Genomic DNA, 144179 nt, shown 5'->3' with positions numbered 1-144179 from the left:
TTCATGACTGTTTACATGATTGGTTTATCCCCTCTGAACTTTCAGCAGAAGACAAAATTCTCATTATTTTGCCTTCTCTTACATGTAGGACTCTGCTTTACCTACTATGTTGAGGGAAAAAAATAGAACTACTTAGTTATGACAGGTTGCTAATTCTAACATGCCTGTGTATGAGTATTCCATATGAAAGAAAAAGGCTACATGACAGAAATGAGATTCTAGACTTTACAAAATGATCAAAGAATACTTCTGTTCCCTTTGTTGTCTGCATGCTACTAGGAGGATGACCTGCAGTCACTTAAAAATAAGACCCAGAGCTGACTATGGCTCAGATCATGTGCTTCTTATTGCAAAATTTAGACCTAATTTGAAGAAACTAGGTAAACCAGCAGACCATATAGTTCTGAGAAAAAGGATATCCCTTATAAATTTGAAGTAGAGGTGAATGTTAGGATTACAAGGTGATAACTCAGGTTGTCTAAACAATTCTCTAAATAGATTGAAGGGATTAGATTGGTATATAAAGTGGCTGAAGAACTGTGGACAAAGATTCACAATACTGTATGGGAGGCAGCAGCAAAAAGCATCCTAAAGAAAAGGAAGAGCAAGAAAGTAAAATGGCTTCTGATGTGGCATTATAAATAGCAGAAGAAAGAAGGAAAGAAAAATTATACTCAGCTAAATATACAGAACATAGAAAACTCCAGAGAACAGCAAGGAGATATAAGGAAGTTTTCTTAAATGATCAACGCAAATGAAATGGAAGAAAACAATAGAATGTTTTATAGACAAAATAGACAAAAGTTCTCAAGAAAATGATGGCTATCAAGGGATATTTCATACAAAAATGGGCATGATAAAATACAAAAATAGTAGAGATTTAGCAGCAGCAGAAGAGATTAAGAAGAGATGGCAAGAATACACCAAAGAACTACACAAGAAAGATCTTAAACATCACTGAAAATCACTATGATGTGATTAGTGATACAGAGGCGGATCTAGAAAATGAAGTCAAGTGGGCTTCAGAAAGTATTGCCGATGAGAAAGCTAGTGGAGGTGCTAGCCCTAAAAGATAATGCTATTAAAGTGCTGTACTCAGTGTGCCATCAAATTTGGAAACTACCACAGTGGCCAATCACTTGGAAAAGACCAATTTACATCCCGATCCTTAAGAAGGGCAATGCCAAGGAATGTCCAAATTGCTGAACAGTTGTGTTCTTTTCCCATATCAACAAAATTGTGCTTAGGTTTCTGTAAGCTAGGTTTCAGCAATATATGAACTGAGAATTACCAAATTACCAGGTTGGTTTTTGAAGAGTCTGAGGGACTAGAGAATCATTTCCCAGCAAAAAGAGGGGGAAGAAATGCAAGCAGTATCAGATTTTCTAGTCTTAGATTCAGATAGCTCTGTGGTTGGCAACCGTAGCTTTAGAAGGAAAGCCATGGCAAATCTGGACAGCATATTAAAAAGTAGGAACATCACTTTGCTAACAAAGGTCTGTATAGTTAAAGTTATGGTTTCTCCTATAGCAATGTGTGACTGTGAAAGTTGGATTATAAGAAGAGCTAAGTGTCGTAGAATTAATGCTTTTCTCTTTTGGTATTAGAGAAGACTTGCAAGACTATCTTGGACAGGAAGGAGATTAAATCATTTGATACTTAAAGAAATTAATTCAGGTTGCACATTGCAAGGTCAAATACTTTGGTCACACACTGAAAAGACAGGACTCATTGGAAAAGACCCTAGGTTGGGAAAGATTGAAAGCAAAAGGAGAAGAGGACAGCAGAGGATAAGATGGACAGTTAGTATCATGGAAGCATGGAAAATAAATTTGGAGAGACTTTGGGAGATAGTAGAGGGGAAAAAGGCCTGCCATGTCCATGGGGCCACAGGGTCACACAACTGAACAACAAAGCTCAGTCATTTAAAGCCTTTCACAGTCTGACCTGAGCTTCTCTCTCCATTAGTTGTACTTGACATCACTTTGCTAAGGATATCCTTCATGTCTGGGATGCTTTCTTTCCTTAGCTTTCCTTGGAATTCTTACCTGAATTTCCGGCTTGGATCAAGTGCTCCCTTTCCCACCACACTGTTCCCGATACTCCTCTAGTACTAGTGTTTTCCATATCACAAACGGCTTGGTATTGACTTAGTAGTTGTTTTGTATCAATTTTTTTTGCATATGTGTTTTCTCCTTCTATCAAGCCCCTGGAGGACAGGCAAAGTTTGTGCTTTTCCTTTGTGTCCTTAGTACTTGTTATATAGTCGTTATCTAGTAAATTCTTACTGGCCTGAATGACATTAAATCTTTAAAAAGTCATATGTGGTAGAATCTTAGAGCTAATCCTTTTTGATCTAATAGTTTAGCTTCCTGTTCTGAAACCAGACCCTGAAACAAAATAAATCAAGGAAATGTCAACTTCAAACTCAACATTCATTTTATCAGGTTGATAGCTAATGAATGCAGGACCTGCTGAAACCTCATTCAACTTCTTCCTACTAGTGATTTTAAAAGTGTGTGGCTTAGAGATGTCATCTGGCTACCTCTACAAGTGTTAGGAAAGCAATTTGGCAAAATCACAGGGAATGGAGAAAATGCATTTACTTGATGGAACGGGAAATCTATTTCTGTCTGGCTCCTCCTAAGCTGTGATTTGGGTGGGTGGTTTAAGAAAGGGGGAACAAAGCATATCCAAATAAATGTGTTCTCATAATTGGGGAATATTTGGCATTTTGAGCATTTTCTATTATTTCATATGTCTCGGAAGTTATTTGCTAATTCCAGGGACTGAGGATGTTTGTTTTTCTGGTGGTCTGGAGTTTATATGCAAGGTAGGAAGCTTGAGAATCAGAAATACTGGTTGGGCAGCCTTCTATGCAGAGGTACATCTTTTGCATCTTCAATATCCAGTTAGTTACCAGGGTCTATTCATTTTGATTTAGCCCCCTCCTCTGTTTCCATGGCTACACCCTCAGGGCCAGACCTCTTCACCTCACACACCAACTAGCCTTTGCATAAACAAGGAGAGCTACAGAACTGGAACAAGGAAATTGCAATCTCTTTGTCAGGAATTTCTTGTAGTGGAGACATACACAAAGGGACTTCCTGATTAACTAGAGGTTTCAAGCAAAATTATTCCCCCCACCCCTACACACCCCCGCTGTCTTCTATCCAAAGTGCTCAATATGTTAGGTGGTTTTTTTTTCCCAAGTAAATTGCTGGTTACGTGCTTTGAATGAAAACCACAGCTACACAGGACAGTTGAGTTTGAAAGTTCTGCTAAAAACATCCGGAGACACATTTGCTTAAATTGTGTTGATACAGTCAGAACTTAGTTGCTCTTGAAGGCCAAGGGACCTGATTTTGGATCTTGTTTTTTCCTGTTCACTCCTTAAATCTGATAACATTTAGGGCCTAGGATCTGGGCAATAACTCTAATTCTTCTCTTTGCTTTGCATGTATAGGTCAACCTGAGGATATGGGGGCCACTTAACAAATTTTGCTTCTTTACCTTTGTGCCTCTGACTCTTAACTTGTAATTTCTATGACTAGGACTATGTCACTTTTCCATGCAGGCAAAGGGTCAGATATAGAATAAAGGCAACAGAAGCAGGAAAATAATTTACCCAGTGACTTCAAGAATTTCAATGACAAGAATAATCAGCTACAACTGAATGCTGGGTAATCATAATGGCCAATCTTTCCATTGGAGGCCAGTGCTCGCTGCCTGCCTTCTTTGGAGAGATTTAATGTTGCATATGCTGTTAAACATAGTAAGTGTGTCAGCTGGTTTTGCTTAATGGTTTTTTGTTGTTAGAAGAAAAGGCTCACTTAGAGGAGCAGGTGGCAACCAGGCTCACTGAGAAATGAATGGTATAAAAACAAAAGTCATCAATAAACCTTGTCTTTTTCCAATACCATAGTTGGAGCTCCCCGCAGATCAAGGGAGAGTAGAAGTAAGGGGTTCAGGCATGCTCCCATTTTTAAAGAAACCTGTTGATGCTTTCCCCCCAGGTGATTATGTGACCTTTGCCTCTAACTACTTCAATGGCTCATAAGGCCTCAAACCATGGCTGTCATCGAGGGAATACTGAGAAACATGGAAGAAGGGAAACAAAAACTGAAAATCCAATTCTCAAATGTTCCAGGGAGCTGTCTGCTAGAGATTTTAATTGGTGTGGGCTTCATGTTTGCCTCATCCAGCAGATAATGAGAGGACAGTGCCATCAAAATCTAGTACTGATGTCACAACAGATTCATGGAAACTCAGTTGCTCTGTACCAAGAAAAACATTTTAGCTAGCAAAGAAATTGCACCTAGGAAAAGGGAGTGACTATTCTCAGTCATAATCAGAACTAGGCCAGAAAGACATTATTATTAAATAACTTTTTATCTCAGCCCACAGGTGAACACTTAAATGAATGTGAAATAAAGAAATGTGTCTCCATAGCAGAAAGCTCAGTGACAGATAATACCCATCAATTTTCACAGGGCAAAATGGAAATCAATTCCATTTAATTAAACAAGCATTTATTAGGCACTTTATCTGTTTGCCAAAACTTGTATTAGATGCTGGGGAAACAAAAGGAAAAGGCTAAGTCCGGCCTTTAGACAACTTATATCTAACTGAAATCAGTCACCTTAAGGCAACATGAAGTGACTTATGGAGGAAAGGGACTCTCAATGAAGCTGAGGCAAGCCTGCTCTTGTCTCTTGCCTATAGGTGACAAACAGCCTCAGATCTAATGTTCTAAGGGAGTCAACAGTAAGGCTCTAGTGTTGATTTTAAGCACAGAATCCTTGTCCTAGCTGATAAGAGCATAGAAATTAACACTCCAGGTGAAGAAGAATGAAGATCTTATCATGATCCTTTTCCCAATCCAGCTACTGTCTGAAGTGGAAAACTAATTCCAAGCTGTCAATAAAAGACCAAGCCCAGAAGACCAGTGGTTGATATTTTGCAGAACAACCTACTCGGCTCATTCCAGCAGCAGTAGTGTCCAGTGAGGAGCCGGCATAGTACAACAACTGTTGTACTTCATCTAAGAGCAGTTTGGTTCTTTGAGCTATGACATCTCACCTAGGAGGACTAAGTTACCAATCCAGTGTATACACTATACCCTGCCAAAAGGCCAGTGCTTCCAAAAGTTAGCTCATCTGAACAGTAGAGACTTAAAGTGAACTTTGGGAAGATCTCCTGAGGAAAGAAAGGCCATCCAGGCCCAATAGTTGGCCAGATGTGTTTCCTAAACGTGTGCTCACTATTACTGTGCTTTAAATTCATGTTCTATCTTCCCCCATCTTGGACTCTGAGTATATTTGTGAGAGAGTATGATCCCTGGTATTGGAAGAAGTGCCTTGTAATTTCCATCTTAGCCATGCTATTGAGTAAATGTCTTCTTTAAAGAACTGAGTCTATTGGCTGGTTAAGGGGAAGTACAACAATGGGGGCTTGCGAGTTAGTGCTTAAGAGTCTAGCCACTCGTGGGATTATCCCTAGAATGCTGGGAGTAGTTACAGCCACCCCTCTGAAGACTGGGTAAATTGCACAAGTCAGCTTGATTGGAATTGTTTTCTCTCTTTTATAAGCCAGCTTGTTCTATCATTGGTGACTTCAACCCTCTGTTTGGAATGTCCTGTGGCATTGGAGAAAATGGGATGACCTATCTGTTGCCGGTACTCTGGCAAAATCGGGATTGGACCTTATCTGGATTGTCCTTTGCATCATCAGTGGATCTTTTGGGTAGATTTATGAGTTGTTCTGTGTGCTGCAGTAATTTTTGCACATGACAGCTTTATTTTTTAACATGAGGATGAGAGGATGATTCTTAGGGGCCCTCAAGTCCCTTCTTGGAGAACTCTACATACTCTGGGGAGCTCACTGGAAAGTAGTTTTTGTCAGAGAGAAAGTTTGGTTTTTCTTCCTTTCCTACATGTTTTCTGCCTCTGTTAATATTCCATTTAAACTTTATTCTTTTCTCATCATTTTTGGGGTAGGATAGGGCTTTATAAGTACTTAGTAGTTGATAATATGATAAATTTTACAAAATGTTATTTATTTGTTGAATTTGAGTAACTAAGAGTAATTGTAGGCTTGAGCCTTCAAAAGGCTTTTGATTGTTGAATGTTCTAGGACCTGTGCTGAATGGATGGCTTGTATGTTTTTATTAGGCCTTTAGGAAACCATTAATAACTGTGCAACATGAGCTTAATTGATACTCTTTAGAGCAAGAGATAGACAAAGCTGTTTCAGAGAATAATACTTTAGCTGCCCCAGATCCCCAGAAAATTTTCAGAATTAGCAATTTTAAAAAAATGTGCCAATGTGTCCTACTAGGTTTTCTTGGGACAGGAATAAGCTAATTGAAAGAGAAAGTAATGGTGGCAATCAAGAGAGTTTTTCCCAACCCCCATGCCAATTTACCCACTGACATGCCATGGTACACATGTGGAGCTAACAACCTCTGGCTGTTTCTTCTTCAATTTATAAAAACGCTGCTGTAAATATTTTTGTACAAATGGGTTCTTTATCTTTTCCTTTCATCTCTTTGTATTGCTAATATATATTAGCAGCATTACTGGGTTAATTTTATGTCTTTTGTGCATGGTTCCAAATTACAATATGGAATGGTTAGACTGGTTCCCAGTTCCACTAACAGTACCTTAGTGTATATTTCTTCACATTCCTGCCAGCATGTATCATTTTCGCTTTCTGTCATACTAGTCAATCTGATGGGTGTGAGGTGTTATTTCAGAATTGTTTTAATGTTTTAGAGCATTTTTATGTCTATTGATAGTCTTGATTTTTTTTCCTTTGAAAGTTGCCTGTTCGTATCCCTTGACCATTTAACAATTGGAGAATAGATCTTATTCTTTTTTAAAATTGCTTTTTATTTTGTGAGTATATTTGTGAGAGAGTATGCTCCCTGGTATTGGAAGAAATGCCTTGTAATTTCCATCTCTGGAAGACAGTATTCAACTGGAAAAGACAGTTTTCACCATTTACTTTTGCACAATCTTGTATTCCAATTTTTTCTCTCCCTCCCCCTCACCCCTTTCCATAGTCATCAAGCAATCCAATATAAGTTAAACATGTGCAATTCTTATAAACATATTTCCATATTCATCATGCTGTATGAGAAAAATCAGATTAAAAGATGAAAGAAAAAAAAAAAAGAAAACAAGCAAACAACAAAAAAGTGAAAATTGTATCATTTGATTCACATTCAGTCTCCATAGTGCTCTCTCTGGATATGCATGGCTCTTTCCATCACAAGGCTTTTGGAATTGCCATCATTTCACTGTTGGAAAGAGCCAGGTCTATCACAGTTGATCATCACATGATCTTATTGTTGCTGTGTACAGTGTTCTAATGGTTCTACTTGCTTCACTCAGTATCAGTTGCTATAAGTCTCTCCAGGTCAGAATTCAGAAATTAGCCTGATGATCATTTCTTCATAGAACAATAAATAAAATTCTGTTACATTCATGTATCAGCTTCTTCAGCCATTCTCCAACTGATGGGAATCCACTCAGTTTCCAGTTTCTTGTCACAAAACATTTTGGCATGTGCAAGTCCGTTTCCATTTTTATGATCTCTCCAGGGTGAAGGGGCTTCTCACTGAGAAGGGGGATGGTGCTGCAGGCTTCCCCACTTTCCTGAGTGACCTGGCCAAGTCCCACTTTTTGCATTCAGTGGCTCACAATTTGCCTTCTGTGATTGTGTTAGAAGTCTCACAGTCTTCTGATTAGGCCCTCTGAACCGGGACAGAGTAACCAACACTGCTGTATTTTGGCTAAGAGCCTCTCACTAGATGCTCTGCACCAGACCTCCCTTGCACTGTCCCTGTGGTGGGCCATGTTCTTCTCTGCCCAGTTGAGACAGACTATTCCTGAAGTCTTCCAAAATATCTTGATGGAATATTACTATACTCTGAATGTTTGTGCATTCTTTCACCTCTAAATTCATTCAGAGCCTTAATCTAGTGTTGATTCTGAAGGAAGCCAAGAAGAGCTCAGTTAATGGCCTATCTACTCTCTGCTATCTTGGCTCTGCCCCAAATAGATCTTATTCTTACAAATTTGGTTCAGTTCTCTCTATTTTCAAGAAATGCAGGGTCCTATAAAGCAGGGCTTCTCAAACTTTCTCTACTCTTGACCATTTTTGCTTGAGAAATTTATGTGACCCCCTAAATATGACCTCTAAATATGTAGATATATCAAATAGATATATAAACCAAATGTTTCCTGATAATAAATCAAAAAATTTTGATTCCCACATTCAGATACGTGACCCAAAGTTTAAGAAGCTAGAATAACTTATTTGATTTTAGGTAAAGCACTTGGCCTTTATCTCATTTTCAGTAACAACATTAGTTCTAAGATTGATTGATTGGTTACTCCCTTCATCTCTGCAAATTAAAACTCCTCTTTATCTTATTTTGATGAGTGGTTGAGTTAAAAATAATATAAAGCAAAACAATTTAACAACACAACTCACTACACAATGTCCAGACTTTTAGACCTGAATGTCGAGAAGCTTTGTTATGCCTGTCCTTAGAGGAGGGCCAGTTGTATCAAATGAATACTTGTTTCCCTAAAAACAAAACAATACAAAATTCCAAAGAAAATCATCAGAATATCATTCTAGTATGAGCAGTATTGAAGTATCTTCTTTTACTGAATTCAAAAAAGAAGCATTCCTCATGTTCCTTAAAGACTCGTTTAAAATAAAACAGCAAAATTCCTGGGAAGACATCCTTTCACATCTTAATTTTTTATTGTTCTTTTAAATAGGGACTTAGATAAATACCATGTCAGCTCATGGCTTGACAGCACTTTTCAGGCATTCAAGAAAGCCAGTATCAGAAGCCAGACAACTTGAATAACAAAAGGGAAGCTGCTAACCTCCTTTTTGTTGAAATATTGATCTGAGCTTCCTTTCTTTCAAAAATTCTGTCAGTTATTGTGAGTTTCATGATCCCACAGCTACTGCTAACCAGGGGGTCTTATATTTGATGTCAGAAGGCTCATAAAATATATGTGTAACCAATACATCTCTCAACTGAAACCAATATGGAGCAGGCATGCTGAGAGGTAAATCCAGATGCCAGATTAAAGAAGCCACAGGGAGTCATGAGAAGAAAGTTCCTGCTTTGGAAGGTGTCTAGAATCTGGAACATGTTTCATGGGTACTGCTGTAGAGTAATGAAGCGTAAGAAAGGTCACAAACCAAATGGCAAGTATAGTGGAACATTACTGTGATATAAACAAGGACAAGTAAGAGAAAGTCAGAGAAACAGAGGGCTATGTGTGGAGTTGAGGCAGAGGGAAATAAGCTGAATCGAGGTATTTGACCCAGTGACTACAGTAACATCAATGAAAAAGGAAAGCAATGCCAAATTAGCATTGGGTGCTTGGTAAACTTGGCCTGGGGAAAGGGAATGGAGAGAACCAAGGGTATGGGTTTTTTCCTAGAGGTGGTACTCATTAAGTGGGGGCCTGCTGCTTTTTCTTGAAATGTATTTCAATTTTAGCACGATATTTCTGTTACTTTCTTGCCTTATTCTGTTCCTTTCTGAACTCTTGCTCTCTTCAGTGTATTTAAAAAATGATAAATTGACACTCATCTCCCCACTTTTACTGGTTAGATTATTACTATCTCTTTCCAACAATTGTCATTTTCTTTCTTTTTTTGTAAACTATCCTTGTCATTGTTATGGAACTATGATGGATCCTCTGAGTTGTTACCAATGGCTTGCTCTGACCAAAAATCTGTTGGTAAATATCTCTTATCCTTATTTGTATCAATTCCCTTTAAGTTTTGGAAAGTAGACTTTCATGAGGTAACCTTTCATGAGATATATCAATATATTTCCCACTCATCTTTTCTCTTCTAATTCTAACTATCCTCATTTTGCTTGTGTAAAAGTGTTTCCATTTTATGTAATTAAATTTGTTCCTTTTCTCTTCTGCGATCTTCATCCCATGTTTAGTCATTCACTGTAGCTCCTTCCTTCTCTTTTCCTTGATTTTGTTCCTGATAGGACCTTTTAAATTTAAATCATATAGCCATTGAGTGATGATTGATTTATATAGTATGGATTTAAACCTAACTGTTGCCCAAGAACTTTCCAGTCAGTGTTTCCAGAAGTTTTTGTGAGGTAGTGATTCCTTACCCCAGTAGCTGGAGTTCCTTAGATTATTGAATACTATGCTACTCTGTTGAGTACTTATGAATTTAGTGTTCTTTATCTGTTCTCCTGATCAACTTCTTTATTTCTGAGCCAGTATGGATTAGTTCTCATTATTACTGCTTTGTCATTCCATTTTGATATACGGGGTACTATGAGAGCCCCTTCTCATGCATTTTCTTTATTTCCCTTGTAATTCTAGCCCTTTTTTAACCTCCAGATATACTTTTATTTTTCCTTAGTTTTATAAGTTAGCCTTTGATAGTTATGGCACTGGATTTGAAATAAATTTAAATAATATTGCCATTTTTATTACTATACTGATATGTATTTTATCATACTGACATAGCCCAACCATGAACAATTAATAAATCTTCCCAATTGTTTGAGTCTGTCTTTATTTTTCTGAAGAGCATTTTAGAGTTGTATTTATAGAATTCCTGAGTATCTGTTAATGATAAGCATGTATATAATGCTTTAAGATTTGCAAAGCACTTTATTGAGCCTTACCCTAGGAGATAGGACATTGCGAGCTACTTAATGTGTGAGACAGAATTTGAACTCTGGTCTCCTGACTTCAGATCCAACATTGTCTCTATTATGCTATCTAGCTGATAAGTTGCCAATTCTTTCTCCTGCTGGTGAATTCCTTCAAGGTCTTCATTTGGGGGGAGAGGCCCAGGCCAAATGACCTTTATTTCTGATTTTCTGGACTTTCACTCAGTACTCCCAGGAGGGTATCCTACCCTCACACTTCCTGTTTTAGCTTGTGTGTGTGTGTGTGTGTGTGTGTGTGTGTGTGTGTGTGTGTGTATGTTTGTGTGGTCTTCTGCCATTAAAATATAAGTTCCTTCAGGGCATGGACTGTATTCATTTTTGCTTGTATTTATATCCTGAGCAAGTACATGGCTCAGTGGACATAGTGTTGGAACTGGAGACAAGAAGACCTGAGTTCAGATCCAGTCAGATACTGTAAGGATCCAGAGTCAGAGTGACTCTGGGCAAGTCATTTAACCCTCAGTTTCCTCATCTATAAAATGAGCTGGAGAAGGAAATGGCAAACCACTTCAGTATCTTTGCCAAGAAAACCCTAAGTGGGATCACAAAGAGTAGGCCATGACTGGAAACAATTGAAAACCAATTCTTGTTGCCTTGCCTTCTCTAGTTATTTAAATGGAATTTCTTTCTGTGTAGTTTTGTTGATGACATATAGAAAAGCTAATGGTTTTGTATGTTCATTTTGTTGCTTGCTACTCACTGCAGGCTCTGACTTCTCCCTTTCTCTCTCTGTCTCTCATTTTTTGCTGGATCTAGCCTCAGTCAGTCTCTGTTCCCTTCTTGTTTCCAGATCTGGAATATAGTGTTTATTCTGTCCCTTTCTGTAACTGCTACATTATTAATCAGAAGTAGAAGATAGTGCTGTTTTCAGACTTCCTACAGTCTTCTCTCCAGTCCTGCAACTGTATTTCTAACCTCCTTATTTTTCCATTGCTAGTTCCCATGTTTCTTTTGTTCATTTTCTCATCTCTGCCTCTTAGAATCCCTCACTTCCTTCAAGATATAGCTCAAAAGCTATCTGTTGTAGGAGTCTTTTGCTTCATCCTTTTTTGGCTGATTCCATGATCTTTTATAAAAAATATTGATGCTGAAAAATCAGGACAGAAGCCAACAGAAATGATTGCAATTGATTTAAATGAATAGCCACAATGAAGTAAGCCTAGAAACTACCTTACTTGGCAGACACTTGATCTTCATTGTCAAGCAGAGAGATATGATGGTGAACTGTTTTTCAGTATAAACAGTTAAAAATTTTTAACGGAAGATGATCAATTTTAATCATGTCCCAACTCTTTGTGACCCCATTTGGAGTTTTTTTTGGCAAAGATACTGGAGTAGTTTTCTATTTTTTACAGATGAGGAACCAATTTTACAGATGAAGAAAACAGATTTAAGTGTCTTGCCCAGGGTCACACAGCTAGTAAATTGTGAGACCAGATTTGAACTCAGGAAGAAGTATTCCTGAACCAAGATCCAAGAGTCTGATACCAGCTAGCTACCCCTATCATGAGTCATATGGCATCATAAAATGAAGGACAAAGCAGAAAACAAGTTTACAGAAGGTTTGACAAGAGATTTAAGTAAGCCTCCTTAGCACGAAAGTATTTAAGGATAGACCTGGAAGGGGAACAATAAATAGACAAGAAACAGAAAAGACCCTTTAAGAATTCTATGGCAAACTCTTTTCCCCAACAGTGACTACTGAACCACCATATTTGGATTCTAACATCACAGTTCCCAATGTGATGCATGAAGAAGTAGAAATAGCATTAAGCAAAGATGGGGAAAGCCTCAGGACCAGTCAGGGGACTTATAGAAAATGTCTATGCTGGAGGTGACCCATTTTGAAGGCTACTTTTCTCAAGATATTCAAGATTTGAGGGGGACAAATGCTGGGGGAAAATCTCATTATTATTGAAGAAACATAATTGAAAATATAATAACTATTGATCCATATCCCTCCTTTACTGGGTATGCAGAATATTCATGCAAATCCTGAGGGTATTCTTGATGAAGGCTTAAGAAAAGATCAAGCAGTCTTTTAACATTTGATTGATTTCCTTCAGTGGTACAGAACTTCCCTTCTCAGTAATGGCTTCCTATGTCTCCTCCACCCAGACAGATTTTTACAAACAATATTTTACTGCTTATCCCATCTTTCTGGGCACATAATGGACTGAAAAGAGCAAAGAATCCAAGATACTGGCTTGCTTATTGTTTATTAACTATACAGTCCAGTAATGGATTGTCTCCAATATTGAAGAACCCTGCAAGAAACTCCTTTCTCTGACTAGTTGTCTTCTCCACATATGTTTAAATTATCCAGGATCCTTCCAAAGATGCAAAAACCCAGATAACGTTGTTTAATGGCCCTTTGATTTTAAATATCAAGTAAGTCACAAAAATGGAGACTTGCTCACTAAACTTCTGTCACAGTAATAGACTCCAAATCCAAAAGGAAGCCGTTCACTGTAGATAGATGCTGACATCCTCCAGATGCTTCTGTTTTGGAGTGCCATTGTGTTGGTGCCCTCCAGTCCAGAAACGTGACAGAGCGTATTAAATGAGCTCTGCAGTCAGTCTCAAATGTTTGGCCTATCAAATCTAATCCAGCTAGAATGTACTAAGTACCTACTACGTGAGAGGCTTTACTCTAGATTCTGGTGAGAAAAACAGTTCCTACCCTCAAGTAGTTTACTTTCTATTACCGTGGTTTAAGTCTCTCCTCAACTCATCCATCTCCATTCAGCCACCAAAGTGATTTTCCTAAAGTGCAGATCTCTACTTGGACAATTCCGGTGGCTCCCCATTGGCTCCAACATCAAGTACCAAATGCTCTCTTTGGCATTCAAAGCCCTTCACAACCTAATCCTTCCTCCCCTTCCAGTCTTCTCACACCTTGCTGCCCAAAACAACATGTACTCTGTTTTACCACCCAGACACTTGGCTCTGGGGATTTTCTGTGGGTGTCCCTTATGCCTAGAATACTATGTCTCCTCAATTCCACCTTCTGGCTTCCTTAAAGTCCCAAATCCTACCTTGTCCTTGAAATGTTCCCCTTCCCTCTGATGATTATTTCCTGTTTATCCTGAATGGAGCTCACTTTGTACAGGGTTTCTTGCATGTTGTCTCTACTATTAGATAGCCAGCTCCTTCATGTCAGGGACTGCCTTTTACATTTTCTTTATATTTTAGTGTTTAGCCCAGTTCCTTGGCATGTAGGTGCTTAGTAAATATTTGTTGATTGACTGACAGAACACAACATATAGACATTTAAGTATAGCTGGGAAGAGAGAGACTCCTAAGGACAAAGAGGATTAGGAGGTGTCAAGGAGTGCGAGTTTTGAAGAAAGTTATATGTTTTAAGAAGCAGAGGAAAAAAAGAATAGTATTCCAGGCCTGGGACACACATAGTCTGTGCATCTGTTTGAATCAATGATGGAATGAAAGCGTGCTTGTTAAGTGCTTACTCTGAGCTAGGCGCTGTGCTATATGTTGGTGATATAAACACGAGCAAGCAAAGCATTCCCTGTCCTCCAAGCACTTCTGTTCTCATGAGACAAGACACCTCAGAAAAGGGAGGGGTGGGGCTTAAGGAGGCTGAACTGCCTATGGAAGGTGACCTTTACTAAGCTATCCTAACATATTCACATCTTCCCTAGGCCTTAGTTTCTCCATCTGTAAAACGAAGGGCTGGACTAGATCACTGACATTTGAGTTCTAGAATTTTATGAGCCTATGAAATGTTTTTGGTTTTTTTTTTAAATTGAAATGTTAAACTAAAGAACTAAAGCTCTCCCCTCTTGTATTTTAAGCTAATAGGTTATGAGGTGGTGGTATTCACTGGAAAGAATACTGTCTCTGGAGTCAGGGGATCTGGGTTCAGTTCTTTCCCAGACCACTTCCTACCCATTTAACCTTAGACTTTAGCTTCCTTGGGGCTCAGTTTACTCAGGGGGCCTTCCCTGTGTCCCTGAAATTATGATATCTACCTATGTGATTATGAATTCTCTAAGATTTTCAAATGTTATTTATTATTAAATTGATTATTCATGTATTCATGTGCTTAGCATTGGTCATTAGACTATTTACTGTGACAGAGGAGAAAGACAGCTATTTTGGACACCCTCCTTTCCCTGAGAACTTTGGTTAATTGTCTTTTTTGTACACAGTAATATAGAATCTGAAAGAGGCCTGTGGAAATAGAGTATGGATACGATTCACCAAGTTACTCCAGACAGATAAGCTCATATTCAACATGATTTTTAAAGATACTAAATATAAAACAGCTCCAGGGATGGCTATTACACAGTTTTCCCCAATAACCATTTCTGTGATTATCAGACGTAGGTATTCAGCCCAGATGACAGATTCCTTGCCTGTGTTTCGTAGATGGCTCAATTAATATGCCATATTCATGCTCATGTCCTTGTTCTCTTTGATCACTATTATCAATTACATATTAACTTCTCTAGGTATAATTCAAATCACCCTCATGTTGGCCATGATCACCTATTAATAACTAGAGAGACACCATTCAATTGAAACCTGATACCTCCAAAATGAAGAGACCAGCTAATTGTATAAGCTCATGATGAAACTCTGCCTACAGTCTTCATCAAAATCGAATGAACTTTTCCAGCCTTACTGGAAAGATTATTGGTCCTGAATGGAATGAACAGTCTTTCTCTAACCAAGGCCCATAGAGCCACAATTTTGGGATCCAGGCTTTGTACTACCCTGCCACATCCTAGGAACCAGGTCCCAGAAGAACTGAGCTGTTGAAGTCAGTACAAATAACATTTTCTGTTGCAATTCCTGCACAGGTCCTAAGCTAGTAGGATTCTAACATTTAAAGTAGTTTTCCATGTCCTTTTGGAAAGTCATTTGTCTCGAGTTCACCCCACACTTTGATTGCAGTGATCAAAAATATTAAAACCAGGATGGCTGACTTGGTGAATAAGACTCAGTAATTCTGCTCTAAGTTCTCCTACTGACTTTGACCAAAGGTGAGGACAACTACTGGTGATGAAGAACCAGTGGACTAAAGAGAATGGAGACCAAGGCATTGTTCTCTTCCACATCTTGCTAGCCACATGACTGATAGCCTCAGTTTTTCCAGTGTCGGGATTAGTTGTTTGGCTACTGTGAGTCCTGGCCTGAGAGAGAAAGAGAGAGAGAAAGAGAGAGGTATGGATTGGGACAGCCTATGATTATTGCTAGATACAAAAATTCTCTCTATCAAGAAACGCTGCTTTCCTCCTTTCTTTTCTGTGGCAAGGCAAAATCAGTTGACCTTTTTTCATTTGTTGTGGGGTATGGGTATTCAGACTGAGTCACTGCAGCCATGGGGGTGCCTCTGACCTAAACAACTTCTGGGGGGTCAGGACTTGCCCCAACTGGGTTTCTATTCCTCTTTCCATTGGACCCAGTTCTTCCTTCCACCTTCTTTCCTTCCCAGTTCATTCACTTTTCCTTTGTGTGGCTGGACAGAATTAGCATGTATCACTCGGAATGGGGAAAGATAGTTCAGGGGGATATGCAGTTACTGCAGCCACAGATGGGCCCTAACTACGGGGTAGACTCTTGCTTTTGGCTAAGATTTGTTGCCATAGGCACTTGGAGGCTGGTAAAAGTCACAACAGGTCATTCTGCTACTCAAGTACCTTTAGGACTCCCTGTAACTTCTAGAATAATATGCACGCATTTATACAAGCTTGGCATTTGAAACTGTCTGACTGGCTCCAGCCTACCTTTTTAGATATATGCTACTCCCCTTCACATCCCCTTGTTTGCCAAACTGATTTTCATGCTATTTATTCCTATAACTCAGTACTCAAACTTCCATGTTCAGGCCATCCCTGACTCCAGGAATGTTCTCCCTCTTTGCTCCCACTATTCTAGGCCTCCCTAGTTTACTTCAAAGCTCAACTTGCATGTCATCTCCTGGGGGAAGCTTTTTCAAGTCCCTTGATTCCTCCCCTCCTTCCCCTTTTTCTCTTGTATAAACGTTAGTTGCATCTATTTACACTTTTTATTTATTTCTTTTTTACAGATCTCCCTTCCTTCAGTAGAAATAAAGCTTCCTGAGGACAAGGATGATTTCAAGCTGATCTCAGTATCCCTGGCACCTTGTTCACCTGACTTGAAGCTGGCAGCCACATACTCCGAGCAGTGTCATACGATCTCTGGAGAGTTGGAAAACGGGGCCTCCTGTCCCAGCTTGGCCACTAAACAGCTGAGTGACTCCGATCTGTTCCTTTTCCTTCTTGAAGCCTCTGATTCTCTTTGAAAAATAAGAGGCCAGACAATGCTCTGTAAAGCCTTAGTCAACTATATGCTATGAGCTCCATTTTCCTAAGAAGAAGGGAAATCTTTTTGATCAGAGGATTGGATCCTTGGACAAACTCCTCTGGACTCCAACTCTAGTAGAAGAAGTGGCTGATTTTCCACATTTTGAAGTACTCCTTGCCATTAAGGTAACTCTTCACCTCCTAACCTGTTCTCTTCTATGGTAACCTACCAGCTTCCATTCTAGCATCATAGCAGAATCAGACAAGTATGTTTTTTTTTCAATTTCTGAATAATATTTTATTTTTCCATTTACATGTAAAGATAGTTTACAACATTCTTTCTTTTCTTTTTTTTTTTTTTTTGGAGAGGTAATTGGGATTAAGTGACTTGCCCAAGGTCACACAGCTAGCAAGTGTTAAGTGACTGAGGCCAGATATGAACTCAGATCTATCTACTGCACCATCTAGCTCCCCTAGCATTCATTTGTGTAACATTCTGAATTCCAATTCTTTCTCTCTCCCTTACTTGTCCTTTACCAAAACAACAAGCAGTGTAACAGAGATTATATATGTACAATCATTTAAAACATTCCCATATCAGAAGAAAGAGAAAAACTGTGAGAAATAAAAAACAAAAAATAGGTAAAAATAGTATCCTCATTCATTCTCTGTACTTCTCTCTCTGGTTGCAAATGGTATTTTCCATCCCAAGTCTATCAGAATTTTTTTGAATCACTGTATTGCTGAGAACATCTAAATCTGCCATACTTGATTGTCATATACTCTTGCTGTCCCTATGTACAATGTTCTTGGTTCTACTCACTTCACACAGCATCAGTTCATGCTGGGCTTTCAGACAGGTATGTTTTGATGTCTTTGTGTGAAGTAGGCCTTTTTAGTAGTGCCTGGTTAGTGGTTACCAGGTTCCACAGTTAAATGAATGTGGACTGTAATCTCATGGCATTAATTCTTACTTTAAATTCCTGCAAAGGGTGGTGATTTTGGAAAAGTTTTTTGAAGATTCAAATTTAGGGTTAAGTCAGGGCCCCGGAAGCTCTCTCTGTCTTGTCCTTTCAATATCTTTCTAGTGGAAGTCATATCAGTAAGGGAGCTCTGCTGGGCAAACTAACTAAGACTTTTCCAGAGTCCTTCATTATGACACTGGGATGAGTCTACTCATAATGACTCTTCCCTTCAGGGACATTATTCAAGCAGTTCTCATTTCTGGAAAATATCTGTTCATCAAATCCTGACCATTCTTTCTACTCGAATGATATGAGACAACTGACTTAATACCTCTGGGAAATGAGGAAGTTGGATGGACAGCCTCTGGGGTTTCTTTTAGCTCTAGAAGTCACTTTTTCAGATGCTATGAAACAAATCAATAATCTAAAATCATGATCCCTGCTCTTTAAAGCAAAACACCTTAGAGAGCGACAGGACGAACGACACCCTTGGTTTGTAGAACACATTTTGAAAGTTGTTTCACTATTATGGTTTTTCTTCCATCCATCTATCCCTGGGTTCCTACCAGCTTTCAGCATTGCTAGCAGTTATTAATGTTGCCCACAGATGGCAGTATTATCATTCTGATCTCCAAAGTCGCTGAGGTTAGAATGACAGTCATTTATGGTGAAAAATAAAGGCATAAAGCAGTTATTGCATTGAAAATAATGATAATCAAAAAGGTCTTCCTTTTTATATTAAGTCAGTCTGCAGCACATTTTAAGGATGTTTTGGTCCATTTAATCAGGTTCTGCATCTCCTCATCCCAAAATCTAGCAGGACATATCATAGGCTATTCTCTAAGAGGCAGAGCTTTTGTTCTTATGATTATTTTTTAAAGAGTGTTGTATAATTTATGGTTTCCTTTTATGCTTTCTCGACACACACTGGTAGCCACTCTGCACTGGGGCAGGCAGATGAAGGGAGCTAAATTGCCTGGATGAAAGAAGCCATTTTGGTATGGGTGGAGCCTAATGATTTCTTTTCTCTCTGTAGCACCCAGTCTGGGCCTAGGCTTTACCCTAACTTATCTCTTTCCCCTTCCAGGTTTCAGAACAGATTGTGATACCCGTTTATTTGTCATGTAGCCTGTGGCCCATTGAGAAAGGGTTAGTGCATACCCCGAACTCAACTCGGGTCAAACTTTGGGCCCATCATCCCTGAAGACACTTGCAGCAGACTTACATTGAACTTACATTTGCTAATGCAAAGTCAGATGGCTCCATGGTGTGCCCATTCAGCATTCTCCTTTTGTCCCCAATAGTCCAAGCCAGATTTCATTTCCTCATAGGGTCAATTCCCTTTGTACAAATGCAGTTTCTAGCTATTTGGTTAGCCTACTCCTCTATTAGATTCTGATGATCAGGTGTCACTTGCATAGGTAGAGAGCGCAAATAAGATGTGCTGTTTCCTAACCTTTTTAACATTTATTAAGCATCTCCCATATTCCAGGGACTATGCTCAGCACTGGGAATACAAAAAATGACAAAAGAAAGTCCCTTGCCCTAAGGCTGCTCCCATTGTCTTGTCTTAGTTCCACCTGCTTTACACATCAGGTCCTTATCTCCCTCTCTACCATCTGCTCCCTTAATGCTAATTGTATTTTAGTACTAAAAACCACCTCTCAGCCAAGGAGCCCTTCCACTAACACCGTATATGATGGAGATTACAGCCTCGTTAGTGCTTGGTAGATGATCAGTTTGTCCTAATATTATTGAAAAAAAGAAGGCTTAGAGCACAAGTGATTTAAGCCAAACATTGCCATTGAACAAAGAAATCTTTATCTGTTTGCTTTCAAGGAGATATATATGTCTTATGTAAGCAGATGTACACATATATGTGTATATATATATATATATATATATATATATATATATATATATATATATATATATATATATATATATATATACACATATATGTGTGTGTGTGTGTGTGTGTGTGTGTGTGTGTGAATTTTTCTATGTATATATAGACATTATTGTTCACTTGTTTTCTGTTGTGTCTGGTCCTTCTGATGGTGTTCTAGTGGCAGAGTAGAGAGTTGTGGGAATCCCCTTTTGGTCGGAGGTGCAGGTCCTATGTGAAAGAATTCACGAACTTGAAAAGTTTTAAGTGGCCAAAAGGGAAGTTTAATGTTGGATGAGAAGTCAGCTTTGCTAGGAGATGGACTTCCTCAGTGACAAGGTCCTAGCAGAGAAATAACAAAAGGTTTTTTTTCCTGAGAAGAGGGTCTCTTCACAGCGAGCAGGAGTTCTGACAGGCAGCCATACCAAGGAGAGGTTCCTTGGCAAGGTATAGACCTGGTTTGGACATTCTATAAAGAAATGAGTTTAAAATTGCCCTTTAATAGGAAATCTGAGGCTCAGGTTTCAAGTTGAAAAGAAAGCCAATGTCCCCAGGCCTGGATTCTTATCAATATCAGGCCCAGAACTCCCAATTGAATTAAAATGACTTTGAAGGCATTTTGAGTTTCCTGAATGAGGATATGACTTGCCAAAAGATCAGTGGGGTGTGATTTGCCCTTGAATGACTCTGCTTATCTCTGTTCAGAGAATGGGCCTTCTTTTGAAGACTCTCTGGAGTCTGGGAGACCTTGAATATCTCTTTTTTTCAGGTCAAAGGGGACATAGTTTCAGTGATTATTTTACACAATTTTTACAGTTTCACCTGCATCACTTTGTGGCCCAATTTGGAATTTAAGTAAAGATACTGGAGAAGTTTACCATTTCCTTTTCCAAATATTTTCACAGATGAGAAAATTGAAGCAAGTAAAGGATTGAGTGACTTTCCCAAGGTCATACAGCTAGTAAGTATTTGAAGCCAGATTTGAACTATCCTCTGTGGTGCTACCTAGCTGCCTGGACTAATAGCCTGGCTTTCCTGCTCTGAGTGGAGTGTTCTACCTAGTATCTCACAGGGTTTCTAATCATTCCGGTTTTGTCAAACTTCCCACCACTTAGTTTCAGAACCAAGTGGGAAATTTTTGGGAAATGTTGTTCTGACTATATTAGGTTAGGGTAAACTACTCTGAAATCTTTAAAGGTTTTCTTTTTTTAAATTTTTCTCACAAATTCCTGAAAAAATGGGCATATGTTCTACACTTCCTATGAACTACTGGAAACTCTTTTTGAAAAAAATTCAACACTGAATAGTGTGGCAATGTGAAGAATAGCATTTTGTTTCACAGAGTCCAGAATTTTAGTTCTTGTTTCTGGATCTGAAAGCATCTGACTATCCCATGAGAGAGATTAAGTGACTGGCTCGAGCTGCCTGAGGGAGGAACTTGGGACTTTCTGATTGGCAAATGCAATCCTTGATCTACTTTCATATATAGGTTCTCTAGGTAGGTACTATGGTATTGGTAACCTCCTTTATAGATGCGGAGACTGAGGTAGCAAGGAGGGCCTTAGATTCACGAAGAGCTTAATAAGCCCCAGTTCTGGTAATATTGACCTTTAATCCTGGGCTTCTGAGCTACATTGGTAAGCGGGAATTTCCTTACTGTGAATTCCTTACACCAATGAAATCATAGTTCCTTAATATTTTAATAAATGCATCAGGTCAAGTACCCTCTGCTCTTTCATTCCATCATCATCGTCATTGTTATTACTAAATATATGAAGAGAGGAATTTAAATGCATTGGTTCCCTACCCACACTGTTCTTCTAAGACTCATTAATGTAAGTTTATTTATTAATAATTTTTCATATTTCTTTCACTTGAGTTTTTTGTTACATATGTTACTGTGTCTGATCTTATTTCATCTTTGTTCTAAAAGGAATTGACTTTCCATTAGGAAAACAAGCAGCAATTCAAACATTTGTTTTATTGCTCCTGCTGCCAACACTCCTGTTACTCCCAGGCTTGATAAAGTTACTATAATAATCCACCACAGGGCATAGGTATGCTCAGCTGGCACTCCAGGCAACTACTGGAAGTTTAGGCTGCCCCCCACCCCTTTACCACTTCAGAGCCATGATGACTTAGAGCTTCATATTCTGTAGTTACAAAATAGGTAACTCTGTATGTTGTAGTGATGAGGAGTAAATGATGAGGAGTAAACTGAGGTCTAAACCGAGATGGGTCAGTTCCTTTTCTCTCTCTCCTTCCTTCCCCAAAGTAACCAAGGGTGGGTTCGGCAGCAAAGGAATTTGCTACTTAGTGCTGTATGGAAACATAGTCTTTATTGATTAGAATGGAAACACCGGAGAGCCGGTGGGCAAAATGGCTGCATGGTAGGTACAAGGCCCATTTTTGCAAGAGTAGATTTTTGAGTTCTCTCTTTTATACAAGAGCACAATCATTCAGATGCAGTGATGTAAGGAGGTTCCAGAGAGTGATGTAAATAAGATAAGGACTCTCTTGTTATCTTTTGGGGACAGACAGAAGTCTTTTCCCAAAAAGGAATTTCCTGATGGTATTTGGTCTATCTGAGCAGATTAGAATGGGGGCTGTAAAACGCTGGCCAGCTCAGATAGCCCAAACTAGTTTGACCACATCTTGTATCAAAGGTCCAAGTCCCAAAGGAAGTTGTAGATCAAACAAGGAATATCAAGGGGCTACCACCCTCAACAGTAGCATGTAGTTTCAAAGTAGTTGGGGCAAGACTATGCAAAAAGACAACTCACATTAAGAAAATCAAGGAGAAGCTGCATGTCATTTGAGCTTCACATCTCCACGTAAAGTTGTTCCACCATTAGTTTGAGCTACTGAGGAGGAGCAGGTTTGGCAGGGCCTACCAGCACCCATACTTCACTGGAGCAGCTTTGAGAACTCAGGGTCTAAGTTCAACAATGCCTGTCAGTAGAAGGTTGACTAGTAATTGATTATTTAGTTGCCTTGCTTCTGCAACTTATGAGTACTTTTTCTTGAGATCTAGAGAGGTTGGGATCTGGGTCTGTGCAAGGAAAGCCCCACGGAGATGAAACATGAATCTTTAAAGCAGTGGAGTCAGGAATCAAAGGTTGATGGACATGAAGATAAACCCAAAGAGAAGCAGATCCTCAGGTAAGAAAAGGGAAAAGTTGTTGAGAAAGACAAATGTGAAAGCACAGGGGACTAAGTTACCAACTTTTCTGTTTTAAAAAGATTGCAGAAGCTGCAATCAAAGGTAACTTATGGAGATTGAATAGAAAAGTGTGGCAGAATTCTGCACAAAGGTGTCACGATAGCTAAAGCTCAGAATGAGCTTATGTTGGCAAGGAATACGAAGAACCGCAAAATAAGGTTTGTAGTGATTTTTCAAAAAAAAATTACTTAGGTGGAAAGGAGCATCACCAGAGGGTGGTGGAAGTGCCATTTGAGATGAATAAGATGACGATCATGGCTGACTGGGAGGGTGGAGTCAAACAAAGAACTAAGACTTTGCTCCCATTTCCTTTGCTAGATTTTGAAACCTATTCTACATTGAAATCTAAAGTAGTAATTGAACATTCAGCTTGCTGGGTCTAAACAGACTTAACTAAACTTAACTAAACTAAACTTACCTGTGGGTAGTGAAAAAAAGTAAATGAGACTTGTGAACCAATACTACTCAACTAGTATTTATTAAGTGCTTTAGACTATGAGCTCCTTGAGAGTAGAGCCTGTCTTTTATTTTTTTTATTTTTTTATTTCCAGAACTTTGCACAGTTTCTGAAACATAGTGGATGCTTAATCAATGCTTGTTGACTGTGTTGTAACTATGCCCAGAGGGCTATCAAACTGTGCATACCCTTGGATTCAGCAGTGTCTACTGCAACCATATTCCAAAGACATCATAAAAAAGGGAAATGGACCCACATGTGCAAAGATGTTTGTAGTCGCCCTTTTTGTAGTGACAAGGAACTGGAGGAAACTGAGTGGGTGGATACCTAGCAGTTGGGGAATGACTGAATGAATCAATTAAGGTGTATGAATGTAATGAATTATTATTGTTCTATAAGAAACAATCAGCAGGATGATTTCAGAGAGGCCTGGAGAAACTTATAAAAACTGATGCTGAGTGAAGTGAGCAGAACCAGGAGATCATTGTGCATGGCAACAAGAAAAGTATACAATGATCAATTCTGATGGATGTGGCTCTTTTTAACAGCAAGGTGATTCTGATGGTTTGTGGTGGACAGAACCATCTGTACCCAAAGAGAAAACTGTGGGGACTAAATGTGGATCTCAACAGAGTATTTTCCCTTTTTTATTGCTTTTTGTTTATTTTTTGTTTTCCTTCTCATTTTTTCCTTATTCTGATTTTTCTTGTGCAGCATGCTAAGTGTGAAAATATATATAGAAGAATTACACATTTGACATATTGGATTACTTGCCATCTGAGAGGGAGTGGAGGGTACATAGGGACAAAAATTTTGAATACAAGGTTTTTTAAGGGTGAATGCTGAACTCTGTGCATATATTTTGAAAAGAAAAAGCTTAAAAATAATAAATAATAATAAAAGCATGACAGCTACGTGCTTTCTTAGCACATTTTACTACTGGTATGATCATTAAGTACTGAAGCAAACTAACGTACAGAAGTAATCATTTAGCTGAAAGTTACAGTATTCAACAGATCTAAAATAGGGTCTGGAGTTGAATTGGTTTTGAGCATTCATATTGGAGTAGGTAGACTGTCAACACCCAAATCTAAAATGCTGATATTTTGATGTAGATAAGTAAACCTCTCTTTGGCTGTCTTATTGCTACATTCCAATTCCATGCCATGGGATTGTCCTGGGGCTTCTTGATCTTTACCCAAACTCTATAGGTAGTGAGGCATTTTGACAGTAAGTGACAAAGCAGTCGTTGGAAATATGGTGGGAGACTTTTATATACTTTAATACATAACTTTTTGCCTACCTTGATATTTGCAGCCTATATGTATTGTTTTATTTGCCAAAATGTTGCTACAAATGTTTGTACCATTTTGTCTGAAGTGATGTAAAAGTGAAGGGAACAGAACCAGGAGAACACTGCAGACAGTAACATCAATATTATATTGATGATTAACTGTGAAAGATTTAGTTACCCTGATCAAAACAAGAGAAATGATGAACTCTGAGTTAGATTGAAGCATGCTATTTTTGCTTTCTTTGTTTTTCTTGTGTGTGTGTGTGTGTGTGTGTGTGTGTGTGTGTGTGTAGTGTCTCTGTATTTTCTTTTGCAACATGGCTAATCTGGAAATGGTGTTTTACATTATTTCACATGTATAATCAATATGATATGGCTTACATTCTCAGGAAATGGAGAGGCAGGAGGAAGGGAGAAAAATTTTTAATAAAATGAATGTTAAAATTATTTTTACATATGATTAGGAAAATATTCACCAAACTGAAAATACATTTAAACTCTGTTTAAAAAACTCATATGTTTTTACCAGTTGGTAATTTCCATTTTGAAAGTAACAAACTTGAAACATTAAGAATTTTTTTTAAACAAGTAATTTAAATTGTCTGGGCCTCCATTTCCCTATCTGTCCAGTGAGAGGGTTAGATTTGTGGAGCTAGGTGGCACACAGCATATACTGCTGGACTTGGAGTCAGGAAGATCAGAATTGAAATCTAGCTCAGACACTTTGTAGCTGTGTGACCCTAAATGTGTCGCTTGAAGTCCTTCAGTTTCCTCATCTGTGAGCTGGGGATAATAATAGAATCTACATCATAAGATAGTTGTGAGAATTCAATGAAATAACATGTGAGATGCTTTACCACCCTTAAAGCATAACATAAACCCTAGTTATTACTATTAGTATTATATAATGATGTTTAAGGTTCTTTTCGCTCTGTCACTAGACATCAGCATGGGTTTTGAGAGGCCAACCTGGTCAAACGTGTTGCTGAACAAGAAACCTGGACTCCTGTCATCTTTGAAGACTCAATGAAATGAACCCCATTTCATCCCAAGACTTCCCATTCCATTTCTGGAAGGTTTGAGAGATCAGGAAATTTTCCCACATATCTGTTCCCGTCTTGCAACTTCTACCCAGTTGTCCCTGGTTCTGCCCTCTGTTGTCAGGCAGAGTAAGTTCACTTTTCTCTATGACAACCCTTCAGATACTTGAAAGAGGCTATTCTGTTCTCCCTCAGTCTTCATTTCTTCAAGCCCAAATATCCTGATTCTCCTATGATCTGTATTTAAGACCCTTTGCCATTTTTGTTCCTTTCTTCTTCTCCAGCTTATCCATGTTCTTCCTCTAATGTGATGCTTACCCCATAAACACTTTTCTCTAGATATGGCCTGATATGATTCAGCAAGTCAAACCTTCTTATTTGTTCCTCAATACTGTGCTTTTCTTAATGCAGTTTTCTAAAGGCAGCTCAGCCCACTGGTTTCCACCTCTTCATTTCAGGATTCCCTTTCTTGTCTGTTTGACACAGGGCCCTGATGGACCTACTCAACTTATTTTTCATCTCTCTGTGTAGTTGAGTCTGGACAATTACAATTATGCATCCACTCAGTTTTTCCTGTCTAGACAGTTCAGCTAAATTCTTCAGGGTGTTTATGGATCTCACTTAGAAGGCTTTCAGTGTTTCATCATGCCTGATTTAGAGGGAATCAGCCCCTCCCTCAATAACTGTCTGGTCATGGAGAATAAAGAAGAAGGCACTGGCATATGTGACATCAAGGCTGAGAATGGAAGTCTGTCATTTCTAGATTCTGTACTGACTTGCAAATGTTGTGATTAATTTTACTTGGAGGCCAGGAAGATTTTATCTCTTGGGTGGTGTGGGCAATCCAGAGATTTTGTTCATTCATAGCAATGCCATGTCCCAGCAAATGATTTCATTACTCATAAATCTTTTCCTGGGTGTTTTTGTTTGTTTGTTTGTTTGAAGATAGATAATTAAGCCATTTTAACAGAGACACCAGCAATGAATTAATTCAGATTTGGAAATTAGAGTAAATTATGAAGCTGTCTCTAAATGTTAAAAATGTTAAAAGCAGATTAAAGAAAAGCTTAAATATAGGACTGTGTGAGGAAAACACAGCTGGGGAGCAAGTTCTTTTAAACAAAATAATCCATAAGCATAAGCAGAGCTTAATGCAAATTGTGGCACTTTGAAATATTCCTGGTTTTATCTCAAGGATGAATTCCCCAAGCCTCATCCTCATAGCTTATTTTTTCTAAACTTTGACAAGTCTTAGGGAAGGCCCTATCCCATGCTCTGTGACCTTGAACAAATCCTTTCCTGTCTGGGCCTCTGTTTCTCATCTGTCAAATTTACGTGTGACTTCATTAGGTGATGGATAAGGTTCTTTGTAATCCTTCGAAGGATGGTGATAGCTTGCCCAGGGTCACTTTTCTAGAGAAGGCAAGACTGGTGGAATGAATGGGCTTTTCTTGGTGGAAAGGTTCTTAAACTGGAGTCCATGGACCCACAAGGGATCTGTGTGTAGATGATGAAGATATCCAGGGTAAGGATTTCATTCTGTGGCTAGCAATAATATCCGAAAGATAAACTATCTGCCCTCACATCGGTATCTGAAGCCAAGAACCTTTCTCCTTTAGTACCTGTTGGCCCATAATCTGAGCCTTACCCTCTCCCCCATAGTATGACATGCAGAGAATTAAAACATGTTTTTTTAAAGGAGGCTTGAAGGCAAAATAACATCCTGTACCTTGAGCAGAAGTCTCCCTTCCCATGCCTGAGAGCGCACGCGCGCACACACACAAACACCACACACACACACACACACACACACACACACACACACACACACACACACACACACACACCAGAGTTATCTTCTCTGAGTGATGCACTAAGTTTTAGCTGTGGGTTTCCCATTAAACTATGCCACATAAATCTTAATACATTATTTAAAAAAAAAATACTAGTCTGTGTGGTCTCTACAATAAATATTTCTTCAAGAGTACTTTAAGCCTTATAGAATTTAATTGAGTCAGTAAGATTATCTTCCAGGCCGAGCAATTTTTCACAATAACTTTGTTTTCCAAATGTTAGGATCTAATGGAAAGAGCCTCAGATTTCAGGGCAGAGGTCAGAAACTTCAAGTCTTACTCCCGGTACTTGGACCTTCTGACCTTGGAAAGTCACTTAACATTTCTGGTTCTCAGTTTCCTCATCTTAAAAATGAAAAGGTTTGACTAGAGAGTCTTTTCTGGCTCTAAACCTTAGATTCAACTCTTTTTTTATTCTCCTTGAATAAATGAAGAAACTGTGAGTTATAGAAGTAAAATAAAACCTTGGCTTTCTTTCATAGGAAAAGCATTGAGAGTCACGTCTGACTTCTTAAAAAGGGAAAGAAAAAAAAATGAGAGGGCTTTCAGCTCGTGTGACCAGAGATGACAGAGAATGCTTGAAGTAGCCACACCACCACCATTACCATCATCATCCACACAAGACCAATTTGATGGAAATTTGGGTGTCAGAAGGTCTGGTGCCTCATTTGTAGAACAGGAATAGTAAGTAATATTCTGTTCTACCTAGTTCCCAGAATGGTTGTGAGCAAAACATCTTATATACCTCCTAAGTGAATTGCCCGTGGTCATACAGTTGGCAGTCTCAGAATCAGGACAGATTTATACTCCAGAGCTCCTGGTGTAAGATATGGTGTCTCTCTTGTCAATGAGTACTAAACCTGGGGTCACATTGTGGTAATGGAAGTAAATATGTTCCTAGAATCAAGGGCTACTTACTAAAACCAGGATAGACACGGGAGTTTGAGATATTTTCATTTTAGTTTAAGTTTAATTTAGTTCAATTTAGTGTTGCCAAAGCGAGCACAAGATATTTTATAGATATCCTGGTTCTCAACAGATTCTTGTCACTGTCCCACCCCCATCAAAAAAACAAAAGAAAAGAAAAACCACCCTGCTTGTGGCCAGGTTTTCCCTTACCACCTGACCTAAAATGCTAAGCATTAGAGGCTATCTTAAGAGTTAAAAGGTATAATCTCTGATAATTCAGATCTAGCAAGAGAGAGACAAGAAAGCCTTCCTTGAACAGTATTCTTTACCCTTTATAGCCTAATGGTTTCTAGTCAGCTGATTGTTATAGCTGATTTTTTTCTCTCTTTTTTTGAATTAAATTTATTTAGTATTTTAGTTTTCCCCAGTTACATGTCAGAATAGATTTTTACATTTGTTTTTAAAACGTTGAGTTTCAAATTCTCTCCTTCCTCTCTTTTCATTTCCATCTCCCGTTGAGAAGACAAGCAATCTTCTATAGGTTATGCAGGTATTGTCATGCAAAACGTTTCTATAAAAGTCATGGTATGATTCTGGAGAGCAGTGTAAAACTATGCTCAAAAATATGCCCAACTGTGCATACCCTTTGATCCAGTGTCTCTACTGGACCTGTATCCCAAAGAGACCATAAAAAAGGGAAAAGGACCCACATGTGCAAAAATGTTTGTAGCAGTCCTTTTTGTAGTGGCAAGGAACTTGAAACTGAGTGGATGTCCATTATTTGGAAAATGGCTGGATACTTTATGGTATATGAACATAGTGGAATATTTTTTTTTCTACAAGAAATGACGAGCAGGCTGATTTAAGAAAAACCTGAAAGACTTGTGTGAACCAATGCTAAGTACAGTAAGCAGAACCAGGAGAACATTACACAGCAACAAGATTGTATGATGATCAACTCTGATGTACTTAGCTCTTTTCAACAATGAGATGATGGAAGACATTTCCAATAGACTTGTAATGGAAAGAGCTATCTGTATCCAGAGAGAGAACTATGGAGATTGAATGTAGATCAAAGCATAGTGCTTTTAACTTTCTGTTGTTGTTACTGTTTGTTTGTTTACTTGGGTTTTTTTCACTTTTTGATCTGATTTTTCTTGTGCAGTATGATAAATATGGAAATATGTTTTAAAAAATTGCACATGTTTAACCTCTATTGGATTACTTGATTCTGTGGAAGGGAGTGGGATGGAGGGAGGGAGAAAAATTTGGAACACAAGGTTTTACAAAGGTGAATATTGAAAACTATCTTTGCCTATATTTAGAAAAATAAAAAAGCTATTATAAAAAGATGTATACAGGATAAGTTGGAGATAATCTAAGAAGAATGGAACTAACACTGAGTGGAACTAGAAAAGGTTCCTCACAAAAGGTGGAATTTTAGCTGAAACTTTAAGGAAACCAAAGAGGGGAGACCAAGAGGGAAAGACTAAGAAGGAGAGCTTTGCAGGCATAGGGAAGTTTCACTTACATGGAAATCCCATACTCACCAAGTTCTATCCTTCTTCATGAAATGATGAGTCAAGCTCATTTTGGTTCACAAAAAACAGACAACTTTTTCTTCTTCAGTCTTTCCTTTTTCCAGAGTAACTGCACTAAATCTAGAAGTATGTGTGCTTGCATTTGGGCATGTGTATGTGTGTGTGTGTATGTGTGTGTTTAGTGAGGACTTAGCAAATCAAATTCCTTTTAGAATTCCCATTCTAAGTGACAAAACCAGACTCCTCCCTGATCTTGGTATATTTTACTGAACCCCACTCATGTTCTTGGCAGAATTGATTTGATTCCCATTGGCGACAAAGGTTTTCTTGGATACTGTATATACAATGTTTATTTCTATAGAATCAACAAATGCAACAAGATTATAAAGACTAAAACATCTACTGAGCATCTCTCCTAGACCCAATCAGCCACCAGACCATACATAGGATGATCTAAATCTTAAAATTATAGGAAAGGTACAGTTTAAGCTACTTAATCAACTCATGGTTGTTTTTCTCTAGCATGTAGGCAAGGGAATTTAGAAGTACAGTGCAATGATACTTTTTTTGGTCAGTAGTATTTTATTTTCTCAAATACATGCTTTTTATTTTTCAAAGAGCACACAAAGATAGTTTTCAACATTCACCCTTGCAAAACCTTGTGTTCCAAATTTTTCTCCTTCCTTTTCTCCTCCCCCTCCTAGACAGCAAGTAATCCTATACAGGTTAAATATATGCAATTTTCTAAACATATTTTCACAATTATCATGCTGCACAAGAAAAATCAGATTTAAAACGAAAAAAATGAGAGAGACAAAAAATCAAGCAAGCAAACAATAACAACAACAAAGGTGAAAGTATTATCCACATTCAGTCCCCCTAGTCCTCTCTCTGTGTCTCTCCATCACAAGTCTATTGGAATTCACTTGTATCACCTTCTTGTTGAAAAGAGTTGAAAAGATCAGAATTGATCATCACATATTCTTATTGTTGTTGTGTACAATGTTCTCTTGCTTCTACTCACTTCACTTAGTGTCAGTTCATGCAAGTCTTTCCAGGCTTTTTTGAAATCAACCTGATGATCATTTCTTCCGACACAATAATATATTCCATTACATTAATACAGCATAGCTTATCTAGCTACTGGCGGGTATCCACTCAATTTCCAGTTTCTTGCCACTACAAAAAGAGCTACCACATTTTTGCACATGTGGGTTCCTTTCCTTCCTTTAAGATTTATTTGGGATACAAACCCAGTAGAAACACTGCTAGATCAAAAAGGGTATACACAGTTTGAGGGCCCTTTGGGCATGATTCCAAATTACTCTCCAGATTGGTTGAAACACTTCAGAACAATATATTAGTGTCCAAATTTCCTCACATCCCTTACAACATTTACCATTATCTTTTCCTATCAACTTTGCCAATATGACAAGTGTGAAGTGATACCTTAGAGTTGTCTTAATTTGTGTTTCTTTAATCAATAGTGATTTAAAGGCATTTTTTCATATGATTATAGAAATAGCTTTAATTTGTTTATCTGAAAACTGTCTGTTCATATTCTTTGACTATTTTATCAGTTGGGGAATGGCTTGCAGTCTTATAAATTTGAGTCAGTTCTTTATGTATTTTAGGAATGAGACCTTTATCAGAACTGTTGGATGTGATTTTTCCCCCAGTTTTCTGCTTCCTTTCTCATTTTTGCTGCATTGGTTTATTTGTACAAAACATTTTTAATTTAATATAATCCAAATTGTCCATTTTGCGTTTCATGATGTTTCCTAGTTCTTCTTTGGTCATAAATTCCTTCCTTCTTCACAAATATAGGAGATAGACTATCCCTGTTCTCCTAATTTGCTTGTAGTATTATTCTTTATGTCTAAACCAAACCCATTTTGATTGGTATATCTTGGTATAGAGGTGTTAGTCTGTCCTGTTTTCTGCTATACTATTTTCTAATTTCTCCAGCACTTTTTGTCAGATATTGAGTTCTTACCACAGAAGCTGAAGTCTTTGAAACCCAAAGATTACTATAGTCATTGACGATTGTGCTTGTGAACCTAAGCTATTCTACTGATCCACTACTATATTTCTTAGTACCAAAATGATTTTGAAGACCACTGTTTTACAATAGAGTTTTAGGTCTGGTATCGCTAGGCCACTTTTGTTTGCATTTTTTTTCATTGATTCCCATAAAATTTTTGATGTGTTGTGCTTCTAGATGGATTTTGTTATTATTTTTCTAAGCTTATAAAGTAATGTTTGGCAGTTTGAATGGTATTGTACTGAATAAGTACATTAATTTAGGTACAATTGTCACCTTTATTATATTAGCTTGGCCTACCCATGGGAATTTAATATTCTTTCTCTTGTGTTTTGTTTATTTTATATTCTGTCACTTTGCTAAAGTTGTTCATTCTTTCTAGTAGCTTTTTTAGTTGATTCTTTGGGATTCTCTTAAGTATACCATCATATCATCTGCAAGGAGTGATAATTTTGTTTTCTTGTTACCTACTCTTAATTCCCTTTCTTTTTCTTCTCTTATTGCTGAAACTGACATTGCTAATATAATATTGAATGGTAATTGAATGATAGTGGACAACCTTGTTTCACCCCTGATCTTATTGGGAATGTACTAGTTTTTCCCTATTGCCTATGATGCTTGCTGATGGTTTTAGATAGATAATACTGAACATTTTAAGGAAAACTCCATTTATGCTCTCCAGTGTTTTTAATAGGAATGGATGTTATATTTTGTCAAATGCTTCTTCATGAATTGAGGTAATAATGATTTTTGTTAGTTTGCTTATTGATGTGGTCAATTGTGCTGATAGTTTTCCTGTTATTTGTACCAGCCCAGAATTCATGGTATAAATCCTACTTGGTCATAGTGTATTATCCTGTTGATAAGTTGTAAGATTTTTGGTAATATTCTATTTAATATTTTTGCATCAATATTTATTAGAGAAATTGGCCTATAATTTTCTTTCTCTGTTTTGGCCCTTCTTGGTTGAGGTATCAGCACCATATTTGTGTCATAAACGGAACTTGGTATGACTCTTTCTTCCCCTATTCTCCAAGTTTGTGTAGTATTGGAATTAATTGTTCTTTAAATGTTTGGTAGAATTCACTTGTAAATTCCTCTGGCCCTGGAGATTTTTTCTCACAGAGTTCATTAATGGCTTGTTCAATTTCCTTTTCCAAAATGGGATTATTTAAGTACTTTACTTCTCATCCGTTAACTTGGTCAATCTATATTTTTGTAAGTATTCTTCCATGTCATTTAGATTATCAGATTTATTGGCAAAAGTTGGGCAAAATAGCTCCTAATCATTGCTTCACTTTCCTCTTCATTGGTGGTATGTTCACCCTTTTCATTTTTGATACTGGCAATTTGGTTTTCTGCTTTCCTTTTTCTAATCAAAATTAACCAAAGGTTTACCTATTTTGTTGATTTTTTTCCCCCACAAAACCAACTCTTACTTTTATTAGCTCAATAGTTGTCTTACTTTCAATTTTATTACATTCTCCTTTGATTTTCAGAATTTCAAATTTGGTATTTAATTGGGAGGTTTTAGTTTGTTCTTTTTCTAGCTATTTTAGTGCATACCCAATTCATTGATCTTCTCTTTTTCTGTTTTATTCAAGTAAGCAAGATATAAAATTTCCCCTAAGAACTGCTTTGGCTGCAACCCATAAGTTTTGGTATGTTGTCTCATTGTTGTCATTCTCTTGGATGAAATTATCAATTATTTCTGTTGTGTGTTGTTTGACTCACTCATTCTTTAGGATTAGATTATTTTGTTTCCACTTGATTTTTGGTCAGTTTCTCCATGTCCCTTTATTACAGGTAATTTTTATTGCATCTTACAAGAATGCATTTACTATTTCTGCCTTCCTGCATTTGTTTGTGAAGTTTTTATGCCCTTATACATGCTCAATTTTTGTGTAGATGCCATGTACCACCAAGAAAAAGGTATATTACTTTCTGTTCTCATTCATTTTTTCTCCAAAGTTCTGTCATACCTAGCTTTTCTAAAATTCTTCTTTCTTGTTTATTTTGTGGTGAGATTTATGTAGTTCTGAAAGAAGTTGAGATCCCCTACTAGTAGAGTTTTGCTGTCTATTTCTTCTTGTAACTCACTTAACTTCTCAGAGAATTTGGATACTATACCACATATGTTTAGTATTGATATTTCTTCATTATCACTGATACCCTTTAGCAAGATATAGTTTCTTTATCTTTTTAATCATATCCATTTTTGCTTTTGCTTGAAGTGAGATCAGGATTTTTTTTTATGCTTCAGGTAAAGCATCATAGATTTTTTCTAGTCTTTTACCTTTACTTTGTATGTATCTCTGCTTTAATGATTGTAAACAGCATTGTTGTGGGATTCTGGCTATTCAGGTGGGCATTTAAAATGAAAAAGTTTACAGGCATATCACCAAATATTTCTCTTTCTGGATGCAGATGGCATTTTCTATCCCAACTCTTGGAATTGTCTTGGATCACCACATTGTTGAAAAGAGCCAAGTCCATCAAAATCATTATACTTTCTAAACTACTTTGTCCTATTGATGCCCAGCTCTATGCCAGTAGGATGCTCATTACATCATAGGCAGACTCTAGGCACCCAGTTTTTTTCGATTAGATTACTGCTACTGCCAAGACCTCTGATTTCTTTGCAAAAATATGGTTAGCTCATGGGATGAGAATGTAGCAAATCTGTATCATGTCCTTTCTGTTTCCCTATATCTCTGACTGGTTCCTGTAGTTCAGATTTCTAGTGGAAAGGGAGTGTGTGACATCTCTCTCCTCTGACCCTTCCTTTAAGTAGGCAAACTTAGCTGTTCTTTGTTCCTCTCATGATCTAGTAATCCAGGTTGGTTTGAGGATGGAGTGATGTTGATATGGACATAATAGAGATGAAATGAAAATAGAACTATGAAATGGAGGCACTGTGAGGTCCAATAGCAAAGGTCTGTAGGGAGCTGTTAAAATGAGAATGTTCTGACTTGTTAGTCCATCAGTCACTTTGCAGAAGAACAAATCAGTCCAATTTGTAATTCTTTTCATTGTGGCACCGACTCATTTGTTGAAGATGTTGAAAAATGCCTTATTGAAAGCTGATGTCTGCCTACACATTTCTGTTTTGTGTTGACCATATGAAAGCATAGAAAGCTAGAATGATCACAAAAGGATTATTTTGAACAAATCATTTGTAGATTTAAAGCCCATTTTATCTTTTGCCTCTTTCACCGAATATGAAGATGACACAAGCTCAGTCACTACAGTATATTCCTGAGGAGTTATTGGAAGTGCTTTTTTCTTTCTCCTACTGTTTTTTCACTTTGTAAAAGTGTGAATGCTTCATTATCACTTTTTCCACTGAATGTGAAATATATGTTTGAAAAAATGATGAACAATCTGTGTCCCTTATTTAATCTGGCCAACCCCCCCCCAATCTCAGATCAAACCAAAACAAATAAAAACTTTACTCAGGGACCCCTGGAGATGAAATCTTTTGTTTCTTTGTCTATTTGTTGTCTTTTTCAAGAATAAAACAGAAAGGAAAAAAGATGGTTAGATGGTCTAAGTAGAATTCACTGCTCTTTTTACTTTTAGACCTTTTAATTTTTAAAACCCTATTTGCCCTGGATTTTATTGAAGGTATTGAAATAACTCAGTTGGGTCCATCCTCTAGAGAATATTACTACTAAAATTTGGAGCAATAACATGAGTTTTACATAATGGTAGAAGTTTGGGACAAGTTACTTAATACCTGAACCCAAATAAATACTTATTTAGTCAGGATTCAAGGGAGAAAAGCAAAGGAAATAAAAAAATCATACTTTGTTGACAGTTCTTCCCTATCTGTCTCTTTATAGTTGTATTATCTGATGAGAGGAAAAGAAAACGAAAAAGAAATATATTTTCAGCCTAGCACATTACCATGCTGCTAGCCCAGGGGGCTGTTATAATTGGGGCCAGACTTCCATCATAAACCTGTATTTGCAGGTCCAGGGGCTTTGTTATTATTAAATGCACCCTAGAAAAGTTTGACCTGCAACTTCGCAGTACCCAGCAAACTTCATCGGAAATAGTATTCCATTTACTTTGGGACTTTTGAATTGTATTTACTATACAGATGAAAATGTGTTTCTATGTAAGAAGAATACTCTGCATTCCATATGCCATTGATATGTTTTCCCTCTCTACCTCTTTCCTTTCTTCCCTTCTTCCCTTCCTCCATTCCTCCCTTCCTCTCTCCCTCCCTCTGTCATTCATTTCATATTTATTATCTCCATCATATCTGGCATGGTAATTTAGTGACAAATGAAAAGATCTCTTCACTTAAGGAGGTTATATTGTTTTCTCAAACAAACAAATTGATCCCCTATGGAGGATTTAGAGAAAGATATTGATCTGAGAAGTTTACATTTGAACCTAGGTGTTATAGGAAGCCACTGAAATTTATTGAGTATAGGAATAGGAGTTTATTGTATAGGTGTTTATTAGTATAGGAATAGGAGTTTACTGGGTGTGTGTATGACATGGTCAGGCTTGTGATTTAGGAAAATCTCTTAGGCAGTGAGTATAGACTGGACTTCAATGGGGAGAGACTTGTGGCTGGAAGACCCACCAGCAAGCTATTGCATGACTCTGAATGTGAGGTGATTAGGGGCTGCACCAGAATAGTAGCAGTTTCAGAGGCGATAAGGGAGCATATTTAAGAGATGTAACAAAAGCAAGATTGGTGATAGAATTAGAGAGCAAGGGATTCAAGAGAAGACAGCATAAGGGAAAAAAGGACAGTGGGACCTGTGTAGATATGATATGATCTGGTATAGAATTAAGAGATCAAAGGCTTTGAACATCATGGTGAACAAGGAAGAGGAAGAGGAAGAGGTTTAAAATTGCAAGGCTGAGCGAGGGAGGGGAGGGTAGAATGATGACAGATTGTTATCACATAAAGAAAATTCATAGTTCTTAAACATGGAAGGTGAAGTATTTGTGGCAAGATTACCATCTCTGTATATAACTGAGATGTCATAGAGGAATATATCATGGGAAATGAGCAGGTTGTAGATCAAGAAGGTAAGGTTATTTGAGGGAATACCTATCTATGTGTATGAAGTTCTCCAGTATGAGGGCAAAAATTAGGGAACAGAGAAAGACTGTGAGCCCAGTATTGAATTCATGTAGGAAGGAAGGAAAATGTCTTAGACATCAGTAGACACCAAGTATCAGAATTTTGATTGGATGGTAATAATGGTGATTTAAAAAAAAAAAACCAACAAATTAATTATACTGAGTTAGAAAAAAATAGTAACAGTGTTCATTTAGAAGAACAATAGGTTAGGAACTTCAAAGAAAATTCAAAGAAAAAAATTGGAAAGGAAGCAGATTTAGTAGTATCAGACCTTAAACCATATTATAAAGTGAGACCATTGTTGAAGTATAAATGAATAGTTTTGATTATTTTAAACTTAACTTTTCTTGTTTAAACAAAACCTATGCATCTGAGAATAATAGGCATGCAGAAATCTCTCAGGTAGAATGTAATTGAGTTGAAATATTGCTGTGATGTAGAAAATGATGATCTAATTGATTTAGAAAAACATGGAAAGACTTGCACTTAGGAAAGAAGATGCTAGCCACCTTCAGAGAAATAGATGATAAATAGAAACAAGTATAGTATGGTCTTTGATATATATGTTTGAGTATCTCTGTGTGTGTGTGTGTGTGTGTATATATATATATATATATATATATATATATATATATATATATATATATGCTTACATATACTAATGTATCTATGTACTACAGATATGTGAATATGTATATTTGTATATATCGGCACCTAATTGTACCTTTTTCTTGAGGGATGAAGGAAGGAAAGGAAAGAAAAAAAATAAAAATAAAAAGGACACAGAAGAGAACATAAGAAAACTTACAGGGCAAGAAAGAAAAACTGAATAGCTTTGTAGACAATGTGTAGTATTTATTATATAGGATTTTCTGAATTGAATTGAATCCTCTCTTAGGTTCTGCTGTGTACCTGACAATATTTTTTTGTTTTTTATTTCGTATTTAAGTTTAAAATAAAAAAAAAACATAAAAAAAAAACAATCTTAAATGATAATCTATGCCTTGATTATAACTGACCTTATATGAAGGTATTATTAACTCAGCTTAGTTCCCCCATTCCAAGATATATTGTGAAATTCAAATGGACTATAATTTACTAACAAGCTTTAGTGAATGAGGAATCACAAGACACCCGATGACAAAGAAATGATGAAAGTTGCTAAGAGCAGTGTAACCATGGGAACTCTCCCAGGCTTGGTTGGAAGTCAGTTGTTAAAGGGAAAAAAGAAGGATACAGATTCATGTATTGACTGTATTTCTAGTAGGATTAAAAACCTTGATTTACATTCAGATCAAATGCCATTTTGAAAACACATTTCTTATGTAGAAATTGCAATATAATTGCAGATGGGATAGTGAAGGAGGAAGCTTAAAGAAATCAGTAGTTACTAAAGCAACATTTTAATTTCCCCTGTTTCTCTTACAAAGATGGAGAAAAGAGATGCACTCTGAGAGTATAACAAAGGTAGCAGGGATTCACAATGAAATGTTTGCCTTTGATTCTTGCCAGGATATTTTTCAGTGTTTGATCATAGGAAGGACTACTTAAGAGGTAGCTCACATCGTTTATCCAAGCTGTAAACATAAAGAGCCTGTCTGTTCTTTATTCCTTTCCACTTAGTCCTATCCAGTCTGGGCTTGCCAGGAAAACAACTTGAGTTCTACAAAGGGGGTTTCTTCTGGTCCAGAATCTAGCTAGCTCAGTGCCCTAATTTGGCAGACAAGGACATAAAAAAATTGTTTCAGACACCTTCCTCTTTCATCATCCCTCCTTGTTAATCTCCAAGGCCTTCCATCTGATTGATTTGCCCTCTGAGTGCTTCCATTTAATATGAGGCGTGGCTTTCATTTTTTTTTTTTTGGGGGGGGGGGTTGAACCTTGTGTCAGGAGAGCTCAACAGTAGCTAATCTTATTCATGGAAGAAGAAGAAGAAAGCCTGAGATAACTCTCTGGTGTTCCATAGGATGATTGTCTTATTTTTTTAGTAGCCATGCCTGAGAAGCTATTTACTGAAGCTCTGCTGCCAAATGCATGATAGCCTGGAAACATTAAACATAACAGCACCCAAAATGGTGGCATGTTCCTTGCACACAGGTCTAATTGATGAAGGCCAGACAATTCTCTGTGGCATAAAAATTCATGTCAGCCCTCCAGAAATCTCTCAGACAACAGTCCTAAAAACTTTGTTTAGTATTTCTTCAGGTCCAATCAGATTTTAGTCAGCACCGGGGAGATCTGCTCACATAGTAACATAACTATATTATTCTGAAGAAAAAAAACCCTAGATTTCACAGAAGCATTTTATTTCAACTTGATAGGCAGCCAAGGCTCAAAGGAGCCTAGGCACTTAATGTTAAAATGAACAAGTTCAGGTTTTTGGAAATCTGGGAAAGAATGTAATGGAAATTCCAAAGAACATGAAAAGCATCTTCTTTAATCACCATAGTGTTGTAAGCAAGTACTCTTTTTTATCTAGTGATTTAATAATTTATGGAAAGTGTCAATGAAGACTATCAAGGTGGTGAATAATCATAACTTCAGAGGACTACTTGGGGAGCATGTCTCCTGCCTCCCTCTCATCAGAGATATGGGCAGTAAGGATACATGTTCTGACGTGCTAATTGTGTTGATTACCTTTGTTTAATGGTTCTTTGTTAGAAGGGAGGATTCTTTCAGTAGTAGTGAGGTGGATCTTGGAAAAGGAAAATGATATTAAAAAAAGTGTTCGATCAGTAAAACTTGCTTACAAGTTTTCTAGTGAAGAGAGTCTGTTAAATGCAGGACAACATGTCAGCACACATAAAGATTATAAATTTTACCTTGGCATCTTTTTATACGAATTAAAGTTGTTTAGAAACAGTACCATTTTAGTGCCAACCAATTGATATATTCCTGCTATCCAACTTGGCTTCTCTTAGAATTTGTCTGATTTTCATATCCTCACCAAATTTCACCTTGGGAACTATGTTTCCATTGGTTTAGAGAATACCCAATAGGGAAATCCCCTTTTTATCAATCCACATTGGCACCTTCCAATGTACCTTATAGTCTTAGATATGAGAACTTTGACTAGTGTAGTGACCAATCATTATTCAAGAGGGCTGATCATGGAAGATTTTGCCCCCCCCCGCTGACTAAGGCCACACTCAAAAGTGTTACAGGGGTTTGGTTTTGGGGGGAGATAAGAGAAGAGACCTAGCTATAGGATTGTGAAGGAGAAAAGAAAGAAAAGAAGGGCATTGAAGTACTTTGTAAGTTAGCACAGGAAAAGCCAGAGGAAACATCAGAAGGAAAGACAGACAAGCAGGATTGCTTTGAAAGTTCTCTGTTGAATTTATTATATATATAAAAGGGAAAGCAAATTGTACATAATAGAGATTTGCATTTTCATATACAATCCTCTTTTTGTTCCCCCCTTTTTAAAGGAAGATCCTTGATTTACACACTGTTTAATTCTACAACACAAAAAAATTTAAAAAGAAAATTTTGCAGTCCTAAGAAAGTTGCTTATGGCACTGAGAACTTTGACAGGGTCACTCAGGAAGCATGCATCAGAAACAGAACTCGAACCCAGATCTCTCCTGACTCTCTGTGTCATGTGTCATACTACCTCTTTATTTACTTTGAATTTATATGTGTTTACTACAGTTTAATCTCAGTGGTCCTATAGGCAGGACTTGAGTTCCCATCATCATCCATCGGAGGCATTTTGTCTGATTTATTCTTCTATGTTCTAATATCGACACAGGTGTTTACTATAGCTGAAGATGATGGGCACTAATTTTTTCTTTCTCTTGGTGTAAATCAAATGTTTGAATTAAAGAAAAGCCTCATTGATAACAGCATTCACTTACACATTAGTCATATTAAACAGTAAGTGTCAAGTCTAGAAAGTAAATTACCTACATCCTTCAGTACTTAACTGGATCTATTGGCTTAATCTGTATCTTCACCCTTTCCAACAGTGGAGATCACAATCCAACTATGTCTTCCGTTCTGTGAAATTCTTGTCTAAACCCTCTCAGGAATGCTGCATAGATGAGCAATGTACAAAGAGTTTTGCACCTGTTTCTAAAGCAAAACTGATTTGTGTTCCTGTCCAATACTGGAGATCATTTTGAAATAGAAGATTTCATTTCCACAGCACCTAGAACCATAACTAGGGTATGATGACTAGGGTTTTGCCAAAGGTCACCACATCCAGGTAGGGGAATATCTCCTAAAGAGGTAACATGCTTCTTCCATGCTTTCACACAGTAGACTTGTGTGTTTCCACTCATCATACTTCACATATCACTTTCTTTTGTGTATCTCTAGGGCAAGCCCTTGTCCTTGGCTAGCTAATCTGTTGTTTTATCACTGGTGCTGCCTCAGGATTAACCTAAAATGTACCCAAATTCCCTCTCCCCCAAAATTTATCCCCTTGGGGAAAAATTCTTGGATGACCGCTGATATTACTCACAACACTGAACAATTTAGACTGATGGAGTGTAAGTGTGTTTGTGTGGATGATAGGAATCAGTCTTTGGTTATTTAGCCCCATTTAGAGAGACCCAAGATAGAGTTTTGACTAATTTTTTTCTAAATTTTCTAGCCATGTTGGTAAATATGTAAATAGAGCAATAGGACACTTTTTAAATAATATATACAATTACTAACAGTTTTCTAATGTAAGAAAATATTTCTCTTTTCCATTCAAATGGCATGAGTCTTCCCTTCTTCCCAATAATCACCTGAGAGCTCTCTTTAAAATACCTTTATATTGAGAAATTTCCTTATTTTGCTCTTATACTCCAATTACCTCCCATGACCTTGAAGTAACACAGGAAGGTACGAATTAATTACTGGTGTCTTCATCCTTTCTTACATGCTCAACATTTAAAGATTTGTTGAGTGTATTTTTCCCTCAGAATATCACCACAGGTTTCATAACTGTGATAAAGGAAACAGTCTTGATAGGTGGGACAGTGATGAATTTTCTCCAATACTTACAAGCAGTAATATTTTCTCAATTGAGTTATGTGTCAAGACATCTGAAATGGAGAAGGAACAGCATTGGGATCGTGTCCAAGTGGCTATCTGATGCCTTAATCAACCCAAGTGAAAAATACACTGAAAATCTGGGTTACAGAGAGAATCGGAAATAAAATTGAATGCCTCCACCTCTTGCTAAAACACTGCCTTGCCCAGCTTTATTTCCCCAGTGACATCATTTATATTTTAATCCAAGCCACAGTAATGTCCATTTTTGACATGTGACACCATTTTGTCTAATATGTTTTCTTAGCGCCAATTAGGTGAGGTTTGGTATATTGGAGGCAGTTAGGTGGTGCAGTGGAAAGAGGGCCAGGCCTGGGATCCAGAGGATCTGAGTTCAGATGTGCCCTTCAGATTCTTGCCAGCTGCATGATTCTAGGCAAGTCCTATCGCCTTAATTCCTTATCTCTAAAAGGAGCTGGAGAAGAAAATGACAAACCTCTCAAGGATCTTTGCTAAGAAACTCCAAATAGGGTTAAGAAGAGATAGAAACAATTGGAACAATTGAGTAACATGTCCTTGTATGAAAATCTCTAACTTGCACAGGCAAAAACCCAATTCACTTACTTCACAGTTTGGAAATTGCACTGGTGGGAATATTCCCTCTTCCAATAGCTATCTCCCATCCTCTGTGGCTTAGCTGGTCTTCCACAGTTGCTGTGGCTGAAAAATTTAACCCATTCTGGACATCCTGTTTGCTAGCCTTATCCTCAGCAGACAAATACTCTTATCATTAGTTCTCAAACCCTTTTCAACTTTATGGAGGACTTATCTAACTTGATAAGCATTTATTACACACCTGCTATGTGCCAGGCTTGGCATTAGGAGTAAGCTGTATGGATTCTAAGATGAAATCATCTCTTCTCTCAAAGGAACTTATATTTTAGTGTATGAGACAGCATGCACAAGTCTAGGAATGTGCAAAACATACATGATGCAACTGTAAGGTGTTCTCTGCTGGGCCCGAATCAGGCCATTCCCCTGGTTATTTATGTTGAATATTGAAACAAAATAAAATAATCATGGACCATTTGCTAGTTAACAAAAGGAGACTTCCTAAGCAGTAACAGGAGAAAGAACAAGGAAGAGGCACTGAGACCCCTCAAGTTGATTCAGCCAATGGCAGCACCAAGATCACTTGGAACTCTTCCTGGATGCCTCATGCAGAGGAGACCAGAAAATTCTGTCAACAGCCCAAAACCTTTAGGCCTGTGAGTCCTTTAAGTGATGCAGATGATCTCTATATCTTTTAAGGGGGAAAATTATTTTAATTTGCTTGGCAGTGGGAAGGATAAGTTAGCACCAGATAACCTTTAAGGGGAACCACTAAGAGCTAAGAGTAGGGAAGGCCTCATAAAGAAGGTGGCACTTGGAACTATAAATGAAATTTGGACTTTTGAGAGGTAGAGGTGAAGACAGAGTGAAATTCAGGCATGAAAGGATAGTTAATAAAAGGTTAATGAAGGGAGAGAGAACTATCGATAGTGAATGTGGACCCAAGCATTGTTGGTGGTGGTTTTGCTTGTTTTTTTTTTTTCCTTTCACCTTTTAATCTGATTTTTCTTGTGCAGCATGATGAATTTGGAAATGTGTTTAGAAGAATTACACATATTTAACCTGATTAGATTGCTTGTTGTCTATGGGAGGGGGGGAAAGGGAGAGAGAAAAATTTTTGGAAAACAAGATTTTGCAAAGGTGATTGTTGAAAAATATCTTTGCATGTATTTGGGGGAAAAGATACTAAAAGTAAGTAAAAAAAAAGTTATGGAAGATTTGGAGGAATTTTAAGATGGTTAGATTGTAGAGGGGAGTAAAAAGGTGAAATAGATGAGGATCAGATGATAAAGACCTTGAAATGACAACCAAAAAGAGCCTATTTGATCTTAGAGTCCATAAGGAGCCACTAGAGTTTATTAAGTGAGGAAGATGTGTATTGTGTGCATGTGTGCATGTGTGTGTGCGTGGGGGGTGATGAGGGAGACACCCACACACACAAGGACAGATTCATATTTTAGGAAAATCACTTTGTGCATTTGTGGAAGATAGATTGATATGGTCTTTGAGAAGTGAGGCTTCTTCACATCATGGGAAGGCATCACAATTGAATTCTAGAGGAAGATTATGAATGATAAGGAATCCTAAATTGAATTCTACCACCTCAAAGACTCTTTACATTGCAAATTAGGCTAAATTATAGTATTGATACTGCCAGTGGAAAGCAGAGCACTAGTCAGTTATTCACCAAACAAGTATTCATTAAGTGCTTATTATTTGCCAGTCCCCGTCTTAAGCTCTGAATATACAAAGGAAGATCAAACAAACAAAAAAAGAAATAGAAACAGCCCCTCATCTCAAAGAGTGCACATCCTGATGAGAAAGAACTAACTTGGTGTTTAGAAACTTCTAGCTAGGGAAAAAAAAAAAAAAAAAAAGGTTTTCTGTTGGCTAGTTGGTACAAAATTCCCTGAGTATTTGTGTAACTCTCCCCTTAAGCACTGTATACCTGGTGCTATACATACTTGGATCCTTATACTCTGGATTCTGGAGGCTTAATTCCTATGCAGGCTTGCTAGAGATTTCCCATGCTAGAAATTGAAAGACATTGAAATATCTTCAAAAGTCAAAGAAGAATAAAAGACTCTTCTATTTGCTTGAAAGATGACATGCATTTTGTCAGAGAAGAAATTTGTGGACCTGCTGACGCTTCTTATTTAACTTTTCAATGAGGCCCCAGAGATTCCCTGTGTTAGTGGTATTGTTTTCCTGTCAGCTCAGACAAGGATATTAAAAACTGAGGAAAGATGGAAGTGATGAGTATGAAAAGATTTTTATCCCCTCTCTCAAGAGCCAATAGCCCTGACTTTGCATTTCCTTCAGAGTAATAATTCAAGTTTGGAGGAGAATGGTTAGCTGAATCAATGGTCTTCTTTAGCACACCTATCTTCTTTAAAGATATTTTCCAGTCTGCTTACTGTCGAAAGTGCTACTTGAATATAAGAAGTATAGTGTACAATAATGTTCATAAATGTCTGTGCCGAAGTTTTTATCTGTACTCTATAGTTTTGGGTCCCTCAAGGGAGTCTGGTCTCACAGAGATCCATGTTTGAACCTTCAGGTCAGGTTCTCTTTCTGGCTTTCTCTCCATCATGAAGTAAAATACTCCAGGGCAATCTGCCAAGTAATGTTTTGGACTACTCACATCTAGAGTAACAAGGACCTTTCATACAATGGTACTCAGTACACACCATGAGTATTAGATTTGAAATAGTTTTTTATTTCCTCTACTGCAAAAAAAAACACATACAATGCAAAGAGTTTACAGGAACCAATAAAGATATATAGAAATATTATTTATATATATATGGGCCATAATACTGATGAGGATTAAATTGTGGTCTAAACAAAGATGGGTCAGTTCCTTTCTCTCTCTCCTTCCTTCCCCAAAGTAACCAATGGCGGGTTTGGCAGCAAAGGAATTTGCTACTTAGTGCTGTATGGAAACATAGTCTTTATTGATTAGAATGGAAACACCGGAGAGCCAGTGGGCAAAATGACTGCATAGTACAAGGCCCATTTTGCAAAGAGTAGATTTTTGAGTTCTCTCTTTTATACCAGAGCACAAATCATTCAGCCTGAGAGTGATGTAAATAAGATAAGGACTCTCTTGTTATCTTTTGGGGACAGACAGAAGTCTCTTCCCAAAAAAGAATTTCCTGATGCCATTTGGTCTATCTGAGCAGATTAGAATGGGGGCTGTAAAACTCCAACCAGCTCAGATAGCCCAAACTAGTTTGACCACATCAAAGTCCAAGTCCCAAATGCAGTTGGAGATCAAACAAGGAATACCAAGGGGCTACCGCCCTCAACAATACTTATTTTACTGCTCCTGAAGGCAAAATCTCTTTGCAGCATTTCTGTACAGATATTTTTCCATTCACCTCAGACATATAATGTCTTGAGTAACTTGCAGCAATGTTTATGAAGAGTTGATAAGGTCTAAGTATCTTAACTGGCATCCAAGATTTGAAAGTTCTAGGATCTCCAGTTTCCCACTCACCTCAGTGTTTCTCCTCCTGTTACATGCTTCTGCTCTAATCTTCTGTTAGATGTGGGGGGTAGAAGTGAAGAAATTTCCTTCCCCCTTATTGTATTGTGCTCCACAAGTCCAAGGGAAAATAAGTAAAAGAAGCAGAGATGTTTGACAGATTCTTTTGAAAAGTTGGGGCATAGTTCCTATAACAATAGTCCCCTTACTCACTGGCTACCAGATCAGAGGGAGTCCTAGGTACTGAGTGACCTTGAAAGTTCATATTTTCTCAATAATGATGTAGAGAACAGGTCACTGTATAAAAAGTTCCCCTTTCTAACAAAGTTCCCCTGCCTCCTATCCTGTCAAGTCGATTTTAGTGGACTCATATAATTTATCAAGATTTTCTGGGTCAATTCCCCATTATATGACCAGAATCATTTAGAAAATCTGGCTATTTCAAGCCTCTGTAGTCTATAAAATATGCTATGCATTTCTTCTTTCACCCTTATCTTACTTATATCACTAAAGTCACCATTATCATCCTTTGTCACTTCCTGGAGCTATTTGTTTGTAATATTTATATTTCCCATCCGGTCCTGATATGAGCTTATATGTCAAAGCCTCAGGTGAATTCTCCATGGTAGCCAACTCTAGATAGAACTGTAGCACTGAACCTTGCAACAACTAGCCCTGAAACTAAGCCTTCCAGCACTTCTTAGAAGATTGCTTGCCTCCATCAGAAACAGACCACCCCAGTGGGTTTGGGAATCTGGGGGTCAGAAGTGAGTACGGACAAAATGCACAGCTTCCTTCTGATTATCCTTGTCAATAAATATCTTTAGTCAACCAAATGGCATTTGCTCCTGGACCTTCTTTTAAAACCTGAGCTTTAAATAAAAGTCCTACTGGACTGATATCACTGGTGTGTTTAGCATGTGATGACTCAGCTAGATTTAAAGAATATTTTGTTCTTTAAAAAACCATAGGCATAGACATATAGCATTCATTTGGGGGACATATCCTTTGTGGCCTTTACCCTTCTATTCTGAGCCACACTAGGCATATACTTTTGTATACTGTGTCCTCATAACTTTAACAAAGTGATAGCTCTTATTAAATGGTCCTTCCACAAATTATTTAAAACTTAGTCTCAGGCTATAGTCTAACCACTGAAAATCTATAACCACCTAACTTTCCTAAAAGGGAAATGTGTGATTAAGTGGCCAGGCACATAATTTATTTATTGACAAACTAATTGTTTTTAAAAAGCACTGATTTTTTTGGATCTACCTTATGTCTCCGTTAAGGATTAGATGTTAAGTAAATCTACATCTATAAAATTTATAGCTGATCTGAGGAGAGGGAATGCTGAAATCCCATTAGAATTACACCTGCCCAAACCAACAGTATTCATAGAATCTAGAGAATTGGAGTTTGTAGGAAACTCAGAGACCTTAATCTACCCCTTGAGGAAACATGACACCCAGAAAAAAGAAGTAAATTCATGATGTTGAGAGCCGTGTCACATATCTGTGGACGTGGCCAATGTGGGGATTCTTTTTGCTTTACTCTGTGCATTTTACATAGCGTTTTCCCTATACTGAGAGAAATAATACTAAATAATGTCAATGGAAAAAAATTGAAAAAGAAGATTCCACTTTTAAAGAGCATAATTCTTTAAGACACCCTGGATTTTAGGGAATAGGAGAAAGCCTGCTCCAAAGGGAATATCTGTCCTAGACCCTGATCCTGAGGATAATGGGAGAAGTAGAATGCCTATCTGAAGAAGGTTGCTGTCCGTCACAGATCCAGACCCTCTGGGCACCATAGGTATTAGGAGGCTGAGAGCTGAGATACATGTTAAGATATATATGAATATGATGAATAAAGAGAAGCAGATAAAGATTTTATTGAACTGATGCAAAATGAAGTAAACAGAACCCAAAAAAACCATGTTGAACACAATAGTATAAATGGAAAAGAAGGAAAAACTCTGATGGTTGGGTTCTCATAATTAACCTAAAGATGATGCAGTTATTAACATGGGGAGATGGCAGTTATCTCAGAAGGCACATTTTGCTTAGTTTGGATATTAGTAAATATCCCAAGAATGTCTTTGACAGGGTGAGGAGGAAAAGAGAAAAAAGCCTATTTCCAGAATTACAAGAGCAAAAACCCTGTTGAACTTTTTGTCATTAAATTTGTGAGGCTACAAAACAATCAGACTATCAAAACACATGTATTGAGTGCTTGCTGTATGTCACTTGGTCAGTACATATTCATTAAGTGCTTGTGGCAGGGAAACAAAGCATCAGGCTGTTGTAATAGTCCATGTGTGAGGTGATGAGGGCCTGTACCAAGGCAGGAGCAATGTCAGAAAGATATTTATGAAGGTGAAAGTGACAGGACATTATGAGTGATTGGATGTGAGAGATAAAAGAATTTACTATGTATCACTCAGTTTTCGCTTGTCCTGTGAGGTAGATTATTTATGTATTATAACCCCATTTCACGAATAAGGACACTGAGGCTCAAAGAGTTAAAGTTACTTGACGTTCACCTAGGGTCAGAGGTAGAACTTGAGATAACCTTGATGCCTTATTTTATTTGATTTTCTTTCTCTGGACCCACTGGCAACTCTTGTGAGCTCTTATTTACTAGAATCAAGATTTGAGAAGAAGCATGACACTAAATTTGATGTCAGGAAGACTTGAGGTTAAAATCTTGTCACTGATACTTAGTAGCATTATGACTCTGAGCAGCCTTTCTGTACCTTGATTTCTTCATCAATAATGTAAGATGTGTGATTGATGATATCTTAAGTTCAATTTTATGACCAATAATTCTATTGCATTGTACATATTTTTGTGTATTTTTTTTGTATTATGCGAGATATAAGGGATCCAAGGCATCATAATCTCACTAATGTCGCCTGTTTGAGCTTTCTCTGGGTGCCCCATATGTGAGAGAAGGATCTCTGTTTATAAATACCTCATTGTGTTCTTTGCAATGATGGCATTGCTGAGTACTAATGTTGATTTTTCACAAGAAGGTTTATCAATTTTAGCACTGATCTAAAATGCAGAGATTTTTTTCCTCACCCCTCTTATTTTCCAAACTGTTTTGACATGAAAAATAGTTAATGATCTCAGATCATGCATCAATATTTTTCATAGGATGATGACCTTTTTAGTGCTTCAGAAGTAATATTTAAAAGGTTTCCCAAATGTTCAAGCTTCATTAAATAACAGGCAGAATTATCAATTAGAAGATTGTACCCTAGAAACTTTGGTAAAGATTAGACTACATTTCTTTTCAACTTAAATCAGATCTGCGACAAGGAATTCTGATACTGGGCAGATTCATTTGGGCATGGGCTGCATAGAACTGTCCACTCCAGGTAGTTGAATGCAGTAGTGCTGGACCATGGAGGAGGTATCAATGAGGGCACTGACAGCATGCCCTTCAACCTGCCCACTCTCTATCTGGTCTAGAGTCCAGGAGAAAGACCATCGCTTGAGCCTGTATTCAAGTTCTTAGATTCTGATGGAGCAACCCTGCTGGGGGAGGAGGTGTGATCAATTTGCTCTCCTCACCAGTACAACTGTGGATTTTATGCTTATCTCTGTGATTTCATTAACACAAAACTGGTCAAAGATGGTATTTGAGATGCTAGGTGGTCATCAAGGTAGAACTGTCTAGGCTTGGTGATGTGGTGAAATGTTCTGGAAAGAGATTAGGGACATATACACATATAAAGGAGTCCTTTGCAAGGTGATAATTGAAGATACGAGAGGTGATAATATGATTGAGAGAATGTAGAAGGAGCAGAGAAGGCCTAGATGAGGGTCTGGGTGACACGAATAATTATCACTGCAGCATGATGGTCCAGCAAAACAAATTGAGTATTCAGGTAGAAAGGAGAAGGAAGAAAGGATACTTTATTAAGTGCCCAATGTTTGGCATGTACTTTGTAAATATATTTGTTGTTCACAACAATCCTAGGGGGTAAGATATTATTGTTATCCTCATTTCACAATTGAAGAAATGAAGGAGATAGAACTTAAGTGACTTATCCGGTGTCACAGAGCCAGTAATTAACTGTGGCTGGATTCGAAGTCAGGTCTTTCTGACTCCAAGCCCAGAGCTATCCACTGAACTACCCATGTGACTAGCAAAAGTGTCTAAGTCCTCATATCTTCTGACATTTACCAACATCCCTGGGAGATTATGAGTGTTATTTTTTAATTCTTTTTTTGTTTTCATTTGAAAACAATTTGAATTTTTTTAATTTTTGAAATTTAATCTTTTTGAATGAACACAAATCTATTTTTGTTTTTCTACTTCGTATCCCTCATAGGGAGAAAATGAAAAGGAAAAACTTCTCCTTTTTTTTTTTAAACAAATATGCATAAACATGCAAACATACTTCCCATGGTGTATATGTTTGAGATATATGTTTTAAATCACAGCCTGAGTCCATCATCTCTGTATCAAAAGATAAATAGTATATTTCATCATGGGTCCATGGATTAGGTCACTCATTGATTTGTTCATGGTTTCTAAATGTTTCCAAGTTTTGTTGTTGTTATTAGATAAATGGTTGTCATGGTTCTACTCTCTTTAATTTGGATCAGCTACTTGCATTCTCTTCAGATTTTGATGAAACCATTCTTTTCATGATATGTCATGACACAGTAGCTTTCACTCATTGTCTTGAATCTCCTAGAGGCAACTAGGTGATGCAGTGGATGAATTGATGGGCCTAAAGTCCATAAAATCTGCGTTAGGCAATTATCAGCTGGTACGAGTCAGAACAAGGGACTTTACATCCATCTGTTTCAGTTTCCTCAACTTTCAAATCTGGGGACTTTTATACCACCTACTTTCTTCCCAGAGTTATCTCAAATGAGATAATGTTTGTAAAATGCTTAATCTGAGGCTTGTTGTACATTAGACTTGACATAAATGCTTAATTCCTTCTTCCTTTCTATAAATCCTTTTCATTTGCTAGATTAGGCCCAGGACGTCGTCCATATTCCTCACCTGCTTTCCAGCAACCTCCAGCACTCATGGACTGAGTTGAGAATCTCCAATTGAAGTAAGACTATTGGGAGATTGAGAAGCTCCAGGACAGCATTAGCACCCTGACATGGAGGTAGGAGGTCAGGGACCCCACCCATCCTATCAAAAGCCCCCTTTAGGTTTCTAACCCAACTTGAAGTAGGGGTGAGGAGAGCCAGGGTTGCCTATCATTCCTTGCCCCAGGCCCCCAATGACCTTGACCTGGTCCTTGACCTTGATGGCAATAAGATAAAATCTCTCAAAGTGGGTGAGAGGGGAGTCTGACCTTGAAGAAGAGTTGGTGGAGATGTAGAGAAGATTCAGGGCCCAGCCTGGACTCCTTCTGGGGTCCATCTTGGTCTCTAGATCTTCACAAAGGGAGGGCTTGTGAGACCTGAGGGCTGTAAAATGGTAGCCCACCACAGAGGCAGGGGGGAAGGGAAAGCTGCCCATTGGCCCATTTCAAAAGACTCTGAGAACTCATTGGCTGAGAATGGGGTATTGATGCACCCAGGCAGAAGGCCTTAATTAGTGGATGCGATGTGTGTAGCTTTCCTACATCTTCCAGGTGTTTCCCACGTTGGTGCTAAAGAAAGGCTGGAGACCCCAGACCAGGGCCAGGGTGGGGATGATGACCCTGCCTGTATGCATCTCTTCTTTGTGTGCAGTGCTACAGAGATTCCCTGTATAAGGCTACTAAAATGTTGAAGTTCTCCACACAGGGCTTCCAAAATTTTGAGGTTAGAGAATACATTCAGACCCTTCCTATCTATACCAGGCCACCAAAATGATGCGAAGTAGCTACCATATGATGGGGTATGGGTGATATTTAAAAATTATATAGGGGTTACCAGCTGATGTCATGGATCCTTTCAAAAGGATTTTCAGGTTTGGACACCCTCTAAATCAAGGGGTAAAGATTTTATTACTCTAAAAGCAGCCTTTTAAGAGTTTTTAGTAAGAAAAGGTATTTAATTTAACCTTATTATTTATTTTATTGTTGTTATTTTATTTATTATTTAATTTAAATTTCTTTTAAATTTAAGTAAAATTAAAATGTAATTACTTTAATTATTAATTTAACATTAAATTAATTAACAAGAGGAAAGATAAGTTCTTTTTTTAAAATTTTTTATTATATATATTTTTTATAATATTATCCCTTGTATTCATTTTTCCAAATTATCCCCCCCTCCCTCTATTCCCTCCCCCCGATGACAGGCAATCCCATACATTTTACATGTGTTACAATATAGTCTAGGTACAATACATGTGTGTAAATACCATTTTATTGTTGCACAATAAACTTTAGATTCCGAAGGTACATGTAACCTGGGCGGACAGATATTAGTGCTAACAATTTACATTCACTTCCCAGTGTTTCTTCTCTGGGTGTAGCTACCTCTGTCCATCATTGATCAACTGGAAGTGAGTTGGTTTTTGAAAGATAAGTTCTTTAGCAGAGGAAAATTGCTACGAGATAGGAGTAGGCCAGTGGCAGGCTAACTTCGTAGAGAAGTTAGCAAATCTCTAAAAGGGGATTACTGAGGGAAGGGTGGTAAGCCAGGCACTAACCCTAAAAGGGATTTAGTACCCTACACAGAATTAATGAGGAGCTACAGTAAGAACAGATTTTTTATGGTGGAAATATAACCTGAGGGTTTGACATAGTAACTTGGCTTTCTGATTGGATACTGTACAGGTGGGGTTTCAAGATACTTTCTCTTGAGATAGAATTAAAATAAAAAATCCACTTGAATAAAAGGCCCACTAATCAGAAAATGACTGATTGAGAAAGCCTCCAATTGGATACATTCCTTTTGACGTCAGAAATATTTAGAGTAGGCTCATCTTACTGCCTGCAGTTTGGCCAAAAAGTTGAGGCAGGTAACCTAGAGAAAGAGGACTTAGAGGTAGATCCCTCTTTGGTCTTGGGTAATGTTCTGTACCTTTCCTGAAGATAAAGTATGCCAGGTAGGGCAGACTTCTGTAAATAGCTAGTTAGACATCTTTTCTTTTTAGGAGAGACCAGGTATTCAGTTGATTAAAAAAAAAAACTAGAAGCAACAATTTAAAAGGGAGGGGCAAGGTGGACTCCCTAGAGATCTGTTTTCAAGAGACCTCCATTTAAAGTCCTTTGAACTTAAGAACAAAAGTCCCACTTAAGACTGGGGTGTTGATTAGAAGTGGGGTGCCACCAAAACCATTTGGTATTGGCTAAGAAATAGACCGGTAGATCAGTGGAACAGATTAGATACAAAGGACAAAAAAGGGTACATCTATAGCAATCTAATCTTTGACAAACCCAAAGATACCAACATTAGGGAAAAAATTCATTATTTGGAAAAAACTGTTGGGAAAACTGGTAATTAGTATGGCAGAAATTAGATATGGATCCACACTTAACACCATATACCAAGATAAGATCATAATGGGTCCATGATTTAGGCATAAAGAATGAGATAATAAATAAATTAGAGGAACAGAGGATAGTCTACCTCTCAGACCTGTGGAGGAGGAAGGAATTTATGACCAGAGGAGACCTAGAGATCATTATTGATCACAAAATAGAAGATTTTGATTACATCAAACTAAAAAGTTTCTGTACAAACAATACTAATGCAAACAAGATTAGAAGGGAAGTAACAAATTGGGAAAATATTTTTACAGTTAAAGATTCTGACAAAGGTCTCATTTCCAAAATATATAGAGAACTGACCCTAATTTATAAGAAATCAAACCATTCTCCAATTGATAAATAGTCAAAGGATATGAACAGACAATTCTCAGATGATGAAATTGAAACTATATCCACTCATATGAAAGAGTGTTCCAAATCACTACTGATCAGAGAAATGCAAATTAAGACAACTCTGAGATATCATTACACACCTGTCAGATTGGCTAAGATGACAGGAACAAATAATGATGAATGTTGGAGGGGATGTGGGAAAACTGGGACACTGATACATTGTTGGTGGAATTGTGAAAGAATCCAGCCATTCTGGAGAGCAATTTGGAACTATGCCCAAAAAGTTATCAAATTGTGCATACCCTTTGACCCAGCCATACTACTACTGGGCTTATATCCCAAAGAAATACTAAAGAAGGGAAAGGGACCTGTATGTGCCAAAATGTTTGTGGCAGCTCTTTTTGTTGTAGCTAGAAACTGGAAGTTGAATGGATGTCCATCAATTGGAGAATGGTTGGGTAAATTATGGTATATGAAGGTTATGGAATATTATTGCTCTGTAAGAAATGACCAGCAGGAGGAATACAGAGAGGCTTGGAGAGACTTACATCAACTTATGCTGAGTGAAATGAGCAGAACCAGAAGATCGCTGTACACTTCAATGCTGTATGAAGATATATTCTGATGGAAGTGGAAATCTTCAACATAAAGAAGATCCAACTCACTTCCAGTTGATCAATGATGGACAGAAATAACTACACCCAGAGAAGGAACACTGGGAAGCGAATGTAAATTGTTAGCACTACTGTCTATCTACCCAGGTTACTTATACCTTCGGAAGCTAATACTTAATGTGCAACAAAAAAATGGTATTTACACACATATATTGTATCTAGGTTTTATTGTAACACATGTAAAATGTATGGGATTGCCTGTCACCGGGGGGGGGGAAATGGAGGAAGGGGGGGATAATTTGGAAAAATGAATACAAGGGATAATATTATAAAAAAATTACTCATGCATATATACTGTGAAAAATAAATTCTAAATAAAATTTAAAAAAAAGAAGTGGGGTGCCAAGCAAAAAGAATAGCTAAGATCCCCACAAAGGTGATTGCTTTGATGAGCTGAAGTTATATTTAACCTAAAATCAATTTTCAGAAAGCAAGATCCCATCAAATTAACTGAGGCAGCCAACCTTTCCTTGATAGGAATCAGAGAATGATCCCTTATCAAAAAGCAGGATTTTGAGATATATTAGCCTAAACCCCTACATGAGGCATATGTGTAAAATCTCTCTGCCAATCTCTTGGGACATTCTTTGTAGCCTGGCATTGGCTTAAGAAGAGTTTCCACTGATTTTTATCTGTGATTAGAAGCTGGCCTAAAGATGTTTAAAACAACCCAGAGGGGGAAGAGTATATCCCTTTTCGCCAGGGTCTATTTTAGCATGTACTGGGAGAGGTCAAATTTTGATTGACCAGTAGCTTTTATGTCTGCATTGGTTTGGTCTAGTTAGTTATAAGAAAATGTGTTATTTATGAGAAAACAGACAGATGTTGCTCTCCATTAGGTTTACATTTTGAAATATTCAATGACCTTATTCAAACATATTTCTAGTAAGGATCTATCTCTAGTAACAGACAGATGACTAGTCCAAATATTCATCCACCCAATGATGGGATAAATCCACCCATTTACCTAATGACTACATATTCTCAGGTAGAAAACAGCATGACCTTTCATGTGTGCAGTTTGTTCATAACTTTTATACTGATCACTTGCTTGGAATATAGAAATTTATTGTAAGAGAGAGAAAGCAGGGATGTGATTATGAATTCACAAATGTTCACACATGCAATTACAATTTTACCTCATAGCCAGACTCAGGAATAGGTAAGAGCCATTCCTATAGAAAGGAACACAACTGGGAAACTGAGTCAGAAGGATCTGACCTTAAGCAGAAGCTAAGGTTGTCCTCCCAGCTCTTGCCAGATATAGGCATCCACCTGTAATAGTTCAGGATGGCATCCCCACTGGGTAGCTTGTTGGCATTTCTCTTGAATGTTGGATTTCTGACTTAATGATCCATCAAACAGTCATATCCAAATTTAAAGCTCAAAAAAAATCAGTTACAGTACTAAGAGATTTTTTTCTCAGATATCCAAGTACTACATCAGAGGCTTCAAATCTAAAAAAAAGAACAAACCCTATTAAGGGTTAAAAACCTGCCCTAAATAGTTTAAGAAAGCTACAGATAACATTTGTTATCATATTCATTAAAAAATGAGACCACAATGCACCGTGGTAGAAGTGATATATTTTTAAATAACCATTTTCAGAGAATTTGCAGTTAACCAGAAATCTAACAAACTTCTCTTAGAAGTTCTTTGTATTATTAAGCTGTAAAACTCTTGATATAGAATCTTATCTAAGAAGATATTCAACAGTCCAGATATTTCATTCTGGAAATGATCTATCCCTGAGATAAATGACCAGACTTTAGATGGGGTCTATCAGCCATACCCAGTGGGATAAGGGTGTACTATCCCCTTACTTTCCAAGGCCAATTGTTCTAAAATAAAAACATGAAATTATGCAGATAACTAGTACACAGTTTCATTCCTCAATTTCTGATTAACTCCCCAAAATCCCAGTCAATAATTTTCAGAAGTTCAAGATGAAGAGATTTCAAAACCATCTCACCTAAGCAAGGGAATTTTATCCCTCAAACCAAGCTTTTTCCTTGGGCTAATGACCTTGATAGCAAAATAATTTCAAGAAACCTGCCAAGTTTATAAATTAGAGAAAGGGACCCTAGAGCAGGGGCTAAGTCTGGTCCTCCTTTTCTATCCTCAGATTTGCTGTGTGTTATGTTCTTGAATCATCACTATCTTTCTTTTCCTACACTTTGTAATTAGTGATTTAGGTTTCAATATTATGACAATAATCCCAAGTAACTTAATTAACAATTTCACAGTTTTCATAAGTGATAGCCAAATAACTAAAATTCACATGTAACTATCACAAAAATGGATAGTGATCTCATGTAATTTACAGTCAGGTTTCTAATTTTTCACACACACACACCAAGTGGAAAAGTTATTTTAAAATCAACCAGTGCTTTAGTTTGTGAGATTCCCTAAATTCTAACTAAATGTTTCATTCAAATTCAGTTACCTTTTGCTTGTTTTCCAATTTACACAAACCTTTTCTCTCTTTTTCTGGGCCAGGAAAGGGGCAAGTGGCCATTTTTATTTCTACCTTTTAAGTATATTGCTTTGTTTAAAGGAGAAAGGAAGGCAAACCTTAAGATTCAGAATATAGGTAATATCTAAATAATTTTGCATGACACTTTGACAGAACTACCTTATAGCACTTGTTCAGCAGTACTGAGAGAATTTTAAAGCATAGAATCATGCACTTTTTACAAATTGCACAGTATACAATTAGAGGAGATACAAACATCCTTTTTGAGTAAGTTACCATAGAACTCTCTTTTAATACCCGCTTTTTAGCTTAAAATTAAGTCAGGGAGCACACATATCTCTAAAATCTTATGCCCAGATAAGTTCACAGTTTTAGTCTATACTAGTTAATTGTGATTATTTCATACAATTTAGGATCATCTAGCTGACTCATCATTTTTCACATTTTTCATCATATGGATAATGTTTACATTTTACAGCTAAAATGTATATATGACTATTAGATAGCTTACATAACAGAAAGTGCTATCTTTCTGGCCATATGACAAGAACTTGTAAAGACATAAAATCTATTTCCCTAGCAGCACTTATAGTTAGTAATTAGCCAGGAGAAAGAAACACCCCATGAAGTTGGAGTGTGCCCTTAGCTAGCAGGCTAAATCCTAAAAGGGATTTAGCACCCTAATAGTCAGCTACAAGGAGAAGTGGGGTCTGAGAAGAGAGTGGGGTTAGGAGAAACTCCATGTGACATAGGGAAGGCACAAGGGGAAAGACACTACAAAACAGTGTTGTGGCAGACTGAACCAAAGGAGTGCAGCCAAAATGGTATAGGCTATAAGCAGCTTTATAGGGGACTCTGACAGGGTGGGGTGAGCTAATGGAGATGAGATGACATAATCAGGGGGAGGCACCTTGGACCTGGGGAGAGACAGAAGGAGCCCAATCTCCAGGATTCCAAGACTTTTACCCAAGTCCTTCTCGGATTAGCTCTTTTCAGATCACCACAGTCTCCTGAAATTTGTGTGGAAATAATTAGTGTCTATATTTTTACTCAACACGCCTCTCTACCAAGTGAGGAAAAAGGTAACTCAGTTGTAGAGACACATTAAATTATACCATTCAAATAAAGGATCCTTCAAATAATTTTAAATTCCTGTTATAGCTCTCCAAGGGTATATATGGCCCAAAGTGAACTCTCTAGTTCCATGGTCTACTCAGTAAGGATCATACTTGGGAAGTCCCTTTGTCCTTTTTTTAAAAATTAAAGCTTTTTTTATTTTCAAAACATATGTATAGATAATTTTCAACAGTCACCTTTGCAAAATCTTGTGCCCCCCCCTAATTTTTTTTCCCTCCCTCCCATCCCCTCACCTAGGCGGCAAGTGATCCAATATATAGTAAACATGTGCAATTCTTCTGTAAATATTTCCATAATTATCATACAACACAAGAAAAATCAGATCAAAAAGGGGAAAAATGAGAAAGAAAACAAAATGAAAACAAACAAAAAACAACAAAAAGGTGAAAACTCTATCTTGTGATCCACATTCAGTCCCCATAGGCCTCTCTCTGGATGTAGATGGTTCTCTCCATCTCAAGACCAGTGGAATTGGCCTGAATCACCTCCTTGTTGAAAAGAGCCACACTCAGAATTGACCATCATATAATCTTGTTGCCGTGTACAGTGATCTCCTTAGTTCTCCTCATTTCACTTAGCATCATCAGTTCATGTGAGTTTCTCCAGGCCTCTTTGAAATCCTCCTGTGATCATTTCTTACATAACAATAATATTCCATAACATTCATATACCCTAACTTATTCAGGCATCCACTCAGTTTCCAATTCCTTGCCACTATAAAAAGGGCTACTACAATTTTTGCACACGTGGGGATCCTTTTCCCTTTTTTGTGATCTCTTTGGGATAAGGTCCAGTAGAGACACTGCTGGGTCAAAGGGTATGCACAGTTTGATAACCCTTTGGGCAAAGTTCCAAATTGCTCTCAAATGATTGGATTAATTGTATTAATTGTATTAATGTCCCAGTTTTCCCTACTTCTCCTCCAACATTCATCATTATCTTTTCCTATCATCTTAGCCAATCTAAGAGGTGATAAGTGGTACCTCAGAGTTGTTTGAATTTATATTTCTTTGATCAATAATGGCTGAGCATTTTTCCTATGACTATAAATTGTTCTAATCTCTTCATCTGAAAATTGTTCATATCTTTTGACCATTTATCTATTGGAGAATGGTTTGAATTTCTATAAATTTGACTCACTTCTCTGTATATTTTAGAAATGTGGCCTTTATCAAATCTGTTGGATATAAAAAAAAATTTTCTGGGCAGTTCCTTTCAATGTAAGTGGTCACTTCTTTTCCCCTGGATATGTGTAATCAGTTTCCTGCCTACAAAAGGAAGATCTTGTTAATGGGTTAGAGAGTAGTACCTTGTAGTAGATGCGTTCCAGTCCTCCCAGACTTGAGTACTTCTTACAGGATCCCAACTAGAATTTGTTTGGAGGTTAAGAATAAGCATAGCATTGCTATTGTGAATTTGTTAAATAGTGACCTTCCAGGTAGAACTGAGCATTTCCACTAGTCAAATTTTTCTATGGCATTATTTTTTCCTTATAAATATGCCCATTGAATACATTGGAACAGAAAGTTCTTTTCATAAACTCTCCAAAGTACAGAAGCTGTTGAGGACTTTCATCTTGAAAGTCTTTGAACTTGAACATCTTGAAGGACTTTAATTCTTTCAGACAAGGTCTTTTTCTAAGCTTTTAGAGAAAGAAATGAACATTTTGTTCAGGAACCTTCCTTTCATTCATTAAAACCACTCTTATTATGTAGTTATTTCAGTCTTCATCACACTGAACACAAGGAAGGTACATTGGTCTAAGAATACATTTAGATATGGGTTCTGAGATTAAGAGCTAGAAATGATCAATCTCAGAGGTTACCTAGCCCACTTCCCTCATTTTAGATATGATAGCAATAAGCATAGGGAGATAATAGGATTTGCCTAAAATCGTAGCAAATTTACTAGCAGAATTAGATATTTAATTTGGGTCCTTTGATTCCAAATCTAACTGTCTTTCCACAGACCCCATTTTCCTTCATATAATAGAATTACTGGGTTTGGCATGGGGGCAGGGAATTTTGTCAAGAAATAGAGGTGAAGGAATCTAAAGTGAAAGGAGAAAAACCTAGAGATGTATATTGGTAGGGAAATAGGTTTGATGTTAATCAGAGATGTGATTGGCCATTTGGATTGGCTGTTAGGCATGACGTGGGCTTTGGATCCATTTTGGGAAGGTCATTTATGGCTTGTTCAATTTCTTCTTCTGATGTTGGATTATTTAAATAATGTATTTTGTTGTTGTTAATCTTGCTATTTCAATATTCATATATTTGCTCTTAAGTTCTCAGTTTTGTGGTATATCATTGACTAAGGTAGTTTCTGATAATTTCTTTTTTTGGTCTTGAATTCCTTTTTCATTTTTTGACAAGAACAGTTTGCTTTTCCTTTTGTTTTATTTAATCAGAATAGCTGTTTATCTATTTTTACAGTTCTTCCCCTCCCCCCAGAAAACAAGCTATTTGTTTGTTTTTATTAACTCAATTGTCTTTTTCAATGGGTTTAAATTTTATTTTGCTCTTCTTTACTTTTCAAGATTTCTACTTTATTGCTTAGTTGAAAATCATTGAATGTGTTCCCAATAATTGATTTTTTATAAATGAAAGAATTCAGAAGTCAAAATTTCTCCCTGAGATCTATTTAGTGACAGTAGTCCTTAGTATATTTTTCCTTATTGACATTTTTTTCCTCCTTGCTCAGATTATAGTGTCTGCTCATCTCTTGGTTCACTCTGCTTTCTCCCTCACCTTCCTACCAGCTGCCTGCCTCCTGCCCCTGTTCTCCCCTTCCCAAGGTTAACTGCATCCTAAGTCACACTCAGTTATTTTTGCATTGCTGCTCATGCTCACTTTGTCATCAACTTTGCTTAATTCCTGCCCACTCTTAACTTTGTGCCTCCCATCTGTCACCTCCTCCCAATTGGATTGAAGAAGATTAGTGAGCTGTAGATTGATTTATTTGTGATTTGGGGAGAGGTTTAAGCCCAACAACAGCTGGAGGTCTTGGAGAGAAAACGGCCAGGACTGGATAGTGCTTCAGCATCAGCCTGGCACATCCAGGATTCAGGTAACAGCAGGTGTAGTTGGAGCATCTCAAGGTCTCCCAGACCTTGGGCTTCAGGATGTGGAGGAGGAGGACTCAACCACGGTCTTGGAGAAAACAAATAAAGATAAATCTAATATGTAACTGGAACAGGAACCATTCTCCTAGTTAAGGATTGTTAATCAGGGAGAGAAAATTGGATATTGAGACTGATAAACTAAGTAGGATAAGTAAAGGTCCCTTTATGGTAATCTCAAATAGGAACTCATTATGAGCAAAGTCTGCTACAATGTCTTGTCTGGACAGTTCCCAAGAGACTTAGGAAGAAGATGGGACTTTGACCTTGGATAATAAATAACAGAAGCTTCAGAACCCTAAAGGGAGGAAGGGAAAGTCCAGTTGTGGAGACTAGAATGGAAGGGCTGTGGCAAAGATGCCACACTGAGATAAAGGAATGACAAAAGGAGATAACCACATTCTATTTCCATTTTCTTAACGGGGTTACCTTAACAGTTGTGAAAGGGCTGGAAGGTGGAGTTGGGAAAATACTATTGGGTCCATTTGGAATAGCTATGGCAACATGGCCAAGAGTAGACAATGTGCTTGGCCTAGGAGGGAGGCTGTGACCAACTAATGGGGGGTATGTGAGGATTGTTTAAGGCCTCCTTTCCTCCTTCCCTCTTCTATGTGTCTCCTAGGACTGTTCTAGGGAAAGGCTAAAGAAGCAGATACAGGAGGATGATGCCCCCTACCTGAACAAGTCCCCTATTTTCTTTTCCTTGTCTCATGAAGGAAGGATTTGCCCAGAATTTTGTTAATATTGCCCACACAGAAGTGTGATCCAGAGCCGTTTCCTTTGACTCGGGCATTGTTGCCATTGGATCCTCTAAGGATTCATGGGTACAAGGGAAATCTCAAGAGTCCCTGATCAGTGTCTGTTGCTTTGTGTTACTGATGAGACGGTACTGTCAATGGTTACTAGAATGGAGGAAGGTGTCCAAGAAAAAGAGAATAATCCCATTGCTAAGGCAGAACTCGATTAACTTTTTGGTAGGCTTCTCCAGGCAGCTTCAGGATCATGTTAGGGAAATTCTAATAGGTTGAAGTATTGTAGCTTTGCATATGAATATTTTTTTTAATTCTGACATGTACAGTAATGATTTTTTTTTGTCTTTTATGAACATTCTTCCTTTCTATAACCTGATTACAGTTTAATCATTCTGTAGTTCGTTCTTAATGCTAGCTCTGTTATATATGAATGGCAGATGACCTGGTATCACCCTTCAATGCTAGCAACAGATTCTAACCACTTTACAATGTCTCCTCCAAATCACGAAATGCATGGATACCTGCTCATCCATGGCCTAGAATGCATGGCCAGGATAGAAAGAGATGGATCTCCCTAATCTTTCACTCTTGGAAAACAAGATAGAGACTTACTTGGTTCCTTTCCAGCAGTGCACATTGCATATACTCTGAATACCTCAGGATTTCTGTTTCTTCTTAGTAGGTGTCTGGACTTTACCTTTCCTATTCCCCAGATGCTCAGTACTAGGTTAAGAAGATGAGAGACAGCTTTTGTGCATCTCATCCCCAGCTTGAGCACAGGACATAAACTGTGACCTGGGCTTGCCCCCTCTCTTCTCTGTCCCCACCAGAGCCTTGCAATCCCTATGACATTTGTTTCAGAGCAGCTAAGGGCATGATTCTTGCTTAACCCCTCATTGCCCCCTTTTCTTCCAGGCTGAAAGAGACTATTATCTTGGATCCCTTCTATTGTTAAATAAAGAAAAATGTTGACCTGGGAACATCAAATTCTTGCATGCCTCTATGTTATCCCAGTCGGTAATCAATAATTGTTCATTCAATGTGTGCTATGTGATTGAATAAAAGCTGGCAGTGGTGCTAAGCTTTGGAGATGCAAATTTGCAAACACATTCTCTGCCCTCAAAGAACTTCTTCTCTTGGAGGAAAACAATACACAAAAGGGAGCTAAACCCTAGAGAGAGAAGGGAAGAGTGAAGGTACCCTGCCAGAGCAAGATGGAGAAATCCAAAGAAGTGCAGCCAGGTTAAAGATGAAGAAATAGCTGGATTGGGCACCCTCCTTAAATGGAATTCTGGAAGAAACTTTCTTCTGTGCCTTCAAATCACAGGGGCCTTAGCAGCAGGTGATATTTCTGAAGTGTGGGTTGCAGGCTGATGTGAACTTGCAGAATGAAGAGTTTTCTGGAACATGGTAAGAAGTCTGAAAGAGTTGAATTGGGTGAGTGGGGAAAAAATTCAAATGAGGAAATCCCTGGATAGTTGTCAAGGAACTGATGCCATGGATGAGCCCTCCCCTTTTTCAGTACAAAAGAGAAACTGTGGCTTGGACTTTCCTTGAAAAGTCTCACTCCCATGATAGCTGTCACTTTATAATGTCTGCTTCAACTAAATAGTTGTTTGGTTAATCAATATACATTTATTAAAGACTCACTTTGTGTCAGGTACTGTGTTGAGTTCTGAAGATACGAAGAAGGGAAAAAGACAAGGTGCTCTAAAGGAACTTATAGTCTGAGCACAAAAAGAAATTGATGTGGGGGAGGAGAAGGAAAGCATCCAGTGAGGGAATGTAATGGAGAAGTTCAGATGAAGGCATCTGGATGGGAAATTAAAAGATGGTTCCTTAATTGTATGTTTTGGGAGGATTTTTCCACCCTCTAACCAGAGGGGTCCCAGGGTACTGTTGAGGTGTGAGTTCCAGGGCTGAATTGATTTTCCAGGATGGTATGGTGGACAAGTCCATGGTTGGGGTGCCCCCCATTAAGTGGGGAGTCAAGATGGACAGAGACTGACCTCCAGTATTTCCTCTTACCCCATCAAATACAGGACATACCTGTCTTCCATTCCCTTCAGTTGCCCTTACTAGATCCTGGTATGCCTATTTTAAGGTAGTATTCATTACTTCTGAAAAATATGTGATAGTCTAGACTTCTGGTTCTTTCCTTATGTTTAGTACAGGACAAAGATTTTGACTTGTACTCCAACTTTGAGTGCTTCTCTCAGATTCTTGCCATCCCCACGCTCTTTCCAGAAGAAAAAATGCATGCACAGTTACAAAGATAATGACTTTGGATCTCTCCCTTTTAAATACAAGACAGAAACTATGCCATGGTACCCTTTCTTGACGATTCTCACTATATCCCTGCTTTTCCCTTGATGCCTGCTTTTATTCATGTAGTGTTTTTCCTCTGATTGTCACCCACTGCAATTCAGTACAGTGCCTTGCATTAAAAAAAGGAGCAGATAAGACGTTTCAGCTTGAATTATTGTTAGTCCTTGTATTGATGAGAGTTAAGTCTTTAAAATATTTTTTTTATTTATTTACGTATTTATTTATTGCTGAGGCAATTGGGGTTAGGTGACTTATCCAGGGTCACACAGCTAGGAAGCGTTATGTGTCTGAGGTCAGATTTGAACTCAGGTCCTCCTGACTTCAAGATTGGTGCTCTATCCACTGCACCACCTAGCTGCCCCTGAGTTCTTAAGTCTTTCAAAATCAATTGTTTAGAAATATTGTCGTCAATTTATATATTGTTATAGTTCTGCACACTTCCCTCTGTATCAGTTCAAATAAGTCTTCCCAGGTTTCTTTAAATCCAACCTTCTCATTATTTTTTACAGCATAATTCCTTCACATGCCGGAAATATCCTTAACAACCTTCAAAGCTATTTGTTAGATATACTGAGCATTCATTTGTGTGTGTTTAAAAAGTTAAGAACTGAGTGAAAAGTAATAGAATCAATTTAAAAGTAATAGGCTTTGTGAAAATTGGAACATAATGAGTTACTTTGGGAGAATTAAGCCTTGAAATATTTTAAAATCATATCCATCAACTACTCTGATATATAAAAAAGATTCACATACTTGGCAATAAGATGTAACCTGACCCTCCTTCTTTCCCAAGAGTGCCCATGTCTAAAGCATTATGTTAATAAAGAAGGGGAGGGCAAGATGGAGGAGGAAGAGGAGGACCTTGAAAACATGGAATTATTTGAAGTGTCTTTTGCAGTTCAAGAACTTCCTTGTAATTATTCATCTTCTGAAACCATTAAAGATATCGATGCTGTTAATTCTCTAAAATAAAGGTGACAATCCCCTTTGAAAGTTGTTAGAATAACTTGGTCTTCGAACAAAAAAGATCAATTATTCAAGAATATAGAACTACAGAAGAACAAGTCTTTCTCATAGAAACAAGGAAATCTGACTACATGTATTTAAGAGAGAGTAGAAGTATTGGAAAAACTGAACAATAGCTGATATTTCTGGTATTTGGGGGGGGAAGTAATTACATATGTATATTTAGAAGATTGTTTATTTGCAATTGATATCATTCAGAGATCTTGTAGCATGTTTTTGAAGTCCAAAGGAACTAAATCTGTTAAAATATGTGTGTCTTTGTGATTCATCTTTTAAGGAAAAATAATCCATTGGGTTTTTTCTTTATTTTTGAAAGTAAAATTCTGGACCATAACAAACAGTAGGAAGATCCAAAAGTCTTCAGCTAAGTGGCACAGTAGATAGACTTCAGGAAGCCCTGAATTCAAAACCTGTCTCTATTCCCTAACTCTGGGACCTTAGGCAAGGCATTTAACTTTTATGCGTCTCATATTCAAATGAGTTAATATGCAAAAAATGCTGTGATGACCATGTATCTATACCATTTCCCAGTGGCAACCACAAACTTCCCTTGTGAGTTGCAATAAAGTGTTGTTGATTGCTCTTCATTTGAACTATTCCCTCCTCCTTTTACTGCAATAAAAGATAAACTACATTTTGCTTAGCAGGTCTTAGATGTTTGAAAATGTTTTGTCTACTTCTAATGAAACTTCTGTGCAAAAAAAAATTATTAAAAATCAATCTGGAATAGATGATTTTTTTGTTTCTTTTTGTTTTGTTTTGGGATTTTTGTTAGCTAAGGTTAGCTGGTCAAAACTGGTTTGATTAGCATGGTCCTAGCTAAAGCATTTTTTCCATTTATAAAAAGACTATATTGCTCTTTTGGTGTCGTTAGGTCTGATGTTTCTAAGGATTAATATATTTTACATAAACACACAAAGTGATCCCTACTCGAAAAGGGCAGATTGTTTGAAAAACTTTGGGGTTTGGAAGATACAAATTCTTAAGAACTTTTACTGTTCATATTTAATATAGTTAGTAAATCATCTATCCTTCAAAAGGAACTTAATGGTTATTTTTTGAAAATGACAAATTTAATTTGTGACTTTTACTATTTTATCAGTCTTTTGTTTCCTAATCATGAAGGATAAAACATCTCTGATACAATGTAATTCAGTTTTTCTGTATTTCATAGTCTAATGCAGCATCAGATGATATGCTTTTGTAGATTAAAATTTAATTTTCTCTGTTTTGATTCACAGCCTTCACTAACATGGAAGAAAATGATATATGTATGTGAGGGATGTAGAAGACCCTTACCCAAAATGACTACTCAGAGATCACTCAGTAGAAGGCAGAAAAGTTGTTTATTGAAAACCTCTGGAGGATGAGCCATCCTGATGAGGTAATAGGAAACCTCAAAATGATGAGGTAACTTGAACCAAATCATGAGGTAAATATCTAATAATGAGGTATATACCTCAATAGGATTAAGTGAGGTCTAGTGGCAGGATTTGGGGTACAGGGAGTCACATGGAGCTCCCCTGCAACCCCCTTAGGATTCGGCGCAAGGATACAAAGTTAAATCAGATCTAGTGGCGGCGAGAGTTCCCTGTAAATGAATTTACAGGCCGAAAACCTAGATAGGTAAAAGATGTTTATTGCCAGGTTTGGAAGCAAGGTTAAGGTCTGGTTAGTAAAAGGCATTAGATAGAGGAAGATATACACAGAAAGCAACGGGGACAGAGAATCTCTGATGCAAGCATCTTAGCTGCCATCTTTCAAATCTCTGAACCAAAGATGATTCTAGCTTTGCTCTTTTTATCTGCTTGAAGAAGTAATGGGCGGAGCTCAGGTTAATTCTTTGAAGGCCAGATTTTTGGCGGGTTTTATCCAAGCCAGCTCAGATCCGGTGGAGGGGCTGGGTACAGCCCAAACTGGCTTTGACCAGATCTTGTATCAAAGGGGCCTGAAAACCCAAACCAATTGGGGGCTGGTTACAGCTCAAACTGGATCAGATACAGATCTTTTCCCTTAGGAATATCTTGTCCCAAAGGTAGATCAGACAAGGAATCTTAAAGGGGCTACACCCGCAACAATCCCATTGCGAGATAAGAAAGAGAAAGCTCATGGTAGGAGGGCTAAAGAAGTAGTAAAGATACAAAGCTTTTATACAAGAAATTTCATCAAAAGTAAGAGAGAATTGAGAAGGGGAGGGGTAGGCATCTAATTGGTTATTGCTATTTGGAGAGATTGGAAGGGAAGGTTCCTGTTCATAAGTTGGGAAGCATTGAGAAATAGGTGCCCTCTCCCCTTAATTGAATGTTAGAAATGGGTACCAACAGACCTTCAAAATTTAGATTACTAAGCTAGCAGCATTCAACTAATAGTCTAAATATTCATAACATTGAATAGTGATAAATGTCATCATTTCAGGTCAAGTAAATATATCTAAAGTTTAAGTAAATATTGGCTAACACACAACATACTTATGCAGTTCACAGAGACATAGAAATAATGAATAATAAAATACAGAAAAAGAATTTAAACATTCCTGTAAGTTCTTCACTTTATCTCTGTATTCCCCACATGTATTTGTTTCCTCTATCGCTTAATGATCGTTTCACGGTAAACTTGTTTATGACTTTTATGACTAAAGCTGAAAACAAAGTGTGATGCATAATAACTAATATTAATATTTATATAGCATTTGAAGTTTTGCAAAGAGCTTTACAGATCACATCTTATTCCAAAGTGTATACTTTGGAAGTATATAAAATATTGGGTCACAGAAAGAATTACAATAAATTATGCCAATATCAGTATTTCTTCTACTGAGCAAAGGAATTATCTGGAATGTGGGATATACTTATAGTGTCAATAGATAGTAGTAACAATTGCAATACTGGAACAACAGTAATAATACAGGCACATATCATCAGTTAGAATCATTACTTCAGATAAAAATGTATGTAAACTATAACGAGAGTCAAAACAGACAAAAAGGTATTGTCTAATGAAAAAAAGAAAAACACCCAGGACATGGGTATTATTCAGTTGTAATCCTGATGATTAACCTTTGAACCCTTGGTCTGGCTTATGGCTGTCAGTAACTAATGATTATATGTCTTCATGATTGAGTGAATGAGTGATAATTGTCATGATTGAATGAATGAATCACTACGGTCATGATTGAGTGAATGAATGATTATGACCTTGGAGAACTCAAATCATGGTTTGGTGCAACTTAGTTGACATTCAAAATGAATTTGGGGAGATTTTTGGTGATATTTTCCATTAATTCTAGTAATTACTTGGTTTATACCTTCTAATGTATTTTGACGGTAGTTACATCCATGCCAGATAGTATAAAATTGTGGCAATTTTGAAAAGCTACTTGGCTTTGCCTTTGTAAGCTGCAGAATTGAGAAAGAGTTGTATTCTTCACTTGTGCATGGGAAGCAGTGAGTTGATTTTCCCCATGCCTGGACTTCATGACAAGCTGTTCCACTTAGTAAGTTATCTGTAGAGCAACATCCTACTCAAGTCAGCAGGTGGTGGTTTTGATCAGTTGTCATCTCTGCTACTTTAGCACCTAGAAGTATCTGATGAAGTAGTGCCATCTTCTGGCTAAGATAGTGAAAGGTGACAGCAAAGCCTATCTTCTATCTGTAAAAGTGGTTCTAGATAAAGAAATAAACAAAATATAAGGAAACAGCAGTTATGTTCTTTATCCAGTCTAGGACTTAGCTAAGAGGGTGCTCCAAGGCATATTGGAGGTCTGGTCAGGGATTTACCAGGATTCATGAAATGATCACAATTTCTGGCAAATGAGGCCAGAAATTCATGCTATCTTAGCCTTGGCTTGACAGAGCCATAGCAGGGACAAGGCCAGCTATAGGTAAGTTAGTGATCAAGCAGATTGAGATGGGGAGGTTGGTGGAGACAGTGAACCTCCATAGATGACTGAACTCCCACCTGGCTTAAAGCGAGTACAATTTCTAATACCATATCAAAACCATAGCAGGAGACCAAGCTAGCTGTGGGTTTGGTCTATGAAGAAGGAGAAAGAGAATTCATAGAGGAATCCATTTTACCTATACCGAAGGAGTGTATACCTAGGATAAAGTATCTTAAAACTGTGGGTTGTGATGCAATGTGGGGTCATGCAACTGAATGTGGAAGTTGTGAAAAATTTGGTAAGAGGTAAAGATATCAAATATTCCTCCAAGATTTAATTTTTTATTTAAAAATCAACAAGCATGTCTCTTTCATTGGTATATAAATTTGCTTTCCTCTTTAATAAATGGTGAAGTTATATGTATACCAAAGAATTGTTTTAAAATAAGTTATGATTTATTTGATTTGTATACATATTGTATATACCTAGATATCCAGAGTCATGTAAAATTTTCTTGGGTGAAAATGGGTTATGAGTGAAAAAAATTTAAGAAGCCCTAATCTAGGAGTCTTGAATCTAAAGATAAAATATGGCATACTACCCCTCCTACTTGCTGATTACAGAATGAGATAAGAGATGGAGACAGGGCTGAGACCAGTGTAAATGTTGGGCCACCAGGAGATGGAGACAGAAGCCATGGATTGAGACATAGGGTGGGACCTGATCCTACTTTTTTACCCAAATGGCCTGTACTTGTCACCTTTAAGGGCAGGTCTTGACAGGCTATAGGAAAATCAGGCACTCATTAGCATTATTAGCATGTTTTCCTCTGTGCATATTAACTCTATCTTTGAAACCTGTTAACCTTACCTCTTGCTTGTCTTGTGCTAGCCATTGTGCTAGTCTGGATTTGCAACAACTCCTATCTGGCAGTTTTCTAGGAGAAATTCTCCTAGAAAAGAAAAAAGATAAATTTAATTTTTTTTAAATATCATACTGCAAGAGAGAGTGTAAGAAAACTACTCAGAAGTTTTTTGTTGTTGTTTTATTTTGCTTTTGTTTTCTAAATTATACATTATTTGTTTCAATCAGTGAAAATCCTTTTATCCCTTTCATCCCAACCCCTCCCCACTATTGAAAATGAAAGAAAAAAGGAAACCCTTGTTAGAAACATGTATAGTTAGACAAATTTCTGCTTTGGCCATATCCACATGAATGTCTTCCTCTGTCAGAAAATAGGTAGCATATTTTATCATTTGTCCTCTGGAATTATAGTTGATCATGCTAATCATAATTCTTAATTACTTCAAAGTTATTCTCTATATTTTTGTTGTAACCATAAATTGCTGTACAGTTCTGTTTACTTCCCTCTGCATCAGTTCATATGAATCCTCCCAGATTTCTCTGAAAAGATCTCCATAATTTCTTAAGTACAGAGGTATTCTTTCACATGCATATACTTGTTTAGCCATTCTAGCATTTATGGGTATCCCTTCGGATCCCCATGTTTTGTCACCTCAAAAAATTTTAAATATTTTTGTTCAGTTTATTTTGCTAGAATGATTCTTCCTTTCATCTTTTCTACCTCTAATTTCCCCTTTTCTGTTCTCCTTTTTCCCTGTTTCTCTGTGGAATAAAATTTATTGTTGTACCCAACTGTGTGTGTCGTATTCCCTTATTTACTTAGATTAGAGGAGAGTAAAGTTTTAAGTGAAGTTCAAACTTTCCCCACCACTAACTTCATGTCTGTATAGATGTCACCTTGTATACCTTCATTAGGTTATATATTTTCCCTAACATTCCTTTCCTTTGCCCTACTTAATTCATCCCTTTTCTCCTCTCTTTTCCATTTTTCTCTTAAGATCATCAAGATGTAACAGAATACCTCCCACATCTTATCTAATTAGATACTCTTTATGTTCCCTGATGGTAATTAGGGTTAGGAGAGGAAGTTGCTCATCTCCTCATATTATAATGTAAGCAGTTTATTGTTGTTTAGTCCTTTGTCATTATTTGTTACAGTTAAACTGTTGTTTCTCTTTACTCCTGTTTTTGGACTTCAACTTTGACAAAGCTCTGATCTTTTTATCAGGAATGTTTGGAAGTGATGTGGGTTGAGGTCCCTTTAAGATTCCTTTTCCCAACCCCCCCCCCAATGGCTCAAGAAGCTAGCACCTTTGATTCACAAATCCTGGTCAAAAGCACTCTTTTGAATTCCAATGATATCCGGGCTTTCCCAGCCTCCACTGGATCTGAGCTAACTTGGGGTTTCCCAGCTCCCCCAGGATCTGAGCTAACTTGGGCTTTCCCAGCTCCCCACTATCTGCTCAGTTTTCCCCAACCCCTACAAACTGCTTCTTCCTTATCTAAAAACCCACTGAATTCTATTTAATGCTTACCCTGGCCGAAACCAGCCAGGAGCCTGGGACTCGACCCACCTTCAAGATTATAAAAAGGGGAACCCTGGAGCCCATTATTTGCAGGAGCCCAAACATGGCATTCTTATGTCAGCCATGCCAAGGATTCCTGTCCACCCGGTGACCAGCTCTGGCCCTGGCATCTTTCTACCTTTACCCTTACTTCCAAACCCCTACAATAAACCTTTTTTATCAATCTAGGTTTTGGGGCCTGTAAATTCCTTTTACAGGGGATTCTGTGCCATCACTAGACTGCATTTAACTATGTATCCTTGTGCCAAACCAAAAGGGATTACCCCTTACCTAATTCTCATCAGAAGTACACTATTTCATTTAAGATCCACTTTTCCCTATAGGATTATATTGTTTTACTCAATACATTACTATTGGCAATAATCCTATATTCCTTTTGGAATACTATATTACAAGACCTCCTCTTCTATATAATAGTGGCTTCTAAATCATACGTAATCCTGATTGTGGCCCCCTAGTACTTGAATTCTTTCTTCCTGGCCTTTTGTAGTACTTTATTGTTGACCTGGAAGCCCTATTATTTTACTAGAGGGTTTCATTTTATTGTTCCTTTTAGTTATTTTATTGATGGATTCTACTTTTTTCTCTCTGGATCTTAGTGATTCAGGCACTTGTATTGAAATATATATTCTTTTTTTTCTAGTCATGGCATTCATGTAGTCTCGGGTTGCTTTAATTTTTCTCTTGAGTGTTTTTCAGCTAAGTTGTTTTTATTATAAGATATCGTATATTTTCTTCTATTTTTAAGCCTTCTTGACATTTTCCCAAATATTTACCATTGTTTCATGAAGTCATTGCCTTCTCTTTGGTTAATTGTAATTTTCAGGGACTTTTTGCTTGGGTAAAGTTTAATATCTCTTGTGCCAAGCTGTTAATTCCCTTTCCAGTTTTTTGTTCCATGTCTCTCATTTCCATTTTTTATCCTCCAAGACTATTTTATTGATCAAAAACACATTTCCACTTTAAAAACCCTCAGAATCTGCAAGCTTTAATGTTCTCAGAGTGTCTAATTGCTGTCACCCTGGACTGAACTCTTAAAGTTTCTGACCTGGGTTTGGGTCTGAGCACTGGTAGACTACTGTTTGACATAGCCATTATTAGCCATCTGGGAAGTGCTTGTCATTGTAAGAAATAGAACTGGAAACTGGAAATTGAATGGATGCCCATCAGTAGGGGAATGGCTGAATAAGTTATGGTATATGAATATAATGGAATATTATTGTTCTCTAAGAAACAGTGAGCAGGCTAATTTCAGAAAGGCCTGGAAAGATTTACAATAACTAATGCTAAGTGAATTGAACAGAACCAAGAGAACATTGTACAGAACAAGAAGAAGAAATGTGATGATCAGGTGTGTGGGACTTAGCTCTTTTCAACAATGTGATGATTCAAGGTAATTCCAATAGATGTGATGAAAAAAAGACATCACCTTTTTTGTTGTTGTTTGCTTGTTTTTTTCTCATTTCCCCCCTTTTGATCTGTTTTTGTTGTTGTTGTTATGTAGCATGATAAATGTGGAAATATTTATAGAATTGCAAATATAAATAAATTATATATAAAACCTATATTGAATTACTTGCTGACTAGCAGAGAAGTGGGGAGGGAGAGAGAAAAATTTGGAACACAAGGTTTTTTTGCAAGGATGATGAAAACTATATTTGTAGTATTTTGAAAATTAAAAGCTATTAGTGAAAATAAATTAAATATGAAATCATATGCCTTTGTCGGGAAATGAGGGTGTTTACCCTTAGTTGGCAATTTATGAATGAATAGACTCCTCACAACTGGGAAGAGTCCTTAATTGTGTGCTTTTAAGGCAAAGCCAAAAAACCTGAAGAGGTAGGAGATGGAAAAGATGGAAATTAGTTTGCTAGGTTCAAGTGAAAGTATTTCCTGTTAATTTAGCTGACAACAGGTTTTAGATGTTTTAGATGAGAGATTTAAGATAAGGGAAGAGGGTTATCAATTTGGTGGGGCTAACTGCCTTTCTCTTTTGTGGGCCATTCTGCAAATACATTTTTGAGTATACAGAGTCTTGGCTGTTTTATGCTCTGCTGAGCAGCTTTCCTAAGGGAAAGTTGGAAGCATTTGGAATCCAGGTAGGAAAATCTGAGATTATCTTGGTAGATGCTTGTTTTGAAACTTTCAGTATTCATGCCTTTTTATTTTGTCTTCTCCCTGTTCTCCTATATGCTGCTTTGCCCAAATGATGTCTCCAATGACTGTCTCTGATTTCTTTCTAGTCTAATAAAATCTTGTCTTCCTTTTACTCAGTATAAGCTTGATGGGAAAGGCTTAGGAAGACATTTTGGAAACAGGACACTGACTATTCAGGTGACAGATTTAACAGCAAAGGGAAAAAACTAGGCTTCCTAAAACTCTGAATGTGTATTTATTCTAGTAGTCTAAGCAGGGCAGCAGCGAGGAATGACCCCAACCAAATGCTGTCTGTGTTTGCTGGAGATCAGGATGCTGCACTCTTTTCCTCAGACATAAGAACAAGGGATCAAGGTGAAATGTTGTTTTTCAGTTGTGTCTGACTCTTTGTGATCCCATTTGGCATTTTCTTGGCAGAGATAGCAGAGTGATTATTTGCTTCTCCAGGTCATTTGACAGATGAGAAACAGAGGCAAACAGGGTAAAGTGACCTACCTAGGGTCACACAGGAAGGAAGTGCCTGAGGCCACATTTGAACTCGGGAAGATGATGCTTCCTGAGTCAGGACCCAGTGAGTGCTCCGTGCACTGTACCACCTAGCTATATTGAATAGAAGCATAAATTTTGGTTGGGGTTAGGGGGAAATATGTAATTCAAAGTATGGAGGGATGATTTCTTTACTCTCCTCAGCTTTCTTCAACTTTTCTCTGATTAAGTGCCTCACAGCTGCTTTTGCTTATTAATACTCTTGTAGTTATCATCTAATGCTCCTATTTGGAGTATGTGGTCTAAGGAGCTTCTGCTTTTTGTAAAAGCAATAATGCCAAAAGACAACATTTTCAAGTAGTTTATATGAGGCCTATTAAGTAGACATGTGCTGCAGTTGAGCACAGAAGTGAAAGGACACCAAGGGGAAGTAAGGAATTGCACAATGTCAAAAAATCCAGTGGACAAAATATGCTGGGGTAGTTGGTGTGATTGTACATAACATAATCAAATCAGTACTTAGTCAAAGTGGTCAAAAGTGCCTGAAAGATGGCTCTTTACTAAGGTTGAGTAACAAAATGGTGACTGCCTGGATTAGAGTGTTATTATGGTAGAACCTATTTCTCAATAGCTAAATGGTGCAGAAGCAAGCTTCCTCTAGGGAGAGAGAGTAGGGAATAATTATAAATTGGGATGGCAAGTAAGAGACAAAGCCTCACTCAGGAAGACTACAGATAACCAAGAACTTGTTTTAGGAGAATAGATGAGCGCACTTGGCTTTGTCTTTTTGTTTTTAACTTAATTTATGATTCAGTTAAATTCTACCTTCTCTTTTTTCCACCATCACCCCCTTTCATTGAGAAAACAAGAACTTGTCTCTGTCTTTGTCCACATCTAGTTTTGTGTAGCTAGAAAATTGTCTGACTTCAGGCTTATGGTAGAAGTCAGGCTGACCTTGAAGACTCCAGTGAAGCTGTATGTGGCTGCAGAAATAGATTCTACCCAATTCCTATTTGGTTTGCGTTTTAGATTCCCCAGATTTGAATGTTTACCCTTAACTACTGATATATATTTATATATAGCCAGAAATGAATCTAGCTCTAAAATGTCTGGCTCATTTGATCTGGAAGGCATATTCCAAGGATTTTGAAATCACACCAAATTGACCAGGGTAGAACATGCTGATGTCTTATTTTACAAACAAATTCTAAGTATTGTCATATTTTTATAATATTCATATGATTTCTTAGTTTTGCTTCTAATATCAATATAAATGCTTCAAAATAGATTCTGTGCTTATTTCCTAATAATTAAATGTTGAAGTTTGGATTAACAAAACATTCTAATTTACTTTAGATGAACAAGTTTTTTTATAATCATTTTGCTTTAATTTCATGCAAAACTATGATGTGGATACCTCCCAATCTGATCTAACAAGCTTTTATTAATCAGCTACTTCTTTATAGTAGAAATACAAGGAGAAAAATGAACAATTTCTGCCATCAATAAGATTCATTTCCAGATTTAGAGGCAAAGGGCAAGGTGTAGATCAAGTAAACTGGGAAAAACAAAACAGTCAACCAATTTTACTGATCAGACTTTTGTGTCAACATGGGTTAGGTGAAATCAAGGATATTGTAGTGTATTCATTATTGGGGAAAAAATATTTTTTCTGTATAAAAGATAGAGGAATATTCCATTGCTCACTGTAGACAGGCTCTGAATATGTACAATGCAGATTTGCACATACCCCATGATCTGTAGTCTAGGTGCCCAGAGCACTGAGAGGCCAAAGGACTGTCCCAGAGTCATATCATGTCAGAGACAGAGTACATGTCAGAGACAAGACTTGAATCCAGGTCTTCCTTGCTCTGAGTGCAAGTTTCTTTACCATTTTTCATTATCTGTTCCATACATTCCAGAAATGCAGCCATGAAATAAGTTATGTTAATTCATTCCTTTGGCACCATAAGCACAAGCATTGTGCTCACAGCAACACTGTTAGATGGGTAAAGTATTGTTAATTACAATTGTAATTGACAGATGAAGAAACTGGGGTTCAGATAGATGAAACAGTTTCTTTACACTCAGATTGGCAAGGGAAATTTCACCTGGGAGCTCTGGACTGGGCATCGGGAAGACTTCCCCTTAACTGGTGGACTTCAAAAAAGGCTGGGTGACCAACTAGTTACCAGGCATTGTGGGATTAAAATACCAATCACATCAGTGAAATTCTCCAAGTATTATAGTGAGTACTATGGGCTATCTGCAGTGTGTCAAATATTCCCATGAAGTGGCAATGCTTCTGCCAAAAATGTTAGTACTTAACAGCTGTATGGTATTTACATAGCTACTATTGGTATTATTGTTCTCCTTGAGTGAGAGTGGAAGAGAGCAAGCTTTGGGATAGCGATTGGCCTCTATGCAACAGAAACAAGCAATGCTTTGACTGGAACAATACTATTTATTGCTCATTGGAGACTGCTGTAACCTTCAATAATAATATTGAGTTGAAGGTTACTACAGATTCCATTATTTCTGCTTTGTAGTCAGAATCCTTACCACTATCAAGGTCACCTTCAATTTCCCTGCTTGAAGAGACAGCTGTCATGATGAACATCCCAAGTTTATAGGGAAACATGTTTTTCAAATGGAATTTGGAAGTTGGTAGCATTGAAGATGATTCTCAACTGATGGCTGCATTAATTGCTTATTTTACAGCTCTTGTTCACTGTAAGAGAGGTTTAAAACAATGTTCTATATTCTAAATATTTTTGTTGTTGGATTTAAATAATGACTGCAGCCTGGAATTTAACATGGTCACTCTGCAGTGATTTTTACCATCTAATTTAAAGCCAGCTTAAACAAAAGGTGTTGGAAGAGCATGAAAAAACATATGTGATCCTATACACCAGGGAAGAATGTGATGAATAAGGATAATAGGTGATAGAATTCGCCAGTTTTTTGCGGGCCTGATTCCTTTTACAGCTAATGACAGTTCATGACCTAAATCTCCAACTATCATGGGAACAATTCCCTAGAATTAATTAAATTCTCTGAAATAACGAGGCTGTATACTCATATTAAAGTTAAATGAAAATATAATATAGGCTATTAGGAAGAAATCATAAAGCTAGAGTATCTAGCTTGTCCTCAAGTTCTCTCATATATGTTTTCTTTATTCCTTGTTGAAATGAAGCTCCTTAAAGATTATTTTATCATCAAATTAGGAAGTAATCATTGTGTCCTTAATGACAACATTAAATTCTATCTATGTTTATATATGTATAAGGATACATACTGCTATATGCATGTTTACATATAGAGGTAAGTAGATATTTGCATAAACGCACATGTATTCACATGCATATGTATACATATGTATGTGTATTCTCTTATTTCCAACTTGACAGTCACCCATTGGTTTAGTGAAAGGGCTCAATAGTTTAAAGCCTCCTAAGTTTTCAGAAAGATTAATGAACCAATGAATATTCATTAGAGCTTAATGAGAATGTGTTCACTTTTAAGGTCTTCTGTAAAAGTACATAGGGGAAATCCAGAAAGAGATAGCTAGTAGTTATATAGTAGTTTAGAGTATGCAAAGTATTTTACAAATATTATCTCATTTTTTCTTATAATCACCCTGAGAGGCTTACTATTGCCATTTTAGTGATAAGTAAACTGAGGCAGTTAATAGATAAGTGAGGTGTCCAGAATCCACCCAGCCAATAAGTGTCTAATTCTAGATTTGAAATCAGATTTTTCCTACTTGTAAGTCAAGTACTTTATCCATTGTGTCACCTAACTAGCTCCCGCTTACCTGGAAAAGATAAAGCTATGGATAGCTCTATCTGTTTTTATAGACCTATATATTTTATATCTTTATTTTAGGTTGTAAGACCTACTTTGGAACTCTGATCCCTCTTTTCATTTAGGTTGCCTTTGAAGTCACTACCCAACCATCCCATTGATATCCCTCTCTAGTATCCTTGCCCAGAAGGTCAAAATCTACTGTTTCTTGATGAAATGTTTGACCCATATTAATTAGTATTAGATTCTTCAAATATATAAACTATTCCCTGGGAGGAAGCTAGATATGTGGGGAAGCTATATGAACTCTTGCTGTACTTGTGTTCAGTTAAGAAATTGTTTTGGAGGAAGCTATGATTTCCCTTAACTGAATCCAGCAGATTGTCACTGGCTTCATTATTATTATTATTATTATTATTATTATTATTATTATTATTATTACACAGTCAATTGTGAGACCAAGATTCTTCTAACTTCTGAAATCATCAGAGCTTGGTTTAGTGTGTCCCTACCTTCAAGGACCTAATAATCTATTGAGGAGAATATAATGTACATGGGCAGGAAAATTCAAAGTCATTTCATTTCATTTTTTAAAATTGGATTGATTTTTTTTTTTTACATTTTAAGTAATTACATTTCCCAGTTGATTATCCTTCCTCTTCCCCTTTATCAGAGAGCCACACTTTGCAGCAAACAATTAAAAATAAAAGTAAAATGAATCAACATTAAATGTAGTGTTTCACACTCAAAAAGGGATAGAGGCAAGTTTTTCTTAAAGTTCTTTCAAAACAAGTTTAGTCATTACAATTAAACAGCATTCAGTTTTTATTTCTTTATTTCTCAATATTATTATTACTTTGTTTTATGTTTGTAGTGATAAATTCTTTGGGTCAGAGGATATAAACATTTTGGTCATTAACACAAAGAAAACATAAAAGTAGAGAGAGTTACCAACTAAGAACAGGGAAGGCCCCATTTAGAAATATTCTTCACCTTGGTGCTTGTGTTGGTTAATAAATCATCTCTTCTCTGTGTTCCTTTCTTCCTCTGAAATGAGGGAGCTGGATGAGATGACCTCTTAGTTGAAGAGATCTCTCACTTCTAAATCAAAGAGTCTCTATAACCCTTGGAGCTAGAGCTAGTGATATCAGATTTCTGCTGCTAGAAGGCTTCCTTTAGCATGTGGGCTGTAATTAACATATAGATGTAATATTATGATGCAGTGGGATAGAAGAGAAAATGTGCATTGTGGTATTATAATGATGCATAAACTATAATTCCTTGGATTCGACCAATACACAAGGAAATGAAAGATACAGTTATCTTCTTTGCTGTAAATGTTCAGATAAATTGGCTTATTTCAAATTATGGAACAGCTGCTCTTTCATATAGACCGTTTTATGCAAACTTCTGACAGCTGTAAATTTTTTTTAAAGTACTTAAATTATGATTTCATGGTTCCCCATCAGGAAAAAGTGTCACATGTTTTGTTTATTTATGGCTTGAGTCTGTTTTGTGAGAGCATGATCAGTGGAACTGCATATTAAAAAGGGAAATTGGATTCTGAGCTACTTAAGAAACACAAGCAATTTGCGTTTCAACTAGACATTTAAAAGAGAATCTACAAGAATAAAAGTGATGTAATGCATACATTTGTTAGCATGCCAGAGTAATGAGCCCCCCAGTCTTTTCTACATAATGATTGCAGAGTCAAATACTTAAGAACAGATGTTCCATAATCTCTATTACCTGTTTCATTGAATTTCAAATTTGCAAAGCTTTTTGTATCTATATCCGTCGGCAGCTTCACCTTTCATTGTCTTGCTCTACTTGTGTTTGAATTTGCCAGGAATACATGTAGTGGGAAAACACAACTATATGAAATAGAAGCAGGACTTCTCCTTTTGTAAGGACTGTCTTGTAGACTTGTCCATCTATGTTGGCAACACCAGGCACTGAAATCCAGAATCATGTCTGTTCTCTTAATGACAATGAACCTGAACACAACATCATGTCAAAATGGTGAAAACAATATCTTACTGGGTTTTAGTATAGAATTCCATTTATATCTTTCTCTATGTATTTGTACTAATGGCATATATCCTTTGGGACTAAATGGGCTTCACAGAAGAATTAAATCAGGACTTATTAAACTGTTTACATTCTTGCCTTTTTGCCCAAGAAATTTTTACATGACCCTGGATATATAACTAGGTAGGTGTGTGTGTGTGTGTGTGTATAGGTATAGAATATGTATAGTATGTGTGTATACACGTACACACACATATATATAAAGTATACTATATATATAAAAGGTATACAAATCAAACATTTACTGAGAATAAATCATAATTTTCAGCCCCTCATATTCAGTTTTCCAAGTCCATAAGGGTTTGCAACTCAATTTAAGAAGCTTTGAATTTAATGAGCTAGTTAATGCTGAAAGCCATTGGCTTGTTTAAAGTGAAGACTAAAGGGAAAGGTTCACTGTAAACATCCAGTGGAACAGGAGGCAGGAATAGTAAGTAAAGGAACCTAGGGCATTCCAAAGAGCTTCTACTTGGGCAGAAGTAGAGATAAGGTTGCCCTCACAGAGCCTTCGGCACAATATTCTTCATTCCACAGCAGGAAAAGGGGAGCCAGTATGGTTAGGGACTCCTGAGACCATGCTACAGAGAGGCTTGATCATGGCAGCCTTAGAATAAGGGTAGATACAATGGCTTATATGGAATGAACAGATTCCTGTGACAGGGAACTGGTTTGGTTTTTCACTGAAATCACAGAGGAACTAAAGTTTCTAGCTCAAAATAGAAGATATCATAAACAAGGTATTCTAGAGAAAGGCCGGGACAGAAAGGAGGAATAAGGTGAATAATGTATGTGGGAAAAGGAAATAGGGGGAAATAGATAGACAGCCTTGTGGACTGAGAGAGACCAGGCATGAAAAACCAAAAGCTTTTTCACTCTGGCTCTTTTTTTTTTAAAGCTATGCTAGAAATGCAGAGGCTCTTCATAGACCTGATCCTACTCTTGATTGTCATAACAGATTTAAATAGTTCCTTTTTCCATCTGAGCTGCTTTGCCCAGTCCTCCTTTCCCTCCCTCCCTCCCTCCCCATTACTGGGACCCATATTAATGTCTAACTTTTTTTTTTTTTTACTACAGCTTTTTATTTACAAAATATGTGCATGGGTAATTTTTCAGCATTGACAATTGCAAAATCTTTTGTTCCAATTTTTCCCCTTCTTCCCTCCACACCCTCCCCCAGAAAATATTCAATATGGAAATTCAATTTATCTGGAATATTTGATTGATATTTATGAAATTTCATAAATCAATTTTAACTCAGCAAAAAATATATGTATGCATACCAAATGGCAGGTAGTAATGTCTAACTTAACTTTGGACTCTATTTAGACTTAACTCGCTGCAGCTCAGAACTTTGATCCAGTTTTCTTTCAGGTGGTTTTTCTTACTCCTTTGTCAAGTTTTACAAAGTAAACTTGGATACTTTGGTATGGCACTACATTTGTGAATAAATTTAGGTAGATGAGGAAATATCACTTTAGTTATTTCAGTCTTTCTGTAATGAATGTTTTATGCTCATATTCATATACTTTATGAATCTTGGTAAGTAACTTCGCAGAATTCTGTTATTTTGAATGAAACTTATTTTCTTATTCTGCTTGGGATTATTGGTAATATATTGTACAGAAAGACTGATGATTTTTGTGGGCTTGTTTTGTACCTTGCTTCATTATTGAAGTTATTATTTCACTTTGTTTTAGTTGAACTTATAGGCTTCCCCAAATATCATATGATTTATAAAAAGTGATACTTTTATTCTTTGGTTTTGCTTATTCCCTCAATTTCCTTTTGTAGTGTTACTGCCTTCACAGTTTTTCTAAAGTAAATCAAACAATACTAATGACAATGGACAAGACATCTTTGCTTTACCACTGAGCTTATTGGGAAGGTCTCTAACATATCTCCATTGTAAATAATTTAAACTTTTGCTTTTCAGAAAGGAAAGACCTGACTTGGATCAGTTTCCTAATATTTTAAGCTCAATATTGTAGCAATATAAGATAGTCCATCTTTTGTCGTTGTTATTCTGTTGCGTCCAATTTGTTGTGATCCCATGAACGACAGCACACTAGGCCCTTCTTTCATTCACTCTCTCTAGAAATCTGTTCAAGCTCCTGTTCATTGATACCATGATGTTATATGTACATTTCATCCTCTGCCATACTTTTCTCCTTGTGCCTTCAATCAGAGAGTTTCCAATGAGTCCTCTCTTTTCATGATGTGGCCAAGAGTATTTGAGTATCATCTTTGGTATCTAACCTTCCTGTGAAAAACTTGAATTAATTTCTGTAAGTATTGGCTGATTCTGATTTCTTTGCTGGCCAAAGGACTCTCAAAAGTCTTCTCTGGCCCCACAATTCAAAAGCATTGATTCTGTGGTACTCAGCTTTCTTTATAGTCCATCTCTCACAGCCGTACATTGCTACTAGCAAAACCATAGATTTGACTGTTTTAACCTTTGTCTGCAAAGATGATGTCTCTGCTTTTTAGTACACTGTCCAGATGGAGGAAGCTTCTTTTATTTTCATGGCTGCAGCCATTATCTACAGTAGTATTTGAGCCTGAGAATATAAAATTTGGCACCGCTTCCATTTCTTCTCCCTCTGTTTGCTAAGAAGGTATGGGACTAGTTGCCAAGATCTTAATTTTTTTTTTGATGTTAAGCTTGATGTTGTTTCCTTAACTTTTATTACTAATTTGTTATTTATTTATTATTATATTACTGATTTATTACTTATTGATATTAAGTTTCCTTAGCTTTTATTACTCTCCTTTTTTTATTTTTTACTTTTATTACTCTCCTCACCTTAACCAAGAGGCTTCTTAATTTTTTTTACTTTCTGCCATCAGAGAGATATCATTTGCATATTTGAAATTATTGATATTTTCTTCCAGCAACCCTAATTCCAGCTTTTTATTCATTCAGTTTGGCCATCTGCCAGTTAATAAAAGGAGGTTTACTTAGCTATGGAAGAAAAAGGATACACAACCAGGATATTCAATGAGGTTACCAAGTTGATTGTCCTTTCGTGTTCTGATGTTGGTCATCTTTTGCCTTTTATTCTTCGGTAATAACAAGGATGCTGTTTCATCAACCTATTCTTTAATCCCTGGAGCTACTTAAATTCCTGGGGCAGTTTCAATGTGTTATAAAGAAAAATCTAACCTAACTTGCATAGAGTGAGTGCTTATGTTTTTGCTTCTACCATGTCCCATACTTTTTTGGAAAGGTTCTAAAATCTATCAAATGGCCATATGGTCCTTTAAATAAATGGTCTGAGGGCCATTACAGGACAGCTCTGACATTGAGGATGCATTAAACATAACATAAGTAGTTCTGTAGAAAGAAAAAAAAACTTAAATAAAAAGATAGCAAAACAAAATGAAACAATTCCATAACCCTTTGAAAGAATGATCAAATATACAGCGACAAAAGCAAAAAATAACATGCTCCCCACCTTTGAAAAGAACATAAGCTTAGGGGAGAGGAAATCATTGCAGGCTAGACCTGATTCATTGACTAGTTATCATATGGTTTCAGTCTTAATTATGCCATAAATTAGGACCAGACTGTACCATAGAATAGCCAGGGCAAATGTAGTGTTTTATTTTAAGAAAGAATGTTAAGCTACTTCTTTTTTAAAAAAAATAATTAATTTTTTTGCAAAAAAAAATATGCACAGGTAATTTTTCAGCCTTGACAATTGTAAAACCTTTTGTTCCAACTTTTCCCCTCCTTCCCCCCACCCCCTCCCCTAGATGGCAGGTTGACCAAGACATGTTAAATATGTTAAAGTATAAATTAAATACAACATATGCATATATGTCCGAACAGTTATTTTGCTGTACAAAAAGAATCGGACTTTGAAACAGTGTACAATTAGCCTGTGAAGGAAATAAAAAATGCAGGCGGACAAAAATAGAGGGATTGGGAATTCTATGTAGTGGTTCATAGTCAACTCCCAGAGTTCTTTCGCTGGGTGTAGCTGGTTCAGTTCATTACTGCTCTATTGGAGCTGATTTGGTTCATCTCATTTGTTGAAGAGGGCCACATCCATTGTTAAGCTACTTCTAAAGCAAAGTGGCAAAGTACTAAATACAGGAGGCTGAATCCCAAAGTACCCACTGACTAGGTTATCTCTATGAAAAGGACACATGCTATGTTTGCTAGTTCTTCTCTAGTGGTATCTGGGAATGAGAGAGATAGTGGGGATAATAATGGTGACCTAACAATTATTCAGATAAATAATTTCCTTTGCATTTCCTGTTATCTTTTCCTTCTAGATTATTAGGATACCATGTTAAAGCCCATCTGCTCCTCTTGCCAGCTGATGAGAAATGTTTTATCTTGACTAAAGTGGGGAAAATCAATAGGACTTACTTGCTTTATGGACCATGACATTGAGGACTGTCTCCCTACCTGCTGCAGTGCTTTGGTCACAGAAGGATAAATTGGTGAGGAAAATACAAATAAAAATCTTTTTCTATTTTCTGTTCAAATGACTTGTTCATGAAGAAATATCTTCAAGAACACATTTTCTAGATGAATAACTATTGTTAAGAATATGACATGCAGTTGGATGAATAAGCTATAGAGCTATCCATTTTGTGTTTATGTGTGTGCATATAGATCTTGGATATATGCAAAAGGACAGTTAGCTTAGACCAAAATTTAACAGGAGGAGGAGAGGAGCCTACATTGGCTTGGGAAATTGCTTAGTTGCTTGTAATGATATCAAAATTAAACATTAAACAGAGGTCTTATTTTTTAGACTTTTATTCAAATATGGTCATGTCTCCTCCAGCAGATTATTCCCTCTGCCATTTCTACTCTGTTATGGATATTGTGTGACTGCTTCCTTGCTACCTACGGATATATCTAAGGCTTCCCTGATCTAATCAAAAAACAAACCATTACTTGATTAGTCCAACTCCAGATAGTAGTCACCCTCTATATATCTTTTTTCATAAATAAATTCCCTTAAAGTTATGTACAGTTAGTTCCTCCACTTCTTTTCATCTCATTCATTCTCTGCAAGGTGGCTTCAGACTTAAGTCACTGGACTGAAACTGCCCTTTCCCAAGTTACCAGTGGTTAGAATTCTTACAAGGTGCTAAGTCAGTGGAATTGATAGAGACAATGGTTGTTTAGCAGGGTGATCAACAGTTCTCTAGATGTACTTAGTACTTACTACATTTTCACAAGATTCACACCTTTAAGAGAGCATATATCCTCAACCAGGATGCGCTGCAGGAGATTCATAAGCCAGGATTCAGTCCAGGAGGAGGCCAGAGGCGGCAGTCGGGCAGGATGAAGGAAAACAGAGAAGTGGTGGCAGACTGTCCTGTGGAGAACACTGAAACCAAGATCTGGAAGGCCTCCAGAAAACTAGCCGAGTCCCAAGTGAAGGAGACAATAAAGGATCTGGACTTTAACTTCTGGCTGCATTTGGGGTGATTACACTGAATTGAAACTAAGACTGCTCCCAGAAAAGATTATATTTTAGAGAAGAACATTACATTTTGGCGCCTGAATGTGGGACCAAGAATCTTCATCTGTGACCCAGAAATTAGGGTGAGTACAAGGAAACTTTGTTAAAGGGCTAAAATAGTATTTCAGCTAAAATGGGACAGATGTTTAGAACACAGTCTGCTTTTCCTCTTCAAGGAAAATGTGTAGAGAGCATTGCCAGACTTATAAAAAAAATCAAGGTTTAATTATAACTTGGGAGCAGATCATTGATCTTTTACCAACTGTACAGTATATATCTGCTTGGTTTTCTAACGAAAAAGAATTGAATCTAGATGAATGAAAATTAGTAGGAGAGCAACTATGTCAATTCTACAATGAAAATGGACCCGACTTAATTTCCAAAGACACACTTAATACATATAATTTAATAAAACTGGCTTTAAGACATTATATAAGTTATAGAATAAGGGAAAAGAAGAAAGAGCAGGAGGGGGAGGTGCCAACTAAACTAGGTGAAAAAGGTGAAGAATCAGATAAAAATGGAGTTAAGTACAATTTTGAGTGTGATACTTCACAGCAGGAGAAATTAGGTCATTCCACATCCCCTGACCTACTTCACTCAATTAACCCTTCATGGGTATAGGGAGAAGGAGGAGGGGGAGAGGCAGTGACACAAACAGAATCACCTATTAAGCAGCTTATGACAAGATTAGAAAAGGCATTGGTCAAGGCTAAGAAAAAAGGACAGGATATATCTGATTTAAAAATAAATGCATGCTCTGTGATTGTCAAAAAAGGAAAAGACATACACTTCTTTTGATCTGGAAAAAATTTAGGATTTGAAAAAAGGTTGCACTCTTTATGGGGCTATATAATCTTATGTTAAGATGTTACTAGATAATTTGGCTTATGAAATCCTAATCCCCAGTGATTGGAAATCCATAGCAAAGACATGTTTAGAAGCTGGACAAAACTTGTGGCTTTCGGAGTATCATGAATTAGCATGAATTATATAGAATTGAAGCAAGCCACGATAGGCACACAGGAGTTAATGTACAAGTTACTTTTGAGTGACTAGCAGGTGAAGGTCAGTATGGAGAGAATTCAGAACCGATTAATTACCCAACAACAACTTTTGAACAGATAGCTACTGCTGCTATAAAAGCTTGGAATTCCCTCCCAGAGAAAAATGGAGGTAAAGCCTTCACAAAAATTAGAGCAAGGTCCCAATGAACCTTTTGCTGATTTGGTGGGACGTTTGTAGATAGCTGTCACAAGAACTATTGGAGAAAATGGAGCTACAGAAATTATAAGACGACTGGCTAAGGAAAATGCTAATGAGGTTTGCAGAAGAATTATATGAGGACTACACAAGAATGTTCCCTTAGAGGAGATCATAAGATGCTGTGCCACAGTGGGCAGAAATGCTTATTATACCCAGACTATGATGAACATGGGAAGACAGGGTCCTTCTTGACAAGGAACTTCTGGAGAGACTTGTCGATGCTTTCAATGTGGAAAAAATGGGCATCTGAAAGCTCAGTGTAGATATAGAGATAGAGTGAGAGGACAGATGAGAAAATAAGACCCCAAAACCTATGTCCCAAATGCAATTGAGGCTTCCACTGGGCCTAAGAATGTAGATTGATCCAGGGGAATGAGAGGCAGAGCCAAGGTCCACTACCTCGAACAAAAAACTGGTGGGGCATAATGGCAGCTGAGGTTACACCTTTAGAAGTTCAGGACTCTGATGTAATCAGATGACAAAACAGCAATCAGATGGCAGAAAGGATTACATTATCAGTTAACACATACACACACATACAAGTGTACACACTATACTGTTAGGAGAAGAAAGTGGAATAAGAACTGAGGCGGAGAGAATACAGAAGGGCAAAGACTCCAAACTGTTGGGAGGAGGCAGGAATTAAACTGGAAGCGGAGCTCAGGGTTCTGGCTGGGGATGAATTCCTCCCTTTGCAACATTCTGCATTGCAGCGATCCTAGGCTAGTACACACAGTCATGTCTCAAGTAGGCAGGTACAGCTGCATGATTCATACTCGGGTTATCCATGAACATGTTGTTGAAAGTTAGCAGATATCTTTTTTACAGGTAAGATCCTTTGCTTCTAACCCGAGTGCTTTCTTTCTTTCATAAAGCCAACAATTTCCAACCTTGATAGATCTAAAGTTCATAATAGTCACAACAAACTCCACTCCACTGCATGTACCCATTTTGGTGAGAAGGACTTTGAAGCTGCTTCTTTCCAGAGGAAGGTCATTCTTCCTTTCTTGCCTCTCTCCTCCAAAAACCTCAGCGATCAGGGAAAGGGACTGAGGAGCCAAAATGTTAGAGAGTAGGAAAAAAAAAAAGCCTGAGATCTGTTGCTTAGAATACATTTGCCCATCAGAGCACCATGTCTAGGATGTTGGAAACTTTGCTACTGATACTGAACATGTTCTTCCTGTCCATCCTTCCATCGGTTCATAAGCAAGTCGCAAGCCTCCCCCCACGAGTCAAACACATCCTCAGTGGAGTCGATCAGTTTGGAGTTGGATGTGCAGATGCTGGAGGCACAGTAGAGAGAACTGGAGGATGCGAGAGGGCATTCACTGCTCTGCCCAGAGGTCCTTGTGCTGGTCCTGGGGGCACACGCACCCCCACCAAAGTCCGCCTCTGACAGGTTGCTCTCGCTTCTCCCCTCTCTGGATCCATATGGGAATATCTGCTCTCTTGCCATGTGTAGCGGGGCTGAATGATTTCATCAGAAATCGTGTACATGGGCTCTGCACTGGGCTCAGCCAGATGCCCGTTCATTTTGGAGAACAAGAGACCCAGTCTCTTGAAAGACTCTTTCTTGGAGCTTGACAGTTTCTGAAGTGGGTTACTCATAAAGGAGCGCTTACTTGACCCACCAGTTTTGGGCTTAACCTGAGGAGTGGGGGCAACGGTCGCACCCCCGCTACTCGTCTTGGTAACCGACTTGGCTGGGGCTGAGGAGCTATGATCCCTTTTTTTTGCCACTTAGGTTGAAAGAGACCTTGGATTTGGCCTTTCCCCCCCCCCCCCCCCATCATTAGCATCATCCTTCTGGGAGATTTCAGTGCTGCTCGTGGAAAAGCTCCTTCGTTGCGGTTTGCAATTGCCCAAGAGGTCAAGCACCTCGTAATGAAACCTGGAGATTTCCTGCTTAACTCCTAGAATGGTAAGAATAGGTGATGTTTGTTGAGACCTTTGGTAGACAGTACCTCCATTTTACAGAGGAAGAGAAGATCTGGGAGGTATAATAGCTAGCCTAAGAAATGTTAGAGATACACTTCCTGATGCTAAAAATGTAAAACTGAATATTATTTTGAACTTGGTCATTCTCAGAACAGGGCTGGTTCTCAAATTGGAAAATTGGCTTTTGGCATCTTTCTACGTCCCTTACTGGCCTTTCTTTTGCCCCTTCTTGGTCCAGCTCTACCCTCGGTCTGCAATCCCTTCCTAGCGGTGTCTGTATTTCAACCAGGACTCATGAAGACAGAAACAAATGCATTTAAGGCTCAAAGGAATGACTCAATAATGGTAGCCTATATAACAGGTGGTAAAGTGATGTTTTTGGAAGCAGAATGGTGTGAGATTCGTATTGCCCAAATATCTACTCAGTGCTGAACTGTGGAGCTCTCTGAGGGAGGCTATGAATTCTAACTGTCTCCTTATGTACAGATAGGTCATCTCCCACAGCTCAGACTACAGAGAAATAAGTTGGGCTCTCAGTGGTGAAGAACATCATTGGCAAGCTCAAATTACCTTAAAGTTTTCTTCTGTCAGTCCATCATTTGTTTTGGAGTTTCTGATCATGGCTATGACGTATCTTTTTACCAAATTCCGTATCACTTCCTGGAACATAAAGCAGAACGTGCACTCCCTTCCTCTTGCCTAGCTAGCTCTCATCCTGGGATTCTCTGCTATAGTAGTTGACCAAGAATTCAGTAGAACTAGATTGTAGCTCAGCTGTACCAGTGGAGCTTTTGTTTGTGTCTGGAAAACCCGGTCCTGGACAAAGACTCCTAAAGCTACCTGCCAAGTCCATCTTTTTAACTCAAATGTATTTCCCATGGCAATTAACTCTGTTGCCATCCAGTGCATGTGCAGTGTGATATTGTGACTAGAGGGACTCGAGTTTGGAGGTAGGAACACTAAGTCCTAGCAGTTTCAGGCTTTGGCCTCTCAAGTGTGACCAAAGGGGTCCCTGAGGTAGAGCTGATTAGGTCTGGGAGGGGTCCTGAGACTTACCTAGTCTTTGAATCTTGGGGGTGGGCCTGTCACCAGGAGAGCTACTCTGGGCACAATAAAGGGCAGCAGGCCCTGGAGGAGAGGTAGGTGAGTTCTGGGTCAAATGGTGACTGCGAAGGGCTCTGGGGCACAGACCGCAGATTCCATGTCAGCTACTGGAGGGCGGAGAGGAGTGGTTTTGTTTGTTTGTTTGTTTTTGTTTTTAATTTGTTTTTTATATCCTTGGGTACCTTGAACAAATTGGGCACTTGAATGTTTATCGCATTAGATGGGTGTGTATTCATGGATTTGGAATTTATGGGACTTTTAGTCCAGTCCTCTTATTTCCTAGAAGAAACTGATTCGTGGAGAGGGGAAGAGAAGGGACTTGGCTCAGTAAGTGGCAGAACTGGCATTTGAACCCAGATTCACCGAGTGGAATTTCAGAGCTCCTCTTACACTAAGGATAGCCGTCCCTATCCCCTTCTAGACAAATCTTTCATGTGGGCAATGGGACAATGCCTTATCTAAATTTGCTATTGCCTCCTTTTTTTTTTTTTTTTTATTTTTTATTTATTTATTTTTTTTAGCCCATTCTCCCTGTCCATGATGCTGCTGGATGACCAGAAGAATCCCTCGCCTTCTTGCTGGATGCTCACCTGTCTTGTCCTGTTGAGCTTCTTCCCATTAGCTTGTCAGAGGAACCCTCATGGTATGAATATCCCCTGGCTGGGTAACTGCTGATGTCCAGTCTAAGGCTAATTCCAATGGGACCATCCTTCATACTTGCAGAACAGTCGGGGGGAATCAAGAAATCACAGCTGCTGCCACTGGCTCACCATTTGAATCCATGGAAGCTGTCAGGAAACCCTTGTGGGATATACTTGTTTCCTAAAACTATCCAGGGAATTGTGGAAACAATGGTGGGGAACCCCTCCCAAATCACGTATTTTCTGCTTTTCTTGGTCAGGGGGCCAGACCTAATTTTTACCCTTGGTTTGGATCCTTGGATCCCTAGAGAGAACTCTTGGTGTGGAAAAGCTTTCCACTGCTGCAGATAGGGAACATCAGATGAGAAATGAAGTAATGTGCTAGGCTGTGTCAGGAACTTGAACCCCCAGGGCTTCCTGACTCCAAGATTTGCCCTTTATTCTCAATAACATGGAGCCATCTGGAAAATAAGTAAAAGCTAATCTTGTACAGGAAGAAGAACTGCTGAGTCTCCTGACAATTCTCCCACTCTCTGTATGACATTTGAGTGTGATTATTCTTTGCTGGGAGGAAATGGGAATGGGTTCTCAGGGTTGCTGGAGCATCTGAAGGTAAACTGTCCAATTGTTGAATTAACATCTGCATTTTGGCATAGCCACAGAGGGTGAGCTAAGTCTCTAATTTTATTTTCTGGCTTCCACTGGATCTAATCTCTTTGTTTGTCTCGCACTCTGTCTGTCTGTCTCGCACTCTGTCTGTCTGTCTGGCACTCTGTCTGTCTGTCTCCCCCCTTTCTCCCCCCCAGAAAAAGCCCTCAACCAGTCTATGTGGAGGGGAAAATTAAGCCCAAGATGAGCCCCCAGCCTCTTGGAGTATCCTGCTCATGGCAGAAATGGTATTATACAACCAGAGCAGATGTTGCTTCCAGGCTGTGGGAGCTGGTCAGGAGCTCTTGTGCTGCTGCCTGATGTTGTAAGGCCTTACTTGGTAGTTTTGATTTTGAATCAAGCCGTCAGCATGGCGTTCCTAGAATCACAAAGGAACACGGGTGTTACAATGGCAGCCCCTGCCCTGGGAAATTGCCACTTTCTCCCCATAGCCAAGGAAGGCAGTAGGTCATGCACTCAGAGCTACAGGCTAGAGAGAGCAGGTGCTGCCTAGGACCAGGGAGGTTACCATTGAGCCTGATTTTATGAAATGTCCCCCTCTCCCCCAAGGGGCAGCCTTACAGTGAACATTTTCAGGTTGCCATGCTTCCTTCCGTTATTTGCCGAGCCCCTGTTGGCGTAAAAGTGCCTGTGGAACCACTGGCCCAGGTAGCAGAAGGACTTGGGGCTTGGGATGATGTTGAAGGGAGGTGGTAAGGTGGCCCCTTCATCAAAGTAACTCATCCAGAGCTTGGTTCGGGCAAATTTCCACTCAATGTCTGCATGGTCCTGTATATGAAAGAGAAGACCAAGGATTAGGGAGATGACACCACAAAGAACAATAGTTCCCTTTTTGTACTTTCTTGTCCTAGGCCATGTGTGACTAACTGCCTTGTCGCAGAATCCTAGGACCATCGATTCGGAGTACAGGGTGACCTCGGTCATTATGTAGTCCTCCTCAGGGAGGTAGATGAGTCATCTGAGGCAGTGAGAGAATAGCTGGGACTGGAACACGGCTCTGCTAACTCCAAAGCCAGCCGTCTTCTTTGACTATAATAGCGTAGGTGCTGAGACCCATGGGGGATTTGTGAAAGGAAACAGGTTGGTGTTCTATAGTTGGGGACTGACCAGGGTAAATCTCTAAGAATCTTGGATGCAGAAGGGGGAGGCTGCAGTAGGACTCTCCCTTTCCTCCCCCCAATCCCTGAATTGACCGAGTCTATTTGCCGTGTGTCTCATCTTACAGAGTTCTGTGACTAAACCCATTTTAATTAGTTTCTTGGGTGTTTCAATATTTCAAGAAAGTGGCATATTTAATAGGGCATATGTAATGGCTAGGTTTGTCAAGAGACAAGTAGCTCATTAGTTGGAGATTGTATTTGTGTATTTCCAAAAAGTAGACAGTCCCCATCATGTGTTGGTATTCTACTGGGCATTTGTCCCAGCCTAATATCCATACTGTAATTGTCTCCCGGGCTAAGAACCATTGTCTCCATAAGATAGCAAGGGAATGGAATGGGGAAAGAAGAAATCAAAGCCATTTTCTGTCAGTTTCATTCTTATTTCAAATTCATAACCAGTTCCACCTCCTTCAGAAAGTCTCAAAGATTTTAGGAATCAGGGTTAGGGACCATCAGAGTAGCTAAGATTGATAGCGGTTTGCAAAGAACTTACCATCACCCATTATCTCACTTGACCCTCACAATGACCCTGTCAACTATCTCTGATAGGTCTTTCAAAACTGGGGGTGCAGAGAGTAGGAGGTTAATAAATGGTTCAATTATGACAATGGTATATAATAATAAAGAATAATAATAATATTATAATAATAGATTTGATTCAGACAGACCCAGTGAGTTCTTGCATTCTGAAGGGAGGACCATGTCTAATAATTGTACACTTAATGTGACATGGGTCACAAACACACAAGTATCCTCAGACAAATTACCAGTCCTGCAAAGACACACAGAAAACTCACAGATGCTCCTCACCCTGATGCACTTCGCTGCCCTCTGCAGCAGACTGTGGAGACTCCCCACTTTCTCTCTCCATGAGCTTGCTCTTGGTGAGTGTACATAAGACCCCCCCCAGTGGGGACATCTGTGCTGGAGCTTTTGTTCCTTATGAGGCAGTTTTCCTCGAGATTCTGCTCCCTTCCGAGCTGTAGTCTTAGACAGCTGAGAATTGTGGAAGGGGACTTCACAATAAAAATGAAGTGTCCTCCATATGTGATCATCTCCTCCTCTTCCTCCTCCTCCTCCTCTCCAGAGATCCTTGAGAATCCCAACCCCATCATCTAGGTTGATACTTATGCCTCCTTACTATGTCATCAACCTAGCATACATACTTTCATCCAAATCCCTGCTCAAAATGGTTTTTCACTAAAGACCTCCTACCACATTGATGCTGAACCATTAACCAATACTAAGATGGATCATTCTGGTTCTCTTAGAAAAGAGGTGTATGTAGCCAGCAACAAGATCATATAATGATCAACTATGATGGACTTAGTTTTTCCTCAGCAGTTCAACAATCCAAGGCAATCCCAATAAACAGCATAGAAAATGCCATCTGTGGGGCAGCTAGGTGGCACAGTGGATCGAGCACCAGCCCTAAAGTCAGGAGGACCCGAGTTCAAATCCGCCCTCAGACACTTAACACTGCCTAGCTTCCTTAACCTCAATTGCCCCGGGGTGGGGGGAAAGCAAAATAAAAATGCCATCTGCCATCCAGAGAGGGAATTATGGACACTGAATGGGGATCAATACACACTATTTTGAAAAGACTCTACTTCTTGAAGAGTTCCTCGATGTATAACCAGAAGGAAATAGACTTTGGATGTCTGGCTTTGGCTATACATGGAGCCCTGCAGAAACTCTAGAAGTTCCCTTTGGTTCTAGATCTAGGATCTCTTCTGAAAATAGTATGTGCTGATGGTTCAGCATCAGTGTGGCAGGTCTATATTGAAAAATTCCAGTGATTGTATATTTGATGACACATGGCTGGTACTTGCCATGAACTGCTCCATCATGAAATATCCATATACACAAGACAGAAACAGTTGAATGGGAAGAGCTCGCCACTCAGACACAGGAGAGGAGGAGGGAAGAAGTACCAACACAAACCCTGGCTAGCTATGGGCTTTGCGCCCGATCCCACTAGTTCTATACCACAATCGCTGAGTAATGTTGCCCCAAAGAGTTAAAGATGTGGTTCAAAGTTCCACGGAAATCCTGTAGTGCCAACCTGAAAGGACAGCGACTTATCCTGGACTTATCCAGGGTTCCCTAACAGTCTGGGCACCGAGAAGCCACAAAGCTGTGCCCGCTGCCAGATTTAGGCAAGAGAAAATAGATCATGTATGAAGGACATAGAGCATAGGATACTGTAGGATGCTTTTAGTGAAAAACCATTTTGAGCAGGGATTTGGATGAAAGTATATATGCTAGGTTGATGACATAGTAAGGAGGCATAAGTATCAACCTAGATGATGGGGTTGGGATTCTCAAGGATCTCTGGAGAGGAGGAGGAGGAGGAAGAGGAGGAGATGATCACATATGGAGGACACTTCATTTTTATTGTGAAGTCCCCTTCCACAATTCTCAGCTGTCTAAGACTACAGCTCGGAAGGGAGCAGAATCTCGAGGAAAACTGCCTCATAAGGAACAAAAGCTCCAGCACAGATGTCCCCACTGTGGGGGGGGTCTTATGTACACTCACCAAGAGCAAGCTCATGGAGAGAGAAAGTGGGGAGTCTCCACAGTCTGCATCAGGGTGAGGAGCATCTGTGAGTTTTCTGTGTGTCTTTGCAGGACTGGTAATTTGTCTGAGGATACTTGTATGTTTGGGGGTGACCTTTCTGATGGGAGACAAATAGTGTCGGCGTATCTGTGTTTTGGTGTAAAGAAGCTGAAAACAGAAGCCTGTCATTCCTGTTTGCATCTCAATTATTTGGACCCGCGTGCCTTCTGGCTGGGGACTGTTTGCGGCACACTGCATTTCTGGGGACACATACACACACACACACACACACACACACACACACATACATACATACATACATACATATTCTGGGGCTGTGCTCTTCTTGAGCCAGAGAAGAAAGGGTTTAAAATTGGCAGGCGGAGGCAGGCGGAGGCAGGCGGAGGCAGGCGGAGGCGGAGGCAGGCGGAGGCGGAGGCAGGCGGAGGCGGCGGCAGGCGGAGGCGGCAGGCGGAGGCAGGTGGCAGGCGGCTGGCGGAGGCAGGTGGCAGGCGGCAGGCGGCTGGCGGAGGCGGAGGCAGGCAGAGGCAGGCGGAGGCGGCAGGCGGAGGCAGGCAGAGGCAGGCGGCAGGCGGCTGGCGGAGGCAGGCGGCAGGCGGCAGGCGGCTGGCGGAGGCAGGCGGAGGCGGCAGGCGGAGGCAGGTGGCAGGCGGCTGGCGGAGGCAGGTGGCAGGCGGAGGCAGGCTGCGGAGGCAGGTGGCGGCGGAGGCAGGCGGCAGGCAGCCTACTTTTTGCCTCATGCGCTTTTTTTTTCTCTCTCGCATGCGCTCTCTCTTCATCTTCTACTTCTTACCTGTCGCGCGTGCGGTCTCGCTCTAGCACTCTCGCTCCCTTGCTCCCTCGGTCTCGCTCTAGCACTCTCGCTCCCTTGCTCCCTCGGTCTCGCTCTAGCACTCTCGCTCCTTTGCTCCCTCGGTCTTGCTCTAGCACTCTCGCTCTCTCGATCTTTCTCTTGGGATCTCGTTCTTGAGCTCACTCTCGCTCTCGCACTCTCGGTCTTGCTCTTGCAATCTCGTTCTTGCGCTCTTTCTCACTCTCGCTCTCTCGGTCTCGCTCTCTCGGTCTTGCTCTCGCACTCTCACTCCCTTGGTCTCGCTCTCGCACTCTCAGTCTCGCTCTTGCAATCTCACTCTCACGCTCTTTCTCGCTCTCGCACTCTCGGTCTTGCTCTTGCAATCTCGTTCTCGCGCTCTTTCTCACTCTCGCTCTCTCGGTCTCACTCTCTCGGTCTCGCTCTCGCACTCTCGCTCTCTCGGTCTCGCTCTTGCAATCTCGCTCTCATGCTCTTTCTCACTCTCGCATTCTCGGTCTTGCTCTTGCAATCTCGTTCTTGCGCTCTTTCTCACTCTCGCTCTCTCGGTCTCGCTCTCTCGGTCTTGCTCTCGCACTCTCACTCCCTTGGTCTCGCTCTCGCACTCTCAGTCTCGCTCTTGCAATCTCACTCTCACGCTCTTTCTCGCTCTCGCACTCTCGGTCTTGCTCTTGCAATCTCGTTCTCGCGCTCTTTCTCACTCTCGCTCTCTCGGTCTCACTCTCTCGGTCTCGCTCTCGCACTCTCGCTCTCTCGGTCTCGCTCTTGCAATCTCGCTCTCATGCTCTTTCTCACTCTCGCATTCTCGGTCTCGCTCTTGCGATCTTGTTCTTGCGCTCTTTCTCACTCTCGCTCTCTTGGTCTCGCTCTCGCACTCTCTGTCTCGCTCTTGCGATCTCGTTCTTGCGCTTTTTCTCGGTCTCACTCTCTTGGTCTCGCTCTCGCACTCTTGCTCTCTCGGTCTCACTCTTGCGATCTCGTTCTTGCGCTCTTTCTCACTCTCGCTCTCTCGGTCTCACTCTCGCTCTCTGTCGCACTCTCGCTCTCTCGGTCTCGCTCTTGTGATCTTGTTCTTGCGCTCTTTCTCGATCTCGTGCTCTTTCTCGCTCTTGCTCTGTGGGTATCGCTCTCTTGATCTCGCTCTCATGCTCTTTCTCGCTCTCTTGGTCTCGCTTTGTCAGTCTCACTCTCACTCTCTCAGTTGCACTCTCGCTCTCTTGGTCTCGCTCTTGCAATCTCGTTCTTGCACTCTTTCTCACTCTTGCTCTGTCGATATCGCTCTCTTGATCTCGCTCTCGCACTCTTTCTCGCTCTCTGTCTTGCTCGCTCTCTCGCTCTCATGCTCTTTCTCGCTCTCACACTCTCTTGGTCTCTCTCTCGCTTTCTTGGTCTCGCTCTCTTGATCTTGCTCTCGCTCTCTTTCTCGCTCTCTCGGTCTTGCTCTCTTGGCCTCGCTCTTGCTCTCATGCTCTGTCTCGCACTTTTTCTCACTCTCTTGGTCTCGCTCTCGCTCTCACTCTCTTGCTTTCTCGGTCTTGCTCTCTCGTTCTCTCGGTCTCGCTCTCTTGTTCTCTCGGTCTCGCTCTCACGCTCTTGCTCTCAGATCTCACTCTCGCGCTATTACACTCTCGCTCACTCTCTCGCGCTGTCTTGCTCTCATGTTCTTTCTCACTCTCTTGGTCTCTCTCTTGGTCTTGCTCAGTGTCACTCTCGCTCTCACTCTCACTTTTTTAGTCTTGTTCTCTTTCTCATTCTCTCTCGCACTCAGTCTCGCTCTCTCGCTCACTCTCTTGCGCTCTTGCTCTTGTTTCTCACTCTCTCGGTCTCGTGCTCTTTCTCGCTCTCGTGCTCTTTCTCGCTCTCATGCTCTTTCTCACTCTCTCGGTCTCGCTCTCTTGCTTTTGCAACCTCGCTCTCGTGCTCTTTCTCGCTCTTGCGCTCTTTCTCACTCTCGCTCTGTCGGTATCGCTCTCTTGCTCTCTCGGTCTCATGCTCTTTCTTGCTCTCTCGGTCTCGCTCTCGCTCTCTCGGTCTTGCCCTCACGCTCTCTCGCTCTGTCAGTCTTGCTCTCTCGGTCTTGTTCTCGTGCTCTTTCTTACTCTCTTGGTCTCGCTCCCGCTTTCTTTCTCACTCTCTTGGTCTCTCTCTCACCCTCTCAGTCTTGCTCAGTGTCACTCTCACTCTCACTCTTTTTCAATCTTGTTCTCTTTCTCTCTCATTCTCTCTTGCACTCAGTCTCACTCTCTCACTAACTCTCTTGCGCTCTTGCTCTTGTGTTCTCACTCTCTCGGTCTCACTCTCGCACTCTTTCTCGCTCTCTCGGTCTCACTCTCTCGCTCTTGTGCTCTTTCTCCCTCTTGCTCTGTCGGTATCGCTCTCTTGCTCTCGGTCTCGCTCTCGTGCTCTCGCTCTCTCGTTCTTGCTCTCTTGGTCTCGCTCTCACACTCTCGCTCTGTCTCGCTCTCTTGCTTTCGCAATCTCGCTGTCGTGCTCTTTCTCGCTCTTGCGCTCTTACTTGCTCTCATTCTGTCGGTATCGCTCTCTTGCTCCCTCTGTCTTGTCCTCTTGCTCTCTTGATCTCGCTCTCTTGGTCTCGCTCTCATGCTCTTTCTTGCTCTCTGTCTCGCTCTCACGCACTATAGCTCTCTCGGTCTTGCTCTCATGCTCTCTTGCTCTCAGTCTTGCTCTCTCGGTCTCGCTCTCGTGCTCTTTCTCACTCTCTTGGTCTCGCTCCCGCGTTCTTTTTCACTCTCTTGGTCTCTCGCTCTCTCTCGGTCTTGCTCGCTGTCACTCTCACTCTTTTTCAGTCTTGCTCTCTTTCTCTCTCACTCTCTCTCGCACTCAGTCTCACTCTCTCACTCTCTTGCACTCTCGCTCTTATATTCTCACTCTGTCTTGCTCTCACGCTCTCTTTCTCACTCTCGTACTCTTTCTCGCTTTCACTCTGTCGGTCTCGCTATCACGCTCTTTCTCATTCTCCACTCTCTTGCTCTCTCAGTCTCGCTCTCACACTCTTGCTCTCTTGGTCTCGCTCTCATGCTCTGTCTCACTCTCGCTCTTATGCTTTGTCTTGCACTCCACGCTCTTTCTCACTCTCTCGGTCTCACTCTTGTGCTCTTTCTTGCTCTCTCATTCTGTCTCGCTCTCACGCTCACTCTCTTGCACTCTCGCTCTTGCGTTCTCACACTCTCTCGCTCTCACTCTCTTTCTCGCTCTCACTCTCTTTCTCGTTCTCACACTCTTTCTCGCTTTCTCGGTCTCATTCTCAGTCTCTTTCTTACTCTCGGTCTTGCTCGGTGTCACTCTTGCTCTTTTTCAGTCTTTCTCTCTCTCTCACTCTCTTGCGCTCTTGCTCTTGCGTTCTCACTCTCTCTCGGTCTCGCTCTCTTCCTCGTTCTCGCGTTCTTTCTCATTCTCGCTCTCTTGGTCTCTCTCTCGTGTTCTTTCTCGCTCTCACTCTCTCGGTCTCTTTCTCACTCTATTGGTTTTGCTCGGTGTCGTTCTTGCTCTCGGTCTCACTCTCTCTCTTTTTCTCTCATTCTCTCTCGCACTTGGTCTTGCTCTTTCTCTCTCGGTCTCGCTCTCTCTCTCAAGCTCAGTCTCACTCTCTTGCTCACTCTTTTGCGCTCTTTTGGTCTCTCTCGCACTCAGTCTTGCTCTCTCACTCTCTCGGTCTTGCTCTTTCTCTTGGTCTCACTCTTTCTCTTGGTCTCTCTCGCGCGCTCGGTCTTGCTCTTGCTCTCTGGGTCTCTCTCCTCTGGCTCCCTCACTCTCTTGCTCTCAGTCTCCCTCTCTCATTTGCTCTCTTTCACTCTCACACTCTCGCTCTTTTGCTCTTACTCGGTCTCTTTCTCACTCTCACTCTTGTGCTCTCTCTCTTCATCTACTTCTCATCTTGCACATGCTCTCTCTTTATCTTCTATTTCTTATCTTTCATGCATGCACACTCTCTCTCCACAATCTGTTCAAATATTCAACAGTTGATGGGCATTTACTTTCTTGCTATTACAAAAAGTGCTACTATCAATATTTTTGTCTACCTTGGACAGCTCCTTATCTTTTACTTTCCTGTGGGCATATGTTAATTAGTGGTATTATTGGGATTAAAGGATAAACAGTTTTGTAAATTGGAAGATATCCAAGATGTTTTCCAGAAAGACTGAACCAACTTAACTTCACCAACCATGAATTTGTGAGTAACTGTTTTTCTATTTGCCCTCCAAAATTTTCCTTTTTCATCTTAAAACTTCAAAGTTGTTTGTTTCGTTTTTTCTAATTACGAGTTATTTCTAAATTTTTTCAGAAGGTGGTGGATACCTTGTATTTCTTTTCAGAAGTTTTGACTGACAGCCATGATTTAATTTTTTTTTTGGTTTAAAAATAAATTTTCTACAACATCCTAGGTAAAATGTGAGAGATGTAATTACAGTAACCAATAATTTGGAGAGAATCAGAGCTCTCCTCTTCTTCTAAAGTCCTGATTCTAAAAAATCAGTCTCCTGAAGGATATTGCTGATAATAAGATTAAGGGTCGAAAGCTGATATGTTCTGCTCTTTGAAGAGTTTGTCTACTGTGAGGCTGCCACCATGATTGTCTTGACTTCTGCATGTTTTAATCCCTTTATTGATATCTCTCCAACCTTTTTCATTGTCACAGAGCCTTGACCTCTAGGTTCTTAAATAGGAGCCTCTACCCTGACTCTCCCATTTAGCAGAAACCAAATTTTATCTGGGTAACGTTATGTGTTGTGTCTATTTACCTGTTTTAAATGCTGTAGCTCTCTAATGTTCACTCTCACCAGCATGGGGTCCTCTCAAATAGGCTTGTGGGGATTGAGTGTCTACAAATGAAAGCCTTTTCCAAAGAAGACTTTGAAAAGAAGTCCCAGTTTTAATTAAGTTTCTGGGTGTGCTGACAGAGAGGTGGGAAGTTGCCTGAGGAATTTGTGGGATCAGAAGGCTGGATGAAACAGGAAAGCTGTAAGTACCACCTCTTGTAAAAACTACAAATTAAATTAAGAAGCTTTCTTAGGTTGTTTTTTTTTTTTCAGGCTAAGAAGTGTTGAAGGAATTGGACTAAGTGTAGGATTGGAGTGTGTAGCTGAAAAAAGAAAGTTTCTGAAAAGAAATAGGAGGCAGACAGGTAAGTATTAACAAAAAAGCAGAGTAGAAAGTTCTCAAGAAAATTTTAATCTCTACTTTTCATTTTGGTTCATCTCTGTGTCTGTCTGTGTGAGGTTTGCTAAGATTAGCTTATTAAATAAGGGAACAAGAAAAGCAGGGAGAGGGAGGAATCGGAAAAAAATGACAAGCTTATTTTTCTGCAGCTCTAAGCTTGATAACATCTCACACCGAACAGCCTATCATCTCAACTGAAGTTAATTAATGAGCCACCTAATAACACTTGGATCACATTTAAATTAAATCTAGAGAACTAGAGAAGGTTTTAAAGACACTTTGATCAGGGTTATTACAATGCCTTAAATGCAATGACTTTAGGATTTTAGTAGTTCGTTAAAAATGTATGTTAACATTGTAAAAGGTGGGTTTTTTTGTTTTGTTTTTTATAAATAATGTTGGTAAAAATAGTAAGAGAAATCCAGTTCTCTTGAGCTGTAAATTACCAATTGTTAACTCCAGATTCTAAACAGTGAAGAGAAACGATACAACATTCTCACTGTCCTTGTTGTATCATTTCTCTTCACTGTTTAGAATCTAGGGTTTTCTTGGAATTTGGAAACATGTTTCTGTCAAAGAGGCAGTCAAGCTTTCTTGAAAAGTGTAAAGCTGAGGCAATTAATGATTTTTACTAACCATCTTGATTCGCTCGAGTTCCCCCACTCTTCAGAGGACGCCAGACTGTCCTGGGAATCAGAATCAGCCAAGTGGGAGACAGACAGAGCTTTCCCTAAGCTGGGTACATCAGAAATTCCTTGCAATATTTGCTTGCTGAACTTGTTCTAACTGTCCTCCGAAGTATATATGTCCACCTTCTTAGGTTATATCTGTGGGTTTATTTCCTCTGACTGTCCTTTTGAGAATGAACTCTGAAAAAGGTTTATATAAGTAATTAATAAAAATTATTAATAAGTAAAATGGAGGCCATCACAAATTCTAAGGCCTTCTTGTTCCTCTTGGAATTTTTCTGGTGGAAGGAAGAATCTGATAAGAACTTTTTTCCTAAGTATGATAGAATTTATGATAATGAAAATCTATTCTAATACTACCATTTAAAAAATCTTTGGTAGCAGATTAGCTGAAAATGGCAAATCTCATAATATGAAATACTAGGAATTAAAAGCCCCCATGTAAAATATAATAGTGAATAATTGAAATTATAGAGTGAGGTTCTGTATGATAACATTTGGGAAATAGATCCAGATGTAATTGAATTTATTCTGGTCTCATTTTAAGTAAAATTTATTATTTATTATGATGCTACTATATCAGGAGAAAGCTATGAACAGATTCAGTAGCCATAGAGCTCAAGTGTTGCTTCCAATGAACTACTGATCTTTCCTTCACAGGAAACCTAAGAATGAAACTCAGAAAGAAAATTCACAGTTGTGCAAAAAAAGTTTTCTCCTCAGACAGTAAAATTTAGCTAATCACATTAGGTTTGAACACAATTGTTATTAATATCCATCAAATTATTACAGTTAATTAGCTTACAAATACCATTTAGCAGTCCTTCTAAAAATCACAGAAGATTTTTTACTTAAACCTTCCTAAAAGTATTTCCCTTTTTTGAAAACAGCTTACAATTTATTCTGATGTTATAAAGGATAATCACTCAACTCTCCTGAGGTTAGACCTTTAAACTGTCTCTCTCTTAATTCACCCTTAAAACAAAAATAAAGACAATTTACACCAACTTTTGATAAATTCCATTTTAAGTAACATAAATGACTTGCCCAGCTAGGAAATGTTAAGTGTCTGAGACCAGGTTTGAACTGACTTCAGGGCTGGTGTTCTATCCACTGTGCCACCTGTTATTTTTATTACTTTTACATCAGTGTCTTAACACTTAAATCCATAACACAAAAGAATTAAAGAACTGCCCTTCTTAATTCATTTTTCCATACACAACATCTATCTCCTTGGTTCTATATGCTAGACTACTTACAGTGATATAGGGCTTGAGGATCCATTTTAATGCTCTTATAAACATGTCCCTACTTAGAACTCTCATAGTATGTTTCTGTTATCAGATTTACAAAGATGTACATCTATTAAGTTGAGGTTAAAGTCAGAAATCTCTTTTGGTTTAGGGAGTAGGATGTTAATGAAGACAAATAACTTAGGAGCTATCTTGTGTCCCCTTAACAGGAAATCTGATTTTACTTATGTTTGTTATTTAATGTGTGTAGAAATGTTTACAAACTATTGAAGTTACTTTAAAGATGTTGTCATTGTTTAAAGGAGCCCATGTTTATGCCCATTTGAGTGTGATTAATAACTGAACGTGCTTTACTGTAGACAATTTTTCACATAAGTTGTCTGCATACGATTTTAGATTATCATATTTGCACATCCCATCCCAAGTCTTTAGTTGTTTGTTGTTAAACCTCTTAAAACAAAATCATTTGGGTAATACTCAACTCAGGGATGAAAGAGCATCGACTCAGCTTGAGTACTCGTGATTTCAAGGTACATTGTGAAAATATAGTCAATATTTGTTATCTAGGATATGTGATTCTTGAGAGATGAAGCCACCTGAGCTCTGGTTAACGGATATCATTCTGAGTCTGACGCCAAAGGTACGATCATCAAGGATTCTCCAGACTTACTTAATGTGACATTTCTTCTCAATTTTGCTTATGTCCCCTTCTTCTTTTATGGCAGATTTCTATAATCATTTCAAAGGATCACTATGAACATAATATTAAATCTTTATCTTATAGGCTACTATAAATACTACAATAAGATGTCACAGGTAGTCTGTCTGTATTCTAAATTCTGCATATAGCATATTCTACATTATGCCAGTGGCTGCTTTATCACAAGAATTCCATAATCTAAACAGCTAAGTATTTAGCCATGAGATCTGTTTCTCACGATGGTGTGGGAATGATTCGGCAAATGATGCAAAGACGTATATTAGTGAATATCCTAAGTAACTCAATATCAACATAGTTGGTGATCTTGAGAGAAAAATGGCTTGTGGTCATCTGTAGAGGGCTGAAACTCTGAAAAAGGTACTCTTGAATCAGACAACTGAGCAGTAAGGCTAATTAACTCTCTGCTGTGAGACTGACTCTATTAGCATGTTTGAAAAAAGGTTCTTCTCACTGTTTAGAGCTTACTGAATGTTTGGTGTTAAGATAATCATAGACAAGGATTCGAGGGCAGGGTGAGAGAAGTTGATGACTTTGGACTTAAGAATCCAGGATACATCATTGGCAAGGCTCGTGGCAGTTTGTCTGTCTCTGGCAGACCCTGAGGTTCTCCAAGCAACTAGCTCTTTTTTCACAGTCATGCATTTTCGTTAAGAGTGTATTCAGTTGCTAGAAGTTGAAAATGTTTTATTATAAATAACTTACTTGATGTACATTATTTAAAATGGATTATTTTTATGTTAAGAAATAAATTGTTAGCAGGGAGAAGAATTTCAAGTGATCCGAGGCAGAGAAGAACTGCAGGACACTCAGAAAAGCTGGAACTAGACATGATAGCTGATCCAGAGCTTCAAGTGAGAAGGTATACAACAAAAATCAGTGGACATTACTTGGATGAAGTAATGCTCTGAGACAGAGTCAGAGAGGTAGAGGGTTTGAAAGGCAGCTGGGTGGTGCAGTAGATAGAGTAAGGAGGCTCTGCCATGGCTAAATGCCCACAATCTATTCTCAGAGTGCCTGCTGTGCTTTCAGTGTGAAAATGAAGGAGGAAAGGGCACGAAGGAAAGCAGGCAACAAGACCCAGTGAACTCTTGAGGGTAAGCAGAGGAAGGACAAAGTAGGACAAGAGGGTCCTTCTCACTGGCATAGGAGGACATCACGGTGGCTTAGGAACACAGAGTGGAGATCAAGGAAGCCTGCTGAATGTCCTAGAGATAGCCGTTGAATATAGCTCACCTAACAGTTTGGTACAGCAACAAATTCTGTCATCATTGTTGGGGAAAAGACAGTAAAATCATGGCTACATTCAAAACTAGCTGATGTAAAACAAAGGCAGTTGCTCCTCAGTCTAGGAGTCCACTTCCCAGTTAATAGATTTGGATGACTAGCAGAGATTGGGAGTTGGAAAAGAACTGAGAGGTAATCTACTATGACCACATAGTGTGGTGGAGAAAGACTTGGCTAAAATCACCCAGGTAAGAAGAGACCGAGTGGAACCCAAATCCTTTTGGTGATCCTTAGCAGTCAGGCAGCCAGAGATGAAGGTGCCTTTGATGAGGACGAAACTCATGGTAATGAGCTGGTAGGAGTTGTTCATCATGGCGATGAGCATGTTTAGCAGTACCACCAGGGAGATGACATTGTACGTTCCAAACATGGTCATCCCCACGAATTCAGTGAACTCATGTCTAGCTTTGACTTTGGTGACATAGAGATTCAGAAGTCCATACACCGACCAGAAAAGTGACCGAAGGGTTTCAAAAAGCCTGAAAGACACACGGAGCATTGCGGTCTACTCGTTCTGAAGGTGCAAGAAATGGGGTGGTCTAATGCTATCCCTCCTAGGGAGCAGCTGGTCTATTCCCTTTAAGTTGGCCATCCAACTGCTTCAGTGCATACCCTCTCTCCTTCCTTCTGTCTCTGTACTTCAGATAAAACCTTTTCTCACCTCACTATGGGAAAAGAAACCTTGAAATCAAAACATACTGGGCCCTCCCCAACTCAACTGAAACTCAGATTTGCATTAATTTTGTTATGTTGTGCTGTACTTATTTAGAATTTAAGTTCCTTGAGAGCAGGGATTGTTTCATTTTTTTGTATTCGTATCTGGAACAGTGCCTGGCATACAGTAGGTGATTTATAATTGTGTGGTGATTGAAAGATTGATAAGCTTGACTTACTTTGGCTCTTAAAAATGTTCACTCATAGTTCAGCTTAGGGTCCGTTTGGCCTCTGACCAATCTGAGCCCTGCTCCTCCTTTCCTGCCTTGCTGCTCTCAAGTCCTCTCAGGTGGAGGACATGGCCCTGGAGGAGGCTGGAAAGCAGTCATTGTTCACTCAGTGGGGGCTTTTAGCACTGCTGCCAGCCCCACGTGGCTCCCATACTGCACCTCTAGAGCTCCAGGGCTGGAAGGAAGAACCGCTGCTCAAAGCTTTACAGTGAGGGAAACCAGAGAGAGCAGAACCCCTATCCTGCCTCAGCAGCCCATTCCTTTTTTGGAATGCTCTCTGGGATAGGAAGCCCCTGATCTGGGACCTAAATCAGCCCTCATATATCGCTCCTGGTTCTGCCCTCTCTGGCTAAGCATTGGGACACATGGGGCTGCCTCAGGCCCCCTCCAGACTCTCTGGGAAGGATCTGATAAAGCACCTTCACATGTGACTGGAGCGTTGCCTCCTACTGAGGCACATTGATCGCAACTGAAGGAAAGATGCCCATTTGGTGAAATCTTGGGCAGCACCTCTTACATTGTGCCTGCTCAGTGGCCATTTACTCCACGGGATTTAAAAGGCTCGCATGGGGAATAAGAAGGGCTACAATAGCTAACATGTATACATACTCACTATGTGCCAAGCAACCCATGCTAAGTATTTTATAAATATTATTTCATTTGATCTGTGCAATAACCTGAAAGGGTAAGTGCTGTTATTTCTCCCATTTTACAGATGAGGAAACAAAAGCAGACTTGAACTCGGCTCTTCCTGATAGTGGTATATAGTAGCTGCCCTTAATGCCCTAGCTGTGGCAGAGGGATTAAACTTGGGCAGAACCAAATGTAATGGCTAGAAATTGCAAAAAGACCAATTGAGGTTACACATCAGGAAAGTCTTCCTAGCAGTTCGAACTTCCCCAAAAAAGACTGTGCTTCTTTGGGAGGTGGAGGTTGTTGACCAATGGAAGGTCCCTCTAGTGATCACAACTGGGGAGATCTGGGAAAAAGATCTGCTTGCTGCACAAGCAGCAGTAGAGTTGCTGCCAGTGAAGTTGGAAATTATGGAGAACAGGTGAGCTTTCAGAAGCATGTTGATTAGACCGAGTAGCCAGAGAAACAACCAACATGGTGAAGGGCCTTGAACATAAACTTAGGAAGATCAGAGATTATTTAGCAGCAGAGGGGACCTTGGAGGCCACTTAGCATAACCCTTTCTTCTCTACAGAGATTTAGCTCTCCATGCTGGGGATCAGCCTTCAGGACACTTCTCCTAGGTCACTTCCCACCAATGGAAGCTGTCCTAAAGGGGAACTGGTGGCCTTGGAAAGTAAAGGGCTTGGTCAAAAAGAGGTGGGAGGGTAGTGTGGCAGGGCTATTGCTCACACAGGGGCTGAACCAGACAGCCTTTCAATTCAGGAAAAAAAAATTCCCTAGGAGCTGTTGTGAAAACAGGCTCTAAGGGTTAGCATTAAGTCAAACTCAAAAGCACTATGGAAATGTTAGGCTAAATGGGAGAAGAGTCACTTCTCTGTCTCTTTCTTTCTGTCTTTTTGTTTGTCTCTCTGTCTTTCCATCTCTCTCTGTCTCTGTTTTTCCATCTCTGTCACTGGCTCTTTCTCTTTTTTTCTGTCTTTTTCTCTTTTTGTTTCTATCTCTGTCTCTTTTTCTTTTTATCTTTCTCTGTCTTCTCTGTCTCTGTTTTTCCTTCCCTTTCTCTCTGTCTTTATGTCTTTCCATCTCTGTGTCTCTTTCTTTCTGTCTCCTTTCATCTCTGTGTTTTTACTTCTCTGTGTCTCTGTATCTCTCCATCTCTGTGCTTGTCTCTTTCTTTCTGTCTTTTCATCTCTGTCCTTCTATGTCTATTTCTCTGTTTTTCCTTCTCTGTCTCTTTCGAACCCGATCTCTGGGCCTCAGGTGCTTCCTTTGGAACAAGAAAGTCTAGCTCTGGATCCTTGGAGGATCACAGGGCCTTTTTCTATTGGGGCCTTTTCTGCAGCCATTGCTTAGTAACTCAATCAGGAGATGGATTAAAAATGCAGCAGGATGGAGGATGGGAGGGCCAAGCAAATCACATTCAAAGTTTTGTGCACCAAAAAAAAAAATTAATTTCCTGTATGACAGGTGTTCATTGTTGTCAGCCATCCTGCTGGGCATGTGATGGGCACACAATGGCTGCCAGCATCAAGGCTGTTACAAATCACTGAGCCAACTTCCCCTTGGACACTGCAAGGCAGCTCCGGTTCTATGGCATGTTCTGACACTAAGGGATTAAAGCCAGCTTTGCCCCCTTTCTTGTAATCCCATTTTCCAGAGTCCAAGAGGGACTAACCTGGGTGATAACCACTGGGCTGGATTTGGGTGGGGAGCCTTTCTAAAGAGAAGGGGCAAACAAAAACCAAGTTTGGACTTGGTTTTCTGTCTAGACTCCTGACTTGGAATTATGGAGTACAGAGAAGGCACGGCCTCCCATGAGCAGGTACAATGAGATTGGGGGTACACAATGAACTCCTAAAGGGCACACTCTTGGGCTGAATTTCCCCACTCCATCTATTGGTTAAGCTCTGAATGGGGAAGTTGGCTCTGCTAGAAACTGGTTCAAAGAAACAGGTTGGCCTGGGCTGCAGTTGAACTCAGTGGGCTGCCTTTTTGAGACGCAGAGTCCATTCATTCTCTTCAAAGACAAAGGAAACAATTAGCACAGTCTACATCCAGCTCTCCAAAAGAAAGCGAATGAGAGAGGCATTGAGAGAAATGGAGAAAAATAGAGACAGAGAAGGAAAAACAAAGAGAAAGAGACGAAGACACAGAAAAAGATAGAGATGGAAAGACAGAGAAACAGACAGAAGGAAAAACAGAGAGAGACAGAGAAAGACGGACAAAAAGACATGAAGAGAGATAGAGAAGGAAAAACAGAGACAAAAAGACAGAAAGAGACTACAGACAAAGACAGACTCAGACAGGGAGATGGAGAGACAGAGACATAGAGAGACACAAGGAGAAAAAGAAACTGAAGGAAAAACAAAGAGATGGAAAAATGGTGACAGTGATAGTAAAACAGAGACACAGAAGGAAAAACAGAAAGACACAGAGATAAACAGAAAGGCAGAGATACAGAAATGGACAGAAGGAAAAACACAGAGATGGAAAGAGACAAAATGAGACAGAGACACAGATAGGAAGACAGAAAGAAACAGAAAAGGAAAAATAGAGACAGAGATACAGAGAGATGGAAAGACAGACAAAAAGAGAGTGACAGATGGGAAAACAGAGAAGGAAAAAGAGACAGAGAGATGGAGAGACAAAAAAGACAGAAAGAAACAGAGCTAGATATTGAGATATACAGAGAAGGAAAAACCAGTGAAAGAGACAGACACAGAGGTGGAAGACAGAGACAGTCACAGAGAAAGAGACAGAGACACAGATTGAAAGAGAGACAGACAAAAAGAAAAATGGAAAGACAGAGACAGAAAACCAGAGAAAGAGACAGAAAGAAAGAGAGACAAAAATAGAGAAATAGACAATGACAGAGATGGAAAAACAGAGAGACATGGAGAAAGACAAACAAAAAGAGATAGAGAAACAGGGAAGGAAAAACAGAAGGAGACGGAGAAAGACACAGGGAAGGAAAAACAAAGAGAGAAAGAGATGGAAAAACAGAGAAAGAGATAGAAAAAGAGAGAGACCCAGAGAAAGACACAGATGGAAAGAGAGAGACAGACAAAAATACAGAAAGAGAAAGAGACAAAGAGATGGAAAGACAAAAAAAGGGAGAAATGGACAATGCCAGAGAAGGGAAAACAGAGAAAGACATACAGAGAGAGATGGAAAGACATACGGAGAAGGAAAAACAGGAAGAAAGCTAGATAGACAAAAATGCAGAGACAGAAAAACAGGGACAGAAATGGAAAAATAAAGAAAGAGATAAAAATACAGAGACAGAGACAGAGAGACACAGAGGTGCAAAGATAGACAGAAAGAGAGAACTAGACAATGATAGAGTTGGAAAGACAGACAGAAGCAATATTGCCCCTTTGGCATTCTTTATTGTAAATTAGGGAATTTTAACCTCTAGTTGTGCAGTCTGCTGAAGTCTCTGGAGCCTCTTTCTGAATAAGGTGCTTGGAGTTTTTTGGTTTAATTGTTTCCCTTTTTTTCCTAGCTGAATTAAATTTTTCTGCAAAAGTTTTCCAATTTCTTGGAGTCAAAATGACCTATTTTTTTCCTTATACTCTCCTCTATCCCTTGTTTGATTAAGAATTAATTGCCTACCCATAGTTGTGAAAGGTATATGATCTTTCTCTTCCAATTTTTTTATGGTTTGATCTTTTATTCTCTGGCCATATATCTGTTTTCAAAGTTATTATGTAACATGATGTAATTTCGGCCAGAATACTTTGTAGTTTCCTCAATGCTTCTAATCCAATAGGGTGTTCTTTCTTAGGTAAAGTTATATTTTCTGGCTTATTGAATATTGGGTTATCGAATTCTCTGATTTCCAATTTCTTTCTTGTCTTGCTCTACTTAGGTTTTTTTTTTAATACCAAGGACTAAATAATTTTTTTTAGAATTTGTGCTTTATATTATAATGTGAGTTCTATACTTTGGTATATAACATCACTTCCATAGAATTGCCATTTTTATTATATTGGCATGGGTCAACCATGAGCGCTAAATATTTCTACAACAATTTAGGTGTTTTTCATTTCATTAAAGAGGATGTTTAAACACACTAATGCGCACATTCATGTGCTTATGAAGAATTGTTAGGCTTTAGCATCTTATTTTGAATGGGACCTTCCTTTTAATCACTGCTTTCAGGATTTTGTTACTACTATATAGAAATAATAATGCTGTTATTTTTTCTGGGTTTACTTTGTAGCCTTTTTAATTTTAATTATCTCAGTTTCTTTGATTTCCTAGAGTTGTGCAAGTATGACATCATATCATTAATGCACAAAAATAATCTGGTCTCTTTTTCTTGGTAGGATTTTTGTAACTGCGTCAAGTAATAGGGAAAGAGGTCATCTTTACTTCCTTCTTATATTGACTAGGAAAGATTCGAATTCATCTTTCTTGAACATTCTAGCTTTTGAGTTTTGATAATTTATATCAAATTAAGAAAAGATCCCTTTATGCCTATATTTTAGGGGAAATTGTTGGGGGGAACTTTGGACATTAATGAATGTTATACTTTGTGAAAGTCATTTTTGTGATCTCTTATTAGGAGATATTTAAAAAAATTTTTTGTATGATGTTTGCTGTTTTTCATTTAATGTTGAATCTTCCTTGCTTCTCTAGGGGGAAAAAAAAATATATATATATATATACATATATCATAATGAATGATTTTGGAGGATTCTTTTTTATGATCTTTTTGGCCAGAATTTTATTTTAACATTTTGAATGAGTATTTAATGATACTGTTTTTGTTCTTTCTCTCTGTGATCTCCTAAAAAGCATTTGGTAAAATGTCTTCTTTCTCATTTTTTGAGAATATACGTATTTATTTTTTCATAAATTTTTTTTTTTTTTTTTGTAACCAGCTATCCCTGCTGAGAAAACTGCCTGAAACTGGTTATTCCACTTCCTCCCTTCCTCTGTTTTCAACCCTTTGCAATATGGCTTCCGAAATCGCCATTCAATTCAAATTGTCTTCTCCAAAATTACCAATAATCTCTTCCTTTTCAAAATCTAAGGTATTACACAACCAAGGTAGTGGGTTGAAATACATCCCCCCTTTAAAAAAAAAAAAAAAAAGAAAAGAAAGAAAGAAAAAGAAAGAAAGAAAGAAAAAAGGATGATGTCGTGGGTTTTTTGTTTGTTTTGTTTTTTTTTTTTTTTTTCAAGCCATCCCCCCTTTGCAGTATGCTTCACTGCCAGGGATTTAATTCCGAATCACGCCACTGCACAGGAATAAATTATATTGAAATTGTGGGAAACTAACGCGAGATTAGCCCTCAGACGGGGGCGGAGGTTTTCCTGTGAGATCAGCCTACGAGCTGGGGGCGGAGATTCTTCTTGGACTGTTGCGGGGTGCTGCGGCAGGACTTTCGGGGTACCACGGAGGAAGAGAGCGGAGAGGGCCGCGCGCGGGCGGGTGTGGTGGCGACAGGAGACCCAGGCGGCGGCTGCTGCGGGCCGGCCACATTGTAAGACCTTAAAGATGCCCATCCTCTGTGTGGATGCGCTGGGGGGGGGGGGGGTGGGGAGGTGGGGGGGCGGTGGCCGGCCCTGCAGCTGGATGGATGGAGGGAGGGAGGGAGCGAGAGGGATTCGGGGGCGGCCCCACCCCAATCCCTATTTTCCTTTGTGCATTTTTAAATAGTCTTAGTTCTATGGCAGTAAATGTTGTATTTGCCAGGTTTGATGTCACAGTGAACCCCCGGGGTCCGCCCTGCCCAGGCCTTGTTGGCTGGCCCTCGGATGGCGGCCTCAGGGCACAATGGGAGCCGCCCAGGAGAAAGGGAGGGCCCTCCGTTTGCTTTAACAGCTTCTTTTATGCAGAAGCGCCATGAATTTGGGCCCGGATTGGCAAAATCTACACCTTAGATTGGAGCCAAATTAGATTGTAGTAATGGGACATATCCTTGCAATAAATGTAATGGGATTTTTTTTTTCTTTGTCTTTTAAAGAAATTAATCCTTATTTCCATCCACTGCGTCAAATTAAAAAAAAAAATGTCTGAATACATTGGGGAATGATCAATCAACATTATTTCAGGGTTTACAAATATAAGAGAGAAGCTTTTCTATGGAACCTACTGTATGAAAGGGACTGGGGGAAAAAAAAAGGCGGGGGAGGGGAGGAGGGGATAAGCATTTCTATGGTTTCAAATGTAAAAGCTCAGTGCTAAGCCTTGGGCCACAAAAATAAGGGAAGGAGATACACTTTTCTATGAAGCCTACTGTGTGAAAGGCACTGGGGCCAAAAAAAAAAAAAAAAAAAAAAAAAAGGCGGGGGGGAGGGGATAAGCATTTCTATAATCTCAAATGTAAGGGTTCACTGCTAAGCCTGTTGCATGAAAGGCACTGCAGTGTGTAAAAAAAAAAAAAAAAAAAAAACGAAAGGGGATGCCTTTGTTACAGGGCCTACTATGTGGCGGGCTCCATATCAGACACTGGGGTACAAAACTAAAGGAAGAAGATCAGCATTTCTATCCAATTTATCTTAGTGTCTTTTATGTGCCAAGCACTGGGTACAAAAATTAAGGGAAAGAGAGAGAGACGTTTCTATAGAACTTACTATGTGCCAGGCAGCGTGCTCAGTTCTGGGTTTACAAACAAGAAAAAGGGAAAAGCATTTCAATGGAGCCTATTAAGTGCCACGCCCTGTGCCACCTGTTGGGGTTCCAAAATCAGGGAAGAAGATGAGCATTGTTATAGATTTTATTTTACTGTCTTCTTATGTGCCAAGCACTGACGCACAAAAATAAGAGGAAGAGAGAAACATTTTTGTACGGCTTACTGTGTGCCAGGCAGTGAGCTAAAATCTGGGGTTACAAAAAAGGGAAAGGGATAAGCATTTCTATAGAGCCTATTATGTACCACGCCCAGTGCCCCCTGCTGGGGTACAAAATAAGGGAAGGAAATCAGCTTTTCTATATAGCCTACTGTGTGAAACGCACTGCGGTTAAAAAAAAAAAAAAAAAAAAAAAAAAAAAAAAAAAAGGAGGAAAGCATTTCTTATAGAGCCTACTAAGTGCCAGGCGCCATGTTAAGTTTGGGGGCTCCAGAAAAAGGGAAAGAGAGAACCATTTCTATAGAGCTTATTCTGTACCACGCCCTGTGCCACCTGCTGGGCTACCAAAATAAGGGGAAAAGATCAGCGTTTCTGTTGTCTGCTAGAGCATGTACTATTGGCAGACTTTGTGGCAAGAGCTGGGGTACAAATATAAGGGAAAAGGATAAACATTTCTCATCTGATTTACTTTGTTTAAGGCCCTGTGCTAACTGCTGGAGTACCAAAATAAGAAAAGAAAGCATTTCTGCAGCATTTCATATGTAAAGACAGGGCTAAGCCATGGGGCAGAAAAAAAAAAAGGGAAGATGATGAGGTTTTCTATAAAGCCTACTGTGTGAAAGGTATTGCAGTTTAAAAAAAAAAAAAGAGAGAGAGGATGGGATAGAGCCTACTAAGTGCCAAGTACTGTGTCAGGTGCTGAGGGTACAAAATAGGGAAATTGGGATAAACATTTCTGTAAAACTTACTATGTACTATAGCCTGTGCCAAGCATCAGGGTGCAGAAATAAGGAAAGATCAGCATTTCTGTAGAGTCTACTATGGTTTGTACTATGTGCCAGGCACAGTGCCAAGCACCAAAGATATAAAAATAAGGGAAGAAGGTCAGCATTTCTATAACATCTTCTATGTGCCAGGCACTGTGCCAAAGACTGGGGATACAAAAATGAGGGAAGAGGATGAGCGTTTCTAGTGGAACCTACTATGTGACAGGCTCTTTGCCAAGGGCTGGGGTATAAAAATAAAGCAAGTGGATAAGCATTTCTGTAGAGCCTACTATGTGCCAGATGATGTGCCAAGTGGTAGGGATATAAAAATAAAGGAAGAGGATAAGCATTTCTTGTGTAGCCTTCTGTGTGAATGATCCTGTGCCAAAGGCTGGAGTACCAAAATTAGAGGAGGAGATAAGCATTGCTAAAGTGTGTACTACAGTGTCTACTATGTGCCAGGCATAGTGCCAAGCACTGGGGTACCAAAAAAGGAAGGGGATGAGTGATTCTAGAAAAACTGTTACATACCACGCCCTGTGCCAAGCACCAGGCATACGAAAATAAAGGAAGATCAGCATTTGTGTAAAATCTGCTGTGTGCCAGGCACTGTGCCAAGGGCTGGGGATATAAGGAAAAGGGAAGAGGATGAACATTTCTTGTAGAACCTACTATGTGCCAGATGCTGTGTCAATTGCTGGGGATGTAAAATTAAGGGAAGAAGATTTGCATTTTTTCCATAGCCTTCTGTGTAAAAGGTACTGTGCAGAGCACTGGGGTATAAAAATTAGGGGAGGAGATAGCATTTCTAGAGAGTCTGTTATAGTGTCTATCTACTATGTGCAGGACATTGTGCCAAACACTGGGTTGCAAAAAAAAAAAAAAAAAAAAAAAAAGGAAGGGAATAAGCATTTCTATAGAACCTGTTGTATGCCACGCCCTACACAAGGTTCTACTGTAGCCCACTCTGGGCCAAGCACTGGGGTACAAAAATAAGGGAAATACAGAAGTATTTTCAGCACTGTGCTTATTTAGTGCTGGGGATACGGAAATAAGGGAAGGGGATAATTATTTCTGTAGCCCCTACTGTGGCCAGGCACTGTGCTCTCATTTGCGCGTAGCTGCATGGTCTGGCTGTGCAAAAGAAGTTTTTGCAAATAATAAATAGCTGCTTAACTTACAACTGTCAGAACAAATTCTCACATTGGCTGTGTCTGAAAATGGATGTGTGTCCATTTTGAGTTCTTTATCTCTGTATCAAGGAGATAAGCGCTGGGTTTCTAATTTCATTCTTTTGGACCAGTGGTGTTTTCCTAACAGTGATCATAGTTCTTTCAAAGTTGTTTTTCTTTATGATTTTGTGTGTGTGGTTTTACTTCTGTTCATTTGTTCTGCATCAGTTCATAGAGCTCTCCACTTAAAGATAGTGCAGTGGATATATTGCTTGACTTGGAGTCGGGTAGACCTGAGTTCAAATGCAGCCTCAGTCATTTCCTGGCTTTGTGACCTTGGACAAGTCAGTTAACCTTCCTTGTCTATTTCCTGCTCCCAGTATTATCTGGAGGATTCATTGAGATATTTGTGAAGGGCATAGCTTAGCTCGCAGCACAGATTAAATTATTAATTATTAAATTAAATTTAATTATTAAATTAAATTAAATGTTTGTTGATTTTCTTTGCAATTTCCTCTGAAACTATTTTGGCCTTTGTTGTTTGCTTGTTTTTTGTTCATGTCTGACTCTTTGTGAACCCATTTAAAGTTTTCTTGGCAAAAAGATGTTTCAGTGGTTTGCCATTTCCTTCTCCAGCTCATTTTGTAGATGAACAAGCTGAGTCAAACAGGATTAAGTGACTTGCCCAGGCTCACACATCTAGTATGTGTCTTGAAGGCAGATTTGAACTCCAGAAGAGTTTTCCTGCCTCCAGGCCTCCAGCTCTCATCCACCACAGAGTTACGGAATTGCCATTATAATGTTTATGGTACAATAAGTCTGTTATGTTCACCTACCACAATTTGTTGAGTCATGCCAATAGGACACCTGTGTAGTTTCCAATTTTTGCTAACTATGAAAAAAGATTGTTTAAATATTTTTGTTTACACACATATACACTCATTTTCTCTTGCTGATTTCTTTGAGGATGTGGTTCTGAGATAACTTGTTCAAAGGCTATTTCTCTTTCTTTGATTTCTTTAGGGATGTAGGCCCATTAACAATATAGCTGGGTCATAGTGTATGCACGGTTTGATAACTTTTGAGACATAGTTGTAAAATGTATGCTTGATTAAAAAAAAATGCCTGGTGTCCAATTTTGAAATAGTTTTCATCCCAGGCCTTTATCTCCCAAAATAGACAATGGTAGAGCTATAAATGAAAAAAGTGGTGAAAATTATTTGAATTCATATAACAGCATTGTCTTGATTCCTCAGATGCATTCACAAACACACAGAAATAAGTGAATAATAAAATAAAATTGTAAAATTATTTGCTAAGATTCTTTTCCAAAAAGCTATGTGATTGGAGGAACAAAGCCAATTCCATTTAAGGTTACTGTAATTAAAATATAATTAATAAATTAATTGCTCTAGAGCTGTGCAAAAATGACTTCAAAATTACTGCGTTAAAATAATGAGAATATTTCTGCTTTTGATAATTTTGATAATTAAGTTATCCAAGATATGGTCCATATTCAGAGATGTACTTAAAAAAAAAAAATAGAACAGTGTCCTCCTCCAGATTTGTTGTTTGAAAAGTAGCTCACAGATGGCTGTCCCTAGATAGTAAATGAAGAATGCTCAATTAAGAGGAGTAAGCATTATGAGAACAGCCCACACTTATATAGCATTTTAGAGTTTCCAGAATACTTTCCTCCCAATAAATCCTGTGATGTAAGAGTATCATGACCTTCATTTTATAGATGAGGAAGCCCACAAAGTAAGAAAAACTATTGAAACTTCAAAAATGCGCTGGCAAATTTTCACATACTAATACTTTCCAAGAAGCCTCTGGATTATTTCTTCCCACACGCCGCCCCCCCCCCAAATTCTCCCAAAACATTTGCGTTCTTTAACTCTGTACTGACATTTGGCCAGTGTAAGTTCTGTTGTTTCTGGCATCGTATATTTTGTTCTTTTCGTTTTGCTTTTTTTTCCTTTTTCTGAATAACTTTTTTTTTTTTGCTTTTTAAATGATAGCTTTTTTATTTTCAAAAGATAGTTTAACACTCACCCTTGCAAAAGGTTGTGTTTTGAATTCTTTTCTCTCCCTTCTCTTCACCTCCTCTCCTAGAAAGCAAGTAATCCAATGTAAGTTAAACATGTGTAGTTCTTCTAGACATATTTCCACATTTTTCATTCTGCATCCCTTTATACCTTTTTTCTTAATCATTTATATTCTTTCAAAGTTGATTGCATTTCTAATGTTTAAGTTGTATATGTTCTCCTGGTTTTGCTTACTTCACTTGATATCAGTACATACAAATCTTCCCAGGTTTCTCTGAAGCCATCATTTTTTAAAGGCATGATAATATTCAATTTTATTATTGTAGTGTAATTTGTTCTACAGTTCTCTAGTTGATGGGACACTCTCCTCCCCCTCCCCTCCTCCTTTCCCCTCCCCTCCTCCTTTCCCCTCCCCTCCTCCTTCCCCTCCCCTCCCCTCCTCCTTCCCCTCCCCTCCTCCTTCCCCCTCCCCTCCTCCTTCCCCCTCCCCTCCTCCTTCCCCCTCCCCTTCTCCTTCCCCCTCCCCTTCTCCTTCTTTTCCCCTTCCCCTCCCCTCCCTCTCCCTTTCCCCTCCCTTTCCCCTCCCTTTCCCCTCCCCTTCCTCTCCCTTTCCCCTCCCCTTCCTCTCCCCTCCCTTTCCTCTCCCCTCCCCTTCCTCTCCCCTCCCCTCCCCTCCTCTACTAGTTTCCAGTTCTTTGCTGCCACAAAGAAGCTGGAATAAAGATTTTTGACCATAGAGGGTCTTTTCCTTTTTGATTTCCTTGAAGTTAGGTATTGCTGTGTCAAAGACTATACAGAATTTAGTGACTTATGGGCCAGGAAGCTGGTAGAACTTGGAAGGTAGGAATTGTAGCCTCTTTTCTCTCATAACATTGAGTGATGCTTGTAAGCAAGGAAGTTATAATGCAGATCTGGGGCACCTGTGACTCATCTGTCAGGGCAAAAAGTTTGTAAAATTGTGACAAGGACCTCTTGAGCTTGCCCACAACTTCACTAGCTTCTACTTGAGATTATTGAAATATATATATTTTAGTAATAGGGGCTCTCATTTCTTTAAATCCTCAGGCTATCGGTTGTGTTGTGCCATAGGAGGAATATCCACCTGGACTCTTTTGTTTATTTGATTTCCTTGGAGAAGAGGTAGGTATCAGTGGGTCAAAGGGGGTGCATGGGTAAGAAATATTCTATGCATAGTTCAAAATGGATTTCTAGAATGGCTTGACCCTTTCACAACTCCATAGCTACTCCAAAATTTGTCATTATCCTTAGCCCCGCCCCTCTTTTGGTCTCTTTGTCAGTGTGATGAGTGAGAGTAGAATCTCAGAGATTCATTGATTTACATTTCTCTAATTACTAGTGACTGGAAGCATTTTTTCCCTCTATTTCTTGATAGCTTTCATTTCTTACTTTGAAATCTGCCTGTTTTTGTCCTTTAGCCATTTGTATAGAACTCTAAATCTACATTTTCCCCTCATTGCCTGTGTTTATTCCTTTGATTTTTGTCTTGTCTTATAGCTCTAGGTAGCATATAGTAGAGATGATAATGGGTATCCATATTTTACCTTTGATATTTTGGAAAGTTCTCTTTGTACACTGAATACAGTATTCTTTATTTTTCGCAAATACTGTATATAGACTATTAAGGAAATATCCATTTATTCATGTGATTTCCTCTCTTTTCAGTAGAAATTGATATTAGATTGCTTTTTTTTTTTTTTTCTTTTTGGAGACAGAAGTAGTTAAATGACTTGGCCAGGGTCACATAAGTAGTATGTGTGAGGCTGGATTTCAACTCTTGTTTTCCCAACTCCAGGGCCTAGTTGCCCTTGGGTTGGATTTTTTTAAAAGCCTCTTCAACATCACTGTTCTCATTTTTACAAATATAGTCTATTATATTTATAGCTTTCCTCTTATTGAATAAACCTTGTATTCCTGGTATAATCCAGTATGGTCATGGTATCTTTTTAATATGTTCATACAGTTGCCCTATTTTTTAATATTTTATTTAATTTTTTGTATTAATGTCCATTAGGGATATTGACCTATGATTTTCTTCCAGGTTTTTGCCTCGCTTTGGTTTAAGCATCAAGATTCTATTTGTATCATAGAGTTTAGAGTGATCCCCTCATTACCTATTTTTACCAATAGCTTATGAAATAATTTCATGGGAGTAGATGGGGATAAAAGTCCATGGATTACCATATACTGCATGCTATTCTGGTGTGGTCTGGCCTTTTGCTTCACTTACTAGGGAGTTTTGGTGCTAGTCTGGTTTTCTCTGAATTATGTTTTTGTTTTCCCTGATGTAGGTGTGGGTTAAGCCTTGTGTATTATTACAAATGTGGAGTCCTTGGATTGCCCATACCAGTGTGGACATGATGCTCTAGACCTCTTTATTTTTATAATCTTTATATCTAACCTAGCTTTGGATTACCCATTCTATAATTCTGCAGGGACTCTTATTTATTTATTTATTTATTTTTGGTGACCCTGATCTGGATGGAGAAGTTTATAATTGATTTTATCATTGGTATCTTTAGTATATTCTTTTAAGTAATACCATATTGTTTTGAGGGATTTGGGACCTTCTCAATCCCAATAGAGCATTGTCTTTCTGTATTGTCATTGCTTGTCATGGCAGCTACTCTGCCCATCTCTAGTCTGTAGCTGCAGACTTCAAGCCATCCTCTCTCTTTGGTTCTCGCAATACCCAAAAGAGTCATGTGCTCTTGGTCTTCTTCCAACCCGTATCCTAATGCACATGTATTTCTTTCCAATCGTGTCTGTCCTGTCAGGAGGGAACAACACTATCTCTTCAAGACCATATCTCCCAGAAACTTCTGCAACCAGATACTGCAGACCTTATATGCTTGCAGAAAACTTGCCCTCAATTCTTGATAGGAGAGCCTCATTCAACAAATTCGGTTATTTGTATTGTCACAGGTTCCAAAGGAATATTGAATGGATGATCTTCATGAATAGGAAACACCTTGGTGCAAAAGTGTCCATAGGGAAGAATTGTGTTCTATGTAATCAAATATGTTTTTATGATTAAAAAAAATAGCTCAGTGAGTTTTATATTCTCAACTTCTTTTGAGTTAACTGTGAAATGGTATAGGTTCAGTCCATTTTTGAATGTGGTTTGTGGTAGATAAAAGATGAAATGAATGAGGAAACAAAGGTTAGATCTTCTGAACATATGGATTTATTAAGCAATGCATGCCAATTCCTCCTCAGTTCAGGGCTGAACCTTGAATTTAGGGGGAAATGGACTTTTAATAAATTAAAAGCAGTTCACCAGATGAGGCCGATTAATTAAAAGGAAACTATATGACAAAAGGCAATTTTGATTACTAATTGGAGGAAGATTAGGGAATCTCCAGCTTGAGAGGAAGAGAGAGTGAACAGGTGCAATTTCCTGAATGCAGAAAAAGAGGTCTCCCTTCCTCCCCAAGTGTCTGTAAATAATTGCAGGAACATGCAAACCATTGCTGATTGGAATCTGAATTTTTGGTCAGCATAAGCAAGGTCCTCAGTTAAGGGTCTCTAAGCAGCGGGAGAGGTGGTCTAGTTTCCCAGCCACACAGATCTAGGTTCAAAGAATGCAATAAAGTTTTCTCCCAAATCCCAGAATTGAATAAACTTTTCTTACAAAGACAGAAATTGGACTAGACCCATAATTGAATAGAAAGAGAACTGAGCTAGCTCCAGAATTGAGTCACAAGATGGAGTCAGTGTAGTTAGTTCATTCAATTCCCACACTTAACCACTTGCTTTCTAATCCCCTCAATTTTCTCACGCTTATGAAAGCCAACTTGTTCTCTACTAAGACCATCATCAAGGAAGTCCTCACTCTCTGAATAAATGACTGTTATTAAAAGATTTTGTATAGATGGGAGAGTAGGCCTTTAGATCCATATTCATTGATATTTTCTCAGTCCCCATTTGTGAAGATATTTCCCATACTTTGTGTCTCCTCTAGATACTTTTATTTCCCCGATACCCTCACAGTTCAGTTCCTTCCAGTACACAGCTCCTCTATCTCTCTTGAGTCGAATCCCATCCTTTATCTATCTTGTTTTCTTTTGTCTTCTTTCTACTGTCTTTGTAAGCACCATGGTTGAAGCATGGTGGTTCCGCTCTTCTTGACAGACATGAGCTTGTTGAAATGTCTTCTGCCAGTCTTTTCCACTTTTTTCCATTTGTAGTCCTTCATTTTCATCCATTTGTTCTAACTGAGTGGTGCCTTTGGTAATCATTGGTAGTCATCTTTCTGGCAAGGAAGTTAGATGGTTGCAGATTAAAGTACTTGGTTTTGCCCTTAATCTACATTGGCTAAACTTCTGGGTTCTTTTAACTTTGTTTCTGTTTACGCAATATTCGTTTTTTTTCTTCTTGGAAGTGTAACACAGGTTATAATTTTACTGGTATACCATTTTTAAAATAATTAGTCTTTGCTCCTCTTTTTATTTTTTTTACTAGTTACACTTTTGGTTTTGACAGATCAATGGTCTGCTTATACTCAGGCAGCAGATTCAGGGGTTACTGTCCTAACAAAAAGCTTTCCTTGTCTGCTAAAACAAAGTGTATTTGGTTCCTTCTGATGCTATTTGGTGTTCATGTCAAGGGATTACTATTTTTTTTAAATAAAATATTCAGGTATATAGAGATGTGAAGCTTGTTTTCTGTCTCCTCATCTCTCAACTGTCTTATTTCTTTTTCTAGAATAAATTTCACTGTATAGAATCTTATTAATAAAAGAATTAAAAATACAACTCCTTTTGAAGCTTTTTAGATTTTTTAGACCCAAAACAGAAAATGAAAAGAAAATATTACTACGGGTGGAATATGAAGGGTGCACATAAAAATCCCCAATGGGCCCGATGCTGTCCTATCATTTTTGTTTACTCTTTATGCTGCTTTCCTAGGTTTGTCAAAATTGAGAAACTAAGAAAAGCATTTGTTGGTTGACTCTTTAGAGTCTTCTGGATTGACTGCCATATTATCTTTAAGAAGTATTAGGTTTTGTTTTATTTTGTTTTTTGTTTTTTTTGTTTTTTTTTCCTAATAGCCTGTGTTTATTTCTTAGATTTTCCACCACTGCTGGATCAAGATTGGAGTTGCTGGAAGAGGAGCAAGGTGAGGAGAGATGAGTTAAAGAGTTTGAAATAGGTTTGTTGTTTAAAACAAAAAAAAATTGTCAGAAATTTAGGTGGAAGGGAATGCCAACATCAGGAAAAGAAATAGGAAAAGAAAAGATCTTTCTTTGTTTTTCTTTCCGTTTGCTTATGTTGTGGTTAGCTATTCTGGATTTGATAGCTAAAGATGGCAACATGGGAAGATAAGACATTTTTAAGGTCTCCCAAATCCATTTTTTCCTCCACTGCCCATTCCATTGGACCCATGTTGTCTTCTAAGTCCTAAGCGTGTGTGTCCTTCAAGGCTCTCTCCTGGGCTCTCTTCTCTTACCGTTTCTCTCCTTTAGTGATCTCATCTGTTCTCACAGGTTCAATGATTACTTCTAAATAAATCGCTTCCAACTGAATGGTGAATCATTGTCGGAACTAGAGTGATATACACAGGAGCAATGTTTGCCTTACAAAACTTGATCCTGCTTCATGGGTCTTCTATGAAATGGCAGACCAGTGCAAAACTGAGAGAAATTCTTTCTAGACAAAGTACCAAGACATGGCATTTTTGAACACTTACTTTTGGTGGGGTAATCTGATTGATTTACTTAGTGAACTGTATCCTCACAATTGTGTATGGATCAGCAAGTTAAGGTCTACTGGGTAGAGAATAAGAAGAGAGCATTTACACTCTCTGGTACAGAGTTGCTCAGCGAAGAGAGAGAGAGAGAGAGAGTGTGTGTACTTTGGCTTTGGTATCCTTTCTCCATCTCCAGTCCTAATTGGCTGGGGGAAGACTCAGCAAGCTTTGGGACTTATCTTTTTCTCAACAGCATCCTAGCATCATCCTGTGGTTGGCAGTTGTCTAGCAGTCTCTGCTCCGGGAACCAAAGAAAGGTCGGATTGTGATACTTGGCAGAAGGCTGGCACAGAGTCAAATATCTGCCCAAGAGAAATTCCTTGTGAGAGGGAGAAAAAGGGACTTCTAGCAATCAGGACCTGTAAGTTTTGCTTTTGTCTCTTAAGTTTGATCCTACTTTCCCTCGGGATTTTATATGTACATAGGGTACTATAGATACTCTGAGAGAGTATATATCACATGCTTTTGAGTGGTTTATGTCAGTTATGCTGCTTCAGTAAATCCCTTTCTGAAGGCAAACTGATTAAATATCTTTCAGTTTGTAATCATGATAGGAATCACACAGAAGGGGGCTCAAGAGTTGTGCCGCATTGGAAAGGCCTCAGTCTCCCCGGGGGCTGCCCTTTGGTTTACACTTTGGGAAGATGTAGCTAGCTGTTCTCTAGTGACCCACCTCAACGGGCCGGTGGAGATTTGGGATAATTGCTTCATAGCAAGTGTCACCCGATTTCTATGAGAATGGACTATGTGACATAGAAAGTAGCCTTCAGAATCTGAGAAAAGAGGTAGCAGGTCACATCTTTATAGGAATGTAATTGATTGTTTAAAAATGACAAGAACCTTCATGGTATCCTTTGTTTATTGATTGCATTAAAATGTTTGACTTGCTAGAGTGACATTCAGCCTTAAAGAGTCCAATAAGGTCATTCTCAGGCATATGTTAATGTCCCAAAACATTCTTTAATAGCTGTGATCACAGAAACTACTTTGTACCATTATTTTAGAATTATTATTGTTGATCAAGGCATTATTGGGAAGATGAACACTTGTCAAAAAAGGGATTTGCTTGCTTTAAAATGGGGACCTTATTTCTTCCTCCTTGGGTAGTAATCAATGGTCTAGCTTACAGAGGACATTACGCTAACAGATTCAGTTATCAGCACAATCCCTAGCCATTCCAGAGAGACTGTCCTACCGATCTCCAAGAGGAAAAAAAAAAGGTAGGTGAATGTATATCATGTGGGGAATTTCTGTGTGACTTTGGTTTTAGAAAACTTCTTCTTCAGAACCATTATGTTGGGTGAGAAAACTAAGTGGCAACAAAGTTGACCAGGGTCCTTAGGAGTAGGTGCTAGGCCTGGGATTAGAAATCAGCTTCAGGACTGGGACACGCGAGATCCTCCTTGGGCTTAGCTTTCCAGACATTTGATTATAAGTACAAACCAAAAGTTTGTGTTCACATGAAAATAATGTTTAGGGTACTCAAAATTGCATCATTTTAACCCCATAAATCCTTCTAAGGAGAAGGTATTATTTTGATTAATAGAATTGTTAGAAGCACTGTTACACTTATATTCCTTTACAGGTAGTTTTACTCTGCATTATCTTCAAGTATATCATTTTTCAAAGCAAGTCTTGGGCATGGATCGATTCTGATCGATGACATGAAAATGCCCTTTAAAACAAGAAAATAATTTTTATAAAAATGATGAAAATAAAGTAGTATTCCTTTTAGTGATTAGGATGGCCAAAAAAAATTAAAAAATAAAATGTGCTCTCTCTAAATGGAAGAGGCATGTGCTGGCCATCTACTCCCATGTCTCAAGTTCAGATAAAATCGTCACTCCCCACAAAGTTCCTTCTTTGGGGATGAAATTCTGGGCTGGATTGGCACCTTCCTCTGTTTGCCTTTTGACCTTTTAAAGGATGAAATTAGGAAGCAGGCTACAATGAGCAAGTTAGAAGGTAAGGAACAGAGCAAAGTGTCTTAGCAGGAGAGAAGAGGCAGGATCAGGAATGGGCCAATGCTACAATGGGTCTTATAAGTGACTTTAGAATTTCAGAGTAATGTCCTTTTAGGGTAACGTCTCTTTCCTCCCCTTACTAGTTCTGGGTCACATTCTTTCCCCTTTTGTTTTAATTGCAGATGACCGTGGTGGTAGCATCTTGTCTGTTTTGCTTCTTAAGAATGTGTGAATGTTATCATCACATCAGTCATGTCGTCCATTGGTCAGTTGCCATTGCTCTGTCTTCCTCTTGAGTTAGCTGTGAAGGATTCCTTGTGGGCGCGTTCCTATATATCGGTGGGGATCAGAGCCGTACTTTCGGCTTACTTTTTCCCCCCAATGCCAGTTTAGGTCACCTAAGCCCCATTGCACGCTAAGCTCCCTTGTTATAATCATAACTTAGAGGCCATTAGAAAGCTAATTTGCACCCTGTGTCATTGAGCTTGATTTACCCCTTTGCTTTATTTCCTAAAGCTAGTATCTTCCACTGTGCCCTAAATGCACGGTGCTGCCGGGACTCCCTCTTCATACAGACTGTCCAGATTGACTTTCCCAAAACCCACATCCCCTTGGCAATGAGTAAGTACAACTGATTTGTCATCGAGCCTGGATCTCAGAGCAAAGCTTTAGTATTTGCAAGCCTGGTGGTTTGGTCATTTATCAACTCTCCTGGCATGGACTCATCAGGTTTGTTATACTCCTCCCTTTTGGAACCTGCTGTTGGCTAAAAGGGAGCTGGCTCCTCTAACATCTGTTTTCCTGCGGTGGCCCGCATTTTGTGGAGCTGTTCTGTGTTTTTCCCATTTAGAAAACAAAACAATAAAATGTGAAGGTAGACCCTGTCAGTAAGCAGTATGTGAGGCCCTGAGAATACAAAGATGCCATTAAATAGTATTAATTATTGAATCTAGCACTCAACTAAAGCCCTCAAGGGCTTCCTGGTTTCACTGGTGACATGTTATATTGAAGTAGGAGTGCACATTAAAGGCTGTATCTTCTGCCACTTCCATTGAGTGGAAGGACTGCATCACTCCAGTGGGTCCCTTTAGGTGGTTTTTCTTTTTATATCATGAGTTTCCCCAGGAACCTCTCCCCCTTCTGTGGAAGAAATCTTTTTATCTTTAAAGATAAAAGGAAAGATCAGCACAAGTGATGAAATGCATCCCACAGTGTAAATGTGTAAGAACTGTAAAAGGGTGAGGGCATCCTCTCACATCTACTCTTTGCAGCTGTGCTTGCTCTTTCTATTTTTGCCACATTCACTGTGGACGTTTGGGTGGTTCTTTCCATTTTCATTGATGCTTTCATAGTGTGTGTTACTTACCTCACTCTCTGTCATTTCGTGTAGATCTTTTCAATGCTTCTCTTGGTTAATCACATTCATCCTTTCTTATATCACAATGATATGACCTCACATTCATGTTACTAACACTTGTTTAGCCATTCCCCAATTAGTGGGCATCGACTAAGTTTCCACTATTTACTTACAGCACAAAAACTGCTGGTATAAATATTTTGCGGGGGTGTGTATGTGTGTGTATGTACACACACACACACATATAGATATGGGGACTGTGTTCTTAGCAGTGGCTTCCTCAGATATAAGCCTAGTCCTATATCTCTGGGTCAAAGGGTAAGGATAATTTATTTTATTTGCGTAATTCCAAGCGCTTGTACCCATTCAGTCTTAGTGACAATGTAAAGTGATTTGCATTTCTCTTAATTTTCAGTGATTGGGTTGTTTTTATGTAGATGGTAATAGTTGGAAATTCTTCTTTGGAGAACCATGTAGTGACATTGTGATCCCCTATCAATTGGGGAATGGCTCTTGGTCATATTAGTACTGTGTATGTGTAAATATACACGGGACAGAAATGTTTATGGATGTCAAAACCTATTTTCTGCCTGATTGCTGTCTACTTTTCTCAGCTTCGGGGGGATGATATAGGGAATTCTTTCTTAAGTAATTTGTATCTTCCAGGATCCTCCTGTCCAAGCTCCATTGCAGCCTCCACAATCTTAGGGACCAGTCAGGAACCTGGGATTTTTAAGTTGGAGACCAGCTCCTTAGGTATGTCTGGGACCTGGCTACTCTGCTGGAAGGGGATAGAGGGGCCAGCTGACTGAAAACTTGGGCCCAGATCCTTTGGGATGAGCTTTGCTTGGGCTAAATGGAATTTCCTTTTTTCTTATTGCCAGAGCCGGCATTTGGCTCTTGCAGATGCTGCTAGTTTGGGCTTTTCGGTAGCTGACAGAGTGTAGTCTTCTTGGATTTTGAGGCGTAGGAAAATCATCACTTTTAGTAATCCTGGGAGCTGGCTGACTCTGTTCCTGTTAGAAGCACTCCCAGCCTCGGTTTCTAAACCTAAAGGGGAGAAGTAATGAAGATAACTTTTTTTACAAATGACTGCAAGAGCAGTTGCTCTTGCTCCTACTGTAAATGGTCCTGACCAGGCTTTCAATCCCCTCTCCCCTCCTGCCGAAGAACGCTGTTAGGTGCTGACAGGGGGTGGCCTGCCGCCGCCATCCTTTTTCATCGCCTCGACACCCGAGCTGCTTCCCCGGACTGTCCATCGGAGTGAACTGTGACGGGTAAGTTCTGCGACAACTACTTTCACTTTTCAGGGTGATAACAGCTCCTACATCCCTGCAGAGACACTCACTCTCACCTTTACAACTAGAGGACAGGTAAGTATAATCTGGGGCCGGGGGTCACCTCTGGCCAGAGTTTTTAAGTAGCTTAAGACTGGGATGCTTTTAAGCCCTACTTTATTCTTAGAATTCTAACGGGGAAAGGTCTTAGTTTCTATCTCTAGGTAAGAGTTAGGAAGTGACTACTACATAGCTGGCGGTTTGCAGTAAGAAACCGAAATATGCCCTGGACAGTTGGGGTATCCAAGATCTGGAGCCCACTTGTCCCCATTGGTAAGTTGTCCCTCCCCTGGTTTTCTTCTCTGGCTGTTCTGTGCCTGGCCCTCTGCTCTTTGGCTGGAGTCCCACCCAGTGCTCTCAGCAGCTTCTGGGGAGGAAAGCTGATTGCTGGAGGGAGAAGTTCAAGTCTTCCTCCTTCCCTCCCCTTAAACTCCCTCATAAAGACTGAGGGAGTGAGAAGGAACTGCCCCCCCCCACGGTACTTGCTTTCTCATCCTCCCTTCCCCCCTGCGTGACTCACCTCTGTTTTTGATGTGAGCTCCCTTATTGCATCAGCACAACCCCCCCCCCCATGTTCCTCCACTCCTGGATCTGTCCCTTACTTTTTCTTAGCTGCCAGATCTCTCTTCTCAGTTGGGTTCTCTTCCACTTTTCCCCTCTACACTCCTTCCCCTTCTAATCTCCCCGGCTGCCAGCTATGTATGGTCCTTCAAACCTGTGGAGGCCGCTCAGGTGTCCCCTGCCCTCTCAGCTTGTGGTTCCCATCACAGATCTCTCCTTACTCTAAAGTGATCTGCCCATTCTGCCTCTGGCTCTCTGTATAGCACTTTCAGAATCAAATATAAACTTACCCATCTCCATCTCTAAGTGACCAAAGGTGAGGATTTTCCCTCCGATCCCTTTTTTCTGGAGAGGGTCCGGGTTTGCTTTGCTGTCCTCCTCCTGGCCCAGCCTCAGCACTTTCTTATACTTACCTGGGCACTCTCTGGATTTCATCCTCTCTGGGCTTGTGCTTCTTAACCTGAGAGAACTCCACCTTCTCCAGCCTCCCCGCCCTTTCTAACTTCTCATTTCTTCCTTGGGTGAGCTCCATTGAATGTGTCTCTGTGCTCACAGTGCCAATCTGGCACCCACAGGATCAAGGCGCTCTAGTATGCAGTGGAAGACTTCTCAAGACCCTGCTTTCAAGTCTTCGATCAGCTGCAGGCCTGCATCGAGTCCTACACATACCCGAGGCCCGTAATTAGTCTAAGTCCAGCAGCACGAGGGCTGTGGCGCGCTGTCTGCTCCGGAAAGAGAAGGCCACTCCCATACACATGGTGGCTTGAGCCCAGTCTCTTGCCCAGCATGAAGGACAGTTACCAAGATTACATCAACAGCACAATAAAACAAAGCTCTTCCTTAGGGATCAATTCCCTCCTGCCCCTTCCTAGCCCCCTCCCTGTTCTCTTTCACTGCCTTCTGGCCCCTTTTTTACCTTCCTCCCTCTGCTGGGTGCTTTCTCAGGAGTTGTTGCCTCTTCCAAGGTTCCCCCCATCCCACTTAGGGGTTTTTTTTTGGCAGCTACTGTCTCCGGCCCTCCAGAACACCTCCTTTCTCTTTGCAGTGAGTTCAATCATTGGCTCCCAGGCTTAGCTCTCCTGCCACTCAACCTCAAGGTACGGAGACATAGTCTCCAACATTCTTGACTTCTGGTTCCCTCTGGGGAGGAGATGAGCTCTGATTGCTAGGGGGAGAAGCTTAATTTCTCCTCCTTCCCTCCCCTTACACTTCTTCATAAAGACTGAGGGAATGAGAAGGAACTCAAGGAGTACTTGCTTTCTCATCCTCCCTTCACCTCTGCTTTTTGCTGCGAGCTCCCTTATGACATCAGCACAAACCCCTTCACTTCCCTGAGCTCTGAATGTTGGGTACTTAACCATTGTGTGCTGTTGGGCCAGCTCCTCTTTCACCTACAGGAGGACCTCCTGTCCCTTCCCGAGGTGCTTCAGCTCCACCTCAGCCTCAGCTTTGAATCATTTTAGTCCTTCCTACAACCCTGCACAAGTAAACCGATTCCATCCTGCCTTCTCCAGCAGATGGGACTGGCTTTCACTTACCTTGAGTGGAAAGAAAGACGCCGCCCTTACTTCCACGATGCGTCATGGCCCCCAGGAGACTCCCTGCATAGAATAAAAGTGGAAAAGGGGATGTTATAGCCTGCTCTGGGATATTAGGGGTGCCAAGGTAGCTTAGGGGACTGCTTTATATGCACTAGGGGTGACCCAAGAGGCCTGAGTAGTACTTTAGTGACTGAACAGATCTTAAGCTCTGCTAATTAAAATGTCTGGCCTAAGCACAGAAGATAGCCATCGGAATACACAGAATTGCTAAGCTGTTTGCCCATTTGACCCAAATTGGGAATCTGCAAAATAAAGTGTCTTTAAAGCAATTCCTTCTCCCACTAGCATACTCTAGGTAGTAGAAGGGGCCTTCAGAATGACATTGGCCTCTCTTCCATCCTAGAGAGAGAGAGATGGGGTCCCCTGTGGAAACCTGCCTTTTCTCTCCTAGCAAATCGAGCACTCTCTGTCTCTAATTGTCACTGAAAGGCACCTCAGCTGCTCCTTGGCTTCCTGGCCCAGAGGAGAGCGAGAGAGCGGTCACTGGAGAGCTCAAGTGGGCAAAAAGTGTACAATTCTAATAACAGGCATAAGGGAAAGGTGGCCTAAGACAAATGTAAGCCAACTTAAGCTGAGGCAATTTCGGGTCAGTCAATAAACAGATGGAAAACAATTGGAAGGCTTGTAATGACCTACACATATCACCCAAGAGGAAAGTGGGATTGAACATCATGGTCCTATGTGAGCTTCAAAAAAGGGGGATCTTCACTTGATGGTGAAGCTTGGAGTGAGGGCCTAGAACAGATTCTACACAGGAGATAACTTAGGGGGAGGTGACCGAATCACGAGGACATTGAGGGGGAGAAAACCCTGGCTCAGAGCAAAAGTCACCCAAAAAAGTGAGAGAACTTTGCATCTATTCAGGCTATCCCCAAATTCTTAGTGTAGTTTGAAGCTTTTAGAATCCTCTACAACAAAAACAGAGTTTTCAAACTACTCGCAACCAAATGCACCAGGGGAGCAAGCCTGAGTTGTCTATACCTTCTGGGATTGTTAATGGGTTTGGAGAGTGGGGAGTAGGAGTCTTTGAACTCTTTGGGAAATACTGCAAATAGGATTAGAGGGGTTCTGCTTTCTCTCTAAAGGGTGGCCAGCAGTAACTTGTGGTATGGGGTCAAGGCAGAGAGATCCCTTGTACCGCACGACCATATTGGATTAAACTTTCTAACGAATGAAAAACTACCAGTAAGTTCATTCTTCCCATATTATGTGGACACCTCTGATATTTGAAATATTATCTCGCTAAAGGAAAACCACAATATTCACAAGACAAGGCACTAGAGAATCCAGCTAATCCTTTAAACCTGACCCTCATTACTCCCTTCATTGTAATAGCTGCTTAAATTCCCAGCCTTTTTTCTCTTGAAATCACTCTACACCCCTAAATCACTGGATGAAGGGAATATGATAGGTCAGAACCAAGCTTAACTTTCACACTAAATTAGAATGATCCTCTTACAAGGCTGTGCTCTATCTATATCAGTGGATACTAAGTTTGGCTAAGGTTCCGTTGTTAAAGTAGATGTTCAGTTCACTGCTCTTCTCTCTCCTCTGCCAGGAGATCAATGACAAAAAGAAAGGCTCACAAGCATCAACATAGCGAGAGCGCATCTTGTAGTAGCTCATAACCAGAAACAAAGGCAGTCGGGTAGAGGAATTGTGAATCCAGAGAAGCACAGGGAGCCCAGCACCATGGGAAGTGAATGCTGACAAGTGGAGAGACCCAAACTTGCCTTGAATAAGAGATCAGAGAAGGAACTTCTTAGTAGAAGTGAGTGCCAGGATAGAACACCCGAGATATTTTTTAGCATTAACTTTGTTGTTAAAAGAGATAGCACAGCAGGAGAGATCTGTGATAGGAAAAGCTTTAACTCGACTTAGAAACAAAGTCCCTGCCCTCCGAGAACTTCCTATTGGGACAGTACCAAATTTAAACAAGGAAATTGCCTACGAACGAATGTGAGTTAGGGTGAGTCACAACTAAGGAGGCGAGAAATGCTTCCCATAGGGAAGCAAAGTAGAAAGTAGACTGCTTAGTTTAGAAAACAGCTCACCCAACTATAAAATAGAGCAAACTAAGTAAGACCCATCTTGATGATAAAAGCTTAATTTTATAGAGTACGCGATATTATTTTCTGCTGAGAACAAGCAGGAGGGTCACAGATCTTGCAGTGTTTAAAACTTGGGGGATATAGCTAAAGCAGTGCTTTGGAGGAAATTTCTATCTATCTACACTTTAATCAATGAAAGACAGAGAATATAGGATAACAAAGCACAAACCCAAGTCAAGAAACTAAAAATTAAGCAAATTAAGGAGGTCAATAAATTTACAAATAAAAATCCAATTATTAAATCAAATGAGGTTATAAAAAAGTTAGTAAATGCCTAATGTGATTAAAAAGAGATTTCTTATTACATAAGAAATGAAATAGGATGATTCACAATTGAGGGCAGGGAATTGCCATAAACTATTTTGCCCAATTAGACTCTAGTGAAACTGTTAATAGGGAAAAATAGTTGCATACTTACAAAAATAAAAATTACTTAGATAACAACAAAAAAGAAACTCATTAAACCATATGTGATCTCAAAGAGCAAAAAAACCAAACGAACTAGATGGATTTGAAAGTCAATTCTTCCAGATAACCAAGGAACAATTCAATCACCACAAACATAAATGATAGTCAATAAGCAAAATTGAATTGGCACTTTGTCGAAAAGATCTCTTTCAATACCCCAACGAGGGAAACACCAAGCATAGAAAGAAAATGGTCAGTAATAAAATGATAGCAGATAGGGCAAATACCACCTCAGAAGATCGCCAGGAAGAGTCAGAGAAATCTTTAAAATAACTTCACAAACTACATCTTAATACACATAAGGTGGTATCAACTATTTGGGCTCCTGCGATGACATACCAAGAAATCCCATGAATCTAACCACAAAACACTCTGTGGAAATACAGATTTGTATAACTGCAAAACCAGCAGTTCCTCATAGATAAATAATATGATGATGGTACCTTGTTATTCACTTTAATGCCAATTACAGAAGTAGAAACAAAATTCTTCAGGATAGTAAGGAAAAAGTGGGAAGAAAGGGGGGTTGCTAGTACCTAAACTCAAGCTATATTACCAATTGGTAATCATTAAAACAATTTGGCACTGGATTTAAAAAAAATAAAGGCCAATCAGGAAAACACCTCAGATGCACACATCTGGAAGAACACAGCAGCGTAAAGTTGGACAAACCTCAGGTTTTCAATAATTGGGGTCAGCAGTATGGCAGAAATAACCTATTGGGTAACAGCTCGGGCCATACACTGACAAAATCCAAATAGACTCGATGATTTTCTCTTTAAAGGAGAGTCTTGCCTAAGTCAATTATGGGAGCAAGAAAGGAATTGTGTGCCAGATCTGGGGACAGAAGAAGAGTTCATGACTAAATGAAGAATAGAGAGCATCACAGAGGACAAAAAAAAAAAAAAAAAAAAGAATTTTAAGTGCAGCTATATCAAGAGGGAAACCTAAATAGGGGGAAATATTTGTAACAGGCATTTTCTCATATTTAAAATGGAAAAGGAACTGAAAGTTGTGAGGTGAATAACAAAATGGACACTTTCAATTGTGAGTTGATGTAGGGTGGAGGGAGCTCTGCTCAATGAACACGTCACGTGCTTCCTACTAGAGAAGTGATAGAAAACACAGGCTGAGCTATTCCATTGGGCATATTTGCAATATACTCAGACTCCCAGTTCCTAGCAATTCTTGTCAGGGGGTGAGTCCTAATAATAATATCAAATTTAGTCACAACAAAATGGGCTACGAATCAGCTAACCAGTCCAAGCCCAGGCTTTTTAATGGCTGATGTGCTAACAACATTCAAATGATATAAAGAAACACTGGACAAGATGTTATTGTCAGAGACCTCTGTGGTCAAAAGAAAAATGACCCAATGCTATTGGGAGGGAGGAACTGAGTACTTAAAAAGGAAAAACAGAATGATCTCTTACCTTTGCTCCCTTTTCAAAAGCTAGATTATTACTGATATGTTTTCCCATTACCTTTATTTCCTCCACATCCATGGTCTAGATCCCTCTTAGCTATCTCTTGCATTAAAAAAAAAAGTTTTTAAAAATTCCCAGATCAACATCTCAAAAATAACAACAACACGTATAGATACATGTATCTATACCTATATATGTACCTATCTATCTATATATGTATTTATAAGTAAAGGAATAACATGCTGGGTGTTATTCAAATAGGAGAGGGAGGAAGCAGCCAGGTTTTTTGTTTTTTTTTTTAAAGGAAGCTTACTTTTGGTGACTTCATCTTTGGCCTTAGCAGTCCTTTTTGTAGAACTGGCAGCATGAATGATCTGACTAGGGAAATGACGGAGTGGCCAAACTGCAGTTTGGGTCCCCAAATGGACACAGGCAGTATATCAAGTCCACGGTCAATAAACAGGCTGAGAAAATGAGCAAACAAAAAAAGAATATGTCAGGAAAAGGCTACTAGAGTGGTAGGGATGACCCAGACAGCTCAGAAGCTTCCGGTAAATAAAAAAAAAAAAAAAAAAGTGCTAATTGGTCCCAAGGCCAGCAGGAAATACTGGATGAGTTAAAAAAAAAAAAAAAAAAAAAAAAGAGATTGAATGGGCATCTTTCCTACCATCCTAATTCCTCAGCTGGGCCCTTATCCTGGAAGAGGAAACATCAGATGAAGCCACAAGTAGGGCTCACAAGACTCATAAATGAAAGGGAGGCTGTAGGGGTAGAGGGTGTATCAGTATGTATGGAAAGGAAGCACTATGGTATTGCATTTAGGCTCCAAGAGCATTTGAAGGGGGAAATTCCTTTTCCCTCATCAAATCCGTGCAGATTTCTGGATCCCCTCTGGAAGGGGAGAATTTCTTTATATTCACTCTATGTGGTAAAGATATTTTGTGGCTCCTGTTCAAAATCCTTATCTTGCTTAGACATACATTTGTCTGTATTAGGGTACATGCAATTTGCAGAGGTTGACTGCCCAGGTATGCCTGCTTTTCTCCACCTGCCCTCTGCCTCAGATATCTGATGACTCCGAGGAAGTTAGTACAACTTGGTCCCTGTCTATTTTACAGGGGAAGTGGAAGAAGATTGCTGAGAGCAACTACCAACACATTTGGTTGGAGCCAAGATGATGGAGTAGGAGCAGCCATCCAGCAGAACTCTCCCAACACACCTTTGCAAACAACTTCACAAGAACAACTGCGGTCAGATTTTGTAATAGCAGAACCAACAAAAGGAGGGGGTGAGACATTTTGCTGGCCTAAGAAAACTTAAGAGGTCAGCAAGAGGACTCTAACTCGGGGGGGGGGTGGAGGTCTGTCCACGGCTGGTGCGGCAGCGGCGGCAATTTTGGGAGCTCTCAGCTCAGACACGGTAAGGGTGGTTGGATAACTGCTCTGAAAGAGATCACAGGCCTTTGCTGGCACAGGTACAGCCGGGGCTGCTCAGCGACACCGTTGCCCATAATCAATTCTGTGTTGCACTTTCAGGTCAGAGAGGAGCACTGGTGATCAGCAGGAGGGAGCAGGGGCCCTGGGCTAGGGGTCTTTCTAGGGTAGACTAGAGTTTAGAACAGGAGAGCAGCAACCACATTTCTACCTGGGTCATATCACCTTGGAAGCACCAAAAACTCTCAGACCCCCAGAAGTAACTGAAAACAGCAACGAGAAGAAGCCAGCAGTAAGTTGACATAGTGCCCCATAGCTGACATAGAGCAGAACCCTAACTTTTCCATCAAGTCCACGGTCAATAAATAGGCTGAGAAAATGAGTAAACAAAAAAAGAATATGTCAGGAAAAGGCTACTATAGTGGCAGGGATGACCCAGACAGCTCAGAAGCTTCGGGTAAATCCAAAAAAAGTGCTAATTGGTCCCAAGGCCAGCAGGAAATACTGGATGAGCTAAAAAAAGAGATAAGGGTGGTAGAAGAAAAATTGGGAAGAGAAATGAGAGTCATGCAAGAAAATTATGAAAAGAAAATTACCACCTTGGCAAAACAGGCCCAAAAAAATACTGAAGAAAACAACACCTTAAAAAACAAGATTGGCCAGATGGCCAAAGAAGCATGCAAATCCACTGAAGAGAAGAACTCCCTAAAAACGAGAGTTGGCCAGATGGAAAAGGATGTGCAAAAATTCAGTGAAGAAAAGAACTTCTTAAGAACCAAAATTGGCCAGATGGAAAAAGAGGTACAAAATCTGACAGAAGAAAAAAATTCCTTAAAGCTGAGGATCGGACAAGTGGAAGCCAATGACAATGCGCGCCACCAAGAAACCGTGAGACAGAGTCGGAAGAACGAAAGGATAGAAGAAAATGTGAAATATCTCATTGGAAAAACGAACGACCTGGAAAATCGATCGAGGAGAGATCACTTGAGAATCATTGGACTACCCGAATGCCATGATCAGAAAAGGAGTCTTGAAATCATATTTCAAGAAATCATCAAGGAAAACTGCCCCAACATTCTGTACCCGGAGGGCAAGCTTGAAATTGAACGCATCCATCGCTCTCCTCCTGAGAAAGATCCCAAGGTGAAAGGGGCCAGGGATGTCATAGCCAAATTCCAGAACCCCCTGATGAAAGAGAGAATACTTCAAGCGGCCAGGAAGAGACAATTCAAGTATCGTGGAGCCACGGTCAGGATCACACAGGATCTAGCCCCTTCCACTTTAAAGGAGCGAAGGGCCTGGAACATAATATTCAGGAGGGCAAAGGAGCTGGGATTGCAGCCAAGAATAACCTACCCGGCGAAACTGAGCATCATCATCCAGGGGAAAAGATGGGCGTACAATGACACCGATGAATTTCATGCCTTCCTGATGAAAAGACCGGACCTGAACAGAAAATTTGACCTCCACAAGCAGGATGCAAAGCGGCATAGAAGGGCAAACATGAGAGAGTAAGGGATTCACTCAAGTTAAGCTGTTTACATTCCTATACGGGAAGGTGATATATGTAATTCCTAAGAACTTTATCATTATTAGGACAGTTAGAATAGAAGGATTCTGCATAGACAGAGGGCACAGGTTTGAGTCGATTATATGTTTGGAAGATCTCTAAAAAAATTAAAATGAAGGGGTGAGAAAGGCGATACACTGGAATAAGGGGGAAAGGGAGAGATGGAATAGAGAACATTTTTCTCACAAGAAAGAGCTTTTACTGTGGAGGGGGAAATGGGGGATTGGGGTGGGCAGTGCTTAACCCTCACTCTCATCAGAACTGGTTCAAATAAGCAGGAATATAGCCTTTCCTCAGTTGTATATAGAAATGTAACTCACCCAGTAGTAAAATTAGGAGGGGAAGGGGATAAAAGAAAGGGGGGATAAAAGGGAGGGTGGATTTAGGAGAGGCATTGGTTAGAAGCCAAACAGACTTTTGAGGGGGGAAAGGATAAAAAGAGAAAAGAAGAAACAGAAGAAAATGGGATAGAGGGAAATACACAGTAATCATAATTGTGAATAATGTAACTAGAATGAGCTCACCCATAAAATACAATCAGAAAGCAGTATATAAAACCCAGAATCCAACAACACATTGCTTACTTGAAACAGAAAGGACATACATACAGAGTTAAAATAAAGGACTGGAATAGAAATCCAAATAATCCAGCTCTAAAAAGACAGGTCTAATAATCATTATCTCAGATAAAGCAAAAGCAAAAGCAAAAACTAGCCCTAACTAAAAGAGAGAATCAAGGAAATTACATTATGCTAAAAGTCGTTTACAGCAAGTGTCTCCTCGTTTCTCAAATAAATACTGAGAATAGAACAGAGTCAAATTTATAAAAATCAGAGCATTCCCCAGTTGATAAACGGGCAAAGGACACGCACAGTTTTCAGAAGACAAAAATCAGTAGTCACCTGAAAAGGTGCTCTGTGATCACTACTCATTGGAAAAGCACAAATTAAAACTGTTCTGAGCGATCACCTCTTCCCTTATCCACACTGACAAATGCTGGAGGGGAATGAGGAGAAAATATATATGCGAAGGGAATGAACCAACCTAGCCATTCTGAAAAACAATCCCACACTAGGCCCTCGAGGCGATGAAACTGTGCGTACCCTTTGACCCGACAATACCACTGCTTCCTGTATCCCAAAGAGATGAAAAAGCAAAAGGATATGTGCAGGCTCATTTTGTGACGGCAAAGAATGGATATCAAGGGGATGCTCATCACTTGGGGAGTGGCTGAACAAGTTAGGGCATATCATTTGGATGGAGTACTATTGTGCTATAAGAAATGACGAGGGAGACGGTTTCAGAAAAACATGGAAAACCTAAGTGAACGCTACCAAGTGAAGGGAAAAGAACCGGAAGATCATTGTGCACAGTAACAGCAAGATTGTAATGATGGTCAGCTGTGAAAGACTTGGCTACTCTGATCAATACAGTGGACAGTTCCAAAGGACTCAAGATGAAAAAACGCTATCCACCTCCAGAGAGAGAGAACCGATTGAGCTACTGAGTGCAAATTGTTTAATTGTCTCACTTTCTTTAACTTTCCTGTTTGTTTTTGTAATGTGGATCTGTGTTTTGCATGACTTTATGTGTAATTAATATGGGTGTTGCTTGCCTTCTCAGTGGGTGGGGGAGGGATGGAAGGGAGGGAAATGGGGAACTCAAAAGTTCAAAAGGAAAAAAGGGTTAAAATTAAATAAACAATAAATTAAAGTGTTAAGAAAGAAAACCACCAAAAAAATAATAAAAGATACTCCTTTAAAAATGCAATCATGCTTGCTGGATGGAGTTTGCTGTGTGTTACTGAGCACCTTTAAGTTCTTCCCTCACTCCCTGGCTCCTTTTCATTCCTTCTTTGAACGTGACAAAGGAGTAAAGGACACATGGTAAAAGGAAGCTAGAGAAACGAAAGAGAAATCAAAGTACATTGGAAAAGGGTACTTCTCTTGACCCTGCTCTTTCCCTGCCTTCTTAGAGGAAGCCTTTCTCAATTCCTTTTAGTGCCCATGCCTTTCTCCTTTTCTTGGATACAGCTTGATTGTGCATATTTGTTTGCTTGCTGTCTCCTCCTTGAGGGGAAATGTCTTTTGCCTCTTTTTTGTATTCTCAGCACTTAGCAGCGTCTGGCACATAGTAGGTACTTAATAACTCTTTATTGATGGACTGCTTTGTAGCCATAGCAATGATCTAAGAGAATGGCTGTGCTGACCAGACTAGGAATCTGCACTGAGATTTTTTATTTGTGGATCTCAGATCAAGAACAAGACTCAGAATCCAGATCACAGTCAGGTGCCAATGGGTGATAATTCATACAGATCCATCAAGTAGTGCAGAAAACTCAGAGACCCCCCTTCAAATCCTTGCTCCACTGTAACAAGAAAATTCAGATGGAAAAGATGCAACTGCCCCTATCCAATCTCAAAAACATTCACACAGAAAAGTGGGGTTTGGACTTTTTGCCATTTTCTCCCTCAGGAAAACTGAGGCCTAACTTATTGATCTCAAAAGTCCTTAAATGAATTTTGAACGTAGTAACATAATACCTGCTTTCAGAAGGAAACATATTAGTTAAAACAAATTTCTAATCATCCTTGGTGGAGAAAAGTTTGTTTTAAATTGCTTTTGCTAATTCATTTGTCTTTTCTTTCTAGAACAATTGTGTTCTCTTCTATTTTCTTCCCTTAGGATGGTAGAAACCTCCTCTTGCAAAGCTTTTTACATTTGAAATTACACAAGCCTATCAATTATACATATATTATCCATCCATACATAGATTTGTTTCGTGTTCTTTCTAGGGTTATGCATATTATGGACAAGATCTCACCCCCCCCACTCTCCATACAGAAAGGAAGTAAAAGTAATAAGAAAGGACATATTATATTGGGAAATCATAAACTGATAAAATTCATAAGGAATTAAGACATTTTAAAATAATCTAATCTAGCTTTGCATATTCTGATTATTTTGATTTGTTCTATTAGTTAATTTTCCATTTCTTCGCTATTCATTTTAAGTCATCTCTACTCTGCTGGGGCTTTCCCCCTTAGTCTTTAATAAATCCAATGACTTCTAAAAATTCAGCCTCACTAAACAATCAGTTGGAAAATTAAAATAACGAGAGCATGGTGGCCATCAATGACTCGGAATAAGATCAAATTAAAAAAAAAAACAAAAAACTAAAGCCCAGATGTCATCTGCATCCACAGTCCAGCAGAAATCCTCTGGAACCATCCTAAACTTGGTGAAAGGAGAGGAGAAGAATGGGCATAGTGCAAAAGGTGGCAAGCTTCAGAAATAGGTGAGAAGTGGCAATTTAAACGTCCCCAAAAATGAAACTATGAAAAGATGATGAAATCATGGACCCCAGAGCCAGAATAGTAGCACCTTGGGGCTTTTTACACATTGTACACATCTTACTGTATGTCATCTTTCTCTTTCACCCAAGCATAATCTGATCTATCTTTTCCTTGCCTCTGAACCTCTCTCTAGTTGCTTTCACATTTGCTCTCTCTTTCTAGCTGATCTAATCTCTTTATCAAAACATCTCTCTCACATCTGAAAGATTCTATGCATCCTCCTCTGTAGTGTTACAACTACATGTCTAAGGAGCACAAGTCTCCCTCTCTCTGTACATCTCATGTGTCTCTAACAATCACCGCATCTCTCCATAAAAAACATACAAATCGAAAACCTTTTTTCCCTGTGTTCTCTCTCTCATCATCTATGTATTGGTAGACTTGGACCACAAAGGACCTAAGGAAACCAAGTCCTTCTCAGTGAGCTTATTCTTACACAGTTACAAATCCTAGCGCCGTGGTCGTTTGATCTAACTAGCATTAAATATGTTTAGAAAGCCCTATCTCCTGCTGATGGCAAATAAAGACAGTAGAAATCTCTGAATTATTTCCCAATCAGTTTATTTTATGATACAAGAAGACCAGTTACAGACTTCTATCTCTGAACAAAAACTGGGCTATGTTCTTTCATTTGGTTAACTAGGGCATGCCCCCGGGTAACATCCAATATGTTCCTCTTCCCCTTTATGCTGCAGGGGAACCCCAAAATGAAAGTAACCTTTTGTATATTGATAAAAAGCTGCAGCCTGCAGGAGATCTCACTCAGGGCGCACATATCTGGGCCTAGGGGGCACCACCTAGAGAGGGCAAAGCAGGATAGATGTGCAGGCTTCAAAGGATCTTCATGGTGTCAGCATGGCTCCATTACCCGCTATCATACCAGGTATTACATGCTCCTTCTGATTCTGTGTTTCCGAGAGCCCATCCAGAGGTGGTCCAGGGAGGAGACGTGTGGAGAACTGAGCCATCGGGCAGCCTGGTAAGTGTTCTGGCAATATGTGATCCGGACACATCACGAAACCCGAGTCCCCAATCAGTGGCCTTAACTGGTAGAGAGGAGTTGGAGCCTTCACACTTCCACTCCTGGGCTTTTAAGAGCTTGTAGTTGAAAGATTGAATCTGTAGTTGGAGCATATGCTACATACAAGCAGGAAGCTAGCAAAAGAGTGCGAGGCACAGACCTATTAACGTGTATGACCACATGACATTCAGTGACATTCCAGAAGCCCAGGGCGTGCTGATAGAGGAGGCCTTTTTACCAAAAATGGGGACTCTTAAAAAAATCAGGCACAATGTTGATCCTCTATGCTAGCTGACTTGGAAACTGCCAGATTTGGGGAAGTCCCAGAAATGAGAGGCTGCAGTATTAGACTATCTACAGTAGTACAGGCAAGGGCTAAAGCAGGAAACCACGGGCAAGATTTAACATTCCTAAGACACAGAGATCAAGCTAAAAACTTGAATGTGTTAATCACCCTGTCTCCTCACCATGTTACTTTTATTGGGCCACTGGACTTCCATGGAGTCCAGGAACTAGATGTGGGCAAGGCTACAACATATCTATTGAATCAATCAAAGGTTTGAGATTAAGAATGAAAAGCTAACCATCACTTTAGAAGTGCTTAAAGGACAAAGAATGACCTTGTTATATTTTACAATAAATATATTCAGCTTGATTAAGAAACCCAAGTCATTCCCTTTGGATTTGGTACAAAAGAGCAAGCTCCTGGGGACACTAGAGATTTGAACATTGCACTACCAGGGTAGCAATCACTGGAATGTGTGGGTGGGGGGTAGGGGTGGGGATGGTGTGGGGGGGAGTGCAGGGAAGAGTAGGAAAGCCAATCAATCCAGGCTTGATCTCTTCTGCCCCTTGGCCAGAAGAGGGCTTCAAACAAAAGAGTCGCAAGATTTTGTATTGCTGTCCTGGTCCTAAGAGAATTCTGGGAACATCTGATGGCAATATGTGTATTGCCTTGAGGATGGAAAAGGCAGTCTCAAGTCTCTACATAGAATCTAGCGGGAAATGACACCAAACCCCCAGGTGAAGTCTTAATAAGGACTTCCAGGAATTACAAATTCCCCTTACATCATGTCTGCTAAGCTAGAACCTGTCTGGGGGTTTGGTAACCAATGATTCTTTTCTATACCGTCTTAGGAAACACCCCTAAGGGCTCATCAGTCTGCTTAAGGAACCTGATGTCCACTGATAATCACAGCAGGAAACACCATCCGGGTGCTAGTTAGTTAAAATGAGCGCGAGAACAACACCTTCCGCGTTCTTGCCCCATTCACACAATGTCTTCCACTGCTACCCTTAGAACGAAGGGTGCAGATTTAAGGAGCCCACCGCTGAGGAACTACTGGGAGTCAGAGGAGTCAAGCAGCAGCATATGCTTCCTATTTAGTGGGAGGTGAACAGGATCCAAGCAGAACAGAATGCAAGAAACCTATTCAGAGACAAATGGCAGGTGTCAATGAACTTAGATTTTGGCAACCTAGAGAAAATATGGACAAGAGGGGGACAAACTGAGCTTAGACACCACAGGGCAGCCTGGTCTTCTAATAACTGTTGCAGAAACACACAAGAAAGCAGAGTAAGGTCCAGCTTATGACCACTGTTAGGGAAAATGCCAAAAATGAACTCTTAATATATTTTCTTCCCTATAGAAATTTGGAAAGTTCAGAGGAAGAATAGTTTTTTGGGGGGAACAATAATGAGTTGTGTTTTAGACATGTTTATTTTGAGATATCTCAAAACCATTAAGTTGTTTTGAGACAATTAAATTGAAATGTCTAATAGGTAATTGGTGATATGAGACTGGGTTGGATCCATCCATCCATATTTCTTTCTCTGCCTCTGTCTCTTATCTCTCTCCTTCCCTTCCTCACTACCTACCTCTATAGATTTGTGAGCTATCTGTGCAGAAATGGTCAGTAAACGGAAGAAAACAATTAGCTGTTGAGAAAAGGTGGAGCTAGAGAAGGCCCTGGACAAAGCTTTGAGGGATACCCACCATCAGTAGTATAGTATGGAAACAATGGTAGTAGAAGGAAATTTTAGAAATAGCTGAGGTGACAAATAAGCCAATTCTCGCATGCCCGTGGTTGAGGATTACCAAAAGTCATCAAGAGGGGCCTTTGGGGTCAGGGAAGAATAGCTGATGAATGCTGTGACTGGATCACAGCCTTGTGCTTCCAAACACGGGGGACTACTAATTTCTAGGCACGCTTGTAAAAAGTCGGGGTAGATGACTTCAGCTTAGGAACAGACATATACTAAGCTCTTCCCCCTATTTCTTAGGGATGGAGGAAGAGGGAGCCAAGACACCTCAGTTGGGTCTTTTAACAAAGGGGAGTTAAATCCAGGTGTGGGAGTTGGTATGTGCAGGCATGGAGAGGCGAGAGAGGGCATCGTGAGATCGG

The 144179-nt window shown here is 39.2% G+C and overlaps 2 long non-coding RNA genes across 20 annotated transcripts; both read left to right on the top strand.

Moving 5' to 3' along the window:
* The first annotated feature begins 74076 nt into the window (after positions 1-74076).
* On the top strand, positions 74077-92031 carry LOC141548527 (uncharacterized). Its single transcript, XR_012483990.1, has 3 exons — positions 74077-74199; positions 84926-85096; positions 90963-92031. It is a non-coding gene; the product is annotated as an uncharacterized LOC141548527 (long non-coding RNA).
* Positions 92032-112226: 20195 nt separating this feature from the next.
* LOC141548825 (uncharacterized) lies at positions 112227-139167 on the top strand. Of its 19 annotated transcripts, XR_012484091.1 has the most exons (12): positions 112227-112503; positions 118865-118939; positions 122889-122938; positions 123762-123929; positions 124676-124788; positions 125715-125797; positions 126049-126153; positions 126649-126753; positions 127556-127645; positions 128060-128166; positions 128378-128499; positions 129363-130028. It is a non-coding gene; the product is annotated as an uncharacterized LOC141548825 (long non-coding RNA). The 19 variants fall into 19 exon arrangements; XR_012484085.1 differs by lacking the exons at positions 128378-128499; positions 129363-130028 and adding an exon at positions 135513-139167; XR_012484082.1 differs by having other exon boundaries at positions 125715-126153.
* Positions 139168-144179: the final 5012 nt, after the last annotated feature.

This window comes from Sminthopsis crassicaudata, chromosome X (assembly GCF_048593235.1).
Source record: "Sminthopsis crassicaudata isolate SCR6 chromosome X, ASM4859323v1, whole genome shotgun sequence".
NCBI classification, from domain to species: domain Eukaryota; kingdom Metazoa; phylum Chordata; class Mammalia; order Dasyuromorphia; family Dasyuridae; genus Sminthopsis; species Sminthopsis crassicaudata.
This window is presented reverse-complemented; position numbering and strand designations above follow the sequence as displayed.